Below are 144179 nucleotides of genomic sequence, written 5' to 3' on the forward strand. Positions count from 1 at the left end.
CCAAACCACATCACTAATATTATTCTCACAAAGACTTAAAATGAACTCTTAACTGGATAAGACCTAGCCCTCAGCTTTTTTACCCATAATCTCCTTTTGAAATTTTCTTTGAGTGTTATCAGACTTCTCACCTGTTTCACTTATTCTAAAGTCACCACCGACTTTTTGTGTATTTCTTATTCATTTCATCATGCAGTAAGGTCATTCTTCATCTTGATCAGGTCTCATTTCTAATCTGTCTTCTTAGTCTCATTAGTTGATATCATCTGACACCACAGACTCCATGTGTGTAATATTAGAAGAGAACTGGAAGCAAAGGTTGGGATACAGAGGAAAAGAGTGAAAGTACAGCTCAGGTGAGGATAATCATATTTACTGGCTGTCTCTATATTTCAGCACTGCTCTAAGTGGATTCCCTGTGTTAGTTTAGATCATCCTCTAACGATAGTTATCACCCCTCCTTCCTTTCCCTCAACATTACCAGAGAAATATTATTTGTGGTTTCTCCTACTTGGGTGGTTCCCTCTTCACCGCCTTTGGCTTCTGTTTTCTCCGATTGTCTCACAGAGTAGATGTTATAAGCTACATGCAAATCTCTAGGTTAGCAGTGGAGAGGTGTGGCAAGTCCCTTCAGGATTGCATGGAGAGACTTAGTGAGACCTGGAGTCCCACTGGGCAGGCAGAAAAAGTTGGCTCTGCCTGTAAGAATTTTGTTGCCTCTGGTGTCCTTGTGGAGCAACAACTCAGGAAACCACATCAATACTCTGTTTTTACAACTTGTTGAATGTGATTTGAAACTACATGTTTATGCTTAAAGAAAACTGCTTAGGATGTCAAAAACTTAAGCTTAAAAAGCTTTGGTCTCTAAGCAATCTGAAGCTGGGGCAGCATTAGAAGAGCCAGGTGAGAGGTAGGTAAAAGGAATATCTCACACCAATTATCAGGAGCATTCACCTTGCAGTGATTCTCTGGACATACTAAGAAAAAATATTTTAATTCATTTATAAGATAAGTAAATGGTGAGAACTTTATCAAACCTGAACTAGAGGGCTTCCTTAGTAGCTCAGTGGTAAAGAATCCACCTGCTAATATAGGAGATACAGGTTCAATCGCTGATCTGGGAAGATCTCACATGCCTTGGAGCAACTAAACTTATGTGCCACAACTATTGAACCTGTGCTCATCAGCCCACCTGCCACAGCTAATGAAGCCCATGTGCCCTAGAGTGTGCTCTGCAACAAGAGAAGCCAATGTAGAGAAAGAAACCTTCACACCACAACTACAGAGTAGCCCCCGCTTGGCACAACTAGAGAAAAGACCCAGCATAGCTAAAAATAAAATAAATAAATTTTTAATTAAAAAAAACTAAATGAGAAAGAAAAATTGTTAAATTATCATTTACTTATTTGAAGACTCACTTCACAATTTATACAAACCCAAATTCTAAAGCAATAAAGATGCAAATCATTAACAAAAGTTAGAGAAAAAAAATATAAATATTGATTACAGTTCTCACTGGGGAGACTCTTTAAACAGCAATAGACAAAAATCCCAAGAAAAAGACGGCTGAATGTTAGTACAAAAGTTAAATAATTCTCTATGAGAGAAAAATGATGAAATTTAAAATAAACTTCCAAAAATATTTATGAAAATATGACAGAAAAGGATTCTATATCTTAAATGTATCAATATACATACACATAGGTAAAAGTTGAAAATATCACAGAATAAGATTAGTAAAGGGAAGAAAAATAACAATTTATCAAGAAAAATCTGCACTCTAATATTCACACAGATCCTCTCTCATCCTCTCTCATCACTGCCCTCATTTCTTACCCCACAATAAGTCTTTACAGACTTATTGAGAGTGCTTCTTGATCTTAACTTCCTGTTTCTTCATCAAATGTATTCCTACAAACCTAAGGCAGTTTACAGGGTATTTCTATTTAATATTCATTCAATCTTGTCATGGAGATATTTTATACAATTCACAAATGAAAAAGCTATGCTTCCACAAAGTTAAACAATGTTCTCTGCTCACTTATTAACAAGTCATGATGTTAATTCAAAGGAACCCAACAAAATAGGAACACAGTTGGAGCCAGCTTAGAAAACAAGTCTAATTTTAAAAAATTCTCAGTGTTTCTATACATTCACACTCTTAAGATCTTTTTAGGGATTCCCTGGTGTCTCAGAGAGTAAAGGGTCCACCTACAATGCAGGAGACCCGAGTTTGATCCCTGGATCAGGAAAATCCCCTGGAGAAGAGAATGGCAACTCACTCCAGTATTCTTGCCTGGAAAGACCCGTGGAAGGAAGAGGTTGAAGGGCTACAGTTCATATGGTCATAAAGAGTTGGAAATGACTGAGCGACTTCACTTTCACTTTTCAAGCTCTTTTTATGCTTGTCTCCAGAGATGGTTGTCATAACTTCTCCACGTGACTGCCATCTTCTTTCAGCAGGAATTCCATGTGTCTGTATCCATTTCTATCATTGAATTTAAGTGAACTCTGCATTAAAAATTTGTTCAATTCTTTCTCAAATTCTCAGGTTGCTTTCATTTTGGTTTTTGATATTTGGTACTTTTTCCCAGTAACATTGATATGCAGAATGATCTCTCTTTCTTCACTGACTTCCTAGTTGATGAAGATTCTCTTTCATTATTTCCAATTGAGTTGATATGTGTGCCTCCATGTAATTAAAAGCTGACATTTACCTTAGCAATTATTTATGAAGGCATGAATACTTTACAGCTTTCATAAAAATTTGTATACAGTAATTAGCCTCTTGAGAAACCTGTATGCAGGTTAGGAAGAAACAGTTAGAACTGGACATGGAACAACAAACTAGTTCAAAATAAGAAAAGGAATACATCAAGGCTGTATATTGTCACCCTGCTTATTTAACTTACATGCAGAGTAAATCATGAGAAACGCTGGGCTGGAGGAAGCACAAGCTGGAATCAAGATTGCAGGGAGAAATAGCAATAATCTCAGACATGCAGATGACACCACCCTATGGTGGAAGTAAAGAGGAACTAAAGAGCCTCTTGATGAAGGTGAAAGAGGAGAGAGAAAAAGTTGGCTTAAAACTCAACATTCAGAAAACTAAGATCATGGCATCCAGTCCCATCACTTCATGGCAAATAGACAGGGAAACAATGGAAACAAGAAAAGACTTAATTTTCTTGGGCTCCAAAATCACTGCAGATGGTGACTGCAGCCATGAAATTAAAAGACACTTGCTCCTGGAAAGGAAAGTTATGGCCAACCTAGACAGCATAGTAAAAAGAAGAGACATTATTTTGCCAACAAAGGTCCATCTAGTCAAGGCTATGGTTTTTCCAGTGGTCATGTATAGATGTGAGAGTTGGACTATAAAGAAAATTGAGCACTGAAGAATTGATGCTTTTGAACTGTGGTGTTGGAGAAGACTCTTGAGAGTCCCTTGGACTGCAAGGAGATCCAACCAGTCCATCTTAAAGGAGATCAGTCCTGGGTGCTCATTGGAAGGACTGATGTTGAAGCTGAAACTCCAATACTTTGGCCACCTGATGCGAAGAGCTGACTCATTTGAAAAGACCCTGATACTGGGAAAGATTGAGGGCAGGAGGAGAAGGGGATGACAGAGGATGAGATGGTTGGATTGCATCACTGACTCAGTGGACATGGTTATGGGTGAACTCCAGGAGTTGGTGATGGACAGGGAGGCCTGGTGTGCTGCAGTTCAGTTCAGTTCAGTCGCTCAGTCGTGTTCGACTCTTTGCAACTGCATGGACTGCAGCATGCCAGACCTCCTTGTCCATCACCAACTCCTGGAGTTTACTCAAACTCATGTCCATAGAGTCAGTTCATGGGGCTGCAAAGAGTTGGACATGACTGAGTGATTGAACTGAACTTAACTGAATCAGCATTTAGAGTTTATAAAGCAAAATATTGTATTATATTATGTGTTTAAAAACAACATCATTATAAAGAAAGCAAAAAGGAAGTATATATTGAATTATGGTTTTAAATATTTTTCCTCAAAGTCATATGGTTAGTGAAGGGCAATAGGTGCTTTAAAAACTTATGTCTTTTAATTTCCATTAAAAGAAATTTTGATTTCTCTTTATTTACATCAGAAGTTTCTTATACAATGTTATTCTTTCCCCTATCAATGCTACTTACAGTTTTGATGGTACTTGGCCCTGCTCTTGACTCCATCTTCATAATAAAATTATTCCCATTACCTCAAATCCAGGCCTTAATGCATTTTCCTCTGGAAGAGTAGATGGAAGATTCCCTGGTGGATCTGCTTAGTCTTTACACTGTAAATGATGGGGTTCATCACTGGAGGTGCCAACAGGTAAATATTGGCCATGATAACATGAACTAGAGGAGGGGCATGCTTGGCAAATTGATGGGTTATAGACACCCCAACCATGGGCACATAGAGGACCAGAACAGCCAGCATGTGGGACAGACAGTTATTGAGGGCCCACAGTCGCTCAGCCCGTGAGGCTGTGCCCAAGATACTTTTCAGGATGAGGGTGTAGGAGAGCACAATGAGCAGAGGGTCCATCCCAATAATGAGCAAAACTACAGCAAAAGCACACAGGTTGTTGACTCGGATGTCAGCACAGACCAGGCGAATCATGTCCTGGTGGAGGCAGTAGGAGTGAGAGAGAAGGTGGGAGCGGCAGAAGGGCAGGCGCTTGAGTAGGAAAAGGGAGGGAAGAATGGCCAGAACACAGCGGCAAAGGATGGCTAGCCCCATCCTGCCAATGACACTGTTGGTGAGGATGGTGGCGTAATGGAGGGGGCGGCAGATGGCCACGTAGCGGTCAAAGGACATGGCCAACAGGACTGAAGATTCCATAAAAGAGAACGCATGGAGAAGGAAGAATTGGGCAAAACGGCCCTCAAAACTGGTCTTCTGATTGTTAAACCAGAGGAGCTGCATGACTGTGGGCAGCGTGCTGAGGGTGAGACCCAGGTCAGTGAGGGCCAGCATGGAGAGGAACAGGTACATGGGCTGGACGAGGAATGGCTCTATGCGGATGACAGTGAGAATGGTGGTGTTTCCTATGATGGAGATGGTGTAGAGGCAGCAGCAGGGGATGGAGATCCAGATGTGGTAGGCCTCAAACCCAGGGATGTCTGTGAGGATGAAGTAGAAGGGGTCTTGGGTGGTGTTAGCCATGCTTGATGAAGGCAAAACCAGCATCTGTGTGTTCTGCATAAGAATTCCATCAGTGTGTTACTGCCATAGCGACATCTTCTATTCAGTCCAGGCCCCAAATATGTGTCTAGGATTGTTCTAACCCCATGGAGCAATGCACCAGTCAGAACACTAACAACAGAACTGTGGTTCTTACTGCCTTACATTCTTATTTACAGGGACCTTTTGGGGACTTCCCTGGTGGTTCAGTGGCTACAACTTCATGATCCCAATGTGGGAGACTGGGCTTGATCCCTGGCCAGGGAAGTAGAGCCTGCTTGCTGCAACTAAGTGTTTGCATGTTGCAACTAAAGACCCGCATGCTATAAAGAAGATCGGATATGCTGCAACTAAGACCTAGTGCAGCCAAATAAACAAACATTTTTTAACAAATAAATTTTAAAAATAAAATCACCTATTTTTTTCAACTTTCATGCCTGACCCTATACACTAAAATTTAGCATTATTCTTCCTCTAAATCTTGTTACACACCTCCCACCTGCTCATGTATAAATATATATGTACATACAGAACTTACATGGGATTCCCAAGTAGCGTTAGCAGTAAAGAACCTGCCTGCCAATGCCAGAAACATAAGAAATGCAGGTTGAATCCCTGGATCAGGAAGATTCCCTGGAGGAGGGAACGGCAATCCACTCCAGTATTCTTGCCTAGAGAATCCCATGGACAGAGGAGCCTGGTGGGCTAAAGTCCACAGGGTCACAAAGAGTCAGGCACGACTGTGGTGACTTAGCATGCCCACACATAAACTTGTACATATGCATTTTCTAAGTGAAACTTCTCTCATCCACATTTCAAATAACTTTTCTAGTAACCAAATCCAGAGACTTATTTCAGTTAATCTTGTATTTGACACACAGAAAAATAAGCTTCTGCTAACTACTTCCTTCTTTTCAGTTAAATGGAGCTATTATCAAGAAAATAAATTATGGCCACATCCCAGTATTTTGTTTGAGCAACTGTATGGTTCCAAGAGTCAGATATGACTTAGCGACTAAACTACCACCATATGGATTATAGTCCCAATTACTTTTATTTGGCACATTAGAAGAAGAGACGGGGGAAAGATTACTGGCTTGGTTTGTGCATGCTGAGTTTAATGTTCGTAGGAGCTATCTAAGAGAAACGACAACTAGGCAGGTGAATATAAGGCCTAAGAAACAGAAAAGTTCTGTTGAGCATTTTCAGAGTCTTGGGCATATTTGTAGTAGCCAAGAACCTGGAAGTTGATGTGATCATCTTGGCAAGAGATAGGGAGAAAAATGAAGAAGGTTGAGGCGAGATCTAGATAAAAATGCAAGATTTAGCAGTAGGGTAGATGTAAAAGATAAACTAAAGGAATCTGTGAAAGACTGCCAGTAGAAGTAAGTAAAATACAAGGGAAATGGTAGTCACAGAGGCCAAGCAGGTAAAGAATGTGGTCCATAGTCTAGTGCTTTGTGGATATTCAATAAAATACCTACTAGAAAGCGTCTATATAATTTAGGGGTGTAAATGCTAGTAGTAATCTTTTGGAAAGACATTTCTGTAGAGCAATGGGACAAGAAGCTAAATTAAAGTGGTTTGAGAAGTGAATTAATATGATGGATTGGAGACAGTTTCCATATGTCATGTATTCTAAAGGGGAAGCTATACTGTCCCTAGAAGATTAATAAAGACTTTTACTCTTTAAATACAAGGGTGAATGTAACTTGAGGAAATGAATGACAACTGATGTTTGAAGTGCACTGAGAAAGAAAGCTGTGACCCTTCTTGTGAGGAGATACAAATAGCATTTAATGGGTTCCTAGTATTTGTGGAGTCTACTCAAACTCCCTGTAAAGTGCCCATAAATGCCAAACTAAAAATCCTTCAAAAATCATTACACTCATGAATTTAGAAAATAATTCAAAATTAAATTAGGGGAAAAGGGAAAATAAAGATGAGTAAAATGAAGGAATTTTTCAATTAGAAAACCAAAAAGATAAACGTTCAAAAATTATGTATTTGAAAGGATCTATGTAATCTGAATCCCTCTAACAAATCTGATAAAGAAAAAGAAACACAGGCAAACATTTAGAAATGAAATACAATGAAAGAAGTAAAACTGTTGAAGAATTGTGGAGGTCAATAAGAGGTCACCGATAAAATTTTAAATAATAGAAATTATTTGTAGGACTTAAACTATAAACCAAAAGACAGGCAGTCAGGACAAAGGTTTTTTAAACTTAGCACTGAGTACTAATGGACTTGATTAATATAGCTGAGGTATTAGAAACACTTTCTAAAATATTCTAAGTAAAGAACATGCTAATCAGAGAGATGCCTGGTCTTTATGGAAGCATAAAGGAAAGAACATTGTAGGTACAAATGGTGATGGTACCTATTCAAATACTCAGGTCCAGACTCACTTTTGTGCTTTCTTATTCCTTCAGTGTTTCTACGGCCTTTAGTCTCTACTCTGGCTGAGTGTGGTTTTAAGCCCCTGAAGACCCCGGGCTAGATTGTAAGAGATGGATGAAGAAACCTCTGAAAGAATCTTATAGGAATATGAGGACTGTGCTCTGAGACTTCAGGCCCCAAGGGCCAGAACCAGGAAAAATAACAGTAAATATAATAGCTAACTTTTACTGAGTGCTCAACATGTACCAACCACTGAGCTAGCCAACCCATGGAAATGTGTAAATTTTGTGAGGTGATGTGAAAAAGACATAGCCTATGCTCTGGCAGATTTACTTTTTTTCCTCAGCAATCAGTTCCCTTCTGCTTACTACAGTAAGAGAGGAACTATTAAGTTGGACTAGAGCTGCCCTTCGATGTTGTCATCTTGAATGTGATTAAACTCAGTTTTGATACAGCTAGAAGATTTGGGCAAAGATATCCCAGATCTCTTGATAGATTCAGAAGTCAGAGAGGCAAAATAGATTTTTTTTTTTTCTCTTGGGGTCTTACAGATATTAACCTTAACATACATTATATTTTACTTCTTCCCTAGAAAGAAATATCTAGAGGGAATTGACCTAGGGTTTTATGTGTGAATTTATTTAGAGTATGCTTTTCTCCAGACAGTGGAAATCAGCAACTGTTTAGGTATTCACTGTGAAATCTGTTGTTTCCTACAACCAAAGGCAGTGTTTCCTGCAAATGTGGCTTATCTTTGTGATTCCTCCTGCGTCTGGCTTACTTGACTTTTGAGAACTTTTTGGTTCCAGGAATGACCCCTCCCACAGGAGACACGGATTTGATCACTGGGTCAGGAAGATCCTCTGGGGAAGGGAATGGCTTCCCACTCCAGTATTCTTGCCTTTAGAATTTCATGGACAGAGGAGCCTGGCGGGCTACAGTCAGTGGGGTCACAAAGAGTCAGACATGACTGACTGACAAACACTATTGAGTATTTAATTTTAGTTATTTGTAATTTTAGTATTCCCATTTAATTTTTAATAGCTTGCAATTATATTGCTTAAATTCTACATCTTGAAACTTAAGTCCTAGGCTATATTAATCAAAATTATTTTAATGTCTGTGTATGCTAACCCCAATACCTGTATCATCTGTGGATCTAATTTTTTTTTTAATCTCTTAATTTATGTTCAAATTTTGTACTTTGCATTCCTGTTTAGGTTTTAATAAATGTCATGAAAAAATATGAGAATAATTTGAAGTGTCAATTAATAGTTATTAATAGTTATTTCCTGCTGAGAGTATTTAATTTTCCTTTTGGTTAGAGTGACCAACCACTCCAATTTGTGGCTGAAGGATTTTCTAGGATATGGTACTATCTGAGATACAGTTAGGAAAGTTCTGAAAAACTAAATTGGTTGGTTACCCTAATAGTTACAGACAGAAGAGTAAAATTATGTAGTGAGTTGACTTTATAAAGAAAACTAGGGATTTCCCTGGTGATCCAGTGGTTAAGATTTCACTTTCCAATGCAGGGGGTGTGGATTTGATCCCTGGTTGGGGAACAAAGATCCCACATGCCTTGCAGACAAAAAACCAAAACATAAACTAGTAGGAATATTGTAACAAATTCAAAAAAGACTTTAAAAATAAAATAAAGAGAAAAGAAAATGTTTTTTATTTATTTATATAAAATAAAATATTTGTTAGTCTAGCTTGTTTCTAAATTTCTCTATTTTCTGAGATAAAAATAAATGCCTGGGCATTTATTAGTCCCCTCATTCTTGGAGATAGTTGTATTTTTTTCCTCTTTGCAATACAGCTCTTTGAGAATGCTGTAAGTGCTTCTGGTTTTAAGTTATTACTTCTGAACTGACAGATCCCTTAAGTGGGAGAACTGCACAAAAACAGCCGCACTCTTCCATGTCTCTCTTGTATTTGGAATCTTATCCTTTACATCTTCCTGGCACTGGATGCTCTCTCTGAAGTCATTTACAAAACATTTCTTTAACTTTTCTAATCATTCTTGACAAGAGGATTGGTCTGAAACAAATCAATATTCTCTTGATGAATGTAAAAATGCCTATATTTCATGCAGTTTTCCAAGTGTTCTGATTAGTAATTTAGTTTATGCCTACTTGAATATGATGACACAATTTTGTCCTATTGAGAGAATAAACAATCAAGGTGGTGTCAAAGGTCTAAATTTTAAGTTAAGATAGTAAACATAAAGGAAGAAAAATATAAAGACAATATTTTTTCATAGTCACATTGGATTCTGTTTATTATTCAATTTTATAGACACCCAAAGACTTCCCATATGGATATGGTAAAGAATCTGTCTGTCAATGAAGAAGATGCAGGTTCAGTCTCTGGGTAGGTGAGATCCCTTGGAGAGGAGAATGGCAATCCACTCCAGTATTCTTGCCTGAAAAATCCCCAAATCCCATGGACAGAAGAGCCTGGTGGGCTACACTCCATGGGATCTCAAAGTGTCAGATATGACTGAGCATACACAGCACAGATACAGAAATGTCTAAATTATTTTCACTGTGTGATTTTCTAGAATTTTGTCTGATCTTGAAGTTGTGTTTGAGTCTGGACCTTAGGAAGATAGATTCAGACTGGAAAGATTGGAGCTAGCTAGACAAGGCATGGTGTACAGAGTTCTTTCTGGGATAGAGCTAAATTAACCATGATCTGATAACTAATGATGAACTCTAGCTATAACAGAATATAACTGTCTTTGATGGCTTTGAATATAGAATTAATAATATTCTAGAAGCCTGAAGATTCATTGTGTAATCTGAAGAGAGAAAATGGAAGTGAGCACACAAGATCTTCATTTTACATCAAGCCACCTGACAACCTGGTCCCATCATCTCTTACTGAAACTTTTAGCTATAGAATATCTTTCTCCAGACACTCTAATGTCTTTCCTTTCTCGTCCCGGGGAATCACCATTCTCTCACTTCTCTGGTCATCTATGGGATGCCCCTTCCTGTGGGTTTACCTGCTTGGTTTCATTTGATATTTCTAAGTCATAATTCTCTTCAGAGTTCTACCATCCATCAGCAGGCTGTCAATCTAGGATATAGTTGCAGACAACTGAAGATCCCTAGGTCAGAGTATATGGAAAAAGAGTATCTAGAAACCTGGTAGTAGAGTTACAGAATTAACTTAAAAAAAAAAAAAAAAACTTTGGATTTTTTTGGCATCTCTACAACATACAACACAAACAAAGATTTTAAAAATTAAATTCATATTCAAAAACTTTATTTTATTCAAAAGTATTACAAGGTTTATTTAAAATTGGTTCTAAACACCATTTTGGGAAGCATAAACTTGAACCCTGTAGTGGCAGAAAAAAAATAGTTTCTAAGTTCCATGAGGAGCTTAGTTTCTTTTGTCCTCACATTGTACCTAGGGTCTAGATTTGTGGAATAAGTAAACAAACTTCTTTCTGACCCACTGAGTTTGTTCAATTAATGATATTTGACTGACTACTGGGAGGATTCAAAGAGCTTCAGTTCTTGCTTACTTGACAGTATAGTTTAAGCTTTTATGCTGGAGTTTGATCCAACAGGATTCCACTGCTAATTTTTGGATGTATAGGTTTCAGTAAGATACTTACTATATCTAAGCATCAGTTTTCACCTGAAAAATAATAATTGCATTGACTATAACTCATAGGACTTTTGTGGGAAGTAATTGAAATAATAAATATAAACTTCCTAGTGTACATTTTCATCTCAAAATTCTTAGTTACTTTCCATAAAATATAAATGTTACATGTTTACATTATTCCAAATATCTGCAAAGAAATATCAAATCAGATAGAGCATATTAATGTCCACAAAGAGGATTTTGCTTTTTTGAAAGATGCTGGGTTATGGGTGGGAGACCTTCAGACTTCTGCATAATGAGCAAGATTTGTAATCTTCAGACTCCTAACTTGGGAGTCTTAGTGAGAATGAGTGAATGCTACACTGGAGCCAGTACTGAAAGTCTATGGAGCGAACTACTTAGTATGTCCTTCTGCTATTGAGCTTGGGTACCAACAACTCAAGAAAATGTAAATCCTTGCACTTTCTCTTTTCCTAGAATAGTTGACTCAATAGATTTCCCAGGACATCTTCTGATTTCTGATTACATTTTTTCCTTATGTGGAGTTCTATGTCTTCATAAACAATCCTTCTGGCATTCTTGTTCCATCTATGCAAGGTATTGCACACAACATGTTTTAAAATGACATCAATTCTTTATACTGTTCTGTTATACATAATCCCTTTCCATTTGCATCCCAACTCCTGTCCACTGCCATATTATAAGATAACCTCCTCTTGTGCTCAGTCACTTCAGTTATATCCGGCTCTTTGCTACCCTGTGGACTGTAGTGAGCCAGGCTCCTCTGTCCATGGGATTCTCCAGGCAAGAATACTGGAGTGGGTTGTCATTTCCTCCTCCAGGGGATCTTCCCAACCCAAGGATCAAACCCACGTCTCCTGAGGCTCCTGAATTGCAGGAGGATTCTTTACTTCTGAGCCACCAGGGACGCCTAACCTCCTGTTAGATACCATATTTTAAGATAACATCATTTGTATAATATGCAAGCTGGGACCACCTGTGATTATAGAAAAAGTCTCTTTCTACTTTGTCCTTTGTCTAAACTCTGGCTTTCTTCTCTGATAATATCCAGGAAATGCCACGACGGATTTCCTTGGTCTTAATGCTGTAGACAATGGGATTGACAACAGGTGGTAAAAAGAGGTAAGCATTGGCCATCATAGCATGGAGAAAAGGGGACACATGATATCCAAGGCGGTGCACCATAGACTAGCCAATCATAGGCACATAGTAAGAGAATACTGCACAGACGTGTGAGCTACATGTGCTGAGTGCCTTCCTCCGCCCCTCCCCAGTGGCAATGCTTAGTACAGTGTGGGGTATGAACCCATAGGAGACCACAATAAGGAGTGAATCAAGCCCAAAGGTGGAAGTAACAATGAAAAGCCCATAGATATTGTTGATAGTAGTATCCCCACAAGGTAGATGGATAAGGTTGGGGTGAAGACAATAGGAATGGGAGAGGATATTATGGCCACAGAAGGTCGGGTGCCTTAGGAGAATGGTCAGTGGGGCCATGGGCACAATGCTTTTCAGCCCAATACCAGCTGCCATGCCAAAAATTCGGGGCACAGTTAGGATGGCTGTATAGCGCAGTGGATTGTAGATGGCCACAAATCGGTCAACAGACATGGAGAGCAACACAGCAGACTCCATAATGGAGAACGAATGGATGGAGAACATCTGGAGAAGGCATGCATTGAAACTAATCTCAGTGATACCAAAAAGGAAAACACCTAGCACTGTAGGCAGAGTGGATGCAGAGACAGTGACTTCAGCCAGTGCCAGCATGGCAAGGAAAAGGTACATGGGCTGGTGTAGAGCGGTGTCTGTCCTCATGACATGAAGAATGGTGCCATTCCCAAGGAAGATGATAATGTACATCAAGCAGAAGGGGATGGATATCCAGATATGCTCTGCCTCCAGTCCTGGGATGCCAACCAGAATGAACATTGTAGGTAGGGACTCCAAAGTACTACTGGAGTTCCTCATGTTGAAATCTCATTCAGTAAGATCAGTGCTTCCTTGATAATTAAAAGCAAACTAGTGAGATGACATCATAGTGGAGACTGGCTCCTGGACACTAAGGAAAGGGAAGAACAAGACAAAGTCACAGATTAATGTGGTTAAATGTCTCATGGCTGAAAACTGACAGATGATCATCATCAGGAAATTCCCACTTACAAGGAGGTGATAGCATCCAATGGGAGGAAGTTCAAGGTTAGTAGAAAATTATCCCTATGAATGGTAGTGCCCTTGAATCTGCTAAGGGAGAAATGGCTGTCAAGTCTTGGTACAAAAATGCATGAGCCTGGAAAGCTGCTGTGGAGAAGGCGTGTATAGGCAATCTCAGCATACTGTCTGCTGTGCTTAGTCACTCAGTCCTATCTGATTCTTTCTGTCCATGAGGATTCTCCAGGCAAGAATACTGGAATGGGTTGCTACACCCTCCTCTAGGGAATCTTCCCAACCCAGAGATTGGACCCAGGTTTCCTGCATTGCAGGTGGATTCTTTACCAGCTAAGCTACTAGGGAAGCCCAGCATAAGATATGGGATAATGTCAGTAATAGATGAATAGAGATATTTTTTGATAAGTATCTAGATATAAGGCAAAAGGTCACTATATAAAAACAGTGAAAAATACCTGATAAACATATATGGATATATAAATAATTGAGTTCCAAAGCAAGCCTGAGAAGTGGTGATGACCAGAGCCTGGAGCAAGAGTCCCAAAAAGATAAACTAGAAAAGAATAGAACTTGGACACTCACTGGTGTTAGCTGTTTTGGGCTTTGAAAGGACTAGGAAGCACCTTCACAGATTATGCGTAAAGGACAGAATACAGTAGGAACCAAAGTTGGTGTATTAGTATGGAGACTTTCAGGCTCGTGAAAAGACTGCCATGATGATCTTCACAATCTCTCAACTCACAGTTCTCAAAGACAACTGATCTGACCCACTGGGACTTCTTTCTGGCCAGACAAATCTCTGAATACATTGCGACAAAAATAGAAACCTAAGCAGACTGTCAAGGAAGGTTTTCTTGGGCAGGAGAGGAAGGCAAGATAAAATGGGGAAAATGATAAAATGACTTCTCTAAATTGAGTCCGTTTGAAGCTGAGCACTGTCTAGATCAGGAATAACAATAGAGTTCTAGACTGGCAGGGTAGGAGGGGCTCTACAGGCATTTTTCAACTCATTGATCCGACACACAGACACATACCCACACACATATCTACTCACATGTTTGCACATGTACATAGTTCCATCCTTGCTGAAATCCTGTCTGAACTTGCCTGATGTGAACTATTATCCAACCACTGCTGAATATAGGACCTTGGCAACACAGATCAACTGCAGGTCAAAAAACATACTTTCTCCTATAAGTAGTCAATGCAATCACCAAATGCCCTGGTCTTCTCTCTAAGCTAGTTAAATTACGTTAAGTGCTGCAAAAGGAAAGTTCATAATACAATGAGAAGGAACTAGAAGGAATAAACCTACTTTATTCTAAGAGTCAGGGAAACTTACTTCAGAAAATAACATTTCAGCTATTTCCCAAGGAATTAATGGACTTTTTTCAGGCTAAATGGAGAATTTAACTGTAACAAACTATAGAAAAAATTACTACACTGTGAGTATATAAGGCCCTACATTGTCAAAGACTAAAAGAAATAATGGAGGAAGTGAAAACTGTTGATGTAATATGATATCAAAATTGTTGATTTTTCCCATAATTTTTACTCTCATGAAAATATGAGAAGAAAACATGAAATAAAAGACCATTGTCTGCCTAAATCTAGGATCCTTGTGCACCTGTCTTGGTCTGATGCAGTTTACCTCAGTAAATATTAGCTTAGGGAAAACTCTGTGTCATGGGTTGTACTAAAATTTAAGGCATGGAAATTCAGGGACACATTATTGACCTCAAGAAATTATCATGTATATCAGAACTTCCTTTGGTTGAGAAACTTGAGAGATACTTCTGAACCCTACTCGTAATGGTCTTTTCCCTGTTCGCTCCTCACTTCCAGATGGCTAACATAACTTTCTTAACCCTTTCAAGGACCAAATATAGGTCTGCCTCAGGATAGAATCTGTCTGTCAATGCAGGAGACGCAAGAGACTCATGTTCGATCCCTGGGTAGGAAAGATCCCTTGGAGAAATGCAAGCAATCCACTCTGATGTTCTTGCCTGGGAAATCCCAAGGACTGAAGAGTCAGATGCAGCTGAGCACACACCACTGAGTAAAGCGGCTCTTCTATGTGTAGCCTCACTGTACTCTTAATCCTACTGCACCCTACTTCTTGCCTATCTCACTCCCAATGACCTGATATTGGAAAGGACAGTCTTGAAGGATACTTGAATCTAGGGTTTCCCTTCCCCTGTTAAAAGCTGTCTTCCCTGCTTCTTCATGCTCTCTTTTGTTTTCTTTCTTTTTTCCCTTACCTTTATTTATTATTATTTTGCTTTTTTTCATTCTTCCTATACTCAAGAATCTTCTCAGACAAAACTCAGATCTTTTTAAAGAAGATATTAAAAGGCAATTATTCCCCTGAGTTTAGGATTTGTATGACAAGAGTGTTTCAGTTTTAGAGAGGTTAAAAGGCATAATTTAGTCTATTGCACACATAAGAAACAACAAATCCTTAGAAAGAAAAGTATGCGATCTAGTTCATGCTACATCTCTGAAAGCGAACAGAATTAGAAATGAATGCTACGTGCTTTACTTACTTAAGCACTTGTGAAGCTTCATTTATTTATGTTTAAAGAGAGAGATATGAATACCTACGTCTCAGAGTGACTCTAGGTGTTTAATGTGAGCTTTGAGCAATCACTGAATGTTACTACCCCTTGCTCTTTCTACCTCCACCCTCAGGCATTATCAGAAGGAATCATCCAAAGTCAGTTTGCCCCCACATTTCTATTAATATTGATATACTTTTGTCATTGTCTCACTCATACTCAGACCATATCTGTGAGGGAAGCAAGGACACAAGGACTTCCCACTTAACAGATGAGACTATAAAGAAGATATATGCATTGCATGACCAACTGAAGACAGTACGATGACTAAGCTCTTTCTGAAATCCATGACAGTTGGATGTTTTTATTTTGTTCTTCATCTGCTACCAAGTTTAGAAAAATCTTCTCATCCTGTCACATAGGCTCAGGAAGCTAGAAAGATGGCCAGTGACTATGGAAATATCTAGAGGGCAAATTGTGGGGTAGAGTTGAGGCTCTTGGCAATTGCTTCTGAAAGCTGCTTCAGGAGGCAGGGCAATTGCTTCTGAAAGCTGCTTCAGGAGATTATGGGCTTGAGTACTCACCACAAACAGACCTGACCTCTGAACGTCAAGTAGGACTAGGGACCTCAGTTTACCAAGTCCCAGCCATCTTAGCTTTAATACTTCCCTTATCCTAGGGGGATGCTGTGCCCTTCTTTGTCAGCTGATCAGCTCTGGTGAGTGGAGGAAGAGAGAGGGACTTGGGTTCCCTGAGGAGAAATTACTTAGCTAATTACATCGCTTCTTTTCAATGTCCAGGGATCCTTGAAAGAAACAAGCAAGTGTACTGAGTCAGTACTTCTGTGAAATGAGTATAATAATAGTAATAATAATTGAATGCATCCTGTATGAAAATGAGATAATTCATATATACAAATTGCTTAGAAAATTGTCTAGATTATCAGAAGTACATCATAAGGGCTAGCTATTATTATAACTATTATAAGAAAATTATATCCCAGAGAAATTATATATTCCTCTACTATGATCATTGACTATGGCTTTTGCAAATATATATTTAATATATAAGGAACAGGGTACAAAAATGTTGATATCCATAAATATCAAGGATGTTTAATATCAGGAGATGACAGGATCCAAGGGGTTATATTATTGTGAGAAAAAGTTCCAGATTGAGTTAGAGTCAAGGGAAGGGGAGATTGGTCAGAAAGGTATAATGAATAGGGCTTCCAAGCATAAAATGACTGTGGAAGAGCTAGTAGAAAATGAGCATTTCCAGAATCCAATGTTAAAATGATTTAAAATTGCTGAGCAAAATGAGTTTTGATTATATGTAGATGGCTACTTCATGTGCTAATTTTCTTACTGACAAGAGGGAAAAAAGAGTTGGCTTAAAAATTCTACCATTTATAGAACCTTTTTAAAATTATTGAGGTATAGTTGGTTTACAATGTTGTGTTAGTTTCTGCTGTACAGCAAAGTGGAATATACATATATATATATATATATATATAGAGAGAGAGAGAGAGAGAGAGAGAGAGAGAGAGACTGCAGCCCACCAGGCTTCTCTATCAATGGGATTCTCCAGTCAAGGATACTGAGGACTACTGATCAGGGAAAAAAAAAAAAAGTGTGAGTATGACTGCTCATTGGCAATGTACCTGGTCAATATAGTGCTATAATTGCAATATATAGTGATTCTTCTAATGGTTCTGGGAAAAGGAAATTGAAAAAAAAATTCTGGAAATTATTCACCATTTTAGATGCCATTAAGAACATTTCTAATTCATGGGAAGAGGTCAAAATGTAAACATTAACAAGAATTTGAAAGAAGTATTAACCCTCATGAGTAATTTGGAGGGGTTCAGGACTTCAGTGGAGAAAGTAAGTGCTGATATAGTTGATTTAGCAAGAGAGCTAGAATTAGAAGTGGAACCTGCAGATGTAACTAAACTGCTGCAACCTCAAGATGAAAATTCAATGGACGAGGTGCCACTTTGCATAGATGAGCAAAGGAAGTTATTTCTCAAAATGGAATCTACTCCTGGTGAAGGTGCTTTGAAGGCTGTTGAAATTAAAACAAAGAATTTAGAATATTACATAGACTTAATTGATAAAGCAGTGGCAAGGTTTGAGACTGACTCCAATTTTGAAAGCAGGTATACTTTGGGTAAATTAGTATCAGAAATCAAACATATTATAGAGAATTGCTTCATAAAAGGAAGAGTCGACTGATGCATGTTAACGTACTTTACAAAATTGCCACAGCCTCCCCAAACTTCAGCGACCACCACCCTGATCAATCTGCAGCCATCCACATGGGAGCAAACCCCTCCAGCAGCAACAAAATTAAGACTCACTGAAGGTTTAGCTAATCATTAGCATTTTTTAGCAATAAAATATTTTTATTAAGGTATGTGCATTGTTTTTTAGACCTAATTCTATTGCACACTTAATAGACTATAGTATAGTATAAACATAACTTTTTGTATACTGAGAAACCAAAAAAAATTGTGTGACTTGCTTTATTGTGATATTACTTACTGTTGTCTGGAACCAAACCCACAATATCGCTAAGATATGCCTATATATTATATTATGAAATCATGTATTGACCTTTTTATTTTAGTAGTAAACAAAATATGTTAAGAGAAAAATAACCTTAATTAGAAACAAAATTCAGATATAGCCTAATGAAGTAAAAAATAAAAATTATCCATATCTTTCTTTGGGTGATATAAACATAAGAGATAAGGAAATATGTGTAGACCTTTATTCATTCATTCAATAATTAATTTATTCATCTACCAAATATTTACTGAGTAGCTAGTATATTTCAGGCATGTCTGGAATCACTGGAGGTACATAATGAGAAGAGAAGACAGAGTCCATGCCTTATTTAAATTAAAGTGTAGTGGACCAGAGAGGCATTTAAAAGATAAAGCAATATAAAAATAATTTCTTGATTACAACTGTGATGTGTGGTATGAGACAAACAATAAGAAGTAAAAAATATGACTAGTCCTCATAGCCACGAATGCTACTATGGGAAAGATAGAAACAGGCCCTTAGGAATCCAAGAAAAATAAGGTATCAGAAAAATTTACCTTCCCATATTACCCTGCTAACATTCAGTCTACAATGACTCAGACTCAGTCAGCTTCTAAAAACCTAACATTTCAAAGTCTCAAGTGGACAAAGGATATCCTAGCATTAGCAAACTTATCCCCTCTGCTTTCCATGTCATCATCTTCATGAGAAATTCTTCCAATAAGGTCTTAGCAGGAGAATTAGTCTTATTCCCCAAAGTCAGTATTCCTCAAGAAGTTTGCAGACTCCTGATTCACAAAACTCTTCCATCTAGACTTATTCTCAATACCTATTCTCAGTTATAGGACTTTGGTTTTAGTACCTAGCTTGATTCTAATTGTCCCAAAGTTTGAACAGGTTTCTAGGACAAACACAGATATAGGATCTGTCCACACTATGAAATATTCTCAGGAAAAAAATCCAGATGTATCAGCAACAAAGAAATAACAAATCACACACACACACACACACACACACATTTGTTAATACTTCTTGTACAACAATTTGACCACATAAAAATAGCTATTTGTTGGTATATGTAACAACACATACTAAATTGATAACAGTACTAACTCTTTTGAAGGAGTCAATGATATTGCGAAGAGAGGAGCAAAAGGAATTCTCACTTTATGTGTATTGCTTATAAAATTTGAAGAATGACATTCAACACTCTCTTTTGTTATAAACATAATAAAATCCTCCTGTTTCAGACAAATTCTTTACCATCTGAGCCACCAAGAAAGCCTTGGGTACATATGTAATATATACATTATATGTATATATACAACAAAATAGAAAAAGCATGAAAGTATGAATCTAGGGCCATGCTAAGATTTGGAATTTCTGTGTTAAAGAGTAGGTGCCTTTTAAGCTGACACATAAATAGTTGACAAAACAGTAAACAGTACTATTTTAGATGACAACATGGAGTACAGGAAAATGAACACTCTCTAATACATATTCATCAACATGCAGCTTTATCAAGCTTTCCAACTTTGAAGGTGATGAGTACTTTCTCCCTCCCTGGACCCCTTGGATGATGACACTGAATGCTTTGAGGGTAACTCTCTCATTGCCCCAAGTCCTTTCTTATTTTCTTTGAAGAAAGAGTCGGATTAGCCCCTGGCGAATCTGCTTGGTTTTAACACTGTAGATGATGGGATTGAGCACAGGAGGCACCAGAAGATAGACGTTGGCCAGGAACAGACGGACAGCAGGTGCAGCCTGCTTCACAAAGCGGTGCACCAGGGCCACACTGATCATGGGCACGTAGTACACGAGGACCGCACACATATGTGAGACACACGTGCCAAGGGCCTTCCGTCGTCCCTCCCCTGAGGAAATGCCCAGCACTGTGTACAGGATCAGCATATAAGAGATGACGATGAGCAATGAGTCCAGTCCAAAGGTAGAAGTCACAATGCAGAGCCCCAGAATGCTGTTGGGGCGAGTGTTCCCACAGGGCAGCTGGATTAGATCTGAGTGAAGACAATAGGAGTGGGAGAGGACATTGTGGCCACAGAAGGGCAGACGCTTCAGGAGAAAAGGCAATGGAAACATGAGCGTCACACTCTTTAGTCCAAGAACAGCAGCAGACCCAGCAATACGGGGCAGCGTCAGGATGGCGGTGTACCGAAGTGGGTTGTAGATGGCCACAAAGCGGTCCACAGACATGGCCAGCAGAACTCCTGACTCCATGATGGAAAATGAATGTATGGAGAACATCTGCAAAAGGCAGGCTTCAAAGCAGATCTCATTGGCACCAAAAAGGAAGATGCCCAGCACAGTGGGCAGGGTAGAAGCAGAGACACCAAGCTCTGCAAAGGCTAGCATAGCTAGGAATAGATACATTGGCTGGTGGAGGGAGGTATTTTTCTTGATCACTGTCAGAATCAGACTATTGCCCACAAGAGCCACAAGATACATGGTACAGAATGGAAAGACAAACCAAGGGTACAGGGTCTCCAGGCCAGGGAGACCAGTCAGCAGAAAATATTTTGGGGTAAATTGACTACTGTTGAACATTTTCCTATGTCTGGAGTCTGGGGAGCTTGACCTAGGCAGGTGCCAAGGATGCAGCCTAGGGTGAGACACAGAAAGGTTAAGAAAGGCTGAAAAGGATCTGAAAATTGCCTGCCTAGTACTATCTGCAAACCTATACCACTTCTCCTATCATGACCAGCTCCATTTGGTCTTCAATACTAAATAAAAATGTGGAGTCATCTTTGAAAATAGATATAACTCCAGAATAAGGAAATCTGGTAGAATATTTTATAATTCAAAATTAAAATTAACCCCTTAGTGATGTCACTGTGTATATTTGGTAGGAATTGCCTGTTTCTCATGTCTCTACAAAGAGATGGTATTGTATAGTTTAAAGAAGGTATCAGTGGAAAGAAACTGACATAAAGAAAGCTATAATCCATCAGATATTCTATAGATCCTGGTTAGAGTATGTTGGATTTTAAGTGACTGATGGGGATAGGAGTTAAGAATAAAATTACTTCGGCGTTAATATAGAATCTATACTTCTGCTGCTGCTGCTGCTGCTGCTGCTAAGTCGCTTCAGTCGTGTCCGACTCTGTGTGACCCCATAGACCGCAGCCCACCAGGCTCCGCCATCCCTGGGATTCTCCAGGCAAGAACACTGGAATGAGTTGCCATTTCCTTCTCTAGTGCATGAAAAGTGAAAAGTGAAAGTGAAGTCGCTCAGTCATTCCCGACTATGGACTGCAGCCTACCGGGCTCCTCCATCCATGGGATTTTCCAGGCAAGAGTAGTGGAGTGGGGTGCCATTGCCTTCTCCGAGAATCTATACTAGAAATTCTAAATGTCCATGCCTGCCCTTCCAAGTAGCATCAGAGACTACCCTCCATTGGAGAATTGTCTACCTTTACCCGACTCAACATCCTTAAAAGGGGCTCAAATCTCTATGTTCATTTCACAAACTCTCAGGGGTCCTCAACCTCCAGGACCTAATGTCTGATCATCTGAAGTGAAGCTAATGTAATAATAATAGAAATAAAGTATACAATAAAAGTAATGTTCTTGAATTATCCCAAAATCATCCCCACCCCAGTCTGTGGAAGAATAGTCTTCTACAAAACTGGTCCCTGATGCCAAAAATGTCGGAAACTCCTGTGATTACTTTGCTTCTTATACATCATTGGGAGAGTATAGAAAAAAGACAGTGTTAAAAAAGTTAATAGAAAGACGTTTCCACCCCTTAGAATTCTTATTAGTGGGAAAAATACTCTATTCATTGGAAAATTCTTCTTCTGTTGTCAATCTACACATTACTGCATGGTTAATCAATGTTTGCTACGTATGTAAGTACAGCAAGCAAAAGTCCTAGAATATGTTCCCTTTATACCATGTTTCTTTTCTTTGTTTGATAAAATATTTTGCTTTTATTTGGAAATACAAGAGCTAGATGTCTTCTAATACACCATGTTTCTGAAACAGGAATAATGACAAACATCTTTATCCATAATGGCCCAACTTAATAGTGTGCTGTCTTCTGACCCTGTCCTGGGAAGGCAACTTGCATCTGTTTATGTTATCCAAGAGAAAGATATCTGTTCAGGACAGAGGAAAACAACCTCTGCATAACAAGGAGACATATCTATGAGGAAACAAACATCAACACCTCAGGATAGAAGGTCAATCAAAATCTCTGTGTTAGAAAAAATTATGAGAGGAATAAAATGTCTCTCTTCTCAGGTCAAGAAAACAGATCTGATCCCCCACTGGAAACAAAAAACTACATGATATAGGGGAAAATGCACTGGAAATAAAGAAGCTGCAGGTATTGAAAGGTGAGCTACAGTTGAATCCACAAACATGATTTTAAACCCTTGATTTCTATTAATAGTTTCTAGAGGGCTATTCTTTGAGCTGTAAAATGGAGACAATTATAATATATACATCCATAGGCTTGTTTTGGGGCTTAAATAAGTCAATGTAAGTGGATCATTAGCGTATGATGCACTTTCAATAAATGTTACTATTGTTGGTGAAATAATAATAATGACAATAATAATATCAATAAAAATCAGGCATTTAATTTTTATAAAATTAGTTTTTGTGTAGGCTTTTATCCCCCCTCTTTTATGAGTAATATTCAGTTTTCTTTTGCAATTAAGCCATTTCTTAATTGCTTCAATTTTTCTGGTTGATGACACCAACTTTATATCTTTATCCTAAGATACATTACAAGTATCTGGAATGTCTCTAAGAAATCATTTGACCCTGCTTCCTGATTCATCAAGGGCACTTCATCTCACACATATTAAAAAGTCTTCTGCTTTCCATAGCTCCTCTGTGCATTAATAACAAAGAAGTAGAAAAATGTTTGCATGAAAAAAGAGTCATTACTTAGAATCATCAGTACTAAGTGTCACCTGCCAGGTGAAAGGAAGCAGCTAAGGCTTGAGAGAGAATATGCTTGTCCATAACATATACTGTGGGGAGGGAAAAGTGGTCTGGAATCCAGCCTAAGCTTCAGGTTTGTCATTCTCATCTTCTGTGGCCTAGTGTGTTAATTTTGGAGACATTAAGAAAAAGGTGAAAGGAATTCCCTGGCTGTCCACCGGTTAGGTCTATATGATTTCACTGCCAAGGGCCCAGGTTCAATCCCTAGTCAGGAAACTAAGATCCCACAAGCCATATAGCATAGCCAAAAAAAAAAAAAAAAAAAAAAGTTCAGAGGGTTACAAAGAGTTGGACACAACTTAGCAACAGAACACAAAATACAACACATTTTTCAATAGTAAATACTACAGTACTATGACATGGAACAACAGACTGGTTCCAAATAGGAAAAGGAGTTCGTCAAGGCTGTATATTGTCACCCTGTTTATTTAATTTATATGCAGAGTACATCATGAGAAACGCTGGACTGGAAGAAACACAAACTGGAATCAAGATTGCCGGGAGAAATATCAATAACCTCAGATATGCAGATGACACCACCCTTATGGCAGAAAGTGAAGAGGAACTCAAAAGCCTCTTGATGAAAGTGAAAGTGGAGAGTGAAAAAGTTGGCTTAAAGCTCAACATTCAGAAAACGAAGATCATGGCATCTGGTCCCATCACTTCATGGGAAATAGATGGGGAAACAGTGGAAATAGGGTCAGACTTTATTTTTGGGGGCTCCAAAATCACTGCAGATGGTGACTGCAGCCATGAAATTAAAGGATGCTTACTCCTTGGAAGGAAAGTTATGACCAACCTAGATAGCATATTCAAAAGCAGAGATATTACTTTGCCCACAAAAGTTCGTCTAGTCAAGGCTATGGTTTTTCCTGCGGTCATGTGTGGATGTGAGAGTTGGACTGTGAAGAAGGCTGAGCACCGAAGAATTGATGCTTTTGAACTGTGGTGTTGGAGAAGACTCTTGAGAGTCCCTTGGACTGCAAGGAGATCCATTCTGAAAGAGATCAGCCCTGGGATTTCTTTGGAAGCAATGATGCTAAAGCTGAAACTCCAGTACTTTGGCCACCTCATGCGAAGCGGTGACTTATTGGAAAAGACTCTGATGCTGGGAGGGATTGGGGGCAGGAGGAGAAGGGGACGACAGAGGATGAGATGGCTGGATGGCATCACTGACTCAATGGACGTGAGTCTCAGTGAACTCTGGGAGTTGGTGATGGACAGGGAGGCCTGGCGTACTGCGATTCATGGGGTCGCGAAGAGTCGGACACGACTGAGCGACTGATCTGATCTGATCTGATCTGATATCATGAGTGGTTGGTTGACTCCAACCCTTCATGAAGAATATTGGATGTGGAGGGTCAACTATAAGTTATATGTAGATTAACCCCCATGTTATTCTAGGGTCAATGAATACTATCTTTTTACTTCATTACATGTGAGAATCTATTAATATAGAAAGCCAGAGATCAATGCTAATGGATAAGGTGTGAAGGTTGAGTGGGAATTTTTAAATGAGAGGTTAAAGTCTGCTGTTTAGTGAGGAAGAGGGCAAATAAGAATTATGGGAAAAGAAAAGAAAATGCATCGATTGAGCACTATGTATCAGGCACTCTGGAAGGGTTCCCTGTGTATGTTATCTTCATGTATGTCATCTTTTTTTTATCATCTAAATGCTCAAAACGACCAAATCACACCCAATTTACAACTTGAGGGAGTGAGAAATTGGCATTTAAATTGACTTTGTAAAATCACTGTTGCAAAACTTTAAGTTAGGAGAGGAGAAAGAAAAGAAGAAAAAAAAATACAGAAGAAAAGCCATACAAGGAAAATAGAGTTAACAAATAAGAAGGGGATGAAGAAAAGGCCAATCAGCCAGAGAAAGAAATGAACTGGTGAAGTGTAGGTCATCCATGGAGCTGGGTTTAAGAGTGACCATGCCTTAAAGGTCATGCAGCTGCCTACAAGGGTTGGAGGGGACAAGGCCTATTGGGTGTGGAAGGTGAAAAACAGGAGGATAAATAGGCATAAAAAAAATGAAGATAGATTTAAAAACAGACTTGCATGACTATTTAAAAGAGATGGATTTGGGGACAAAATGGAGGCTTCCTTGTCCCAGGTTTCCTGAATTAACTGAGAGGAAATAAATAGCACAGACTCCAAATGTTTTTCAGTCACACTAAGGCTTTCTGGACAAAAGTCTGTGTCTTATGTTTATCAGAGGGGGAAGGGTGGAAGGGAAGGGATAGTTAGGCAGTTTGAAATGGACATGTACACACTGCTACATTTGAAAAGGATAACCAACAATGTCCTACTATATAGCACAGGGAACTCGCTCAGTGTTATGTGGCAGCCTGAATAGAAGGAGAGTTTAGGGGAGAATGGATACATGTATATGTATGGCTGAGTCCCTTTGCTGTTTGCCTGAAACTATTACAGCATTGCTAGTCAGCTATACTCCAATACAAAATAAAAAGTTAAAAACAAAAATCCAAACACCAAAAAGTCTATGTCCTCCAGGGTAGAGTCTTTCATGACATGAGGAAAGAGGAAATAAAATATATACTAGAAATGAACTGCATCTCAGAACAAAACCCCCAGGTTGAGCTTACTTGGACAAATTTCTCATCCTCCTGCTCCTATTGACTGGACTTCTGGGCACAGTTCACTCCTCTATGAAGGCCCAGTGTGGGTTGGTCTCAGACTTTCAATGGGGTTGGTCTCACTCCTGGTCTCTAGGTCGCTAGCTGGCGGCAGGAGTAGGCTGGCCTTCTTATTTATTGTGACTCCAGAACCAGCCCTCTCCTTCTTCCATTTTTGTTAGTCTGTCCCCTGGGATATTCAGACAAACCAGTCTCAGAAAAATATGCTTCCTCTTACTGGACCTGTAAGAGAGAGGTAGGCCAAGAGAGGAGTCCCAGAGGGAATAAATTAAAAAACAAAGTCAAATTCTGAGAAAATATAGAATGAGATGATGTATGTAGGGGCATGCATATGTGTATATACCTGTTTGTGTAAACATATTTTAATGTCCATAGGCACATATATAAATTTATGTAGATGAACATATGAACAAATCTTTATACATGCATAAGAATACAGGTATATCCATAACCATGTATAGAATTTTAGTTGCAAGGTTTCATGACTATATAAGCTCTAATAGCTTTCCACATAGATATTTATCCACAGATGTGAATGTATGTGTTGCATTTCTCTAGATATATATGTCTTTATGTAATAATATATGATTTCTTGAAGATTCTTCTAAAATACTGCGATTATTGTCCCTAGCCTAAACCTTATTGATCAGATATATCCAACTGGCAAAGTCTGATCTAAGGGGCCTTTGAATTTGTACCTTTCATTCAAACTGGAGGTTTGTTCTTTAGGTTAGCAACTCCAGGGCATACCTCTGTCATATTACCATCTGTAATTTTGATCCCCTCAATCTCAATTTTTCTCACTTTGGTTATAATCTAGGCTTTTATGTTTCTCCTGGCTAAATTTTACCTGTTGTTTGGACTCTGAGAATGCATTCACTGTGATGTCTATTTCAGAGCCCAAGTTATTTTGCACCTGGAGTTGACATTTCCTGAATTAACCACAGAACTTGAAGTCAAAGCACCTGATTTCACGGTCTGTTTTCTCTCTTTAATGTTACTCTTTCATGGGACTTCCCTAGTGGTCCAGTGGCTAAGATTTCACACCCCCATGCAGGGGGCACAGGTTCAGTTCCTGGTCAGGGAACTAGATCCCACATGAGGCAACTAAGAGTTCGCATACCACAGTGAATGATCCCATGTGTTGCAACTAAGACCCTATGCAGCCAAATAAATAAATAAATATTTTTAAAAATTTTACTTTTTCATTGAGAATGTATGAATGGTCTCTGCGCTTATTTCCTCCCCCTTAATAATGTGAATGATTGTGCTTGTTTCAAAGAACAAAATATTAGTATTTTATTTTTTGAAAACTTAATTGAACAAAATTAAGTTCAATTAAGTGTTCAAAAGTAGTACGTACTCAAAATGTTATTTGGTTGTTCTTTTTCATCACCAGCAGAATCCCATTGCTGAAGAAATCATTCCCAGTTCTCTTTAAAATTAACCCTTGGCCTGCACTAATTCTCCTCTTTCTCTGACCTTTGTCCCTAGGGACTGCAAATGAGATTTTTTTTTTTTCTTGGATCAGGCACTGACTTTGCTAGTCTGAGGCATTTTTTGCTAGTCCTGATGGCATTCTTCTTAGATGATCACCTCACTTAGCCTCCCCTGAGGTAGAATGCCCCATGTCCAGATTATGCAAGGATTTATAGCCAGAGTTATTGGGATGATCTTCTCATTTTCAGCTGCTCACTTGCTCCTGTGTTCTGAACTATCACCAAATTATTGAAAATCTAGTTGCATAAGACACTCATCTCATGGCAGTGTCCTAGGCCATGTTGTATACTAAGGCTCATGCCTTGGGTTTCCTTTGGTAGGATTCCCACCCCAGCATAGTTGCAAGGAGATATACCCTTGATTTCCCTTCATAAGCAACTGTGATTCATTTAGATATTGCAACCATCGTACTTCTCAGTGTGCCTTTATATATTTTGTGGCATCTATAATCCCTTGTTCCCCAGGGATAGAGAGAATGACTAAGGAGCTATGCCGGGATGGGGAAGTCTTGGCAAAACCTTGTGCAGCATTCAGGTTTCCCATCAAACTGTTTAGAGGTAAGCTTTCCTGTGCCTCCTCCATAGCTATCTCAACTTACACCCTAAGGAGAGTTCCATTCTTCTTTCCCGGAAATAAAATAGATTAAATGTCTCCGTTTAATAGCAGCTTATGTATGTGGAGCACCTATTATGGTCCAGCTAGAGCTTAGAATCTTATCACGCATCCACCCTCCTACTCTGCATAAACATTACAGTCTGCCAAACAAGAGCTAGAACATAACTTTTAGAAATGAGAATCAAGAAGGATAAATACTTCATAGATGAAAGACAGATGGAGCAAACACATTTCAAAACAGTTATTTTATTGTACTTTTCTCACCTACTCTTACATGCTGTCCACTTTACTCATGAGAGTCCTTGGCATATTATTCATAGCTCATTTAAACTTCCCATCCAATACTTTCAGCATTCTTGTCAAGTCTGATTCTGATTCTGGTTCTGTCTTTTAAAATTGTGGAATTTTTTCCTTTTTGTATGACTTGAACTTTTTTTCTTGATAACTGTTCATGATGTACAGGGTAAAAGGAACTGTCATGAGTGAGCCTCTAGTAATGTGGTGATGAGGTGTGAAGGTAGGAAAAGCATTCTATAGCATTATGATTAGGTCTCAGCCTTTTAGTGGGTCTGTACCTCTGGACTGTGAACCTCACAAGTGCTTCTTATTTTTTTTTCTTTCTCTCCCCTTAGGTGGGACAGGATGGGTTGAGCCAGCTGTGAAGTTTGTTATGTCCCTTCCCCAGTTAGTTAGACATTGATAATATACCTTAGCAGGTTGGTTAACTAGTTTCCCTTGAGGACAGGCTTTATTAAAGAGGAAACAGTGTTCTGACATATCACAACATGGTTCCTTTTCCTCTTCTTCTGATGAAAAAACCGGAGATAATTTTTCTCAGATATTTATTGTGGACTCAAACAGAGCTAGTGGGGGCGAATCTCTCCTAAGACTTAATCCTTTGGGAGTTTTTTATTCTGTTGTCCCCATTGAGCCTTCAGCAATATTCAATTACAGATCAATTTTTCCTGTCCAGACACTGGTGGCTGCACTTGCTTCTGCTCGAGTGTCCCAGCTCTGGTAAGCCATGACTTATTCATCTGTCCGTCTCTTCATTCTTGGGAACAGTATTTTGCTCTGTGTCTTCCCTTCTCTTATGGATCCAAGAAGAGTTATTGATTTTTTCAGTCTGTTTTGCATCTTACTTGTTAGGATGGAGTGATGCAATCAAGCTCCCTACATGTGGAATCAGAAAACAATCCTTTTCTCCATTTTTAAAATATTTTCTTCTTATGAATTTTGTGACCCCATATTCTTATATTGTTCTTCTTGTCTCATTAATCTTCCCTCTGGTCTCCTTTGCTTGATTGTACTCTAACAAAACCATAAATATTATGGTTCTGTTAAATAACATAATAAATACTATGTTCTATTAGTATTCTGTTGAAAACTATTTCAGCTGCCTATACTTACTTTCCCTAAATGTTATTTCCACTTTTATGAATTTCAATACTAGCTATATGCTGATGACTCACAAAGTTATACTTATTTTTTTTTACAAAGTTATAATTCTAAGCTGGAAACTCAACTGTCCAAATATGAATCACCCAAATATGAACAATGAGGGTAAAAAGCAGTGTTGGAAAGTTTCGCTTAAATCTACAACAAGGTTACTTTGATGAAAGGATATAATAGAACTATTATGAGGAATTATGGTATATCCATTAGTTAATCCAAGGAATGTGAAATGATGATTCAACTTTCCACATCATCAGAGTAATTTATCATTAATGCCGTTATTATAGAATTAATATTCTAATAAATCAGTAGAAGATAAAATAAAAAAAATCACTTTAAGGGCTTCTCTGATGGCTCAGTGGTAGAGAATCTACCTAACAATGCAGGAGACACAGGTTCACTCCCTAATCAGGGAAGATCACATGTGCCATGGAGCTATTAAGCTGGTGAACCACGACTACAGAGCTTGTACTCTAGAACTCAGGAGCTGCAACTGTTAGAGCCCATGCTCCACAACAAGAAAAGTCACCACAATGAGAAATCTGTGCCCCACAACTAGAGAGTAGCCCCTGCTCACTGCAACTAGAGAAGCCTGAGCAGCAATGAAGACCCAGCACAGACAAAAATAAATGAATAAAATTATAAAAAATAAAGTGTTACTATCTAATGCAGTTTATAAAAAAGGAGAAAAAGAAGTCACTTTAAACTTGCAGACCTTTATGTAAAAGACAATCATTTTTATGTAAGAAAATGTTTTACTCCATATTTGTAACTATATATACAAGTAGCCAAGGGAACATTTCATGCAAAGATGGGCTCGATAAAGGACAGAAATGGTATGGACCTAACAGAAGCAGAAGATATTAAGAAGAGATGGTAAGAATACACAGAAGAACTGTACAAAAAAGATCTTCACGACCCAGATAATCTCGATGGTGTGATCACTCACCTAGAGCCAGACATCCTGGAATGTGAAGTCAAGTGGGCCTAGAAAGCATCACTACGAACAAAGCTAGTGGAGGTGATGGAATTCCAGTTGAGCTATTTCAAATCCTGAAAGATGATGCTGTGAAAGTGCTGCACTCAATATGCCAGCAAATTTGGAAAAACTCAGCAGTGGCCACAGGACTAGAAAAGGTCAGTTTTCATTCCAATCCCAAAGGAAGGCAATGCCAAAGAATGCTCAAAGTACCGCACAACTGCACTCATCTCACATGCTAGTAAAGTAATGCTCAAAATTGTCCAAGCCAGGCTTCAGCAATACATGAACTGTGAACTTCCTGATGTTCAAGCTGGTTTTAGAAAAGGCAGAGGAACCAGAGAGCAAATTGTCAACATCTGCTGGATCATGGAAAAAGCAAGAGAGTTCCAGAAAAACATCTATTTCTGCTTTATTGACTATGCCAAAGCCTTTGACTGTGTGGATCACAAACTGTGGAAAATTCTGAAAGAGATGGGCATACCAGACCACCTGACCTGCCTCTTGAGAAATCTGTATGCAGGTCAGGAAGCAACAGTCAGAACTGGACATGGAACAATGGACTGGTTCCAAATAGGAAAAGGAGTATGTCAAGGCAGTATATTGTCACCCTGCTTATTTAACTTATATGCAGAGTGCATTATGAGAAATGCTGGACTGGAAGAAACACAAGCTGGAATCAAGATTGCTGGGAGAAATATCAATAACCTCACATATGCAGATGACACCACCCTTATGACAGAAAGTGAAGAGGAACTCAAAAGTCTGTTGATGAAAGTGAAAGTGGAGAGTGAAAAAGTTGGCTTAAAGCTCAACATTCAGAAAATGAAGATCACGGCATCCGGTCCCATTACTTCATGGGAAATAGATGGGGAAACAGTGGAAACAGTGTCAGACTTTATTTTTCTGGGCTCCAAAATCACTGCAGATGGTGACTGCAGCCATGAAATTAAAAGATGCTTACTCCTTGGAAGGAAAATTATGACCAACCTAGATAGCATATTCAAAAGCAGAGACATTACTTTGCCAACAAAGGTCTGTCTAGTCAAGGCTATGGTTTTTCCTGTGGTCATGTATGGATGTGAGAGTTGGACTGTGAAGAAGGCTGAGCACCGAAGAATTGATGCTTTTGAACTGTGGTGTTGGAGAAGACTCTTGAGAGTCCCTTGGACCGCAAGGAGATCCATTGTGAAAGAGATCAGCCCTGGGATTTCTTTGGAAGGAATGATGCTAAAGCTGAAACTCCAGTACTTTGGCCACCTCATGCGAAGTGGTGACTCATTGGAAAAGACTCTGATGCTGGGAGGAATTGGGGGCAGGAGGAGAAGGGGACGACAGAGGATGAGATGGCTGGATGGCATCACTGACTCGATGGATGTTAGTCTAGGTGAACTCCAGGAGTTGGTGATGGACAGGGAGGCCTGGCATGCTGCGATTCATGGGGTCGCATAGAGTCGGACATGACTGAGTGACTGAACTGAACTGAACTGAGTCCATCTCTACTGTCTCACTGTATCTTCTCTAGGTAGAGCACCTTGAAGGTGGCCCTGAGAATCTGCTGGGTCTTGATGCTGTATATAACAGGGTTCATCAAGGGTGGGAAGAGCACAGAGATGGTGCCCATAATGACGTGCAACAGGGGTGAAGTGTGGCTCCCAAACCTGTGTATGATGGACAGACCTAGCATAGGCACGTAGAAGCAGAGCACAGCCAGGAGGTGGGAAAAACAAATGTTGAAGGCCTTGAGCCTCTCCCCAGTAGAGGCAATGGCCAGCACAGTATGAAGAATGATTATATAGGAGAGTAGGATGAAAAGAACATCAGAGCCCACAGCCAGCATGATGATGCACAGTCCATAGAGCCTGTTGAAATGTGTATTTGAGCCAGTCAGGTGGATCATGTCTTGCTGAAGGCAGTAAGCATAGTGCCCCACAGTGATAGTAGTCAAATTTCAAGAGATGCTATGAAGGTACGGCTGTGATGGCAGTGCTCCACAGGCCCAGCACGACCCTGACCAATGCCACACGAGGCCCCGTGAGCATAGATGCGTAGTGCAGTGAGAAATAGATGGCCACCAGGCCGTCCAGAGCCATAGCAAAGAGCATGGCAGATACCATGAAGGAGGAGTGTAGGAAGCACTGCTGCAGAACACAGGGCACCAGGCCCACCATCCAGGTCTCTAACTACAGCTCAACCAGCCTGAGGACAAGCACAGGCTCAAATCTGTCACAGCCAGGATGGTAAGGAAGTAGTACATGGGCTGGTGGAGGAAAGGGTCCATTCATACCCAATGCAAGATGGTGGCATTGCCCAGGAGGGCTACAAGGTAGCACACACAAATGGGCAGGGAGTTCCAGGGGTGAGCTCACTCCAGGCCTGGGATGCCCATCAACAGGAACGTAGAAACTCTGAGCATATCTGAGCCAGTCAGGTGGATCATGTCCTGGTGAAGGCAGTAAGCATAGGACAGTGACCCACAGTGACAGTAGTCAAATTTCAAGAGATGCAATGAAGGTGCAGCTGTGTGGCAGTGCTCTGCAAGCCAAGCACAACCCCAACCAATACCAAGATTGGAGCTTAGTAAGGTGGACACGTCGTCCTTCTCAAGAGTCCTCTTTGTTCTGTGAAAAGTGGCCATGGGTTCAAGTTTACTAGGCCAGCAAGTATGAGCTGTTACACTGTCATAGGGCAATAATGCCCTGCTGTCTGGTCTGGCCTCTCTGCTCTCTCTACGACTCAATGACCTTGCAGTAAACCCCTGCCCTCACAGACAGCCTGTCCTTTTCCTGTTTTTTCATCTTTCTCTTATTCCCATGGAATCTTTTACTTTGATGACATCAAATCTCGGCAAGGGTTTTCTGTATTCTTATTCTGAACCAGCTAGTGAAAGCCAGTTTTTTTGTTTGTTTGTTTTTTTAACCTCCCTTACAAAATTCTACATAGCTCAACCTTAACAGAATGCTCAGATTCTCAGAAATATCGTTATTCCCAAATTGCCTTCATTTGACTTTACCACTTTAAGCTTTTCTTAGGGAAGAAATGATCTCTCAATTTTCCAAGTGAAGTGAAAATGCCCATAGAGTTTCCTCATGCAATCTGCTCTCCCCTCTATCTCTTTATTGTCATGATGTGAATCTCTCTGCATGTCCATGCAATCAGGAGAAGTGGTATCTTGCTTCTCTCTAAACTTAATCTTCTCAAAGAACTCAGAGCTCATGGTTTCTAAAGAAAAGAAAAAGAAGAATTTGTTTCCAAGGAGCTGACACTGTAAAATCTTTATTTTTCCATTTTTAGTTGTTTTATTAAGATAGATTCAAGGAGTGGTATTTCTGAGACAGGGTGTATGAATATTTTTTAAAATCTTTTGATACATTTTTTTTCCTATGGAAAGTGAAAGTCACTGTCATGTCCCACTCTTTGCTACACCGCGGACTGTAGCCTACAGGCTCCTCTGTCCATGGAATTCTCCAGGTCAGAATATTGGAATATAGATCCCCAATATTCTCCAGGGGATCTTCCCAATCCAGGGACTGAACCCAGGTATCCCACAGTGCAGGAAGATTATTTACTGTCTGAGCCACCAGGGAAGCCAAATCATATTATATTTTCACACCACTGTATGAAAATCCTTCTTTTACCATATACTTGTCAGTACAGACCTTCATTATTAACTGTTTTCTTCAATACTTACTTATTAGTATGATTTAAATATGTTAATTTGCATTTTAAATTTCAGCAAAGTAGAAATTTTAAAATGTTATTTTGTATACATATTTCCTAAGTTCAAAACTAAGAAAACTTCAGTGTTAGTGGCCTATTTGCTAGTAACTGACAGAAATTGAACTCCAACTCTAAATCTGAATTCTATTCTTTAGACCTCATTCTACTAATGGGATCCATAGACAGATAGGTTCCACTCAATATGGAGAAGAACTTTCTGAGTCTCAGAGTTGCTCTTCAGTAGTGTGGCCTACAGTGTGGATTTCAACTGAAGTTCAGAGTGGAATCTGTTTGTTCAGAAGGCCTGCCCTGAAAAATGTCCATGAGGAAGCAACTCCAACATGAATTTTGTTTAGTCAACAGTAGGGGAAATCTCTGCCACTTTTAAGTTCACAATATCATAAGCAACAGGAGCATGACTTAGATGTATTTGTGGCAGTTTCCTTTATTAGAGCTTTGTCGCATTTCAGGTCATTGTCCAAGATCTCACGATTAGAATGCCCAGAAGCAAACATTGACTTCAGTTAATGTCAGTAAATCCATACGAAAGATAAAATCAGAAATGATAAGAGACAGGGGTGGGGTCCAGAGTGTCTACTAAATGAATAAGGCTAGAAGAGAGCACATCATCAGAAACATTTGGAGGAGTTTAAATTAGAAAATAGTGCAGGAGTTCTGATTCTTCCAATGAGACTCAAGAGTCCAAAGGATATGGGTTATGCAGGATAAAAAAAAAAAAAAAAGAAAAGAAACTTAAGAGAAGGATTGGCTGGCCGAGAAAGGAGGCAGTCCCAAGGAGCCATGGAAGAAGGTACATTTTGTGAAGTGAATTTAAACAACTGATACTTACCTGTTCTCTCATAAGTCCTGTTCGATGTGTTTCTTTGTTGATTACTCTCCTTCTGTATTTGCTTAGTTTCACTTTAGTTTTTACACTTTGATAGCAGTCTTCCTCTAGGCAGTTTTTGCTGCTACCAATTATCTAAGTCTTATATATAGAGAAAGGCATTATAATTCAAGCAAGAGAAGGACAGCATTACCAACTCATAACTCAAGAAAGAAATTCACCCATATTTTATTTAGGGCAGTGGAAAAAAGCCTCGGGAAACAGAGGGTGTAATAACAGGTACTAAATACTGGCAATCTTTGGCCTGATTTGGGACTTTCTTCTGGGCACTCAGTGGAATTTTTAACCCAGGAGCTTGCTGATGACATGGCGAATCTCCTTGGTCTTAATACTGTATATGATTGGGTTAAGCATGGGAGGCACAAAGAGGTAGACATTGGCCATCAGAAGGTGGACAGCAGGTGGAGCATGCTTCCCAAAGCGGTGAACCAAGGACAGCCCCATCATGGGCACAAAGAATACCAGCACAGCACAGAGGTGTGAGGTGCATGTTTGGAAGGCTCGGAGCCGCTCCTCTTTGGAGGCCAGTCTTGCCACTGTGTGCAGGATGACCCCGTAGGACAGTGCAATGAGCACCAGGTCCAGCATCACAGTAAAGACCACCAATGACAGCCCGTACAGGTTGTTGAAGGTGGTGTCTGTGCAGGCCAAGTGTATCACCTCCTGGTGCAGGCAGAAAGAGTGGGAGAGGACTTGAGTCCCACAATAAGGAAAAGCCTTCAGGAGGAGAACAATGGGAAGGAGGGCCACGGGGCCCCGCAGAATGACAATGAGGCCTACCCTGACCACTCGCTGGCCAGTGATAATGACCATGTACCTCAGGGGATAACAGATGGCCACAAACCGATCAAAGGACATGACAAGGAGCACTGAGGACTCCATGAAGGAAAACGAGTGGATACAGAACATCTGGATTTGGCAGGCTCCAAAGTAGATGCCATGGGATTTGAACCAAAAGATTCCCACAGTAGTGGGCAAGGTGGACACCGACAGGCCCAGGTCAGTGAAGGCCAGAAAGGAGAGTAGATAGTACATGGGTGTGTGCAAGTGAGGGTTGGTCTTAATAATGATCAGGATGAAGCAGTTGCCTGAGATGGCCATGAGGTACATAAGGAAAAAGAAGATGAAGATCCAGTGCTCGATGGTTTCCAATCCGGGAAAGCCAGTGAGGTAGAGCATGGGGCTGAACTGTGTGAGGTTGGACAGGAGCACGATGTGAGGATGGAGGGGATACTGGGCTGGCATTCTCCAGGGGCTGAGCTGAGAATAAATGGAAATCCTGGTTATTAATTCTGCAGCTTCACAAACACATCATCATAAACAGATAACGACCATCATAAGCTTTGATATCCTCTACTTCACTGTTATCACTTATAACACCAAACTATCTGATTAAAACTTTCTTTGAATATAACAGATTTTCTCTACATTTACATTTCTTCTCAGTCTTCTTTCCTGACTTCTCTTCATTTATCAATGCTGAAATATAGCTGCTTTTATCCTTGGAAATTTTCTGGCCTTACTCTATTATTCCTCCTCTTACATCATCATTTCCGTAATTATTTACCATACTTAAGCTGATGAATGTCAAATACAAAACTGTGATTATCTTCTTCTCTATATGTCTAGCAGTAGGCTGAGCATCTGCATGTAGGTGTTTCACTGTTTTTTCAAAAGCATGTTGAAAATTTTAATTATAGTCACCTCCCCCAACAGGGTTTTCATCTATTCATTTTCATTGACTCAGTAGTAGAAATGTGGACTTCAGAAATAAGTTGAAGAAGAGATACATGTTTGAGAGATATTAGTATATAGGCAGGATACAGAAACCTAAAATGTTAGTGTAAGGAGAAGCTTCTGGTATTAACTGTACAAATCTGATATTTAGAGTTGGAGAAGAAAAGACTTCACTGAAAGAGACTGTGGGGAAAATGCCAGTCAGAATAAAATCAGAAGAATGTGATCTTGTATCAGTTTTAAGAGGGATTAATTATATATGATGTTACCAAGGGGTCAGGGTTATAAGGACTGAGAACTGACTAAAGGATTGAGCAATGTGGAAGTTACAGCTGACCTTGAGAAGAACAGTTTCAGAGGAGTGGTGATGGTGGTTTAGTCACTAAGTCGTGTCCGACTCTTGCGACCCCATGGACTGTAGCCTGCCAGGCTCCTCTGTCCATGGGATTTTTCCAGGCAAGAATACTTGTGAATAAAACCATCCCTGCCTACTCCAGAAGGACTATGACCTTGTCAATATTGCTACTTCCCTCTGCTGTGAGCATGTCTGCTTCTGATCCTGAACAATCACAGTTCTCAATCATTTTCCACAGGACCACTTGAGTGGACAGCTGCACAGTTATCAATAAAGCAGTTCTTAGGGAGGAAAATATCTTCAGAAGATAAAGAGGAAAAAAATAGGAATAGAAAGAAAATAGGTGTACAAGAGCAATATAGTAGGATTCCAGGCAGTGACAAAAGAATATTTGAGGTTTGTAAGTTCAACGTCGGGCCAGTAAGTGCTTTTAGATATGTTCTTAATCACTACACATCTGATTCCAAAGTGAGCAGTCCTAACAGGATGTGTTAATAATATTCCATCATTGCTCAGTCCTTTCTTCCATTGGCATCTTTCCAAATTCATCTTTTATCTCCCACAGTTAACAAGCCCATGTTGCTTTTTTTTTTTTTTTTTTACAATTCCCCATATGTGTTTTCTGTTTTGTTTCTAATCTTTATATTGCTTTGTATTTTACTTTCCTAACAGAAAGCACCTTGTTTTTTTGACCAGTGAATATTTGCTGATCCTTTAAGACAGTACAGATATCATTCCTCTGACAAATGTCTCTTCACTTTCATGTGTAGTCTTTAGGCAAATCCCTCTCTGTATGCATGTAGTTCCTTTGCTATAGCACCATTAAAGTTGCAAATGCATAGATATACATCTTACACATTTTATATATATTTATTTGTTTATAAGGGCTTTCCATGTGGCTCAGTGGTGAAGAATCTGCCTGTCAATGCAGACACAGGTTCAGTTCCTGGAATGGGAATATCCCCTGGAGAAGGAAATGGCAACCCACTCCAGTATTCTAACCTGGGAAAACCCATGGACAGAGGAACCTGGTAGGCTACAGTACAAGGGGTTGCAAAGAGTCAGACACAAATGAAGCAATTTTGTGTAGCATAGCATAGAATACAGTCTCTATATATGTGTGTGTTTTTATAACCTGATTTTTATCCACTTAAAAAAAAATTCAAATAGACCACTGGGACCCACTGCAGTGTCTAACACAAGGGGATACCACTCTGTTTTTATGTGAAAAACTAAGCCAGTGCTTACCTCTTGTCCTGATTAGCTGTGTCTAGAGTTTGGGGTTGAGTCTTGTTTTCACAGACTTTAGAATAAGTCTAAAGATCTGGGGGAAATGAAAATTTTATATGCAGACCATGATGGGGCTGGGATTATTCTTCCTGGAAAGGAAGTTCCAATGAGTTTTCCCTAAAATTAAAGATTGTTCTCTGTTATGACACCAACAGAGTCCATTTGTCAGTACATAGTCATGGCTCCCAGTAATCCATTTTAAATATTCACAACAAAAGAGATGTAGGAGAGACCTAAAGAGGAAATTCATGAAAACAGTGATATTCACTATGAAGTGAGCAATTAGATCTCTACCTCATCTGTATGTTCTAAATATTCATGTTTCAACTCAATATATTCTATTTAAAAAAATAAATTAGTGGTGGAGACTGCTGCTCCTTATGTGTAGGAGAAGATGCAGATGCAGCCATGCCTAAGCACAAGGACGTAGATCAGACATCTCACCTTTGAACGAGGAAGAACTTTCCCACAGTTGTCAAACTCTTGTCAACATACCTCTTATGATTGGGGTAGCAGAGGACTATGAAAGAGGGAGGGTGGATCCCAGGTGCTGGGGAAGTCACAGGGGGTTTCTGTACCAATACACAAAGGCTGAGGCAGGACCTTCTCTGCTTTGACTGATCTGGGACATAAAGTGCACTTAATATATGTGTTGTTAAATAAATGGTAATTTGATGGATAAGAGGAAAAGGGAAGGCTATATGTGCCAGCCAGCTCACCAGAGAGGTGTCTGTGGAGACTAAAGGGGTTGTGACATCCTGAAGGCATTTGGAGGCTGATTCCAGACAGGAGCCAGGAAGGAACTGGCCTGGCCATGGAGACCATGGTCAGGAGGAGAGAGGCAGCCTTCTCTCCAATCCAAGTAATATGATAGTGCAGATGGCCACCCCCACTTCTCTAGGGGGAGCAAGTCCTGATCTCCTCTCTGGTTCTGGGTCTGTTCAAACACACTGAATATCAGAAGTGAAAGAGCTTCTGTGAGAGCCTGGATTCCAAGACTTCATTTTGCATTTGAAAAAAATTAAGCAAGGTCCAACATAGAGAATATGCCTGTCTAAAGTCTTTTAAGTGTTAGGAGAGGAGCCGGAACTCAGACTATCTCCTTTCAGGATCACTGCTTTCTTGGAAATCTCTACATTCCCTTCTCCTTGTATTTTCTCCCTTTCTTCTCCTATTACCCACTAATACCCACCCCTCAAACCCTGGCACAGAACAGCAGTGGAGACTCACCAGCAGCTGCTAACTTTTAAAAAGAGAAGCCAGGTCATCAGTACTGAAAAAGGATGAGGGTAGATAGGATGGCACCAGTGTCACTGAGGGGCATCAGGCTGGGTCTGTCATGGAAGAATTTATCCTCCTCAACTTCTGTGCACGTGAAACACCAGGGCTCCACCTGGGAGAAACTGAGGACAAACAAAGAGTCCCCAGGGCTGGAGGCCCATGGGCAGGAGCTGTCATGACTGTCCTCTCCCTTGCCTTCGTTCTTCGCTCCTCCCATGGGCTCACCTGAGGCTGGAGAGCCCTACATTTATAGGATTCAGTCTCTAGGCTTTAGCTCCAGACATCTGCTGCAGAAAACCCTCTTTAGGTTACAAAACTGAATGTGTTCTTTGGAAAATTTGAGTAATGCAAAGATGGAGAAATGCACAACAATAAGTTATATATAATATGTTTTTCTATGGGTATATTTTAAAGCTTTTATCCAGCAGGTGTTTTTAAATATATATTTTTTATTTTTTCACTTAATATAGTGTTGAAAATGGTTTTCTAAGTATTTAAATATTATTTTTAAAAAAGCAACAATAATTTATCAAATGAAAATGCCAAAATCTATGTAATATTCTTCCTAGATATCTGGAATGCTTATAGTTTTTCATTATTATGAATAATAATACAACTAACTTGTAATATTAATATATCTGTTATTTCAGCAATATTTATTGAGCCCTAAGGTAGATATTAGCAGTAGCAAGGTAGATATTGAAGTTAGCTCTGTGACCAAACAGGATAACAAATATTTGTCTATAAGGAGCTTGCATCCTAAAACCTTTATTTTCCATTTACAATTACTTGATTAAAATAGAATTTCAAGTGTGGTATTTCTGAGACACACTGTATGAATATTTTTAAGTCTTTTGATGTATTTTGCTCTCTACAGAAAACAAATCAGGTTATGCTTTCAGATCAGTGTATGAAAATCTCTCTTTCACAACGTACTAGTCAGCACAGATCTTGATTATTAACTATTTTTTTCTATATTTGATTATTAACAAGGTGTTAATATATTAATTTGCATTTTAAATTCCAGTAAGGTAAACCTTTTCAAATATGTTATTATCTATATGAATTTCCTAATTTTGAAAACAAGGAAATTTAGATGTTAGTGGCTTATTTGCTAGTAAGTGGCAGGAATGGTACTCCAACTCTAATCTCAATCTGAATCCTATTTTATTTATGCTTCATTATACCCATAGGATTTATACAGTAAATTTCCACTCAATATGGTAAAGAGCATTCTGAATCTCAGAGTTGTTATTCAAAAGTGTGTTCTACGCTGTGAATTTCAAATAAAGTTGAGTGGAACCTGTCTCTGAGCTCTGAGATTCAAACACTCCTTCCCACCCTCACCACCCACCGACACAAAATATAGCACACAAACACTTTCATTTCCAGTTTTAAAATCTGTTTTTTTTTTTTAATTTCACTTTGAATGTTGTTGTTTTTTTTTTTTCCAGAATAAAATGCTTCAGGTGTAAAATAAAGAGGATGATATAATGATCACTTGACTAAATGTTAATGTTTTAACATTTTGCCTATTTGCCTCAGATTTTTTTCCAGACAGAATTGACACCGTTCATCGTTCATGTAACATTTTTCACTTCAGTTTGTTTTCCTTTTTCCCCAAGAGGAGATTTCCAGAGTTCCTATTTATCATTTTCAACATGGTTTTTAATACCTTAATGCACATATATGCACACACAGACACATCAGAGACATGGCTTTGCATACTTAAAATGCTCTATAAAAGTTATAATGTAAATATGTATTTGCATTATGATTTATTCATGTTTATCATTTTGCTAAAGTTCGTTGGTTTTAATAGTGTATAGTAGTATATATTAATTTATTAGTCTATTTACTTTCACCTGTTTTTTCTTTTATTGATGGATAGCTAGGTTATTTTCATTGTTTAAAAACGGAGCAGCAGTAACATTCTTGTACATATTTCCTTGCACAAGAGGTAAGAACATTTAGATAAAAGTCAGTAGCTGTATCATAAAGCAGGTGCATCTTTCACCCCTAATAGATATTCCCAAATAGATCTGCATAGATTGCACTAATCTACACTGACCATAAACTATGAATCATTACTTCACAACTGCACAAATATTTGGTATTATCAGGCTTTTACCATTTTTGCTATTTTTATTGGTAAAATATGGTATCTCTTTGTTATTTATTTTGTTTTCAAATTTTATAGTGAAAATAAAAGGGTTTTCATATCTCTATTGGCACATTATTTTCCTCATTTCAGCATTGTTCAATCTCATTTAGATTTTCTTTTTTTTTTTTTTTTAATTTTTACTAACTTACAGACTCTTTAGGAGTTCTGGATATTAAATCACAGTTACTCAAAGATATATATTATAAATGTCATCTCTTAGCCTGCGGCTATCATTGTTTCTGTTTTTTGGTATCTTCCGTCTTACAATAGTAAAACTACCTATTTATCTGTCTATCTATCTACCTATTTGTCCATGTGTCTCTTCATTCTTCTGTGTGTCTTTCAACATTCATGTCTTTAATTGAATGTGTTTTTTTGTGTACTCAACAATAATGATAAAATTTTATTTTCCATTAAAAAATAAAAGTGAAAGTCGCTCAGTCGTGTTTGACTCTTTGTGACCCCATGGACTATACAGTCCATGGAATTCTCCAGGCCAGAATACTAGAGTGGGTAGCCTTTCCCTTCTCCAGAGGGTCTTCCCAACCCAGGGATCGAACCCAAGTCTTCCACATTGCATGTGGATTCTTTACCAGCTGAGCCACAAGGGAAGCCCTTTATTTTCCATATGGATAACCAATTAGGTTAGCACTATTTCTTGAATAAGCCAATCTTTTTCAACTATTTCAATGTTACTTCTTTTAAATATTATTATATCTATGAGTCTGTGCCTTTTTATTATTTTCTGTTTATGTATGTAATTCCACAGAAGCACTACACTACAACATGCTATAGCTTTGCAAAAACTCTCTGAGTCTCTTAAGGGTTGCTCTCATTCACAGTTTATTTTTAAATTGCTGTGGTTATCTTTGGCTATTTTCACTGTCGTATGAATTTCAGGATCACCTATCAAGTTCTACAGAATGATCAGTTGGAATTTCTCTTAGAAGTAGATTGATTTGCAGGTTAATTTTGAATAATTGACATATTAAATAAAATAATGAATCTTCTTAATCATTAAGAAAATATTTCTCTCTACTTACTTATGCCTGTATATTTTGTTTCAATGACATAGTCACAGAAAACTTGTTCATTTTTCGTTAAATTTATTCTTAAATATCTTATGCTTTTGTCTATTTTTCAACTTTTTAGTTTTGTTGTTTAGTCACTCAGTCATGTCCAGCTCTTTGTGACACCATGGACTATAGCCCACCAGGCTCCTCTGTCCATGGGATTTCCCAGGCAAGAATACTGGAGTGGGTTGCCATTTCCTTCTCCAGGGGATCTTCCAGAACCAGGGATCAAACCTGGGTGTCCTGCATTGCAGGCAGATTCTTTACTTGAGCTACAAGGGAAGACTTTTAGTTTATTATTAGAAAAACTATTTATCAGATCCCATATCTGGAAGAAGTGTTGTCTTCCATCAAGATTCAAGAAATATGGTAGCCAAAGAATGCCTAGATCCTGGACAACCAGAAACTAAAATAACCAGGACCATAATATGAATTGGGAACACTGGGGAGTCCAGTAGGTTACAGTGGTGTCTGATGTGTCTAACCCTACCAGGGTTATTTGTTTATTTTATGGCACTCAGATCTCTCTTTGTTGTCTGAGCAAGAACATGAGTTGGCACAGGACTATGATGGCTTCAGGACTGTACAAAGACGTCACTTTCACACCTATTCTCTATCTCTTCATACACATATTCTAAATATATAGACTAGTTTCTATTTTAAATCACCAGCAGCACTATCTGCCACTAGCATCTCTCCTCTTATTTTGATCAAACATACAGAAAAACAAACAAACACAAAATTTGAATCAGAAACCATTTTATCAAATACCAACCATTTGTATACCACTTTAAGATATTCTCTCAGATTGTGTATCAGCTAAGGAAAGAGATAGGGGGAGGCTAGAACATAGAGGCAAGGAAAGTTGCCTTGTGTAGAGGCAGGGATATGGCTGTTCAGAGCCTGGGAACATCTAAATTCCTAAGTCCATAAGATGAAAGAGAGAATTGCTGAGTTGATTAAACTGACTCAACAAGTTTTCTGTTGGATGTTAGATCAGGCAAGAGTAGTAAATCACATTTTTACAAGGTGTTTCATGCTCCAAACCTGTGAAGAGCAACTCTTGGGAGGACTTCCTGTTCATTGTAATTTTGATCTGTGGCAGAGGAGGCTTCAAGGACCATGAGCCCAAACAAAGCACAACAAGGAAAAAGATGGGGAACCTCTTGTATGGATGCCATGAAAGAGTTTCCTTGGGATTTCTGGATGTGAAGATGGAAAATTTCCTTGGAAAATAAGAGGCATTCTCTTTCTTTGCTTTGAATCTCTCTTTGAATGTGTTAGTCACTCAGTTGTGTCTGACTCTTTGCGACCCCATGGACTCCCATCAGGCTCCTCTGTTTATGGAATTCTCCAGCCCAGAATACTGGAGTGGGTAGCCTTTACCTTCTCCAGGGGTCTTCCCAACCCAGGGATCGAACCCAAGTCTTCCATATTGCAGGAAGATTCTTTACCACCTGACCCACCAGGGAAGCCCTGAATCTCACTTTATGCATATATTAATATATTGAGGAATGCATTTAAATAATTACTCCTTGAGTATCTATTATGAGACAATTGTTGCATTTATGGAAATTTACTGATAAACAAGGCATGAATAATCCATCTGCTGGTGCTGCTGCTGCTAAGTCACTTCAGTCATGTCCGACTCTGTGTGACCCCACAGATAGCAGCCCACCAGGCTACCCCATCTCTGGGATTCTCCAGGCAAGAACACTGGAGTAGGTTGCCATTTCCTTCTCCAATGCATGAAAGTGAAAAGTGAAAGTGAAGCTGCTCAGTCGTGTCTGACTCTTAGCGACCCCATGGACTGCAGCCTACCAAGCTCCTCCCATAGGATTTTCCAGGCAAGAGTACTGGAGTGGGTTGCCATTGCCTTCTCCCATAATCCTTCTAAAGAGCTTAATTTAGGAATCTAGTGTGAAGGACCTAGAAAGAAACTAAACTAAGACACAGAAGAGTCCATTACTATGAAACAAATGTTACAACTGGAAACGCAGGGTTCTGAAGGAAAAGATAGATGGAGAATCTGCTCTAGCTTTGGAGAGAGAACCTGCCATGAAAATATCCATGAGAAAGCACCCTTTGCGCTGAGACTCCAACATGAATTTTGTTTAGTCACAGTAGGGACAATCTTCTCTGCCAATTTTAGCTTCACAACCTCTTGAGCAGTGGAATTATGACTTAGACTTGTCTGTGATAATTTCTTTCATTGGAGCTTTATTGCATTTCAGGTCATTAAACAAGATCTCACAACTAGAAGGCCCAGAAGCAAACATAGTCAGCAAATCCATAGGAAAGATAAAATCAGAGATGAGAAGAGACATGGGTGGGGTCCAGGGTGTCTATTAGATGAACAAAGCCAGAGGGAGCACATCATGAGAAACATTTAGAGGGGTTCAACCTGAATGAGCCATTAGGAAAGGGTGCAGGAGTTCTGATTCTTCCACTGTTATTCCAGAATGCGAAGGATATGCTTATTCAGAATAGGAACTGAAGGGTAATATGTTGCCCAGGTAGAGAAGAAGGAAACAGTCCCAAGGAACCATGAAAGGAGGTATGTTACTCAAGTGAATTCAAACAACTGACATGTGTCTGTGCTTTGCTAGTTTCTGTTCTGGTTGCTTTTTAGTTTATTGCTCCTTTTAAGTTTTTATTCAGTTTTCTTTAGTTTTAGTTTTTGCACAAGGCTCAAGAGGGTCTTCCTTGGGGCAATTTTTGATGTTGCCAAAACATCTAGGTCTTATATATACATAGAAGACCATTATAATTTAAGCAAGAGAAAAGTCGGCATTGCTAACTCATAATTCAAGAGAGAAATTAATCCATACTTAATTTAGGGAAGTGAGTAAAAATCTTGGGAAACATAATTGGTACTAAATGCTGTAAATCTTTGGTCTGATTTGAGACCTTCTTCAGGGCACCCAGTGGAATTTTTAGGCTCATGACTCAACATTGGCCTTTCTAAGACCCAGGAACTTGCTGATGGCATGGCGGATCTCCTTGGTTTTAATACTGTATATGATTGGATTAAGCATGGGAGGCACAAAGAGGTAGACATTAGCCATAAAAAGGTGGACAGCAAGTGGGGCATGTTTCCCAAAGCGATGTATCAGGGACAGTCCCACCATGGGCACAAAGAATACCAGCACAGCACAGAGGTGTGAGGTGCATGTTTGGAAGGCTCGGAGCCGCTCCTCTTTGGAGGCCAGTCTTGCCACTGTGTGCAGGATGACCCCGTAGGACAGTGCAATGAGCACCAGGTCCAGCATCACAGTTGACATCACCAGTATCAGCCCGTACAGGTTGTTGAAGGTGGTGTCTGTGCAGGCCAAGTGTATCACCTCCTGGTGCAGGCAGAAAGAGTGGGAGAGGACTCTAGACCCACAGTAAGGAAAAGTCTTCAGGAGAAAAACAATGGGTACAGTGGCTATAGGGCCCCGCAGGATGACAACCAGGCCTGCCCTGACCACTCGCTGGCCAGTGATAATGACTGAGTACCTCAGGGGATAACAGATGGCCACAAACCGATCAAAGGACATAACAAGGAGCACTGAGGACTCCATGAAGGAAAACGAGTGGATACAGAACATCTGGATTTGGCAGGCTCCAAAGTAGATGCCATGGGATTTGAACCAAAAGATTCCCACAGTAGTGGGCAAGGTGGATACCGACAGGCCCAGGTCAGTGAAGGCCAGAAAGGAGAGTAGATAGTACATGGCTGTGTGCAAGCGAGGGCTGGTCTTAATAATGATCAGAATGAAGCAGTTGCCTGAGATGGCCACGAGGTACATAAGGAAAAAGAAGATGAAGATCCAGTGCTCGATGGTTTCCAATCCGGGAAAGCCAGTGAGGTAGAGCATGGGGCTGAACTGCGTGAGGTTGGACAGGAGCACCATGTGAGGATGGAGGGGATACTGGGCTGGCATTCTTCAGGGGCTGAGCTGAGAATAAATGGAAGTTCTGGTTATTAATTCTTCAGTTTCATAAACATGCACACCATTATAAGCAGAATCATGACCATCATCAGCTTTAGTATCTTCTACTTCAGTATTCTTTCCACCATCCAACTACCTGATTGAAACTTCCTTTGAAAGTACCACACCTTCATCAGTTTTTCTCTGTATTTTTATTTCTTCTCAATCTTCTTGGCTGGCCTCTTTTAATTGATGAGCCCTTAAATATGATCATCCTCAATCTCAACAATTTTGTGTCCATGCTGTATCTTTTCTTCCTCAAACAACATCATCCTCAGGACTTTACTTAAGATCTTTATGTTGACAAATATCAAATATTTATAATTCTCTTCTTTTAGTTTGCAGACTCATATATCTTACAGTAGGCTAAGATTCTGCATCTAGGAACTTCATAGTTATTTTAAAAACATGTCAAAATTTAACTTATAGTCAATTCCACCAACAAGCTTTTCATGTATTCATTTTCACTAACTCAGTAGTAGAACTAAGTTGAAAAAGAGATATATATTTAGGAGTTATTAGTATACAGAGGAGGAAACCAAAGAAGTGAGGATAGAGAGAAGTTTCTAGTTTTGAGTCCTAGGCAAAACTGAAATTTAGAGTTGGAGAAGAAAAGGCTCCACTAAAAGTGAAGGAGGAACATAAAAGCCAGCTAGAAAGCAAATGAACAGGAGACTGTGGTCTTGTATGAAGTTTCAAGAGGTATTAATCATTCATACATGATGTTACCAAGGGGTCATGTTCACAAGGACTGGGACATTACTAAAGGACTGAGCAATGTGGAGGTTACAGCTGACCTTGAGAAGAGAAGTTTCAGAGGAGGGGTTGGTAATAAAATCACCCTCACCTACTCCATAAAGACTATGACCTTGTTGATATTCCTACTTCCTTCTGCTGTAGTTGAAGCTGATTCTGGGCTTGAATGATCACAGTTCCCAGGTATTTTCCACAGGGTGACTTGAAGTGGACAGCCATGTAGTATCAATAAAACAGTTCTTAGGGGAAAAGTGTGTCTAGGTGTTTCTGAGCTCAAGGGGAAGAGACAGAGAACAGGAAGATGAGAGCAGTGTAGTAGGAAGCAGGCAGTGATGAAGGCACATTTGAGCTTCATGAGTCCAGAGTGGAACCAGCCAGTGCTTCGGTGTGTTTTTCGTCACTGCACCACCTAGATCCAAAGGGGGGCGTCCTAGTACGGTGCACTACTCTGTCTCTACCCAGCCATTTTCTGCTTTGATGTCCTTCTAAATTCATCTTCTTTCTGCTATAGTCAACAAGCCCATATTGGTTTTTTCCTACAGTTCCCCATATGTGCATTTCTTGCTTCTATTCTTTATATTGCTTTATAGCTTGCTTTTCTAACAGAAACCACTCTTGCTTTTTCCACCAGTGAACATTTGCTGATCCTTTATGATAGCACAAATATTTCCTCTAACAAACCTCTCTTGAATTCTCTGTGTAGAGCTAGGCAAATTCTTTTCTGTACTCCCTTAATACCTTTGCTGCAGTACTACTGGAGTGTAAAAGCACACACATATATCTTATATATGTATATATAATATATATATATAAAATGTGTAATATACATACACATACATATATACTTACATATAGTAAGTACTAATATTAAGTATATATAAATAGAAATATGTATAAATATAAATAACATATATAATGTATTTACCTATATACACTATTTCTATAATGTAATATGATATATAATATAATATTTGTTCTCTGTATACATATATGTTCTTTATATAGTATACAGTTGTTCTTTTATATAAGAATCTATAAAAGTATAAGTCAACATAAATGTATGCTTAAACATATATTCTTACATATGTTTATCTTATATACAATGTATATATTACTTGTACATTATATATAGTTTTTTTATATGTGTTTATAACTTATGATTTTAACCCATTTTTTTGCACCAACTAGACCCTTGGAGCCCAATGCATTGTATAATGCATAGTGGGCACCTCTCTGTTTTTGCATGAAAAAATTAAGTAAATGAGTGACCAAGAGCTTATCTCTTCTCCTGATTAGTTGTGCCTGAAGTTTAGAATTAAATCTTGTTTTCACTTCATAATAGGCAAGACAAGGAATGTGATCTGAGGGAATGAAAATTTTATAGAGAAATCATGATGGGGCTAAGATTATTTTCCCTGGAAAGGAAGTTCTAGTGAGTTTCTCCAGGAAATCAAAGATTATTCTCTATGCTAAGGGACCAAGAGATGTATTTCCACTTCTACTAGGAAAACAGAAGTCTACTTGACAGCACATAGTCATGGCTAGTGGCAATCCTTTTACAGTATTCATAGCACAAGAGATACAGGTGAGCCTAAAGAGGAAATTCCTGAAAAGAGAGATTTTCACTATGCAGTGTGTGGCTAGACATCTATCTCTTCTATATGTTCTAAATATTCTTCTGTTTCAATTTGATATACTCTATTTTAAAAAATGAGCTTGTGCTGGAGACTGCTGTTTCTTATGCATAGGAGAAGATGCAGATGGAACCAACCCTGAGCACAAGGATATGGATCAAACACCTTGCCCTTGAACCAAGGAGAACCTTCCCACAGTGGTCAAATTTCCTGTCAGCACACCTCTTGTGGCTGGAGTGGCAGAGGGCTGTGAAGGAGAGAGAGTGTATCCTGGGTGCTGGGGAAGTCACAGGGATGCCTGTATTATTAGTACAGGGCAGGAGCTTCAATGCTTAACTGGTCTGGCACAAGAAATGCACTTAATATGTGTGCTGTTAAGTGAATAGCTGTTTGATGGATAAGAGGAAAAGGGAAGGCTATATGTAACAGACAGCTTTATCAGAGAAGAGTCTATGGAGACCTGAGGGCTTGTGACATCTTGATGGCATTTGGAGGCTGATTCCAGATAGGAGCCAGGAAGGAATTGGCCTGGCCATGGAGACCATGGTCAGGAGAAGAGAAGCAGCTCTCTCTCTGACGCAAGAAACATGATAGTGCAGATGGTCATCCCCACTTCTCCAGAGTGAGCAAGCCTTGACACCTTCTCTGACTCTGGTTCTACACAAACACACTGAATATCAGAAGTGAAAGAGCTTCTGTTACAGCCTGGATCCCCAAATTTCATTTTGCAAATGAAAAAACTAAGCAAGGTCCAACATAGGGAATAAACCTGTCTAAAGTCATTTAAGTGTTAGGAGAGGAGTGAGGATGAGAACTCAGACCACATCCTTCCAGGGTCATTGCTTTCTTGGAAATCTCTACATTCCCTTCTCCCTGTATTTTCTCCCTTTCTTCTCCTATGACCCCCTAATACCCACCCATGAGACCCTGGCACAGGACAGCAGTGGAGACTCACCAGCAGCTGCTAACTTTTAAAAAGAGAAGCCAGGTCATTTGTACTGAAAAAGGATGAGGGTAGGCAGGATGGCATCAGTGTCACTGAGGGGCATCAGGCTGGGTCTGTCATGGAAGAATTTATCCTGCTCCTTCCTCTGTGTGTGTGAAACACCAAGGCTCCACCTGGGAGAAGCTGAGGAGAAACAAACAGTCCCCAGGGCTGGGGGCCCATGGGCAGGAGTCGTCACGACTCTCCTCTCCTTCGCCTTTATTCCTCACTCCTTCCATGGACTCACCTGAGGGTGGAGTCAGTCTTTATAGGAGTCAGTCTCCAGGCTTCGGTTGCTGACAGGTATTGCTGCAGGAAACCTGGTGCTGTTTTACTTTACCCACTGATTCTGCTTTATGAGGAAACCAATCCCAGTCACCTGCCACCTCATTTATTCCGTTCCTTTGTTCATTAGAATAAACCCACATTTTGCTGGAGTGGTTGTATATGATATATGAAGATTACCCATGCAGCTTCCACATCAGTTATAAATTGCTCATCTTTCTTGCAGGGCCACCCCTACCCCTGCCTCAAAGTTCTTGTACTCTTACGCTTATTTTTCTACCAATCTCTGTGTTTCCTTTTACATGATCATTAACTTGCCCTTTACTCTACCATGGACAGTGTCTCTGAGTATAGTAGCCAGTCAGAAAACCTTTTACATTTATTCCTACCCAAATACCTGTCCAGGCCAGTGTCTCAGGCTTTTCCAAGGCTCTCTATTCAGGAATAAAATATATGATAAAATCTTTATGACTCTTTTCAAGACAGAATTTCAAAAGGTGCCATGAAAAAATATTAAATAAACTCAACTTCATCAATATTAATATCTGCTCTGCTCTTCAAAAAACTATTGAAATAAAAAGTCAATTCAGAGATTGGGCAGATATTCTTTACAATATACACACTTGAAAAAGAACTTGCCTCCAGATTATGTAAATGACTCTTACAACTCAAAAAAAAAAGTTTAAAAATCCAATAAAGCAGACAAATCTTTAATTTTCACAAAAGAAGATAGTTTACTGGCTGAGAGGCTTATGAAAACATAATCGAATTATTCATCATTCAGTTCAGTTCAGTCGCTTAGTTGTGTCTGACCCTTTGCAATCCCATGAATTGCAGCATGCCAGGCCTCACTGTCTACCACCAACTCCAGGAGTTCACTCAAACTCACGTCCATCGAGTCAGTGATGCCATCCAGCCATCTCATCCTCTATTGCCCCTTTCTCCTCCTGCCCCCAATCCCTCCCAGCATCAGAGTCTTTTCCAATGAGTCATCTCTTCGCATGAGGTGGCCAAAGTACTGGAGTTTCAGCTTTAGCATCAGTCCTTCCAAAGAACACCCAGATCTGATCTCCTTTAGAATGGACTGGTTGGATCTCCTTGCAGTCCAGGGGACTCTCAAGAGTCTTCTCCAACACCAGAGCTCAAAAGCATCAATTCTTTGGCGCTCAGCCTTCTTCACAGTCCAACTCTCACATCCATACATGACTACTGGAAAAACCATAGCCTTATTCATCATTAAGGAACTACAAATTAAAACCACCATAAAATGCTACTCTTTTCACACCAGAGCACTACAATTGAAACAACAGAAAATGACTCAGTGTGTTGTTATAGACATGGAGCACCTGGAATTCTCATGTGTTGATTGCAGGAGAGTGGAATTCTTTCATAACTGGAGAAATACTCAAGAGTTGAGATATCGAAGCATGGCATATTTGTATAAATCTCTCAAGGTCTCATAGAAAGGCTCAGAATCTGAATAAGAACTCAACTCTTTACAAAAATGCAAGTCAGTGATGTATTAGACAAAGTCTTAATTTTTCAGTCCTTCATAGTATCTATTGGAAATGACTTTTCAGACTACTTTATTATTTTGTGCTTTTCTATACTGCACTTCAAAGGTCATGTTTATTTGCAAATTGAAAGTGCATAGCAACCCTGCATGAAGCAAATCTATCAATACCATTTTTTCCCCACAGCATTTGTTCGTGTCTATGTCACATTTTGGTAATTCTCTCTATTTCACACTTTTATATTATTACTATATTTTCTATGGGGATCTGTGATCAATGATCATTGATGTTACTATTATAATTATTTTGGGCTGCTGCCAACCACTCTGATACAAGATGACAAGCTTTATCAGTAAATGTTCTGATAACAGCATTCTGACTGCTCCACCTACGGGCTGATTCTCCATCTCTCCCCCTCTCATTGAGCCTCCCTATTCTCTAAGTTTCAACAATATTGAAGTTAGATCTCAAATAATAAGCCTACAGTCATCACTAATTGTCTAAGCAAAAAGAAGAGTCACACATCTCTCACTTTAAATAAAAATCTAGAAAAGATTAACCTTCAACAATATTGAAGTTAGATCTCAAATAATAAGCCTACAGTCATCACTAATTGTCTAAGCAAAAAGAAGAGTCACACATCTCTCACTTTAAATAAAAATCTAGAAAAGATTAACCTTAGTGAGAGAGGTGTGTAAAAGCCAAGATAGGCTGAAGACAATCCTTTTGTGCCAAAAATAAAAGAAAAGTTCTAGAAGGAAAGTAAAAGTGCTACTCCAGTGAACACATGAATGATGAGAAAGCAAAACAGCCTTATTGCTGATATGGAAAAAGTTTCCATGGACTAGATAGAAGATCAAATCAACTTTGACATTCCTTTAAGCTAAAACCAAATCCAGAGCAAGGCCTTAATTCACTTCAATTTCATCAAGGCTGAGAGAGGTGCTGCTACTGCTAGCTAAGTCACTTCAATTGTGTCCAACTCTGTGCGACCCCATAGATAGCAGCCCACTAGGCTCCCCCATCCCTGGGATTCTCCAGGCAAGAACACTGGAGTGGGTTGCCATTTCCTTCTCCAATGCATGAAAGTGAGAAGTGAAAGTGAAGTCGCTCAGTCGTGTCCGACTCTTACCGACCCCATGGACTGCAGCCTACCAGGCTCCTCCGTCCATGGGAGTTTCCAGGCAAGAGTACTGGAATGGGGTGCCAGGAGGAAGCTACAAAAGAAAAGCTTGAAGCAAGTGGTGATTGGTTAATGAGGTTTAAATAAAGAAACCATTTCTATAACGTGAAAGTGCAAGATGAAGCAGCAAGTGCTGATGTAGAAGCTGCAGCAAGTTATTCAGAAGGTCTAGCTAAGACAATAAATGAAGGTGGCTAGATAAAGCAACAGAGTTTCAGTGTAGATGAAACGGTCTTATTTTCAGTTCAGTTCAGTTCAGTCACTCAGTTGTGTCCGACTCTTTGTGACCCCATGAATCACAGCATGCCAGGCCTCCCTGTCCATCACCAACTCCTGGAGTTTATTCAGACTCATGTCCATTGAGTTGGTGATGTCATCCAGCCATCTTATCCTCTGTCATCCCCTTCTCCTCCTGCCCCAATCTCTCCCAGCATCAGGGTCTTTTCCAATGAGTCAACTGTTCACATGTGGTGGTCAAAGTATTTGAGTTTCAGCTTCAGCATCAGTCCTTCCAATGAACACCCAGGACTGATCTCCTTTAGGATGGACTGGTTGAATCTCCTTGCAGTCCAATGGACCCTCAAGAGTCTTCTTCAACACCACAGTTTAAAAGCATCAATTCTTTGGTGCTCAGCTTTCTTCACAGTCCAATTCTCACATTCATACATGACCAGTGGAAAAACCATAGCCTTGACTAGACAGACCTTTGTTGGCAAAGTAATGTCTCTCTCTGCTTTTTAATATGCTATCTAGGTTGCTCATAACTATCCTTCCAAGGAGTAAATGAGCATCTTTAATTTCATGGCTGCAATCACCATCTGCAGTGATTTTGGAGCCCAAAAAAATAAAGTCTGTGTTGCAAGAGGGTATCAGAGGGCAAACACACTGAAACCATAATCACAGAAAACTAGCCAATCTGATCAAATAGACCACAGCCTTGTCTAACTCAGTGAAACTAAGCCATGCCATGTGGGGCCACCCAAGGCGGACAGGTCATGGTGGAGAGGTCTGACAGAATGTGGTCCACTGGAGAAGGGAATGGCAAACCACTTCAGAATTCTTGCCTGGAGAACCCCATGAACAGTATGAAAAGGCAAAATGATAGAATACTGAAAGGGGAACTCCCCAGGTCGGTAGGTGCCCAATATGCTACTGGAGATCAGTGGAGAAATAACTCCAGACAGAATGATGGGATGGAGCCAAAGCAAAAACAATACCCAGCTGTGGATGTGACTGGTGATAGAAGCAAGGTCCGATGCTGTAAAGAGCAATATTGCATAGGAACCTGGAATGTTCGGTCCAGGAATCAAGGCAAATTGGAAGTGGTCAAACAGGAGATGTCAAGAGTGAATGTTGACATTCTAGGAATCAGGGAACTAAAATGGACTGGAATGGGTGAATTTAACTCAGATAACCATTATATCTACTACTGTGGGCAAGAATCCCTCAGAAGAAATGGAGTAGCCATCATGGTCAACAAAAGAGTCCTAAATGCAGTACTTGGATGCAATCTCAAAAACGACAGAATGATCTCGGTTCATTTCCAAGGCCTTATTTTGGAATATGCTATTTAAGACATTAAAAATTTTTTTTTAAATTTTTTGTTCTTTTATTACTATTGTTTGAAAGAAAACAAAAGTGATTTATTTAAAACATGACTGTTGATAGAAGAAGAGTTTAGATAAATTACTGTAGTATATTTATTAGAGTTTCAGACTGATTGTTTAAATTCTTTCCTTGTACCACACCATTGTTCCATTGTATAGGTTTTTTTGGTTTTGTTTTGTTTTGTTTTAGTTATTTAGGACTTTTATAGTTAGAGAGGAGAACTCAATGCCTGGCTTCAAAGCTTCAAAGGACAGACAGGCTGCCCCTCTTGTTAGGGGCTAATGCAGCTGGTGACTTAAGAGCTGAAGTCAGTGATTATTTCCTATCCCCAAACCCTAGGGACCTTAAGAATCATGATAAATATAATCCATCCCAACTTTCAGCAACCACTACCCTCATCAGTCATCAACATCAGTTCAAGACCCAACACCAACAAAAAGATTAGGACAAGCAAATAAAATCAAAACCAAAATATGTAATAAAGAAGATTGTTGGAAGTTCCTGGCTCAGTGTTTCATATGATGAATACTTTGAAAGAGAATTTACTCCCAATAATTTTTCTCTTTAGAAAGAATTCCAAAAATCCTGTTGAAAACATCTCTAGAGAAGCCATCTGTACAAAATGTTTTATTTGTTTATTTGGTTGGTTGTTTTCTGATTTTGATTTGATGTTGCTCAGGTTTTCCCTGAAAATCAGCTTGGAATCTCTGTGCATTTTTTTTGTCCCTTGTCCAGATGTGATCCAGAGCGGTCCAAGTCACACAAATCTTCCTTGCTTCTGTTCCATGGGATCCTGTAAACAAAGATGCTATCTCCTTCCTTGAGAACTTGAAGGAACATCTACAAATCCTTCTATTCTGCAGAGTGAGAAGTTCTACAGAAAGCTGAAGGCACTGGCAAGCTGAGACAGGTGAGGTACATGGTCATAGAATACTGGAAAGATGTGATAGGAAGTGAGGCTGAACAAGAACTGAATTGTTCTGTGAACTGAAGAGAGAAATGTGTGCCACTAAAGAGCTGTAGAAAGGAAGCGTGGGGCTGGGGGAGCTTGAAAAAAACATTATCTAAAGCTCTAGATCATGTTATGATAATTCACTGGAATTGCACCGAGACACAAATTACTGAAGGAAATTTTCTATGGGTAACTTTTCTGGGGTAGAGAGGGTACCAAGGAGAAGGTTTCTGAATGATGGGAAAGGTGCTGGGACTCTGAGGCTATCAGTATGGGGGCAGGATAGTGATGGATCAGCAGAAACAGATTGTGTTTTCCATAGTCTTGGATTTCATCCTTTCCTGCTTTCTTCTCCTCCTTTACTGTACCAGTCTTCACAATGATTTAGATAACACCTATGATGACTCTCATTTGCTGAGGGATTCCTGAGTACCAGTTTTTATTTTCTGATGGAGGGCAGAAATACCAAGACATTTTGAGTTCTTCAAATGTAAGTTTGGGGAAAATAACATGGATGTTTTGCCAGATAGCAACATTAAAAACAAACTGATGAAATAGTTTACCCAAACAACTGTACAGAAGGAAAACAAAATTTCCCTTTACCCTCTTCTATATTTCTGGCTGAATTCCCCTGTAATAAAAGACAGATAAAGAGGAGGAAGGGCTTCCCTGGTAGCTCAGCTTGTAAAAAAATCCACCTGTAATGCTGGAGACCCCAGTTTGATTTCTGGGTCAAGAAGATCCCCTGGAGAAGGGATAGACTACCCACTCCAGTATTTTTGGACTTAATTGGTGGCTCAGATGGTACAGAATTCACCTGAAATGAGGGAAACATGGGTTTGATCCCTGGGTTGGAAAGGTCCCCTGGAGGAAGGCATGGCAATATACTCCAGTATTCTAGCCTGAAGAATTCCCATGGACAGAGAAGCATAAGGGGCTACAGTCCATGGGGTCGCAGAGTCAGGCAGGACTGAGCGCCTAAGCATAGCGCAGTACAAAGAAGAGGAAAATAAAAGTTTAATAATATGTATGCCTCCTGTATATGAGGGAAATACTCAAGCAAACTGAGTAACTACTTGAAACAACACAAGACATAACTTTAAATGCCATTTGAAGCTAAATAAAAAGAAAGATGTTGGCTGGTGGGGCTGCTAATGAGAGATTATCAGGAAAAGTACAGTGAACAAGGGTAAAGTTATACAGAGTTAGGGCCTAGTCTTCTCCATTGGTAAACCCTCCATTGCAGGGGTTTACTCATCCTTCTCTTCCTGGTAAGGGGAGCAAGACACATTTACAAATAAATTTCTTCTTTATACATGTAAATATCTCTTTCAGATAATTAACTTCTATTCAGTTATCAGAGATTTTCCTGTCTGCTGTTTCTTAAAATGAAGCAGTTGTTCTTCTGCCTAAGAGGCATATTTGGGGGTGGCAGATTCTTTCCTCCTTCACATCAGTCAGTATGAACTTAAAAACCTTACAGGAAACTGCTGGCTTGTCAAAAAGAAAAACACTCTTTTATGCACCAAAAGGATCTTTCAACTTAATCCAGCCCTGAGACTGTTCCTACAGAGATTCTCCAAGCTGTGACAGTCTTTTTCAGAAAGTGCTTCCTGGGCTAGTTTTTTTTTTTTTTTTTTTAAATATAGGATCTTCTGACAGAATCTGGCATCCAAGATATACCCACCTGATCTAGGTCCTTTTCTAGTCCGTCTACCAACAGAGTCCCTATACCATGTAGCATCTAAAGGTTCTTCTTTCTCAAGATCCCTAGGCTCTAAAGACAGGCATTATCTTTCCCCATTCCTCACCTCAGTTCTTTTCTCTCTTTGTGACTTTGTTGGCTCAAAAAGTTAACCAGTTCAGTTCAGTTCAGTTCAGTCGCTCAGTCGTGTCCGACTCTTTGCGACCCCATGAATTGCAGCACGCCAGGCCTCCCTGTCTATCACCAACTCCAGGAGTTCACCCAAACTCATGTCCATCGAGTCAGTGATGCCATCCAGCCATCTCATCCTCTATCACCCCTTTCTCCTCCTGCCCCCAATCCCTCCCAGCATCAGGGTCTTTTCCAATGAGTCAACTCTTTGCATGAGGTGGCCAAAGTATTGGAGTTTCAGCTTTAGCATCAGTCCTTCCAGTGAACACCCAGGACTGATCTCCTTTAGGATGGACTGGTTGGATCTCCTTGCAGTCCAAAGGACTCTCAAGAGTCTTCTTCAACACCACAGTTCAAAAGCATCAATTCTTTGGCACTCAGCTTTCTCGACAGTCCAATTCTCACATCCATACATGACCACTGGAAAAACCATAGCCTTGACTAGATGGACCTTTGTTGGCAAAGTATGTCTCTCTCTGCTTTTTAATGTGCTATCTAGGGTGGTCATAACTTTCCTTCCAAAGAGTAAGTGTCTTTTAATTTCATGGCTGCGATCACCACCTGCAGTGATTTTGGAGTCCCCCAAAATAAAGTCTGACACTGTTTCCCCATTTACTTCCCATGAAGTGATATGACCAGATGCCATGATCTTCATTTTATGAATGTTAAGCTTTAAGCCAACTTTTTCACTCTCCATTTTCACTTTCATCAAGAGGCTTTTTAGTTCTTCTTCACTTTGTGCCATAAGGGTGGTGTCATCTGCATATCTGAGGTTATTGATATTTCTCCTGGCAATCTTGATTACAGCTGGTGCTTCTTCCAGCCCAGCGTTTCTCATGATGTACTCTGCATAGAAGTTAACTAAGCAGGGTGACAATATACAGCCTTGATGTACCCCTTTTCCTATTTGGAACCAGTCCATTGTTCCATGTCCAGTTCTAACTGTTGCTTCCTGACCTCTACACAGGTTTCTGAAGAGGCAGGTCAGGTGGTCTGGTATTCCCATCTCTTTCAGAATTTTCCACAGTTTATTGTGATCACCACAGTCAAAGGTTTTGGCATAGTCAATAAAGGAGAAGTAGGTGTTTTTCTGGAACTCTCCTCTTTTTTTCCATGATCCAGCAGATGTTGACAATTTGATCTCTGGTTCCTCTGCCTTTTCGAACACCAGCTTGAACATCTGGAAGTCCATGGTTCACATATTGCTGAAGCCTGGCTTGGAGAATTTTGAGCATTACTTTACTAGCGTGTGAGATGAGTGCAATTGTGTGGTAGTTTGAGCATTCTTTAGCATTGCCTTTCTTTGGGATTGGAATGAAAACTGACCTTTTCCAGTCCTGTGGCCACTGCTGAGTTTTCCAAATTTGCTGGCATATTGAGTGCAGCACTTTCAAGCATCATCTTCCAGGATTTGAAATAGTGAAACTGGAATTCTATCACTTCCACTAGCTTTGTTCGTAGTGCTTCTTTCTAAGGCCCATTGACTTCACATTCCAGGATGTCTGGCTCTAGGTGAGTGATCACACCATCGTGATTATCTGGGTTGTGAAGCTTTTTTTGTACAGTTCTTCTGTGTATTCTTGCCACCTCTTCTTAATATCTTCTGCTTCTGTTAGGTCCATACCATTTCTGTCCTTTATTGAGCCCATCTTTGCATGAAATTTTCCCTTGGTATCTCTAATTTTCTTGAAGAGATCTCTAGTCTTTCCCATTCTGTTGTTTTCTTCTATTTCTTTGCATTGATCACTGAGGAGGGCTTTCTTATCTCTCCTTGCTATTCTTTGGAACTCTGCATTCAGATGCTTAATTCTTTCATTTTCTCCTTTGCTTTTCACTTCTCTTCTTTTCACAGCTATTTGTAAAGCCTCCCCAAATAGCCATTTTGGTTTTTTGCATTTATTTTCCTTGGGGATGGTCTTGATCCCTGCCTCCTGTACGATGCCACAAACCTCCATCCATAGTTCATCAAGCACTCTATCAGATCTAGTCCCTTAAATCTATTTCTCACTTCCACTGTAGAATCATAAGGATTTTGATTTAGGTCATACCCAAATGGTCTAGTGGTTTTCCCTACTTTCTTCAGTTTAAGTCTGAGTTTGGCAATAAGGAGTTCATGATCTGAGCCACAGTCAGCTCCTGGTCTTGTTTGTGCTGACTGTATAGAGCTTCTCCATCTTTGGCTGCAAAGAATATAATCAATCTGATTTTGGTGTTGACCATCTGGTGATGTCCATGTGTAGATTCTTCTCTTGTGTTGTTGGAAAAGGGTGTTTGCTATGACCAGTGCATTCTGTTGGTAAAACTGTTAGCCTGTGCCCTGCTTCATTCCATATTCCAAGGCCACATTTGCCTGTTACTCTGGTGTTTCTTGACTTCCTACTTTTGCATTCCAGTCGCCTATAATGAAAAGGACATCTTTTTTGGATGTTAGTTCTAAAAGGTCTTGTAGGTCTTCATAGAACCATTCAACTTCAGCTTCTTCAGGGTTACTGGTTGGGGCATAGACTTGGATTACTGTGATATTGAATGGTTTGCCTTGGAAATGAACAGAGATCATTCTGTCATTTTTGAGATTGCATCCAAGTACAGCATTTAGGACTCTTTTGTTGACCATGATGGCTACTCCATTTCTTCTAAGGGATTCCTGCCCACAGCAGTAGATATAATGGTCATCTGAATTAAATTCACCCATTCCAGTCCATGTTAGTTTGCTGATTCCTAGAATGTCGACGTTCACTCTTGCCATCCTCCTGTTTGACTAATTCCAATTTGTCTTGATTCATGGACCTAACATTCCAGGTTCCTATGCAATATTGCTTTTTACAGCATCGGACCTTGCTTCTATCATCAGTCACATCCACAGCTGGCTATTGTTTTCACTTTGGCTCTATCCCTTCATTCTGTCTGGAGTTATTTCTCCACTGATCTCCAGTAGCATATTGGGCACCTACCGACCTGGGGAGTTCCTCATTCAGTATCCTATCATTTTGCCTTTTCATACTGTTCATGGGGTTCTCAAGGCAAGAATACTGAAGTGGTTTGCCTTACCCTTCTCCAGTGGACCACATTCTGTCAGACCTCTCCACCGTGACCCGGCCTGACTTGGGTGGCCCCACACGGCATGGCTTAGTTTCACTAAGTTAGACAAGCCTGTGGTCCTAGTGTGATTAGATTGACTAGTTTTCTGTGATTATGGTTTGTGTGTCTGCCCTCTGATGCCTCTCACAACACCTACCATCTTACTTGAGTTTCTCTTACCTTGGACGTGGGGTGTCTCTTCATGGCTGCTCTAGCAAAGCGCAGCCGCTGCTCCCTAACTTGGACGAGCAGTATCTCCTCACAGCTGCCCCTCTTGACCTTGAATGTGGAGTAGCTCCTCTTGGCCCTCCTGCACCCCCACACCTAAAAAGTGAATAGGTGTATTGAATTGATTTTTACATTTCCTGGTCTTTGCTTTTTCCTTCTAACTTTTTGAAAATATATATATGTTTCAACCTTTTGTTTTTATTTTATTTATTTATTTATGGCTGCACTGGGTCTTCATTGGTTTGTATAGGCTTCTTCCAGTTGCAGCAAGTGGATGCTGCTGTTTGAGCAGAGGATAGTCTTCCTTGTAGTGCGCAGGCTTCTCAGTGAGGTGGTTTTTCTTGTTGCACAGTGTAGGCTCTAGATGTGCCAGCTTCAATAGTTGCAGCATATGGGCTTAGTTACTCCACAGCATGTGGGCTTTTCCTGGACCAGGGATCAAATCCATGTCCCCTGTATTGACAGGTGCATTCCTATCCACTGTGCCATCAAGGACGTTTATCTCCTAACTTTTTGATATCAAAGGATATCCTATAGTAAAATCTTCTCCACATCTATTTTCTCCAAGAGCCATAAAACACTCCTATACCTTCCTTCTGTAAAAGCATAACTGCTTTCTGGACATATAAACATTCCCTTGGGTAAAAATCAAAATCGCTTTTATGATCTTAACTAAGAAAATAACAAAAGAAGAGATGACAAGCAAACACAATAAAACATCCATTAACTTATGTCCCTGCTGTTTCCCTTCCCCAAGTCTTCCTTGATGATTTATTACATAGTGATTTCAAGTGGTCATAGAATGTTTGCTCAGTTTCTATATTTTCCACTTTTCATAGATTAGACAAAGAACTCTGGTCTTGTGGCTGCCTCAAGTCATGTTTTTGGTTACTAGCTCCACTCAAGTCCCCTTCTACTTCATCCTCATGGGCATCCCTGGTGTTGAGGTCTTCCATACCAGGATTTCCATCCCATTCTGCTGTCTCTACACTATCTCTATCATAGGCAACAGCATCATACTGGCTGTCATCAGGGCAGAGCCCTCTCTGCGTGAGCCCATGTACTTTTTTCTCTCCATGTTGGCCCTAAGAGACCTGGGACTTACAATCACCACTTGGCCTACAGTCATGGGGATCCTCTGGTTCAATGCCTCAGGGATCAGCTTTGAGGCTTGTTTTGCTCAGTTCTTCTTCCTCATAGATTCTCCTATATGGAATCTTCATGGTGCTGTTGACCATGTCCCTTGACCACTACATGGCCATTTGCCACCCCCTCTATTAGTTTTCCATCCTCACCAGGAAGGCAATCTGTGGAATAGGTCTAGCTATCGTTTGCTGCTGTCTTCTGGCTGTTCTTCCTGCATTGTTCTTGTTGAAAGGGCTCCCTTTTTGAGGCTCCCATCATCTCTCCCACTCCTACTGCCTCCATCAAGACATGATTCACCTGGTGTGTGCTGACACCTCTACAAATAATGGGTATGGATTTGTTCTAGCTCTGCTTATTATCATACTGGACCCCTTGCTCATTGTGCTGTCCTGTGTACTCATCTTGATAAGTGTCCTCAGAATTGCTTCCCAGGTTGAAAGCCCCTGGGCCCTCAGTAACTGTCTGTCCCACATTTTAACTGTTTTCATCCTCTATGTGCACTTGGTAGGTGTGTCCATGACTCACTGCTTTGCCAAGCATGCCACTCCAATTGTACATGTCAGTATGGCCAATTATGTACTAGCACCTCCTGTGATGAACCCCTTTATCTACAGTATAAAAGCCAAACATATCCATCAAGGGATTTTTCACCTCTTTACTTCTAAACAGTTCTAAACAACTTTTTCTTTTTGCTTACATTTACTCATCATATTTCTGTCCTTAATTCCACCTGGCTAATACTATTCTTGTTGTTCAGTTGCCCAGTTGTGTCCGACTATTTGTGACCCCATAAACTGCAGCACACTAGGCTTCCTTGTACTTCACCAGTGCCTGCAGCTTGCTCAAACCCATGTTCATTAAGTCAGTGATGCCATCCAACTATCGCATCCTCTGTCATCCCCTTCTCCTCCTGCCTTCAATCTTTCCCAACATCAGGGTGTTTTCCATTGAGTTGCTCCTCTCATCAGGTAGCCAAAATATTGGAGCTTCAGCATCAGCAACAACCTCTCTAATGAATATTCAGAATTGATTTCCATTAGGATTGACAAGCTTGATCTCCTTGCAGGCCAAGGGACACTCAAGAATCTTCTCCAACACCACAGTTCAAAAACATCAATTCTTCAGTGCTCAGCCTTCTTTATAGTCCAACTCTCACATTCACACATGACTACTGGAAAAACTGTAGCTTTGACTAGACAGACCTTTGTTGGCAAAGTAACATCTCTGCTTTTGAATATGCTGTCTATATTGGTCATACCTTTTCTTCCAAGGAGCAAGCATCTTTTCATTTGATGGATGCAGTCACCAACTGCAGTGATTTGGAGCCCAAGAAACTAAAGTCTCTCACTGTTTCCATTGTTTCCCCATCTACATGTCATGAAGTGATGGGACCAGATGCCATGATCTTAGTTTTCTGAATGTTGAGCTTTAAGCCAATTTTTTCACTCTCCTCTTTTACTTTCATCAAGAGGCTCTTTAGTTCCTCTTCACTTTCTGCCAAAGGGTGGTATCAGTATATCTGAGGTTATTGCTGTTTCTCCCAGCAATCTTGACTGCATTTTGTGCTTCATCCAGCCCTGCATTTCTCATGATGTACTCTGCATATAAGTTAAATAAGCAGAGTGACAATATACAGCCTTAACACACTCCTTTCTCAATTTTAAACCTGTCTGTTGTTCTTGTTTGGTTCTAACTGTTGCTTCTTGACCTGCATACAGATTTCTCAGGAGACAGTCAGGTAGTCTATATTCCCATCTCTTAAAGAATTTTCCACAGGTCTTAAACTATTTAAAACTGTGGAATACTGTTGATACTATTCTTATCTGTTAATTATTGTTAATTCTTGGCATCCATGATTATAAGCATAGCATCTTCTTCAGGCTTCATCATATAGATTTTGACTTCATCATCTTCTGCTCTCTCTGGATAAAAAGACTTATTTTAATTACCAAGGAGGAAGAAATTCTCCTCTTCCCTTCAGGTTTTTATGGTTGGTGTAAAAATTAAATTGATATGAGACAGATTATCAGGTAAAAATCATGTGAAAGTTTAATTACATGTATGGGAGAGATCAGGAAAACTGAGCAACTCTTTGAAGTGGCCAAAGCCCTCAACTTAAATGCCATCCTCAGCTAAAGATGAAAGAGGATTTTGAGGGTTGGAAAAGTCAAATACAGAATATTACCAGAAAAAGCACAGTTAGTAAGGTTGTGGTTGTGATTGTTATGGGGATTTAAGTCATTGCCTTCTGCACTGACAAGAGTTTCTGGTTATTTGGTCATCCTCAGCTAGGGAGATACTTTTACAAATGAAGCTTTCCCTTATAAATGTAAATGTTTCTTACAAAATGTGAACGTCTACTTGGTTTTCAGAATTTCTCTCATGCCTGTTGTTTCTTAGAAAATCGTATGCCAAAGAGAAATATTATGGCATGGTAAATTCTGCTCATTTACCATACATGCAGTTGACCCTTGAACAACACAAGTTTCAGTTGCATGGATCTACTTATTCATGAAATTGTTTCAATAAATATATATAATAGTAGTTCATGATCCAGGATTAGTTGAATCTATGGATAGGGAACTGAGGATATGTAGAGATGACTTAAAGTTATACATGGATTTTAACTGCATGGTGGATGATGCCCTTAAATCCCATGTTGTTAAAGGCTTAATCATATATTGTACAGATCTAACATGAAAAAGAACTAGCTAAGAAGTGATCAAACAGTATAAAATAGTGCTCAGTTCTGTGATTGGCCTAAATGATTTTGCATTATATTGGATTATTTAATAATAATCAAATCCCTCATTACCAAGCAAGTAGTTTTATTTTCATGCAAAGCTGTTGCTAGCCTAGTAATACAAATAACACTTTGTGTTTGCCTTCTCTTTTCCCATACTTTTATCTTTTCCCTCTTTCATTTTCACTGTATTCAGATTGTTTCCCCCAATAAAGCATTAGCCCATAGATTTTTCTCAAGTTTTGTTTTCTAAAACTTTCTCTTATTTTAGTTTCTGTCATCCAATTGCGGATACGGCAATGGCACCCCACTCCAGTACTCTTGCCTGGAAAATCCCATGGGCGGAGGAGCCTGGTAGGCTGCAATCCATGGGGTTGCTAAGAGTCAGACACGACCTACCTTCTGAGAAATGTGTATGTAGGTCAAGAAGCAACAGTTAGAACTGGACATGGAACAACAGACTGGTTCCAAATCAGGAAAGGAGTACGTCAAGGCTTTATATTGTCACCCTGCTTATTTAACTTATATGCAGAGCACATTATGAGAAATGCTGGGCTGGATGAAGCACAAGCTGGAATCAAGATTGCCGGGAGAAATATCAATAACTTCAGATATGCAGATGACACCACCCTTATGGCAGAAAGTAGGGAAGAACTAAAGAACCTCTTCATGAAAGTGAAAGAGGAGAGTGAAAAAGTTGGCTTAAAGCTCAACATTCAGAAAACTGAAATCATAGCATCCGGTCCCATCACTTCATGACATGTAGATGGAGAAACAATGGAAACAGTGAGAGACTTTATTTTTGGGGGCTCCAAAATCACTGCAGATGGTGATCGCAGCCATGAAATTAAAAGATGTTTGCTCTTTGGAAGAAAAGCTATGACCAACCTAGACAGCATATTCAAAAGCAGAGACATTACTTTGCCAACAAAGGTCCATCTAGTCAAGGCTATGGTTTTTTCAGTAGTCATGTATGGATGTGAGAGTTGGACTATAAAGAAAGCTGAGCACTGAAGAATTGATGCTTTTAAACTGTAGTGTTGGAGAAGACTCTTGAGAGTCCCTTGGACTGCAAGGAGATCTAACCAGTCCATCCTAAAGGAAATCAGTCCTGAATATTCATTAGAAGGACTGATGCTGAAGCTGAGACTCCAATACTTTGGACACCTGATACGAGTAACGGACTCATTTGAAAAGACCCGTATGCTGGGTAAGATTGAAGGCAGGAGAAGGGGATTATAGTGGTTGAAATTGTTGGATGGCATCACCTACTCAACAGACATGAGTTTGAGTAAGCTCTTGGAGTTGGTGATGGACAGGGAAGTCTGGTGTGCAGCAGTATACGGTTTAGCAAAGAGTCAGACATGACTGAGCTTCTGAACTGAACTGAATAATTATTGTCATGGTTGCTTTTAAGTCACGATTTGGTAGCCTGTAGCATTTTCTTCCGGAGAAGGCAATGGCACCCCACTCTGGTACTCTTGCCTGGATGGAGGAGCCTGGTGAACTGCGGTCTATGGGGTCGCACAGAGTCAGACACGACTGAAGTGACTTAGCATCAGCAGCAGCAGCATTTTCTTCTTAAACATTTTCTGTTTTTCTCAAAAAATCACCTGTAAATGCTCTACAAGCCACAAGGTGGCAGGAGTGTTTTATGGAACTGCTGACTCACCTGGGGCCATCCAGGAGCCACTCTGAAGGAAGGACTTGCAGACCTGATATAAGGAGGGTGGGAGATAGATGAGAAAGTAAGGTGTTTTTCCCCACTTCTTTTTCCCAATGGTAATGCTAAAAAAAAAAAAAAAAAAGTCTCTTTTCTTTCCATTGTTGACAGCAAAGACAACAAGTGCATCATTAAAACCATGGACTTCTTTTGGGGTCTTAGTCTATATTCACTTTAATCCAAGAATGTACACAAGCCAGCACTGCTCTTAGTGTAGCAAGATGGAAACAGCCCCACACAACTCCTGCCTCCAGCCAACAAGACTGTATGTTTGAGTTTCTCATATACGTTTATCTAAGTGTGAAGAAAAAGGGCAGAGGGTTAAAAGAAGGAATTCTCTTTAAGGAAGATATGAAGGTAGAAGTCAGGGGTCTTTCAATTTATTTTTAATGTGTATGAATTATATCTATTATGTTATATTTGTATCATAGAACTATTTAAAGTATTCTTGGAAATTTTAAAAGATTCAATTATTTACTGGTTACATGATCTTAAAGATTTTCTCAAATACCAGATTTTTAAAGTAAAAATAAGATGTAAAAAATCTTTTCTTAATAGTGAATCTAATAGTGCTACGTGCAGCTCATAGCGGCTGCTAAAATACCATGGCTCATGGACTTCTAACATTAATCATCATTCTGTGCCTACCATCTCACACATAAGCACTCACATCTCTCATGCTGGCCTCATGCCGCTGCTACTGCTGCTAAGTCACTTCAGTCGTGTCCAACTCTGTGCAACCCCATAGATAGCAGCCCACCAGGCTCCCCTGTCCCTGGGATTCTCCAGGCAAGAACACTGGAGTGGGTTGCCATTTCTTTCTCCAATGCATGAAAATGAAAAGTGAAAGTGAAGTTGCTCAGTCGTGTCCGACCCTCAGCGACCCCATGGACTGCAGCCTACCAGGCTCCTCCATCCATGGGATTTTCCAGGCAGGAGTACTGGAGTGGGGTGCCATTGCCTTCTCTGGCCTCATAGTGTTAGATAATAAGCAGGTACTTAAGTTACATTTGTGAATGAATGAGTGTGCATATGTGTGCTAAGTCACTTCAGTTGTGTCCGATTCATTGTGACCCCATGGACTATAGCCCTCCAGGCTCTTCTGTCTGCGGGATTCTCCAGGCAAAAATACTTGAGTGGGTTGCTATGTCCTAAATACCTACCTTTAAAAACTTCATCCTCCCTATATGTCTAATTCTAGATCCTGATCATATAGCTGTATATAGATATAGATATAGATATCCAAATATTCTAGCACAGTTTCTACTTCAAAGTCACTTAACAAATGTTGATAAATGAGTGTCTGTATAATCCGGTCAACATAACTGCCATATGACCTAGGTTTCTTGGAAGTCTATATGTTACATATGTGAGGGCCACAAGAAAGACAGATGTTTTTGAGAAGACAAAGAAAAAAAAAAAGTTTTTCTTCCAACATCCTCAGAAGAGAGTTCCTCTGATTCCTCATGAAAATGTGCAAATTCAACATTCTACTCTCAGGAACACTTGGGCCTACAGAAGAAAGCCACCACTAGATCTGCAATCTTGGTTCTTCCTGTTTCTAAGATTAACAGCTTAAATCACTCAGTGTCTGGGAACCTCAGAAACCTTCTCATAGGGGCTTCCCTAGTAGTCCAATGGATGAGACCCTGTGCTCTCAATGCAAAGGAACCAGGTTCAATCCCAGATGAGGGTACTAGATCCCACATGCTGCAAATGAGACTTAATATGCTGCAACTAAAGATCCCACATGTCCCAAGAAAGATTGAAGATCCCATGTGGTGCAACTTAGACCTAGGGCAGCCAAATAAATAAATAAACATTTTTTTAAATACAAAAAATCTTCTGATAAATTGAGCTAAAACATCCACCAGGTCCTATTTTCTCACAGCGTCATTGTAAGAATAGAATGCAAGTCTTTCCTTTAAAATATCTCACTTACTATCAAGAATTGTGCTTATAATCAAGTTTTGAAAAAGTCTTGGCTTTCTTTGACAGATCAGACCAGGTGTCTCTTCATCCTGAATATCAAATAATCCCATTTTCACAAAATTTCTAGTAATAGTAATAACTAAAACATCTATAACATTTACTATGAGCCAGGAACGATTAGGTGCATTACATGTACTAGTGCATTTAATCCAACACATCAAAGAGACCAAACAGATTAAGTGATTTGCTGGAGTACACAACCAGAAAGTGAAAAGTGACATTCTAAACCATACATCTGATTTCAAAACTATTGCACTAGCTTAGTCAATCCTCAAGGAAATCAGTCCTGAATATTCATTGGAAGAACTGAAACTGAAGCTGAAGCTCCAGTACTTTGGCCACCTGATGTGACGAGCCAACTCATTAGAAAAGACCCTGATGATGGGAAAGATTGAAGGCAGGAGAAGAAGGGGATGATAGATGACAAGATGGTTGAATGGCATCATCAATTCATTGAACATGAGTCTGAGCAAACTTCGGGAGATGGTGAAGAACAAGGAAGCCTGGCGTGTTGCAGTCCATGGAGTCGCAAAGAGTCGGACAAGACTGAGTGACTGAACAACAACAAATGTATATGCTCAGTTGCTCAGTCATGTCCGAATCTTCATGCCCCATGGACTGTAGCCCACCAGGTGCCTCTCTCCATGAAATTTTCCAGGCCAGAATATTAGAGTGGGGTGCCATTTCCTACTCCAGGGGATCTTCTCAACCCAGGGATCAAACCCAAGTCTCTTGTGTCTCCTACATTGGCAGGCAGATTCTTTACCATTAGCATCACTTGGGAAGCATATGTATGAAGAACCATGAAAGGATAAATTTTCAATAACCAGAGAGGTCGTAACTGGACTGGGGCTTCCCAGATGGCACTAGTGTTAAAGAAGTCACCTGCCAACGCAGGAGACATAACAGACTTGGATTTGATTCCTAGGTCGGGAAGATCCCCTGGAGGAGGGTATGGTAACCCACTCCAGTATTCTTGCTTGGAGAATCCCGTGGACAGAGGATCCTGGTGGGCTACAGTCCATAGGGTCACAAAGAGTGGGATATGACTGAGGCAACTTAGCACTCACACACATATAACTGGATTATCCATTCTGAGCTATATTAATGCTTGAAGATGCACCAAATCTGAGCAAGCTGGGGACTCCACAGAAGCAAAGAGCCAAGTGAAGCTTGGGTTACTTATAAGGTATAATTGGAAATGGGAGTAGTTTTGCTTTGGTAGAAGTAAAACTTTGAAGAATGTCTGACTCTTTACTAACTGCTGAGTCAGGACTGGCAAATGCTTTATCTTGATCGGATATGAGACATGAGACAATGAGAAGAGATACAGGAATAATGCTTAAGGAAAAGAATACATTAGAAAAGTCCATTCACAATTTCTGCACTGCAAATAGATTCATCTGTGCCATTTTTTAGATTCTACATTATATGCATTAATGTGTGATATTTGTTTTCCTTTTTCTGACTTACTTAGCTATGTATGGCAGACTCTAGGTGCATCCACATCTCTACAAATGACCCAATTTCATTTCTTCTTATGGTTGAATAATATTCCATTGTATATATGTACTACATCTTCTTTCTCGAGGAGTGGGGAAGGGGAAGTAAGATGAATTGGGAGGGTAGCACTGACATATATATGCTATCATGTGTAAAAGAAAAGAGCTAGTGGGACCTGCTGTATAGCACAGGGAGCTCAGCTTCCTAGATGGATGAAGTGGGGAGGGGGGTGTATGAGAGGGAGATCCAAGCAGGAGGGATGTATATACCCTCCTGCTTGGATCTCCCTCTCATAGTACAGCAGAAACTAACACAACACTGCAAACTATACTCCAATAAAAAATTATGGTAACACTGAAAACTGTATCGATACAATGTAAAAGGACAGACAGTATTAAAAAAAAGAATACATCTGAACGTGTATATTTTGCTAGTGTCTCTGTTGTGATGAACCAGGGAATCAGAAACATGGTTTTTCATTTTAACTTCAAAAACCTCTGTTTAAAGTGGCTTTATTCCAGTTAAAAGTGAAATGACTAAAACCCAGTGGTTAAAGGACTTTGGAAGTTCACATGGCAGTGTTCATCATAGCTTCTCTTCCATCTGAACCACACTGAGACCTCAGAGACTATTCTTTCCCCCTTTCCTAGAGTCTTTCCTTCTGGGTCATTAACTGTAGGGGGAGGGGGAGTATTTGCAAAGCATGGGAGGGGAGTGGTTAGAGACCATAAGGTCTGTGCCTAAGAGATTAGACCCCCAAGTGCTGGAAGGAGCTAGAAGTTTGGGCCTGTGTCGCTTGGCTCAGATAACAGCTCCACCTCAACCCTCCTAAACTTGCATGCACAGGAACTCCTTTTGGGACTGGATAGGGGTTAGTCACCGGTGAAGAGTTGTTTTCTTGAATTTAAAATTTTATTCCAGAGATTTCAAGTCCCAGAGGAACACCCTGCTTCCTTTCTCCCTTTAGCATCCTACTGACAGAGAGACCTTCCCCTAGACTCCTTTCTGAGCCTCACTTCAGTTTTCTAGCTGTTTCTCCTTTGTCTTCTATACTCCTTTTGCTCATTTTCTTTTCCCTTTTTTCCACTGACCATTTAACTGACCACCTAAGGCCTGTTCGGAGAAGGCACTGGCACCCCACTCCAGTACTCTTGCCTGGAAAATCCCATGGATGGTGGAGCCTGGTAGGCTGCAGTCCATGGGGCCGCTAAGAGCGACTTCACTATCACTTTTCACTTTCATGCATTGGAGAAGGAAATGGCAACCCACTCCAGTGTTCTTGCCTGGAGAATCCCAGGGACAGGGGAGACTGGTGGGCTGCTGTCTATGTGGTCGCATAGAGTTGGACATGACTGAAGTGATTTAGCAGCAAGGCCTGTTCTGGTTTCTTTACTCACTGCTTATCTTTCCCACTGGGGCTCATCTCTAAGGCATCTCAACTTTAGCATCAGCACAAAGCTGGACAAGCAATGTATGTCCCTAAGGAGTTCTTGAGTTATCAACTGCTCCATGGTCATGCTTCCCCACAAGGTGGTAGATTGATTCTAAGCGTCCCTCTAACTAGCTCCTTGAAGTGCTTCAGTTTGTATGTTAACCAGAGCAGAGGATGGTGCTGGTACTCCGCTCTCCATTCTGCATTCATGCCTCCTATGGCCACCTTCAGACTGCTCAGATTCCCCCAGAGAGGCAGGCAGAGGTCCTCTATGAATGGTTAGGGACATAAACTTCATCCTGTCAACAAGTCAACAGACATCGAGCACCTATGTGGTGAAACAAGTAGATCTCTGCACCCATCTATAGAGGGCTTAACTGGATTAAATTATATATTCTGTCTAGGTGGTCTCAAGCCACATTATCATTCTGAAGCTGTGTCCTTGAGGCAGCTTCTAGTAGAGTGCACAGTCCAAGTACAGGGAAAAGGAGCCTCTGATTGCCCAGGTCTGGCTCACCAGTCAACTGGTGGTCACTTCCACTCTTCCAAAACCCTTGTATTTCACTGTCTATCTTTTGTTCACAAGAACATATTTTTGGTTCACTTTAAAACTTGTCATTTTAGTCATAGGTCCTGGCTCTTCAACTGGTCATAGAATCATGAACCTACTCTCCTTAAGCCTAGACTGAGAAAAAAATCAACTTTGATCGATATTTGGAGCTAGAAAAGGTCATTTTTTTCTTCTACTTATCAGCATTGCCTCCATCCTCTCTATTTCTCCCCACTTTGTACATATAACCAGCTCTATCTCCAGTCAAGTAATGTTGTTGGTAAAAATAATAATAGAATTATATATCTGTTATATAAGTTATATAATCTGTTATATTATTTATATATATGTACATACAGGGGTAAGTCAGTAGGTAAAGAATCCACCTGTAATGCCGGATATTGTCTGCAAAGTGAGAGACCTGGGTTCGATCCCTGAGTCAGGAAAGTCCCCTGGAGAAGGAAATGGCTACTCAATCCAGTATTTTTCCCTAACCCTCCATCTAGTCAAGGCTATGGTTTTTCCAGTGGTCATGTATGGATGTGAGAGTTGGACTGTGAAGAAAGCTGAGCACCAAAGAATTGATGCTTTTGAACTGTGGTGTTGGAGAAGACTCTTGAGAGTCCCTTGGACTGCAAGGAGATCCAACCAGTCCATTCTGAAGGAGATCAGCCCTGGGATTTCTTTGGAAGGAATGATGCCAAAGCTGAAACTCTAGTACTTTGGCCACCTCATGTGAAGAGTTGACTCATGGGAAAAGACTCTGATGCTAGGAGGGATTGGGGGCAGGAGGAGAAGGGGACGACAGAGGATGAGATGGCTGGATGGCATCACTGACTTGATGGACATGAGTCTGAGTGAACTCTGGGAGTTGATGATGGACAGGGAGGCCTGGCATGCTGCGATTCATGGGGTCGCAAAGAGTCGGACATGACTGAGCGACTGAACTGAACTGAACTGAACTAACCCTAACCCTTGAAGAAAGCAATGGCACCCCACTCCAGTACTTTTGCCTGGAGAATCCCATAAATGGAAGAGCCTGGTGGGCTGCAGTCCATGGGGTCCCTAGAGTTGGACACGACTAAGTGACTTCACTTTCACTTTTCACTTTCATACATTGGAGAAGGAAATGGCAACCCACTCCAGTGTTCTTGCCTGGAGAATCCCAGGGACGGGGGAACCTGGTGGGCTGCTGTCTATGGGGTTGCACAGAGTGGGACATGACTGAAGCGACTTAGCAGCAGCAGCAGCAGCAGCAGCAGCAACCCTAACCCTAATTTTTCTGTGGAATCCCATGGGGAGAGAGCCTGATGGACTACAGTCCATAGGGTGGCAGGAGTCTGGCACAACTTAATGAATAAACCACCACTACCACATATATTAACAGTGATAATAATATTTAATAAATGTTTATTAAAATTTTAACTGAACAGACTTAGATATAATTAGATACACTTTCCCTAGAGTTGTCATTTTAAACTGAGGAGAGTAAGTCTCATTGCTTCACTTAGTGCAATTTTCTAGAAACTAGTTCCATAAAAAAAAATTTTCAGCAACTAGTTCCACATAAGAAAAAATACTGGATACATGTCTGGAGTTGAGTGAGTTTTCTAAATATATCAAAGCCTATACATGCAAAACATATTGAAAAACAATGAGCTTTGATTTAAATGCTGGTGGCCCATACTGTAAATCCAAGAATCATATATTGGGTGCCATAGGTTCACTCAACAGAATGAGTTATCTGGGAAAACAGCAAAGAGCAGTTGGACAATTGAGATATATGTTTAGTATGTATGTATTATATAATATGCAACTCAGCTACAAATGGGCAGTGTGATTATGATCCTCTAAATAGCAGAGAGGTTGGTTTATATTAACTTGGTTTTGTTTAGTTGCTCCCATTAACAAAGCTGTCAGCTTGCCGAGGTTCCCTGAATTATTCTTCAGAGAACAATGAGTCAAAGTTATGCTCTAGAATGAAACAGAGAGTAAAAGTGAATTATACCAGTCTGGATCTGCTTGGTTTTAATGCTGTAGGTGACAGGATTCATAAAAGGTGGGAAAAGGAAGTATATATGGCTCATCATGATGTGGACCATATGAGGAGCATGTCTTCCAAACCTATGAATAAATGTCAGACCAACGACAGTGACATAGAATACCAGGATGCAGCAGATGCGTTGAGGTCCTTGGCCCTTCCTTCTCCAGAAGCAATGCCCACGACAGTCTTGAGGATCAAAATGGAGGAGAAAAAGATGACAAGGAAGTCCAACAAGACCATCGCAAATACAACCACAACAGGATAGAGACAATTGAAGATGACATTGGCACATGGTAAATTGATGACATCTTGGTGTAGACAGAAAGCATGAGAGAGTATGTGGGATCAACAATAGGGGAACCAGGGAAGGAGAAGAATTATTGGTGTAATTGATGGACCGGCCCTTGTCAATACCTCCATCCCAATCTTTATTACCCCACTGTTGGTCAGGATGGAAGTATATCTCAAGGGGTTGCAGATGGCAGTGAAGCCATCGTAGGCCACGGCAAGCAAAACACCAGACTCTATGATAGAAAGAGTATGAATAAAGTAGGCCTGGGAGAAGCAGGCCCTGTGGCTAATCTCTCTATGGTTCAACCACAGGATGCCCCAAACTGTGAGCATCATGGTCAGTGTCACTCCAAGGTTGGTGGCTGCCAACATAGCTAAGAAACAGTACATGGGCTCATGGAGGTTATGGTAATCCCTAGTGAGAAAGAGAAGGGTTCCACTACCAAGAAGTATGGAGACATAAACCATCAACAAAGGAATGGAGATCCAGTGATGTGCCTTCTCCATACCTGGGAAGCCAGTTAGCAGAAACCGAGAAGCAGTGGTGTTGAGCACCATCCTCCCCATGAAGTCCACTTCCTACCTGCTCAGAGCCTCGCCTCCAGCCTCTTCCACATTCACTTTGCCCTATAGGCTAGTGATAGCAGCCTTCTTCTCGGCAGTAAAATGCACCATGATGTCAAGTTTTGGAACTTACAGGTGATTACAGAAGCATCAGAAGCAAGTCTGTGCTGCTGCTGGATGCTGTGGCCTTTTATTCTTTACTGCTGAAATTCTGCTTCCTTGCTCCCCCTTGTCTTAGAAGTCATTGGCCAAGATTAGGCTGTGTCCCTCAGGGGTGGAGTCAGGTCAGCTGATGGTCAGCAAAGAAGATGTATATTGAGTGTGTGATAACATGTTGGTTCCTGAGACATCCTTCCTTTGTAAGGTCCTCCTCCATCCTCAACACTATTTTCCACTCATTCCCCATTTTTACCCTCTGCTCTTCCCATGTTTTCCTCCACAATGGCACCCATCTCTCCCATTGTCCTTCACCCAGAATGATCCATGGAGTGCAGCTAAGCACCAGACAAGGAAGGAGTTATATTCAAACCATTTTAGTATTGGTTAAAGATAGTGAGATGGTGACAAAGACAAAAACATGCTCAAGATAGAAAATCCTACTGTAGACAAGAAACTCAATCAGTTCTAGCTCTCTTGAGGAGTGGATTATAGACAAGATCTGGATTTTAGTTTTACAAGGATGAAAAAAACAAAACAACACACACATATATGGTTACTTCAGGAAGCTGAATGGAAATGCAAGGGATCTACAGTAGAGCTAAGAGCTCTATCACAAATTATAATATCCAAAGGTTATTTCATAGAGAGAACAGGCAGAATAAGCTTGCATCTTGTGCTTCCAGGGAACTCTGTCCATTTTTCTGTGACAACAAGGGAAACTGTCTACTCTGGAGACGTTGCCCTGAGTGTTCTTCTTGATTTTCTCTACTTATTTATATAAGCGAGGCAGATAAGAAGTCTGAAATTATTTAAAACCATGACTTGTGATCACACTGAGGAAAACATGAATTGATAAGAGAGGCTAGGAGTTGAAGTATGTTTAATGTTTGTTGAAGCCATCAGTGATGGAGACTTCAGAATTCTCTAGTGCCTTGTTTTGTTTTGAATTCTGATGTCCCTGTTGTCTGTAGGCTTCCCTAAGAACACATCATCATGAAATAAAGTATGCAACTTTTTCAACTGCAATCCAGTGTTATTATACTGAAGTCCTGTTGATATGGTAAGGAATGGTGGAGGAGAAGCAGCCTATAATTGTATAATCAAAAAATCAGCCTTTAGTGGATCAGTTTTCCTGAGCTGTGACCTTCACACATATTTCTTAGCTCCCTGCTCCCCCCACTTAAGAAAAATAAGACTCCCTGGGCTAGACTACATAATCTAGGATGACACAATTTGAGCTCAAGAGAGCAGATATTTTATCACTGAAGTAGAAGACCAATGAAAGAACAAGAAACGTCTGGCTACACTGTGAAGAAATAGCCCTTGTGTGAATAAGAACATCTGTTTTTCTATATTTGGTTTGTAGGTGTTCAGCAAATTCTACATTTCTATATTTAGTTTCTATAGTTCTATATTTAGTTTCTATAGTTCTATATTTAGTTTCAGGTGTTCAGCAAATTGATTCAGTTATACAGTAAGCCCCCTATATATGAATGTTCAAGTTGCAAACTTTCAAAGATGTGAATTTGTGTTCCATTGACTTCAGGTGTGAGTGAAATTGCAGCTTGCTCTCCATCTCCTATTGCTGATGATCCTCAGCTCTACCATCTCCCACCTCTTCTCCGTCCTCCAGGCAGTAACTCTTCTTGCCTGTTCACGTGATGCCAGCCCCTGTATGCCAGCTGCTGTGCTGTACTACTATAGTTTTCAAGATAGTATACTTTAAGATAAAAAATGTTTTCTTAATTTTTTGTATATGTTTTTTATGTTATTTGTGTAAACACGTAATGTACTGTAGTATATGTCTTCTTATATTAGCTGATTATGTCAGTTGACTGAGTGCATGCTCAGTCATGTCCAACTCTTTGTGACCCTATGGACTGTAAGCTGCCAGGTTCCTCTGTCCATGAGATTTTCCAGGCAAGAATACTGGAGTGGGTTGCCATTTCCTTCTCCAGGAATCTTCTGAACCCAGGGACTAAACCCATGTCTCCTGCATCTCCTGCATTGCAGGTGAATTCTTTACTGCTTGAGCCAGCAGGGAAGCTTCGTTAGTTGGGTAACTAGGCTTACTTTGTTGGACCTAGGAACAAATTGGACTTACACATGCTCTCAGAATTGAACTCATTCATATATATGAAACTTAATGTTTATATATATATTTTTTTTTTCAAATTGTTTTCCCTTGTAGTCTATTACAAAATACTGAGTATAGTTCCCTGAGCTATACAGTAAGTTTATCTATTTAATATATAGTAGTGTGTTTATGCTCAGAGAAGGCAATGGCAACCCACTCCAGTACTCTTGCTTGGAAAATTCCATGGATGGAGGAGCCTGGTAGGCTGCAGTCCATGGGATCACTAACAGTTGGACACAACTGAGCAACTTCACTTTCACTTCACTTTCCTGCATTGGAGAAGGAAATGGCAACCCACTCCAGTGTTCTTGCCTGGAGAATCACAGGGGTGAGGGTGCCTGGTGGGCTGCCGTCTGTGGGGTCGCACAGAGTGGGACATGACTGAAGTGACTTAGCAGCAGCAGCAGCAGCAGTGTGTTTATGCTAATCCCAACCTTCTAATTTATCCCTCCCCCACCTTTCTCCTTTGATAACCATAAGTTTATTATATCTATGTGTCTATTACTGTTTTGCATATAAGCTCATATGTATCATCTTTTGGGGGGCTTTCCTGGTGGCTCAGTAGTAAAGAATCCACCTGCCAGTGCAGGAGACATGAGTGCATCGGGAAGATCCCCTGAAGAAGGAGATGACTACCCACGCTAGTGTTCTTGCCTGGGAAATCCCATGGACAGAGGAGCCTGGCGAGCTACAGTCCGGGACTGCAAAAGAATCGGACAATTTAGTGAATAAACAACAATACACACACACACACACACACACACACACACACACGCGCGCACACACATCTTCTTTATCCATTCATCTGTTGATAGACATTTAGATTGCTTACATGTCTTGTCTATTGTAAATAGTGCTACTTCAAGCATAAGGGCGCATGTATCTTTTTGAATTATGTTTGATATATTAATCAGTAGACTTAGGGGTCTTGGTTTCCAAGGCAAATTTCTATAGATACACATTATGAGGACAGTGACTCTTTCCTTAGACCTTGAGTATGAGGATCAGACATTGTCAAAGTCTAGGGAATAAGAACCAGGCCCCATTAGACTAAAAGTTTGGGAAACAAATCCCACCTGCAGCGGACAGTATGAGTACTTCCCATTCTCCTTCCAGAGTATGGACACCAGTCTTCTCTTAATTTCAGAATGTAGAGTTGGGCCTTCTTCTCCCTCATACCCACTTCAGGTACATCCTTCTCTAGAAATGTCTTGGGGAACAGACCTGGCTTCCCTCCAGGGATCGGGCCCATCTCTTGCCTTCTTATTACTAAACATTGTTGAAAAAGGTTCTAGGAAAGGTTATAGGGTTGAAAGACAGCATGTCTGTAGCTTAGTACAAGGTTGATGAATTCTGATTCTGAAGTCAGGTAGCCTGAATAGAGTTTCATTTTTACTTAGGTGCTTGTTCATACAAGCTCAATTATCTCAGCTGCCCATTTTTAAATATTTCACTTATTTCTCCTGTGAAATACCATCATAATTGTCTCCTTCTCCCAGAAGAAAAACCCAAAGTTTAGAGAGATAAGTGATGTGATTATCCATGATACATCAGAAAGATTAAATAGTCAGAAAAAACTAAGATTATTCATTTATTGGCTATAAATTAAAATTAATAAAATAAAAATGTTATTTCTAAAGGTATTTAAATAAAAAGAACATTTTAAAAGAAATTCCAAAATTTGATAAAGACTAGCTCTTGCCTCTTAAGGAATTTTATAGCACTTGTACTTTGGTAAACTCTTTGCAGGATGCTAAGAAATATAAGATGCTGGTTTTTAGCAAGGAAAAGTAAAATATTTTATTAAAACTTTCTAGCTAACTATGACATATATACTAATCCTGTAGGTCAAATTATGTATTATCTTTAGGTGCTATTAGTACGGAGAATTATATAAATTATAAATTTTAATAGATAAAAATAGATATTTGATTCCATTATATTTGTTCATAGTATTAGCTAAGAAAAAAAATACTGCAGAAGTTACTCTTCATCACAGATGTGTTTTTTTTAATTTTCAATTTTAAAATTAGAAAATTATAAACACAGTTTATAAGCCACTGAAGATACAAAAAAACTGCTTAGTATTCTTGATTAGAGAGGCTATAACTTGGTCTGCTTTCATTATAATCTGAATTTATCTTGTTATAGTAGAAATACATAGGATCAAAATTCCTATTAAGTGATGCATTAGCCTAGAATAAATTGGGTACCAATAGGAGAAGGAAATGGCAACCCACTCCATTGTTCTTGCCTGGAGAATCCCAGGGAACAGGAAGCCTGGTGGACTGCCGTCTATGGGGTTGCATAGAGTCGGACATGACTGAAGCGACTTAGCAGCAGTAGCAGCAGCAGTAGCTGGAAATTCTAATGGCTACCAGGCAGCAGGCCAATGTATATCTTCTGTTATAGTAATAATTGTGATGAAGGAGAGAATAGGCCCAACTACTAGCCAGGCAACACTCCTGCTTTTTAAACACAAGACCTCTGCATCAGCTCCCACAAAGATTGAGGGTGACTCTGAACCCCAGCTGGGTCCATTCCTAGAGGGATTCCTCTTTGTTGGTGGCTGACAGCACAGGCATCGATGGTTTGATGGACCTCTGGGAGCACTGTGACTAAGGCATAGCCAGAGATGCCTGTGTATGTTACTTAAGCAAGAGGAAACTTCACTAGGAAGAGGGAATGGAAAGCCAGAACCAGCAAGTTATTGCACACTTGTCTACACAATGAACTTTGAAGGTAAAGGCTGGAATCTGACAACTTAGAAAAACCACAAACTTCTCATTTTCCCATTTTATAATGTTACTTTCTTGGCTCCACTGATTTTTTTTTGACCTTATAAAAAATTGCCTTCATTTACATTTATGATTAAATTTTTGAGAAATTCCAGGGTTTTTATGTCCAATTTAAATATTATTACCTAATGTATTTGATGAACTAAGCAACTCTGAATAGTTAGAAGGAATGAGACTATCACTGGAGCCAATGAATTGTAGCTTTCTAGGCTCCTCTGTCCATGTAATTCTCCAGGCAAGAATAATGGAGTGGGTAGCCATTCCCACTCTTCAGGAGATCTTCCCAACACAGAAATCATACCCTGGTCTCCTGCATTGCAAGCAGATTCTTTACCATCTGACCCACAAGGGAAGCCCTCATTGGAGCCAGTACTTGCTAATCTTCCTCCTCACTACTGCACTAACATAACTCATTGGTCCATATCTCATGGATATTACTCAAGGTTTTAGCCAAGTAGTAATTTTCCAGCTTTGTTCAAATGTATTGATAGTAGCTCAGAAGCATACATAAAATCAATATTTAAATTTCTACCTAGAGTTGATTCATATGGGATTCTTCTAGGTATAAAGTTTAGAATTCTGTGTCCTAAGATTGGGAAGTCCTTGACTTGGTGACTTTGAATTCTAAAAGATTAATGACTAAAGTTTATTCCTAGTCATATTATCTTCAATATTTCAGATACTTGGTACTGAATCTATAACACAGCATGTCTCTTGAATAAGAAATCTACACATATCTGAAACAGGATAGATTTGAGGTTTTGAAACAGCAGGGCTTAAATGGGAGCAGTGATGATTATGGTTATATCCCACCCATTAACAAGATCATCTACTATGAGGAATTGTGAGAAATTAGGATTCTGTGTATTATATGGTCTAGTGAGGGCCAGTAGTGATTGCTCTTCTCCCAAGTCCCTTTCCATACTGTGCTGTGCCTTGCTAAGTCACTTTAGTCTTGTCTGAGTCTATGAGACTCTATGGAATGTAGCCTGCTAGGCTCCTCTGTCCATGGGATTCTCCAGGCAACAATACTTGAATGAGTTGCCATGCTCTCCTCTGGGGGAATCTTCCCAACCCAGGGACAGAACGCATATCTTTTAAGTCTCCTGCATTGAAGGTGGGTTCTTTTACCTCTAGTGCCATATGGGAAGCCCCAAGCCCCTTTCAACCTTTGCTATTTCTAGCCCCAGAAGGGCTCTTTCTGAAACCAAATTATCACAACTCCTGTCTTACTGAGTCTGAGGTTTTTGTGAGGGAAAGGAAAACTTGTAGGTCCCTAGACCAACAAGCTGCTGTAGCCCCTCACTCTACTCTAGCCCCATTCATGCATTAGTGTCACCAATTATTTCCTGCACCTGTTTTGTTTTTCTTTCCCTTCCTTTTCTTCTCCTGCTTCTTTTTCTTCCTCTACCCCTCTCCTTCTCCTCCTTCTTCTCCTTCTCTTTTATTTCATTCTCCTCCTCCATCTCCTTCTCCTTCTATGTGTTCACAAGTTTTCTGGGACTTGTGGCGGGTGGCATTTATTTTATTTTGTTTTGTTTTCAATTAACAGAGGTAGGGAGATCCAGTGTTTTTCTCCTTCTGGGGTCTTGGGCTGGTGATAGCTGGGTGGGTCAGAAACTGTGAAATATATAAGGGCTCAGGAGTACACAAAGAGGGGAGTGGCAAAGAGAGGACCAGCTAAAGACAACGAAAGCCAGGGTGCTTCTCTTACTGCTTTCAAAGACTCTGTCTTTCGTTTCCATACAAGTAGATAAGTGAAAGAGATTATGGGTTTGTGCTTGGGGGTCTTGCATGGTTAACTGTTCAGAAACGCCTGGTAAGTATGCCCTGTGTAAAATATATGTGTGTGTGCATGATTATAAATATGTGAGTACTTCAAAATACCAAGGCTACAGTGACTAGATAGCATGCAAGACCTTGAAAGCCAGGGGGAAAATTCACTCTAATTTTAATCGCAATTAAAATAAATTTAATTTAAAAAGTTATGAAAACTAATTTGAATACCAAAGACAAATGCAAAATCACCTGAAAGAAAAAGAATGCTTCCCAGGCCAGAAACTCTTAACTATAATCTATGGGATGTTCTGATGTGTAAAAGTGTGTTAATTATTAGAGAACTGACCAAAAAGGGAAGTATAGGAAAAAAAAGATTGCTCTGTCGGCTTAGAATCTAGAAATGTTGAACCTCACCTAATATTTATGTTTAGTCCATATCTATCTTTCCCATGAAATGGATGAATAAGTCTGAACTTCCTGTCAAGATGCTTTTCCTTGGCATGACTGAATCCAGCTACTTGCCTTGTAACAGTTTGCTTCCTCTACTTTTACTTGATTGATATAAGGAAAGCATGTATTACTCACAAAGACATGAAAATTCAAGTTATAAATCCCAATGTAAATTAATACATAAGTACATTGATTTTTATTTTTAGGTTTGTGTGCCTTTTATTCTGACCAGAATAAGTGTTCAAGAGTCAACCTCAACCTACAAACAAATGGGCCACATTCTGAAACTAATTCGATCAAAGGTCCTGTTTGCTGAGGTCTAAATAGTGCTGGTTGGCATTAACTATTTTGGCATTACTCCACTGACGTCTTGGTATGCATGTAGTGGTGGTTGCATATGTATGCATTCATGCATGCTAAGTTGCTTCAGCTGTGTCTGACTCTTTGCAACCTGAACTGTAGCTTGCCAAGCTCCTCTGCCCATGAGATTCTCCAGACAAGAATACTGGAGTGGGTGGCCATGCCCTCCTCCAGGGGATCTTCCCAAGCCAGAGACCAAACATGTGTCTCCTGCATTGGCAGGTGTGTTCTTTGCCACTAAAGCCATCAGGGAAGCCCATTTATATGTATGCTGCTGCTGCTGCTGCTAAGTCGCTTCAGTCGTGTCTGACTCTGTGCGAAGACGGCAGCCCACCAGGCTCCCCCGTCCCTGGTATTCTCCAGGCAAGAACACTGGAGTGGGTTGCCATTTCCTTCTCCAATGCATGAAAGTAAAAAGTGAAACTGAAGTCGCTCAGTCGTATCCGACTCTTAGCGACCCCATGGACTGCAGCCTACCAGGCTCCTCCGTCCGTGGATTTTCCAGGCAAGAGTACTGGAGTAGGGGTGCCATTGCCTTCTCTGATTTATATGTATTGGTGCCAACATGCATGCATGTGTGCTAAGTCACTTCAGTCTCATCCTACTCTGCGACCCTATGGACCGTAGCTCGGCAGGCTCCTCTGTCCACGGGATTCTCTAGGCAAGAATACTGGAGTGGGTTGCCATGCCCTCCTCCAGGGATCTTCCCGACCCAGGGATCGTACCTGAGTCTCCTGTGACTCATGCACTGAAGGTAGATTCTTTACCACTGAGCCACCAAGGATGTCTGTAGGTGACAATATAAATATTAGCAATTGTTACTTTAGGAAATTAGGCTTTATTATGAATGATGCAGGAAACTATCAGGGAACTTTAGACAAAGAGATTACCATACACGATTTGCATTTTTACCATTGTGCTTTGGCTGCCATATTGGGAAGCCACTGTCAGGAACAATGGTAGAAGAAAGATCAGTTAGGAGTGTGCAGTAAGCATCCAGGTGGAGATTATACTGCCTTACACCAGGGAGGTGGTAGCAAGGGGCCAACCTGTGAATAAATATTTAAAGTGACACCAAGTGGATTTTCAAACAGGATGTGGAATTTGTGAGTGTTTGTATGCGTATGCACGTGCATGCCTGCACATGCTCTTGTACTTGCTAATTTCTGAATGTGAGTATCTGTGTGGGAGCATGTGAAAGCTGGACGAGAAGAGTCTTTACATTGAGTTTTGTCAATTCCTTTGTTCATCACACTAACTGCCTCAGAATTCTTGCTTTAAAATGAGGATAGTGGTGCTTCCCTGGTGGTCCTGTGGTTAAGAAAGCACCTGCCAATGTAAGGGATACAGGTTCAATCCCTGATAAATCCAGGAAGATTCCATGCCACTGAGCAATTAAGCCTGTGAGCCACAACTGCTGAGCCTAAGCACCGCAGCTGCTGAAGTCTATGTACCCTAGAGTCTGTGCTCCACAGCAAGAGAAATCACAGTGAGAAGCCTAAGCACCACGACTGGAAAGTAGCCCTCGCTTGCCACTACTAGAGAAAGCCTACATGCATCAGTGAAGGACTAGAGCAGCCAAAATTAAAATAAAATGAAGATGGTGGCTGGGTAGGTAGGAAACTCAGAAAGTATCTCTGGAGCATGTTCACACATTCAACTTTTAGCCAAAGTGACATGGAGAATGACAGCACTTCTTGGGTACTGATCAGGGGCCTAGAAGGTAAGACATTTTCCTGTGAGGCAGTAGCGCCAAGATGGGCCTGAGATGGTTCCTTAAGTCGAGCGTTGCCTGGTGTCATCCCCAGTCAGATCTGCCCAGCATGTCATGTTAGCAGATTAGGGGGTGCCCTAAAATAGTGAACAATGTTTTCCTGTTCCTGTTTCATGCCCCCTTCTTTCATCCTCATATCTCAGTCCATAACCACAGAACCCAGCAAAGTGGATGTGCAGTATGTGGAATCTTAAAAACGTGAGACCTAGGACTCCCCTGGTGATACAGTGGATAAGAATTCATCTTCCAATGCAGAGGACATGGGTTTGATCCCTGGTCTGGGAAGATTCCACATGCTACAAAGTAACTAAGCCTGTGCTCCGCAGCTACTGAGCCTACACGCTACTGAGCCTACACCGCAACTAACAAAGCCCACACACTGCTACTACTGAGCCTGCACGCTGCTGCTACTGAAACCCGTGTACCTAGAGTATGCGCTCCACCAAGAGAGGACACTGCAGTGAGAAGCCCACACACTGCAATGAAGAGTAGCCCCACTCACTGCAACAGAGAAAACCCCCAGGCAGCAAAGAAGATCCTAGTGCAACCATAAGAAAAATTTATGAAAATTTAAAAAGGTGAGATCTGGAAAAATTATTTAGTCATCCAGCCCTGCCACATCTTTATATACTGGAGGCAACAGTTTATAAGGGCTCTGTCCTGGGTTATACAGTACATGAGAAAGAATCAGGACTTCTCTAGCAAAGGTTTCATGCTTTAAATTCCTCTGATCACATTTGATTTATTTTGTAAATGAAAAATTCATATGCATGTACTTCTAAGGTTTTCTTTCTTTTTTTTTTTTTTTTCTCTTTTTCTTCTTCTGGCTGCGGGAGACTACCTGCAAGACGAATATGTGATGAACAATGACTGATCATTCAATGGCATCTATGGGACAACCAGAAATGCACTTTAAATCCAAAGGGAACATATTCCAGGATGTGTCACATTCTGCCTCAGTATCCCTCTTTCCTCCTGATGCTGTCTCGAGTGGAGTTACAGTCAGGCAGTGTACTTCTCCTTTTTTGTCATCTGTCCTGTAAGCCTCCTCCTGGGAACACAGATAGCAGTCAACATGCGGGGCTGAGAACATCTGGCCACACACCCTAAGCCTCAGTATGACTCAGCATGACTCAGATGGCTGTTTTGGAGGCGGGAGCAGACTCTTGCCCTTAAGGCTAAGCAGACTGAGAAGATAGGGAGCAGGGCATTGACTCAGATCTAGGGGTGGCCCCGAGCATGAATGCCTATGGGAAGACAGCAGTGGAGGTTTAGACAAAAATGAATTATGAATTAAAGGGAAATTGGAGCTTATTTATTTGGAGATGATATGGTTGTAGGGGATAGAGGGGCCTGGGCTTGTAGGCAGGAGAGTCATTTAGTAAATGTTTTCAGCGAAGCTGTTATGTGGTAGAAACTAATGTCAGTGTTCGAATCATAAATAAGACATGTATCTTGCTGTCCAGGAGTCCTAGTCAGAAATACTAGTTAATTACAATGTATATAATATTACAATATTTTACATACTTAATAGAGATAGATGTGGGAGATGAAAATTATGACTCTCTAATTTTCTTCTCTGCAAGCAGAATAATAGTTAATTAACTCAGCTGTTGTAATCATTTTGCAATGCATATGTATGGGCTTCCCTGGTGGCTTAGTGGTAATGCCTGCCAATGCAAGAAATGTGAGTTTGATCCCTGGGTGGGGAAGATCCCCTGAAGAAGGAAATGGCAACCCATTCCAGTATTCTTATTTGGAAAATTCCATGGACAGAGGAGCATGGCAGGCTATAGTCCATGGGGTCGCAAGGAGTGGGACATTACTTAGTGATTAAACAATAACACCGCATGGTAGCTAGTTCTTGCATGAAGCATGATGGAGAATGGGTATTCTTCATTACGAGAAACCCATTCATCTCTCAAGTCTAATCTTACATTTCTTTAATCCTATAAAATCTTTTGGTACATTATTTATTCCCCCAAAATAAAGACAGCATGAGGCCCAAACTGACCTTGGAGAAGTTACATATAAAATAGGGTCTTGCCCTGGTAACATTTGTGAGGACTCATTGTCAAAGCTCTGCAAAGGGAGTTTCAGGGAACTTGCAGACCTTCTCATTTTTTGTGCTCTTAACTCATCATCACAGCACTGCCCCTGGTGTGGTTTAGTGTCCTGAGTGCTTGGCACAAATTAAGATGTCACAAAGACCTAAATAAATAGATATGCCTATCTTTTAGGTTCATTGACTTTAATATACTCTCATCCTTAACCAAACTTGCTGCTTGGCCAAGGGGTCAAGAGGTCATTTGGGCCAGTATGGACTTAACCTACAATCCAACAATCTCTGTAGTCCAAGCTAGAGCCTCTTTTTAACCTGAACTTGTTTCCAATTCTTTTTTATTTCTTTCTCTTTCAAACTTTCCTACAGAGAGATACACCCATGTAGAGAAGGTATGGTCTGCAACCATGGCTTGAACCCTAATCTTCAATCTCCATGGTAAAAAAGGTAAGGAATAGGGGCAGCTTAACCTGCTTCTATTTCTTGGGTCCACAGTGGATGTCCGCGTTGATGTTTTGTTGTAGAAAGAGCAGAGTCTTTAGCAGCAAGAGAACTGGGCCTGCATCTTAACCTCAGTACTTACCAGCTCTGTGAACTTGGACAGTTTATGTCATCTCTTTGATCTTCAAGTCACCCACACTTTAAAAAAGACAATGTCATATAGACAATCGATGAGCTCAGAACACCTGGGTTCAGAAACTGGAGCCTATTATACAGAGTGAAGTAAGCCAGAAAGAAAAACACCAATACAGTATACTAATGCATATATATGGAATTTAGAAAGATGGTAACAATAACCCTGTGTACGAGACAGCAAAAGAGACACTGATGTATAGATCAGTCTTATGGACTCTGTGGGAGACGGAGAGGGTGGGGAGATTTGGGAGAATGGCATTGAAACATGTATAATATCATGTATGAAACGAGTCGCCAGTCCAGGTTCGATGCACGATACTGGATGCTTGGGGCTGGTGCAATGGGACGACCCAGAGGAAGGGTATGGGGAGGGAGGAGGGAGGAGGGTTCAGGATGGGGAACACAGGTATACCTGTGGCGGATTCATTTCGATATTTGGCAAAACTAATACAATATTGTAAAGTTTAAAAATAAAATAAAATTTAATAAAATAAAATAAATAAAAAAAAACAAAAAAAAATAAAATAAAAATTGACTACTTATTCAAGACATTTCTTACATTTTCTGTGCCTTGGTTTCCTCATCACCTGAGAAACATTAATGGACTTCTGAATATTGGTAGAGGATAAACTAAGTTAATTCACATAATGAACTTAAATTATATCTTAGCATATATGAAAAACTCAAGAAATATCACTTATCATTAGCATGAATTATGGGGTCGTGAAGAGTCAGACACGACTTAGCAACTGAACAACGACAACATATTTCAGGATATATACTTCACAAAACTACCATATTAAAGGAGACTATTTAAATACCTAGAATGGTACCTGACATGTAGAAAGATTTCAGTAAGTGTTAACTCCCACCCTCTTTTAATTTTCCCCTAGTCTAAATCTCTTCTGTTTCTTCAAGTGTCTTTCCTGGGGTCTCTAGTTCCTTAATCATCCTGTTTCCTGTTCAACTTCTGGTCAGATTCTTAGTGGACCTCTTATGCTTCAGAATCTAGGGTTGTACATGCTCCATGTGAAGTGAGATTTTCTTAAAGAGCAAAGTTGCTGTCAGCTGCCTTCATCTGCACCTATGCCTTTAGGAGTTTTAGCCTGAAAGCTAATCTCTGGACTTTGACCACAGTACCTGGGAAGATGGCCCAACTTGGGGAGGGGAAGGCTCTGCTTATATAGCATCTCAGGCCATTGTTCAATGATGTACTGGGCTTTGAGACAGTCTGCACATCTTTAAGTGTGGTTGGTGTTATTTTCAAGAACTTACCTGTTGTTTTGAGACGTGTGGTCCCTAGTGAGCCCATGGCTCTAGCCTGAACTGCTGTTATTGGTCCTGACAGTGTGTCTTCAATAACCCCATAAAATAGTTATAGTTGTTATCCTTATTTTACAGATGTCAAGACTGTGTTCAGAGGAGCCAAGGCCCCCTTGTTTGGCTGGAGTGTCTCACGTGGTGGTAAAAAGTAAAATGGTGCTGTGCTGGGCCTCACTCCCCTTTCCCCTGCTCACTTCTGTTCTCACAGTCTATCTGCCCTGAGACTCGAGACTCCACCCGAAGCCACCAACCTGACCTGACCACCTATCTGACTCAACAGACCTGTAGCCCTTCTGGGCCCTGATAGCCAGCAAGTAGTCTTGGCCCCGCCCTCTCTGTGACCTCTGATAGACACATCTTGCGCCCGAGCTCCCAGAGTCCCTGTGGAGACCTCGGGTTTGCTGAGTAAAGTTTGCTGAAGTTCAAACCCAAAGAAACTCCTGCTCCCAGAGTTATAGTCCGAGACTTCTCCAGGCCTGCCTCCTGCATCCAGAGCCCCATTCCTCTGCTCTCCTAGACCTATCCATCTCATGCTCCTCAGCAGTGCAGCAAAGGGCTTGTGAGCTGTGGATTCAAAGTCTGATTAGGGTCCTAGAACTAGTGATATATCTTATATGTCTGACTTAGGTAACATGCCTTGACTCCTCTCAGGTTAGTCTTAGTCTTCTCATCTCAAAATAGAGATGATGATCTTATCCATTTTATAGTTTATGTGGGATTAGAAGAAAATATGACACACTGAAGCAGCAGCTTATTTAATTAGACTTTAGAATATAGAAGTTCTCAAGAAATAATAGACTTATCATCTATTAATCCTGTCCACCTTCTCACACAACTCTCCTACTCACTCCCCATCTCCTTAGTTCTCCATATTCCTCTTCATTCTCTCTTACTTATAGTGATTTCAGATGTTTAAAATGGGATTTGGGGGATAAGCCATTAACAAGTGAAGTGTTTCTTGAAGGAGCCATATTCATCAAATGGATCTTCTCAGCAGCATTCAAGGGGAGGAAAGGGGATGAAAGTCAACAGTGGGAGCCCAGGAGGGAACCCCAGGCAGCTGTACTCAAGGAACTGAGAGTAGGAAGCTGAGGACCAGTCTCTGGATGCTGGGCTCATAGGGAACTGCTTCAGCGAAATGGGACACAGACTGGGAAAAGTAGTTTCAGACTGGAGGTAAGGACATTTTGATAGGACCAACTGAAGAGAGGATCTCTGGAGGTTTGGAGCAAAGGGATCCCTGTCACACTAAGAAAACCTGCTCCTTGTGGGCACTGGTCTCTTTCCTGTGCATATCCTATGGACTCCTGATTTTAGGACAGGCTTCACAAAGCCCTGACTGTCCCACCAGCTGGACCCCTGAATGGGAAGAAAATATTGTGGTTTTCACTTGGAACTCTCTTTTCACTCTGGTTCCCTCTTTTCCTCAGCTCAGCATATCCACTTGATAATTTGATTCATCCAATGAAGAAGTGAGGGGGAGAGCCTTTTCTCGTGTGTGTCCATCACTGTGTGTATGATAGGGAAGAAGAGACTGAAATGTAACAGCACAGACCTTCATAGAGCTACGTGACTCTAAGAATTCATCAAGGACAATCTTCAGCTTACCCTCTTTCATACAGTCACGGAGAAGCACTTCCTCTTACAGGGAGGCACTCGTGGCTTTTCCACTGAGCCTGCACTTTTGTTAAACAGCATAATATTTACAAAGTTCTTATGCAAATGAAAATTCTTTAGTCCTGTGTCGCATAATAATACTCAAATCCCTGTTTCAGAAGATAACCTTCCCATATTGACATAGTCATTTTTTACTATTGTCAAAAATATTGACTATAGTCAATATTTTTAAACCAAAATTGCATGCATTGCAATATGGTGACATACCAGTGACCCAGAGAGTCACAGTCCTTGACTTTACAAAGCCAACTACTTAAATGAAGACAATAATCATAACCACCACCCTTTTTCTACTTAGTATACTCTTCTTTCTAGTATACTCTTAGTATACTCTTCCTTCTCTCCTAGTATACTCAGAGAAATAAGTTAAATGATGTAAGTTACACAAAATCCTTGCTGAAATGTCTGGCACATTAGTAAGCTTTCAATAAATGCCAGTTGTCTTATTATCACTTTTACAAATACACTGGTGTAAAGTGCAGAATAAAATAGTGGTTGGCTCAATAAAAATGGCGGAAGACTCTAGAGCACTTAGCATATATAAGCCTCAATCCTTGCGCATATTTACTCTCTCAATGTCACAACAATCTTCTGAGGATGTTAAAACCCCATTTTACAGGTGAGAGAATTGGGTCATACAGCTAGTAACTGGTCCTGAGTTCAGCTACTCAGACCATCTGACTTGATAATCGGTGCTCTTAACCACAGCTCTCTACCCCTAAGACTTCCTTGAAGGAAATGGTTCAATCTCTGAAGTGAGTTAGTGGAGGCAGCTAAGTGGGGAGGGTGTCAAGTTCTTTCCTAGATGTGTGAACAGAGAAGGGAAGAAGAGCGTGCTCTCTTCTCCACTCAGCAACCAGCACACACACACTAGTACCAGTGGGTTTGCTTAGGAGAATTTCCTAGCTGAATGAGAGACCTTGGGAAGTCTTGCTAGCTGAGTAGTATAGGGTTCAATAACACTTCTGGTTATTGAGGGAATTTACACATTTAACCAGCAGAAATTTTCTGTTGGTAGAATGACAATTTTATCTGCACAGTGCTCTAAGTCACTTTGTCCATGTCCAAAAGAGAAATCTGAAGCTCAGGGAAAGATGAGGACTTTATCAGTGTGATGTAATTTGTCATGGAAATGCCCAGGCTAGGACTCAAAGCTCCTGACTTGCTCCCCAGGGCACTTTCCCTAAGGCCCTTGCCCTTGAACTGTGCTCTTTCTGAGAGAAGGAATAAAAGGAACCTAAAATATCTTAGGGTACTTTCCATGCTATAGCCAGGCTGGGATCAGTGATTCAGTTCAGTTCAGTTGCCCAGTTGTGTCCAACTCTTTGAGACCCCACGGACTGCAGCATGCCAGACTTCCCTGTCCATCACCAACTCCCGGAGCCTACACAAACTCATGTCTGTTGTGTTGGTGATACCCTCCAACCATCTCATCCTCCATTGTCCTCTTCTTCTCCTGCTTTCAATCTTTTCCAGCATCAGAGTCTTTTCCAATGAGTTGACTCTGCATCAGGTGGCCAAAGTATTGGAGTTTCAGCTTCAGCATCAGTCCTTCCAATGAATATTCAGGACTGGTTTCCTTCAGGATTGACTAGTTGGATCTCCTTGCAGGCCAAGGGACTCTCAAGTGTCTTCTCAAACAGCACAGTTCAAAAGGATCAGTTCTTCGATGCTCAGATTTCTTTATAGTCCAACTCTCACATCCATACATGACTACAGGACGAGCCATAGCTTTGACTAGATGGACCATTGTTGGTAAAGTAATGTCTCTACTTTTTAATATGCTGTGTAGGTTGGTCATAGCTTTTCTTCCAAGGAGAAAGGGTCTTTTAATTTCATCGCTGCAGTCACCATCTGCAGTAATTTTGGAGCCCAAAAAAATAAAGTCTCTCACTGTTTCCATTGTCTCCCCATCTATTTCCCATGAAGTGATGGGACCTGATGCCATGATCTTACTTTTCTGAATGTTGAGTTTTAAGCAAACCTTCTCACTCTCCTCTTTCACTTTCATCAAGAGGCTCTTTAGTTCCTCTTTGCTTTCTGCCATAAGGGTGGTATCATCTATGTATCTGAGGTTATTGTTATTTCTCCCAGCAATCTTGATTCCAGCCTGTGCTTCATCTAGCCCAGCATTTCTCATGATGTACTCTGCATATAAGTTAAATAAGCAGGGTGACAATATACAGCCTTGACATACTCCTTTCCTGATCTGGAACCACTCTTGTTCCATGTCCAGTTCTAACTGTTGCTTCTTGACCTGCATACAGATTTCTCAAGAGGCAGGTCAGGTGGTCTGGCATTTCCATGTCCTTCAGAATTTTCCACAGTTTGTTGTGATCCACACAGTCAAAGGCTTTGGCATAAAAATAAAACAAAAGTAGATGTTTTTCTGGAACTCTTGCTTTTTCGATGATCCAGCGGATGTTGGCAATTTGATCTCTGGTTCCTCTGCCTTTTGTAAACCCGGTTTGAACATCTGGAAGTTCACGGTTCATGTACTGTTTAAGCCTAGCTTGGAGGATTTCGAGCATTACTTTTTTAGCATGTGAGATGAGTACAATTGTGCGGTAGTTTATAGGCTATTTCAATGACAACATGCTGACCCTGACTGTAGGAAAGTAAATATAGACAATACGTAGTTAATTTTCCCTGGTGACTCAGATGGTAAAGAATCTGCCTTCAGTGCAGGAGACCCAGCTTTGACCCCTGAGTGGAGAAGATCCCCTGGAGAAGGGAATGGTTACCACTCCAGTGTTCTTGCCTGGGACAGTCCATGGACAGAGGAGCCTGGCAGGCTACAGACCATGAAGTCCCAAAGAGTCAGATACCACTAACACTTTCCAATCCAACAAAAGTGATGGATGCAGCATTAGGATGAAGGTCAGAATTTAATTTTCAATAATAAAAAAAGATAGGTGTTTCTTTCTTGGGCTCCAAAATCACTGCCGATGATGACTGCAGCCATGACATCTGAAGCTGCTTGCTTCTTGGAGAAAAGCTATGACAAACCTAGACAGCATATTAAAAAGCAGAGACACTACTTTGCTGACAAAGGTCCATATAATCAAAGTTATGATTTTTCCAGTAGTCACGTATGGATGTGAGATTGGAGGCTGAGAGTTGGAGCCATAAAGAAGGCTGAGCACCAAAGAATTGATCCTTTTGAATTGTGGTTTTGGAGCAGACTCCTGAGAGTCCCCTGGATAGCAAGGAGATCAAACCAGTCAATCCTAAAGGAAACCAACCCTGAATATTCATTGGAAGGACTGATGCTGGAACTGAAGCTCCAGCAGTTTGGACAACTGATGCAAAGAGCAGACCCATTGGAAAAGACCTTGATATTAGGAAAGATTGAAGGAAGGAGGAGAAGGGGATGACAGAGGATTGGATGGTTGGATGGCATCACCAATTCATTGAGTTTGAGCAAGCTCTGGGGGATTATGAGGGAGAGGGAAGGCTGCTGTGCTTCAGTCTATGGGGTCACAAAGAGTCAAACATGGCTGAGTGGCTGAATAATAACAACAAATCAGAAGGAACTTAAAGAATAAGACTTTGAGTTTTCTGACAGTTGGCACTGGACTAGAATGCGTGATCTGAGGCCCTGTAGTTCCTGTTTAGCTACCCTCAGGTAGAAGTCTCTGCAAAGAACTAGTGGTCCTCCAAACTAGTGCCCTGAGATAATATTTTTTCTCATGAAAAAAGTCCAAGCAAGTCCTTTTCCTATTCCCTGAAATCAGCAGAGAATGACTCTGGCCCACCTTCAGGGAGAGGGAAGATTTGAGGAGTTTGAGACAGTGACTTTAGGTGTTCACAATCTTCTTTGTCCACCAAGTTTAACACTCCTGTCTACTTCCACAGCTAACACAGTAGGTGAGAGACTGGAAATGCTGAGAACCTGGGATCTCAGATGCAGGGAAAGAGGAGATTTTAGTGTTAATTCCCTATTTCTTCTTCTTCTTTTTTTAATTGAACTCTAATTTATTTACAGTATTAGATTACTTTCAGGTGTACAGCATTGTGATTCAGTATTGTTACAGGTTATATTCTATTCAAAATTATTGCAAGAGAATGGCTATATGTCCCTGTGCTATACTATATGTCCTTGTTGCTTGTCTATTTTATACACAATAGTTTGTATTGGGTTGACTAAAAGTTTGTTCAGGTTTTTCTATAACAGCTAATGGAAAAACCCAAAGGAAGTTTTTGCTAACATGGTTCTCTCATAATCCTACTTCCTTAATTGGTCCCTCCCTTCCCTCTTCCCTTTGGTAACCATGGGTTTTCTTTCTGTATCTGTGAGTCTGTTTCTTTCTTCCATATGCACTCATTTGTATTACTTTTTATATTTCACATATAAGTGATCTCATACCAGTCATTCATTCCCTATTAACATTATTAACATGCTCCTGAAACTTTTTAGTCCAATCATCTTGGAAGTATGAGTTGTAGGTCAGAAATTGTTTTTAATTTTTTAATTGAAGGCTAATTGCTTTACAGAATTTTGTGTTTTTTCTGTCATGCATCAACAAGAATCAGCCATAGGTACACCCATGTCCCTCCCTCCCAAACCTTCCTCCCATCTCCCTCCCCATCCCACCCTTCAGTCTGTCACAGAGCCCCTGTTTGAGTTCCCTGAGTAATATAGCAAATCAAAATTTTTAAAAAATATTTTGGCTTCCTTTGACATCAGAATTTAACCTAGGCACTAATGAATTAAACAAGGCCAGATATCTCACATCTGAGACTTAGTCTTTAAGTCCCCTCCCTTCATCCCTGTCCCCATTACCACAAACTATGCAGTCTAGTTTCCCACACTGAATCCAGAGTGCAATGGATAAGCCTTGCCCTTGGAAAACCACCCTAGTGATCATGGTATGTCTCCTGCCAGGTAAATATAAGACTGGGACTTTTCAAACAGGGTAAGGAGACAATCATGAAGGGAAGATTTAATTCATCTATCTATTCATCTATTCACCACCTATCTATAATATTCATTCATTCATAAATGTAAGCAAAAAGCTTAGCAGACAGTATGAAAGTGCTCAGGTCCTTGTGTGTGTGTGTGTGTGTGTGTGTGTGTGTGTGTGTTTGTGTGTGTCTGGGTTGAAGTTAAGTGGAAGTACAACTCTGCTGCCCCTCCGTGGTCTTCAGACTACCCTGCAAGTCTCTGTCAACTCCTTAGCTTGATTTTGAGATGCTATGTAAACCCTGCCCTCTCTATGTTTTAATTTCCTCAGGATAATAATTTTCAAAATAGAATAATCGTGTCATATGTAGGAGGGCATTTTCAAAAATTAGACAAACTTAGATTTGAGTTCAGTCTTTGAAACATATTTATGGCACAGAGAAATTTAATTAACTTGTATGAATCCAGAAGTCTTCAGGATGAAATTTGTATAATAGGGTTATACTATTTGTATATATAGTATATATACTATTTGTATATATAGTATATATTTCTGATGCTCTACATACTTCCTATAGTTCCTAGCATAAAGTAAGACCCTTATAAATATTATCTTTTAATATATGTATTATAAGCACCTTCAGCATATTATTCCCTGGTGGCTCAAATGTTACAGAATCTGCCTGCAATGTGGAAGATCCGGGTTTGTTCCCTGGGTCAAGAGGATCCCCTTGAGAAGGGCATGGCTACACACTCTAGTATTCTTGCCTGGAGAATTCCGAGGACAGAGGTGCCTGGAGGGCTACAGTCCATGGGAATGCAAACAGTCAGACACAACTGCCTATGTTCTTTGAATGATTTGAGCTTTACATGCAATATCTCACTTAGTCATTAATACACTATGCAGAAATCACTTATTCCCCTTTTCCAAGTGAGTAACGTATAAATTAGAATATGTAAGAAAATATTTAAGCATTATATAGCTAGAAAATAATTTTATTTATAGAATACTCCAACAATACAAACACTCATAAACTGAAAATTGATAGTTCTTATCCTACAGTCCTACTCTCATTCCTCTTCCTACAGGAAACCAGCCTTAGCAGTCTGGTGTGAATCCTTCCAGAATGTATTTCTGATTCATGGGGATGGGTGTGGCAGAGAGGAAGAGAGAGAGAGAAAGAGGAACAGAGGGGTGAGGAAAGAGATTCAATATTTGTTTATCTCTTGAAAAAGCTTTTCCTATTATGTTAAATTGAAGGTAATATTTCCTTTTTGAAATCTGGGATAAATAAAGACAGATTAGTATCTAAAATCATTTGAAGGTCTGTGACATTTTGAAAATGTAACTTTATGTTTTACTATTAGAAATGAGAAAGAGAGTGTAGCCATTTCCTCAGGGGACATTACTGGGGAGAGGCACTCAAATACCTTGTCTCTGCAAGGTGGGAGCACCTACCTTCAGTCAAGAGACCTCTTCAGCACTCCCTTCATAGGAGGCTCCACCCATCTTAACCTGGTAACTACATGAGTATGTCCACCCCTCTGATGGCCATAGCAACAGCAGCAGCCTACTTTTCTAAACAAATCTTCCAGATATATATTAGAGAGTGTTAACACCCTGATAAGATAAAAATATATAGTTTGTCCTTTTTTATCATTATGATTACCACTGACATTCTCAGTCTTTCATGTGGTCACTCTGGTTACACTGAAGGTCAGTTGGCTATGAAACATTAAATCAGAGAAAAGGTAACCTCATCCTTACAGGTTTAAGCTGAAACAGTTAAGCAGAGTGAATTAGAAAGCTTACAAATATTTTCCAGAAAGTGTGAAATGAGTCTTCTCCAAATTAGTGCATAGAGAAGAATAGTGGACAATGGACCCCATATTAGGATGAGCAACTCTAGCATAAATCTTCACCAATTTTTAGTCCAGACACAAAGACAGGCTATGTGGATCATGCCACGGAGGCAAGAGGTGAGAACTGATGGGAGCAAGAAACAAAAAGCCGTTAGATCTGGGAGAGTAGAAAAGAACATAACAACAGTCGATTGTGATGCTAACAGTGCAAAAGAGATCCTGGTAAAGAGATGGAGGCATAAGGCAGGGAGTAGCAGACAACCACGTGGTAGTCAAAGGATTTGGCCATCAGGAAAAGAATACCATAAAGAGTAATCTAAGGATGGAGCAATATTAGGCTTAAAAGATAAGCTCTGAGGCATTAAAGCACAGGATTCCATGACTGTGAGGAGGATGGTGAAGGTTAAGTTGTTTTTCAGTCGCTAAGGCATGCCCTACTCTTTGCAACCCCATGGACTAAAGCACACCAGGGTTACCTGTCCTTTACTATCTCCCAGAGTTTGCTCAAATTCATGTCCATTGAGTTGGTGATACTATCCAACCATCTCATCTTCTGCAACCCTCTTCTCCTTTGCCTTCAATTTTTACCAGAACCAGGGTCTTCTCCAATGAGTTGACTCTTCGCATCAAGTGGCCAAAGTATTGCAGCTTCAGCTTCAGCATCAGTCCTTCCAAGGAATATCCAGGGCTGATTTCCTTTAGGACTGACTAGTTTGATCTCCTTGCAGTCCCAGGGACTCTTAAGAGCCTTCTCCAGCATCACAATTCAAAAGCATCAATTCTTCAATGCTCAGCTTTCTTTAGGATCCAACTCTCACATCCCTAAATGACTACTGGAAAAACCATAGCTTTGACTATATGGACCTTTGTTGGCAGTGATGTCTCGGCTTTTTAATACACTGTCTAGATGTGTCTTAGCTTTCCTTCCAAGGCGATAGCACCTGTTAATTTCATGGCTGCAGTCAGCATCAGCAATGATTTTGGAGAAAATAAAATTTCTCACTGCTTCTACTCCCCACCCCCCGCCCCCTTCTATTTGCCATGAAGTGATGGGACTGGATGCCATGATTTTAGTTTTTTGAATGTTGAGTTTTAAGCTAGATTTTTCACTCTCCTCTTTCACCCTCATCAAGAGCTTAAGTTCCTCATCATTTTCTCCCATTAGAGTGGTATCATCTGCATATCTGAAGTTGCTGATATTTCTCCTGGCAATCTCAATTCCAGCTTGTGATTCATCCAGCCTGGCATTTCACATGATGTACTCTGCATATATGTTAAATAGGCAGGGTGCCAATATACAGCCTTGTCATACTCCTTTCCCAATCGTGAATCATTAAGTTGTTCCATGTAAGGTTCTAACTGTTACTTCTTCTTTTTTTTTTTTTTTCTAATTTTATTTTATTTTTAAACTTTACATAATTGTATTAGTTTTGCCAAATATCAAAATGAATCCGCCACAGGTATACATGTGTTCCCCATCCCGAACCCTCCTCCCTCCTCCCTCCCCATACCATTCTTGACTCTCATACAATTTTCTCAGGTGAAGATAATGACCAGATGCATCTATCTCACATGGAGAGGAACATAGGCTCACTAAAAAAGGGTTCTTTCCTGATGTTGGCCAGAACCACAGCACTGCCCACTGGGTCATGTAGAGCTAACAGAATGAGATAGAGATTCTGGAAGAGAGGGCTAGGTATGCCTGTGAGACTGAAGTAGGAGCTTCTTGGTGTTAGTCACTGTGGGTGTGACTGGTAAAGGAACCACAGAGGCCTTTGTCTTAAAGTCACTCAGAAATCTGGGCCACAGTTCAAATCTCAGGTGCATAAGAATGCAACAATGGATTTAGATAAAGCTCAGTGGTTCCTTACATTCCATGAATGTTGATCAATTTAGGTGAACTTGGGAAAATGGGCAAATGTGGGGAAAACTAAGAAACTAAGAGAATCTTTTTCATTTTTGGAGGTCTGGAAGTGATGGTCACTTTATCCTAAGTGCGAACTTTAAATGACATTGTAGTAAAAAGCAGGATTGGAGTAAAAGCAAACAAAAAGGCAGAAACAAATACAAATGTACAGTATCTTACACATGATCTGCCTCAATAGTTTTGGGAACTTTCTCATAAATTAGTGTTTATTTATTGCTTATGTCATGCACAGATACTGATTATTAGGTAGTTCTCCTATGTGCTCACCTCCAAGCAGAGGCACAGCATTTGAATTCTCTACCTCAGAATTCTTTTATTCCTCTCAATGGGAGGAGAGAGGTATGGGGACAAATGATGTGATGACACCCCTGATTTTTCCAGGAACACACTATTACCTTCATATTCCTTTATCCAAACCAGTCACATGGCCAGCTTAATCACAAGGGCTGATGGATCTGATAGAAAGAATATAGATTTCAGGACCCTGCACTGTCTCTGCCATACTGGCCACTAGCATTTAGCATTATCTCAAAATCTTCTTGGTTCCAGAAAGAACAAAGTCACTAAAGGGAAGTTCCTAGTAATGTACAGAGATTTCTGACTGGAGTACAACATATGCTAATATATAAAAATTTTGCAAGTTAAGTAATGAATGATTTGAGAATTTCAAAGTTCATAGAACATTTAGAGGCTTTGTACAGTCATCTACATTTTACCTGGATATTTAAAATGCTAGTAAATAAGTGTGTTTCTTTTTTTCAGATATTTATAGCACTGGGCAAACTTTGAGATAGTCTGTTCCATTTGTGTACAGCTCTGATTGTTGAAAAGTCTTTCCTATATTGATCTAAAAATGTGCCTCCTTGTAACTTCCCACAATAGATTTTAGTTATTTTATATAAAGAAACTCATATTAGTTTTGCTTAAAATGCCACTCTATGTTACTACCTATCTTATTTTCTTTACATAAAGTTCAGTTCTAATCTCTTCTCAGTTTCTATCTATGATCAGATCTTTGTCACTCTTATTTTGTTTTCCCTTCCAATTCTTTCGTATGTATAAAATGCTAACCTCAATTCATATTTAATAACAGGTTAATGGGTGCATTTTCAGCACTCAAAGACAGATTTAGGCTTAAATGTCTAGCCAGTATAAATATTACCTTTTAAAATGTATTTGTTGTATTCATCTGTTCCATCATGACAACATAATGAGGACAGCCACTATGGAGAACAGTGTGGAGATTCCTTAAAAAACTGGAAATAGAACTGCCTTATGATCCAGCAATCCCACTGCTGGGCATACACACTGAGGAAACCAGAAGGGAAAGAGACACGTGTACCCCAATGTTCATCGCAGCACTGTTTATAATAGCCAGGACATGGAAGCAACCTAGATGTCCATCAGCATATGAATGGATAAGAAAGCAGTGGTACATATACACAATGGAGTATTACTCAGCCATTAAAAAGAATACATTTGAATCAGTTCTAATGAGGTGGATGAAACTGGAGCCTATTATATAGAGTGAAGTAAGCCAGAAAGAAAAACACCAATACAGTATACTAACACATATATATGGAATTTAGAAAGATGGTAACAATAACCCTGTGTACAAGACAGCAAAAGAGACACTGATGTATAGAACAGTCTTAAGGACTCTGTGGGAGAGGGAGAGGGTGGGATGATTTGGGAGAATGGCATTGAAACATGTATAATATCATGTATGAAACGAGTCGCCAGTTTAGGTTCAATGCACGATACTGGACGCTTGGGGCTGGTGCACTGGGATGACCCAGAGGAATGGTATGGGGAGGGAGGAGGAAGGAGGGTTCAGGATGGGGAACACATGTATACCTGTGGCAGATTCATTTCGATATTTGGCAAAACTAACACAATATTTTAAAGTTTAAAAATAAAATAAAATTAAAAAAAAAAAAGACTGCAGGTAACGAATAGAGTACAATTCTAATTTAGTCTATCAAAAATAATACATTTTAATGTCTATTCCCAAAGCAATCTCCATACAATTTGTGTACCTGAATCACTTCAAATTCCAAAATCCAAAACCTTCAGTTCAGATTTTACAAGTCCATGTCATTTAAGCAAGTTTGGATTTTTCTCCTGCTTCCTTCCTCTTGTCCACTTACTGGGTGACAGTTGGTCCTAATAGGTCATCTGTACATATCCCAAACAGCAAACTTTTGCATTTATCCATTCTCTTTCTTTTCATTTCACGAGTTTTATTATTTTAGAAATACAATGTTGAAAGGTTAAGGGGTTGGTTAGGTAGGAATGGTGATTTATGATGATTTATACATCAGGTAAATAGGCATTGACAAGGGAGCCCCACAGGGGTCATAGTTCAGTGGATCAACTTAGTGGCAATCTCATCAGTACCCACATCAACAAAGTACCTGCCACTTCAATGTCCAGACTGATCTTTTTGTCATTGACAGTATTCCCTGAAGTGGTGGTCATTTCCACAGGACATTCATATTTCCTTTGTCCATCTCCACTCACCACCCACTGCTCTTTATTAGATACGTTACTATATGCAAAATCCTCAAAAATCTATTCTTATTTTTATATTTTTATGAAATGGAAGTGGTACAAAGATTGTTGTCATTTCATTCTTTCTAAATTCCTCTTCAGAGATATCAGTAATGATGATAAGAGAAAACAAATATTTAACAAGACTCTGGGTAGGTTACTAGGAGGAAGTGATACTTAGGGACTTCGGGAAAGTCATGTACACACTGAGATATTTAAAATGGATAACCAAAAAAGACCTATTGTACAGTACATGGAACTCTGCTCAATGTTATGTGCCAGCCTGGATTGGAGGAGGACTTGGGGGAGAATGAATACATGTATATTTACAGCTGAGTCCCTTCTCTGTTCACCTGAAACGGCCACAACATTGTGCTAATCAGCTAGACTCCAATATAAAGTGCTTTTGGTGTTAAATAAAAATTAAAAAAACAAAAGACCCTGGGTACATATAGGTTCAGTTGAATTTGGAAGAAACTAATGTTTCTCTTCGGAGAAGGCAATGGCATCCCACCCCAGTACTCTTGCCTGGAAAATCCCATGGACAGAGGAGCCTGGTAGGCTGCAGTCCATGGAGTCGCAGAGAGTCAGACATGACTGAGCGACTTCACTTTCCCTTTTCACTTTCATGCATTGGAGAAGGAAATGGCAACCCACTCCAGTGTTCATGCCTGGAGAATCCCAGGGACGGGGGAGCCTGGTGGGCTGCCGTCCATGGGGTCACACAGAGTCGGATACGACTGAAATGACTTAGCAGCAGTAGCAGCAATGTTTCTCTTATGTTAAATGTTACTTGCTCAGTCATACCTGACTCTGCAACCCCATGGACTATAGCCCGCCAGGCTCCTTTGTCCATGGAGCTTTCCAGGCAAGAATACTGGAGTGGGTTTCCATTCCATTTGCTAGGCTATCTTCCCAACTCAGGGATCAACAGGGGTCTTCCCAACCCAGGTCTCCTGCATTGCAGACAGATTCTTTACCCATTTGAGTCACTAAGTTACTGCGATCAGCTTGCTGTGAAATTTCTTGGTTATAGGCAATCAAAGCTAACTTTATTTGATAAGAGTATACTTAATAAATATTTCATATTTCAAAATTTTCTATAGAAGCCTATTCTTAATTTTTTCTGGTTATAAGCTTTCTAAATTCATAAATACAAGAAGTTTTATATGATGCCTCCATTAGCAATATAGCAGCCATCTTTTTCACTCTGGGAGCCTCATCTTTTCCATAGAGATGGCTGTGTAAAATTTATGCATTCAGTTATGAATTTCTGATATTGCTTTTGTCATTCAGATACTCACGATTTTTTAAAATCTATGACTCAAGGCTTCTGAGACATTTGTTCCAGGAGTTGTCTTCCTCAAAATGTTTCCTGTGAGAGCTCTCAACTACCATCTCTTTTCCTGTTTTACAGTTTGTGTCCTGGTGTTTCAGGCCTCAGGTCTTCTGCAGTACAGAAAAATGTCCTGAGCCCCCGAGTCTACGGAGTGGGGCTCCATATACCTTGCCAAAACGAGTTTACCAACTCTTCCCACTGGGGGGCGCTAGTGGTAAAGAACCCGCCTGCCAATGTAGGAGAGGAGATGTGGGTTCAGTTCTCAGCTGGCGAAGATCCCCTGGAGAAGGGAATGGCAACCAGCTCCAGTATTCTTGCCTGAGAGTCCCATGGACAGAGGAGTCTGGGAGGCTACAGTCCATAGGGTTCCAAACAGCTGGACATGACTGAAGTGACTTAACATGCATGCATGCATACATGCCCACTTATTCTGATTTCTCTAGACTTTCACAAGTCATCTCCTTATTCAAATTCCTCTTTAGATATCACTATTGATATTTCTCAAATATTTCTTGGTGATGGACTCAATTCTATGGATTAATCATTTTCTTCAGTGATTAACCATTGACACAAATATCTGATTGATTTCAAGAGAGAAAATGTTAATTGGTTCATATTGGAAAAATGACTAAATGTGAAAGATTATATGAAGAGGAATAAAGGAGTGAAGAGTATGAAATAGAGCCACAGAATCATTTGGGTAACTAACCATAAAGGCTAGAAACATAGATGTGTGATTGATAGAATAAAAGTTGGATGCTGAAGAGTAAATTGTTGAGATTATTAACTTGGTTAGTATTATGTTTATTATTCCAGGAAAAGGCTTTGCAGATAGAGATTTATAATTAATTAAGACTGAGACAATACATACATTCTTGTACATTTAAGGAAAAAAATGGCTTGATAATATGCTGTAAGAGGATGGAGAGAAAGAACAAATACCGTATAATAAGAGTGCCTTGTACAAGGCACTTCACCCGCAAAACCTACCCTGTGGTCCAGCAACAGAGCAGCTCCCTTCTTGCTGACTGGTTTCCTGGGCTTAAAAGCAGTTCACCGCTGGATCCCTCTTCCTTTCTTTATCATATACCTCTCCATCCTTTCTGGCAATGGCACGCTGCTCGTCCTTATTTGGATGAACACAGTCTTCATGAGCCCATGTACTACTTCCAGGCTATGCTGGTAGGTACAGATCTTGGGATGATGCTAACTACAATGCCCATAGTCCTGGGTGTCCTATTGCTGGATCGGAGGGAAATTGCCCAGAGTGCTTGTTTCACTCAATCCTACTTCATTCACACACTGGCTATCGTAGAATCAGGTATCTTGCCTGCCAGGGCCTATGACCGTTTCATTGACATCCGTAGCCCTCTGAGGTACAGCTCCATTATCACCATTTCCTGGGTGATGAAAATAGGACTGTGGGCATTAGTCAGTGACTTTGTGTTCGTTGTACCCCCAATTCTGCCACTCTATTTGTTCCCATACCGCCATCCCCATGTTCTTTCTCATGCCTTTTGCCTCCACCAGGATGGCATGAAACTCACCTGTGCTGATATTACATTTAATCATGTGTACCCAGTTATTCTGGTTGCTTCAACTTTCTTCCTAGATGCTCTGATGATGCACTGATGATTCTCGTCTCTTCTCGTCTCATCTAATCTTTAAGACAGTGATGGGCATTGCCTCTGGAGAGGAGCAAGCTAAGGCTCTCAACACATGTGTCTCTCATATCAGCTGTGTCCTGGTCTCTTACCTCACTGTGATTGGCCTGACTTTCATCCACAGGTTTGGGACGCATGTGCCACATTACCATGAGCTATGTCTAATTTCTCTTTCCTCCATTCATGAATCCCCTTATATACAGCATCAAGACCAAGCAGATTCAGAGAAGCATTGTTTATCTGTTTTCTGTGAGCAATAGGCTTGCTTTAGCCTTGTTTCAGGACCTTGAGATCTCTAGGATACTTTGGCCTTTCTCATTATTGGAAGAGAAACTTGGTTTTATGCTCACTCATTCTTTTCCAAGATAGATGAGATTTAAATTATTACATACAGCTGTAAGTTGACTTGAGCAGGTTATATATACTACTTATTTACTATTTGACTATAGAGTATATATTAGAATAAATACATAAAATATTCTAATAATGAATATAATGTCAGTGATCTTAGGGAAAGGGATATAGGAAATAGTGAGAAGGGACATTCTAGATCATGTATGTAAAGAAACAATAAGTATCAAGATAAATAGATGAAGAGAGAGAGGATGAGATGGTTGGATGGCATCAATAATTCAATGATCATGAACTTGGGCAAACTCCGGGAGATGGTGAGGGACAGGGAAGCCTGGTCTTCTGCAGTCCATGGTATAATGAGAACTGGACACAGCCTGGTGACTGAACAACTGCACAGCCTGGTTCAAACTTGGTTGGTCTGAAAAATATATGTGCAATTGGAGATACATTTTGTGTGCTCTATAAAATAGAATTGTAATGATATCATCTTCCTTTATCTATGTTTTGAATCTTTCTTAGAAATGATGTTGTTTCATAAGTAAGGAAAACTAGCAAATGTATACAGCTCTAGAAACTTACTCCTGAAACTTCAGTTTCCATTAGCAAATCCATATGTTTTATATTATTAAAGGGAAATTGATACAATTAAAAATTAAATAGCAACCAACCAATTTCCTATCAGCTAGTTTTGAAGTCAGATCCCCTAGCACACCTTTCCTTTTTCCCAGTAAACATCAATATACTAATTTTCTTCTTTCCAATTTTCTAATTGGCTTCCTGATGTTTCACTTCCTGTTTCCGTCTCTGCTCACTTCCTTCTGACAGTGAAGAACTCAGAGCATTTTTACTTTATGAAATTTTTCTGCTGATGAAGACAGAAAACCTGTCAGTAGTAATGCTGTGTGCTGATTGAATAGGTTTTTCCTTCATCTTGCTTCAAAATCTTTGTGTTTATGCTGTTCATTTTGGTTGAAATAGTCAACAAAAATACAAAAGCTTTCATCAATCTGGAAAGAAACATGTAAAGTGGGGCACGGATAAATTAGGAGTTGGGATTAAAATATACACAGTACTATATATAAAATAGGTAACCAATAAGGACATACTATATAGCACAGGGAACTATACTCAGTATCTTGTAATAAACTATTATAGAAAAGAATCTAAAAAAGAATATACTTATATATCTGGATTACCTTGCTATACACCTGAAATGAACACAACATTGCAAATCAACTATACTTCAATAAAAATTAAACAAAGAAATATAGCTTACAGTCTGTTGCTACTGTTATGTTATGCTAATTAACATTCATCTGCTGTTGTTTCTGTGCTACTATATGGAGCTAGGCTAGTCCTGAGCATGTGATCTAAACAGTTAGTGCTCATTGCTCTCTGAGGATTGTCCTTATTTGTATTTCTAAGTTGGTTTTTCTACTTGGACCTCCTCCCCACATCCTATTTTCTGATTAGATCTTATATACAAAGCCCAGGATATAGCAAGTCCAGTCTAGGTTCTCTCTGCCTCACCTCAGAGACTCTCCATACTGATGCTTATCCAGACAGTGAGCTCTATAAAAATATTCTAGCAACTTCAACATGGAAAAACCTCATCTGTCATTTTCTGTCAGCCAGAAATCTCCTAGATCCAAATCTTAAGGGCTAGATCCTCTTATCTTGGTACCTCTCTTACACACCTTATAGAAATCACAGGTACCTTGGTGTCTCTATATTACATATATAATTTCCTTTATTTTCTGTCCATCTTTTGTATACTCCTCCATGACAATCTTCCCCAACCACTTCCTTTATCTGACTTCTTACTGATTTCCCTTGTAGCCTTCAGTAGCCTTGACTGCTCTGATAGCCCACTCAAGCCTCTTAGCATGATTATCAAGTGTTATCACTGTTGAACAGCTGTATTCAAAAATATTGTTGACAGATAGGGAAGGGAACAAAACTAGCGAAATGTAGTTTTGTAATAGGGATAAGCATAGGTACTGCATTTAAGATTAAGACTCAACTCTGTAACTTATAAGTGGAAAATACAGGTATTTTTAAGGTTGTTTGAAAAGCTTAGGTATAAACCTAGATTCTAACATGATTTCAGGAGGTACTAATATTAATGGGATAAAGTCAATTCTGTGGTCAGATCTTCCTGTTGCTAATGTCCTGAGAGCTTCAAACTTTTATCTAATTAAGCAGCATGAAAACTGAATTACTTTTCATTGTAATTCCCAATATACCGATGAAGGAACTGAGACTTAGGTGGGCTACTTAAGGTTTTGTTGTTCAGTTGCTAAGTTATGTCCAATTTTTTGCAACCCCATGGACTGCAGCACACCAGGCTTCCCTGTCCTTCACTATCTTCCAGAGTTTGCTCAGATTCACATTCACTGAATCAGTGATGCTATCCAGCCATCTCATCCTCTATCATCCCCTTCTCCCACCTTCAATCTTTCCCAGCATCGTGGTCTTTTCCGAGTCAGTTCTCAGCATCATGTGGCCAAGTATTGGAACTTCAGCTTCACCAGCATTCCTCCAATGAATATTCTGGGTTGATTTCTTTAGGTTAAGTATTTTATCCCAAATCATATATTGTGAAACTTAAGAAGATATAATGATACAAAGAGAGTTTGTGGTGCAAGTGAAGGGAGTGTTTCTATCTGGGGTTCTGGGCAGATAAAAATAAGTAGAATATTGAATCCATTCATCACACTTTAAAAAGGACCTTACATATCTGCTGAAGTCTTGGGTGAGGGTTGCATGACTCAAGATATCATATCCTAAATATATATGAGAGGGTGAGCCTATAAAGGAGAAGAAGATTGGTAAGGCAAAGTTTGTGAGGGTATTCGTAAGATTCACACGATGCTTGTCTGTGTGAAGAGGCTATATTTATGAATAGTGTGTTTGTGAAGGTGTGCCTGTTTGCTCCTAAATCTCCTGGTGTGCCTAGAGGTATCAACTACTTTCAGCATATAGATGTCTATTCCTCTGCAATATCTCTATGCCTGGGTATAGAGTCTCTCCTTCCCTGAGTCTCAGTGGAAAGTTTGTATCATAGTGTATATCTAATAGATACCTGAGGTATCATTTAAAATTTATCCATTCACCAAAACTCATTAAGTGTCTAAACTGCCTCAGATCCTACAATAGGTACTGGATTAACAAAGGTGAATAAAATACAATCCTTAATTTAAAGGGCAGTTTAGCCTAACTAGGGAGATATACAAGAAATACAGATTTGAAATATGTTGAAATGAGAATATAAGAAATCCAGCTTATTTATCAAAAGCTTCTGGGATCATAGAACAGAGGGTCAGCTCACACTGCCAGGGGTAGATAAGAAAGAGTTAACTAATATGAAGTGACTTTAAAAGAGAAAATGTATCAAAAATTCCCTTTCCTTATCTCCTTATCATGTTGTTGTAATGAAACAGATGAATACAACAGATACGTTTTAAAAGGTAATATTTATACTGGTTAGACGTTTTAGCCTAAATCTGTCTTTGAGCACTGAAAACGCACCCAGTAACCTATTATTAAGTATGAATTGAGGTTAACATTCTATACATATGAAAGAATTGGAGAGGGAAAAGCAAAATAAGAGTGATGAAGATCCAATCGTAGATAGAAACTGAGAAGAGATTAAAACTGAACATTATGTAAAGAAATAAGATGGGTAGTAACATATCTGTAGAGTGGCATTTTGAGCAAAACTAATATTCCATATTCTGAGTTTCTTTATATAAAATAATTAAAATCTGCTGTGGGAAGATGCAAGAAGGCACATCTTTAGATCTATATGGGGAAGATGTTTCAATAATCAGAGCTGTACACAAATGGAATAGACTATCTTAAAGATTGCCCACTACTATAAATATCTGAATAAAAGCAACACATTTATTTACTAGCATTTTAAATATCCAGGTAAAATGTAGATGACTGTACAAAGCCTCTAAATGTTCTATGAACTTTAAGATTCCCTGGTGGCTCAGATGGTAAAGCATCTGCCTGTAATTCGGGAGACCCAGGTTTGATCCTCGGGTTGGGAAGATCCCCCGGAGAAGGAAATGGCAACCCATTCCAGTACTCTTGCCTAGAAAATTCCATGGGTGGAGGAGCCTGGTGGGCTACAGTCCATGGGGTGGCAAAGAGTCGGACACGACTGAGCAACTTCACTCACTCGCTCAACGGTTCATTACTTAACTTACAATGTTTTTATATATTAGCATATGGTGTACCCCAATCAGAAATCTGTGTACATTACTGGGAACTTCTCTTTAGTGACTTTGTTCTTTCTGGAACAAAGAAGATTTTGAGATAATGCTAAACGCTAGTGACCAGTATTACAGAGACAGTGCAGGGTCCTGAAATCTATGTGCTCTCTATCAGATCCATCAGCCCTTGTGATTAATAGGGCCATGTGACTGGTTTGGATAAAGGAATATGAAGGTAATAGTGTGTTCCTGGAAATATCTCATTCTGTTAGCTCTACATGTCCCAGTGGGCAGTGCTGTGGTTCTGGCCAACATCAGAAAAGAATCCTTTTTTGGTGAGCCTATGTTCTTCTCCATGTGAGATAGATGCATCTGGTCATTATCTTCACCTGAGAAAATTGTATGTGGCTCAAGAATCAACCATTAGAACCTTATATGGAACAACTGAATGGCGCAGGACTGGGAAAGGAGTACGACAAGGCTATATATTGTCACCCTGCCTGTTAAACAAACGTATATGCAGAGTACATCATGTAAAATGCCAGGCCAGATGAATCACAAGCCAGAATCAAGATTGCTGGGAGAAATATCTGCAACTTCAGATATGCAGATGATACCAATCTAATGACAGAAAATGATGAGGAACTAAAGAGGGTGAAAGAAGAGAGTGAAAAAGCTAGCTTAAAACTCAACATTCAAAAAACTAATATCATGGCATCCAGTCCCATCAGTTCATGGCAAATAGAAGTGGGAAAAGTAGAAGCAGTGATAGATTTTATTTTCTCCAGAATTATTGTGGATGGTGACTGCAGCCATGAGGTTAAAAGATGCTTACCTCTTGGAAGGAAAGCTATGACACACCTAGATAGTGTATTAAAAAGCAGAGACATCACTTAGCCAACAAAGGTGCATATAGTCAAAGCTATGATTTTTCCACTGGTCATGTAGGGATGTGAGAGTTGGACCATAAAGAATGTTGAGCGTTGAAGACTTGATGCTTTTGAATTGTGATGCTGGAGAAGGCTCTTATGAATCCCTGGGACTGCAAGGAGATCAAACTACTAAGTCTTAAAGGAAATCATCCCTGAATATTCATTGGAAGGACTGATACTGAAGCTGAAGCTCCAATACTTTGGCCACATGATGTAAAGAGTCAACCCATTGGAAAAGATCCTGATTCTGGGAAAGATTGAAGGCAAAAGGAGAAGAGGGTTGCAGAAGATGAGAGGGTTGGATAGCACCACCAATTCAATGGACATGAATTTGAGCAAACTCTGGGAGATAGTGAAGGACAGGTAAGCTTGGTGTGCTTTAGTCTATGGGGTTGCAAAGAGTAGGACATGACTTAGTGACTGAAAAATAATTTAACCTTCACCATCCTCCCCACAATCTTGGAAGCCTGTGTTTTAATGCCTCAGAGCTTATCTTTTACACCTAAGTCTAATATTGCTCCATCCTTAGATTACTCTTTATGGTATTCTTTTCCTGATGGCCAAATCCTTTGACTACCACGTGGTTGTCTGCTACTCCCTGCCTTACCCCTCCATCTCTTTACCAGCATCTCTTTTGCACTGTTAGCATCACAATCGGCTGTTGTTATGTTCTTTTCTACTCTCCCAGATCTAACGGCTTTTTGTTTCTTGCCATCGATTCTCCCCTCTTGCCTCCGTGACATGATCCACATAGCCTGTCTTTGCGTCTGAACTAAAAATTGGTGAAGATTTAAGCTAGAGTTGCTCATTCTAATATGGGGTCTATTGTCCACTATTCTTCTCTATGCACTAATTTGGAGAAGACTCATTTCACACTTTCTGGAAAATATTTGTAAGCTTTCTAATTCACTCTGCTTAACTGTTTAAGTTTAAACCTGTAAGCATGAGGTTACCTTTTCTCTGATTTAATGTTTCACAGCCGATGACCATCAGTGTAATCAGAGTGATCACGTGAAAGGCTGAGATAGTCAGTGGTAATCATAATGATAAAAAATGACAAACTATATATTTTTATCTTATCAGGGTGTTAATACTCTCCGATATATACCTGGAAGATTTGTTTAGAAAAGTAGGCTGCTGCTGTTGCTATGGCCATCAGAGGGAAGGAGATAACTGATGTAGTCAACAGGTTAAGATGGGTGGAGCCTCCTATGAAGGGAGTGCTGAAGAGGTCTCTTGACTGAAGGTAGGTGCCCCCACCTTGCAGAGACAAGGTATTTGGGTACCTCTTTCAGCTTCCTTTTCCCCAGCAATGTCTCCTGAGAAAATGGCTACACCCTCTTTCCCATTTCTAATAGTAAAGCAAAGGATAGTAAAATATCAACTTATATTTTCACAATGTCACAGACCTTCACATGATTTTAAATATTAATCTGTCTTTATTTATCCCAGATTTCAAAAAGGAAATATTACCTTCAATTTAACATAATAGGAAGAGCTTTTTCAAGGGATAAAGAAATATTGAATCTCTTTCCTCACCCCTCTGTTCCTCTTTCTCTCTCTCTCTTTCTCTCTCCCACACCCATCCCCATGAATCAGAAATACATTCTGGAAGGATTCGCACCAGACTGCTAAGTCTGGTTTCCTATAGGAAGAGGAATGAGAGTAGGACTGTAGGATAAGAACTATCAATTTTCAGTTTATGAGTGTTTATATTGTTGGAGTATTCTATAAATAAAATTATTTCCTAGCTATATAATGCTTAAATATTTTCTTACATATTTTGATTTATACGTGACTCACTTGGAAAGGGGAATAAGTGATTTATGCATAGTGTATTAATGACTAAGAGAAATATTACATGCAAAACTCAAATCATTCAAAGAACATACGCAGTTGTGTCTGACTGTTTGCAATCCCATGGACTGTAGCCTGCCAAGCTCCTCTGTCCATGGAATTCTCCAGGCAAGAATACTAGAGTGTGTAGCCATGTCCTTCTCAAGGGGATCCTCTTGACCTAGGGGACAAACCTGGATCTTCTGCATTGCAGGCAGGTTCTTTACCATTTGAGCCATGAGTGAAGCCCAAATAGTATGCTGAAGGTACTTAAAATATATATATTAAAAGATAATATTCATAAGGGTTTTACTTTATGCTAGGAACTATAGTAAGTATGTAGATACATTAGAAATTAAGATCTAATTTGTATAGTTTGGGGTCTATAAATAGGAGACCATTTATAGACCTATAATATGTCTCCCAAATAGGAGACCTTATGATACAAATTTCGTGCTGAAGACTTCTGGACTTATACAAGTTAATTAAATTTCTCAATGCCATATATATGTTTCAAGGGCTGAACTCAAACTTCAGTTTGTCTAATTTTCAAAAATGATGTCCTACATATGACACAATTATTCTATTTTGAAAATTATTATCCAGAGGAAATTCAAACACAAGAGAGGGCAGTGTTTACACAGCATCTCAAAATCAAAACTAAGCAATTGACAGAGACTTGCAGGGTAGTCTGGAGACCACGTGGAGGCAGCAGAGTCGTACTTCCACTTAAATTCAACGCAGACAGAAACACACACACACACACACAGGGACCTGAGCACTTTCATACTATCTGTGAGCTTTTTGCTTACATCTATGAATGAATGAATATTATAGATAGATAGGTGGTGAACAGATGAAGAGATAGATGAATTAAATCTTCCCTTCATGATTGTCTCCTCACCCTGTTTGAAAAATCCAGGTCTCGTATTTACCTGGCAGGAGAGACACATGATCCCTAAGGTGGTTTTTCCAAGGGCAAGGCTTATCCATTGCACTCTGGATGCAATGTGGGAAACTCAACTGCATACTTTGTGGTATTGAGGATAGGGATGAGGGGAGGGGGCAGAAACAGTAGGTCTCAGATACGAGATATCTGGCCTTGTTTAATTCATTAGTGCCTAGGTTTAATTCTGATGTCAAAGGAAGCCAAAATATTTTTTTCTTAAAAATTGATTTGCTGTATGACTCAGGGAACTCAAACAGGGGCTCTGTGACAAACTGAAGGGTGGGATGGGAAGGGAGATGGGAGGAAGGTCTGGGTTGATTCTGGTTGATGTATGACAGAAAAACCACAAAATTCTGCAAAGCAATTACCCTTCAATTAAAAAACAATTCCGACTGGCAAATCATATTTCCTAGATGATTGGACTAAAAAGTTTCAGGAACATGTTAATAATGTTAATAGGGAATGAATGAGATCACTTATATGTGAAATATAAAAAATAATACAAATGAGTGCATATGCAAGAACGAAACAGACTCACAGATATAGAAAGCAAACCAGTGGTTACCAAAGGGAAGAGGGAAGGGAGGGACGAATTAAGGAAATAGGATTATCAGATAACCCGTGTTAGCAGAAACTTCCTTTGGGTTTTTCCGTTAAATGTTATAGAAAAACCTGAACAAACTTTTTGGTCAACCGAATACAAACTATTGTGTATAAAATAGATAAGCAACAAGGACATATAGTACAGCACAAGGAAATATAGCCACTCTCTTGTAATGATTCTGAATAGAATATAACCTGTAAAAATACTGAATCACTATGCTGTACACCTGAAAGTGTACAGCATAGTACAGATATAATACTGTAAATACTGTATTTCAGATATAATACTGTAAATCAATTAGAGTTCAATAAAAAAAGAAAAAATAGGAAATGAATACTAATATCTCCTCTTTCCCTGCATCTGAGATCCCAGGTTCTCAGCACTTTCAGTCTCTATCCTACTGTGTGAGCTGTGGAAGTAGACAGGAGTGTTAAACTTGATGGACAAAGAAGACTGTGAACCCTCAAAGTCACTGTCCCAAACTCCCCAAGTCTTCCCTCACCCTGAAGGTGGGCCAGAGTCATTCTCTGCTGACTTCAGGGAATAAGACAAGGACTTGCTTGGACTTTTTGCATAAGAAAAAAATATTTTCTCAGGGCACTGGTTTGGGGGACCACTAATTCTTTGCAGAGATTTCTACCTGAAGGCAGTTAAATAGAAACTACAGGTCCTCAGATTATTCATTCTAGTCCAGTACCAACTCAAAACTTATTGAAAACTCAAAGTTTTATTCTTTAAGTTCTTTTTGATTTGTTGTTATTATTCAACCACTCAGTCATGTTTGACTCTTTGTGACCCCATGGACTGCAGCACACCAGGCTTCCCTGTTCCTCACAATCTCCTAGAGCTTGCTCAAACTCATGTCCATTGAGTTGGTGATGCCATCCAACCACCTGATCCTCTGTCATCCCGTTCTCCTCCTGCCTTCAATCTTTCCTACTATCAGGGTCTTTTCTAATGGGTCAGCTCTTTGCATCAGGTGGCCAGAGTATTGGAGTTTCAGCTTCAGCATCAGTCCTTCCAATGAATATTCAGGATTGATCTCCTTTAGGATTGACTGGTTTGATCTTCTTGCTGTCCGGGGGATTCTCAAGAGTCTGATCCAACATCACAGTTCAAAAGGATCAATTCTTCATTGCTCATCCTTATTTATGGTCCAACTTTCATATCCAGACATGACTACTGGAAAAATCAAATCAGAGCTTTGACTATGTGGACCTTTCTTGGCAAAGTAATGTCTCTGCTTTTTAATATGCTGTCTAGGTTTGTCATAGTTGTTCTTCCAAGAAGCAAGCCTCTTTAAATTTCATGACTGCAGTCACCATTGGCAGTGATTTTGGAGACTGAGAAAATAAAATCTGTCTTTTTTATTATTAAAAATTAAATTCTAACCTTCATCCTAATGCTGCCCTAGTCACGTTTTTTTGGGTTGGAACTGTTAGTCATATCTGACTCTTTGTGAACTCATGGTCTGTAGCCTGCCAGGCTCCTCTGTCCATGGACTGTCCCAGGCAAGAATACTGGAGTGGTAGCCATTCCCTTCTCCAGGGGATCTTCTCCACTCAGGGGTCAAATCTGGGTCTCCTGCACTGATGGCAGATTCTTTACCATCTGAGTCACCAGGGAAAATGAACTATGTATTGTCTATATTTACTATCCTAAGTCAGGGTCAGCATGTTGTCATTGAAATACCTTGTAACGCCTTTCCTGGATTTTCTATGACATGTCAGGCATACAACTAGATGCTATATATTAATTATCGCATAATTGTGTTAGTTTCATAATATTTATATTGTTGATAAAAAACTGAGGCCTAGTTTTTATTTTCTGACTTTGTATGGCTTTCTTTTTGGTTTACCACAATGTATTGTAACTTTTTCCAACAGTAACAAATGAAAGCTATTGTGAATATATATAAGCACAAGAAAGTTGTTGTGAAATTAAATCTATTGCCAATTTATAGAGGGAAAATGTATGCACTTTCCCATTAAGTCACTGAAGAAAGAGAAACAAGAAAAAAAGTTGAAAAAAGTAAATTTTTCAATGATGCCTTAACTATTATGCAAAGACAAGCATGTGGGCCTGGGAAGAGAGATATGATCCATGTCAGGTGTGGGCTGAGACAAGGGTTTGTATGAGATGGCATATAGTGCAAAGACCTCACCATCATTTTGAGAGCAGTGAGCTCTTTACCTCTTTACGGCTGAAGCACACAAAAAGGGAAGCAGGCTCTACATAGACCTCTGCGCGTCCTTCCTTTTCTTAGGGAGAGAAGAGTCATAACTGAGTTTGTGGACTGTAAGCCCTTTCTCCTCTCTCCCCACCATACTCCAGGTCTGAATGATAGGTTTGTTCCTGTCCCAGACTAGGCTGACTCATGTCAAGGCCCAGTCATGGGAGGGGCCCTGCCAAGGCCCTGATAGCATTATCTGTAGGACCAGGACCTGGAAACAGCAGCTTTTCCCTCCCAGCCCCTGAGCAGGGTTTGCCTATTTCTGTATTCAAATGACATATTTATTTTTAAAGAACTAACCAGGATCCCACCCAGCCTGGCTGTAGCAGGGAAACTACCCTAAGATATTTTAGGTTCCATCTATTCCTTCTCTCAGAAAGAGCACAGTTCAAGGCCAAAGGGCCTTAGGGAAAGTGCCCTGGAGAGCAAGTCAGGAGCTTTGAGTCCTATCTTGGGTATTTTCATGACAAATTACATCACATTGAGAAAGTCCTCATCTTTCCCTGAGCTTCAGATTTCTCTTTTGGATGTGACTAGAGTGACTTAGCGCACCGTGCAGATAAAATGGTCTTTCTACTGACAGAGAATTTCTGTTGATTAAATTCGTAAGTTCCCTCAACACTTAAACCAGGAGTGTTACTGAACCCTATTCTTCTTAACCAGCAAGACATCCTGAGGTCTTCTCATTCACCTAGGACATTCTCCTAAGCAGACCCACTGGTAGTAATGTGCGTGTGCTGGCTCCTGAGTGGAGAAGAGAGCATACTCTTCTCCCCTCTCTTCTCACACCTCTAGGAAAGAGCTTGACACTCTCCCCACTTAGCTGCCTTCACTAACTCACTTCAGAGATTGAACCATTTACTTCAAAGAAGTCTTAGTGGAGTAGAGAGCCATGGTTAAGAGCACGGACTATGGAGTCAGATGGTCTGAGTGGCTGAACTCAGCACGTTACTAGCTGTATGACCCAATCCTCTCACCTATAAAATGGGGTTTTAACATCCTCATAAGACTGTTCTGACACTGAAAAAGTAAATATATGCAAAATTTGTGTCTTATATATGCTAAGTGCTCCAGAGTCTTTTGCCATTTTTGTTGACTGTTTTATTCTGCACTTTCCACCAGTGCATTTGTAACAGTAATAATAAGATAACTGGCATTTATTGAAAGCTTACTAATGTGCCAGACTTTTCAGCAAGGATTTTGCATAACATATCATTTAACTTATTTCCCTGAGTATACTAGGAAAGAAAGAAGAGTATACTAGAAAGAAGAATATACTAAGTAGAAAAAGGGTGGTGGTTATGATTATTGCCCTCATGTAAGTAGTTGGCTTTGTGAAGTCAAGGACTGTGATTCTCTGGGTCACTGGTATGCCACCATGTTACAATGTATGCAATTTGGGTTTAACAAATATGTATGTGACTATTCCAATATGGGAAGGTTATCTTCTGAAACAGGGATTATTATGTGACACAGGATTAAAAAATTTTCATTTGCGTAAGAACTTTGCAAATATTATGTTGTTTAACAAAAGCAAGGGCTCAGTGGAAAAGCCACGAGTGCCTCCCTGTGAGAGGAAGAGCGTCATCATGGCTGTATGAAACAGGGTAAGCTGAAGATTGTCCTTGATGAATTGTTAGAGTCACGTAGCTCTATGAAGGTCTGTGCTGTTACATTTCAGTCTCTTCTTCCCTATCATACACACAGTGATGGACACACACGAGAAAAGGCTCTCCCCCTCATTTCTTCATTGGATGAATCAAATTATCAAGTGGATGTGCTGAGCTGAGGAAAAGAGGGAAGCAGAGCAAAAAGAGAGTTCCAAGTGAAAACCACAATGTTTTCTCTCCATTCAGGGGTTCACCTGGTGGGCAGTTAGGGCTTTGTGAAGCCTGTCCTAAAATCAGGAGCCCCATAGGATATGCACAGGAAAGAGACCAGTGCCCACAAGGGGCAGGTTTTCTTAGTGTGACAGGGGTCCCTTTGCTCCAAACCTCCAGAGCCCCTCTCTTCAATCTGTCCTATTAAAATGTCTTTACCTAAAGTCTGAAACTGTTTTTCCCAGTCTGTGTCCCATTTCGTTGAAGCTGTTCCCTAGGAGCCCAGCATCCAGAGACTGGCCCCCAGCTTCCTACTCTCACTTCCTTGAGTACAGCTGCCTCGGGTTCCTTCCTGGGCTCCCGCTGTTGGCTTTCATCCCCCATCCTCCCCTTGAATGCTGCTGAGATGATCCATCTGATGAGTATGGCTCCTTCAAGAGATAATTCACTTGTTAATGGCATCACTTCATGGAAAATAGATGGGGAAACAGTGGAAACAGTGTCAGACTGTGTCAGACTTTATTTTGGGGGGCTCCAAAATCACTGCAGATGGTGACTGCAGCCATGAAGTTAAAAGACGCTTACTCCTTGGAAGGAAAGTTATGACCAACCTAGATAGCATATTAAAAAGCAGAGACATTACTTTGCCAACAAAGGTCCGTCTAGTCAAGGCTATGGTTTTTCCAGTGGTCATGTATGGATGTGAGAGTTGGACTGTGAAGAAAGCTGAGTGCCAAAGAATTGATGCTTTTGAAGTGCGGTGTTGGAGAAGACTCTTGAGAGTCCCTTGGACTGCAGGGAAATCCAACCAGTCCATTCTGAAGGAGATCAGCCCTGGGATTTCTTTGGAAGGAATGATGCTGAAGCTGAAACTCCAGTACTTTGGCCACCTCATGTGAAGAGTTGACTCATTGGAAAAGACTCTGATGCTGGGAGGGATTGGGGGCAGGAGGCGAAGGGGATGACAGAGGATGAGATGGCTGGATGGCATCACTGACTTGATGGACGTGAGTTTGAGTGAACTCCAGGAGTTGGTGATGGACAGGGAGGCCTAGTGTGCTGCGATTCATGGGGTCACAAAGAGTCAGACATGACTGAGCCACTGAACTGAACTGAATGGCTTATCCCCCAAATTCCATTCTAAACATCTGAAATCACTATAAGAAAAACAGAATGAAGAGGAATGTGGGGGAATAAGGAGATGTGAAGTGAGTAGGAGAGTTGTGGAGAAGATGTACAGGATTAATGGATGATAAAATCTACTATTTATTGAGAACTTTTATATTCTAAGGGCTTCCCTGGTAGCTCATATGGTAAAGAGTCTGCATGAAGTGTGGGAGACCCAGGTTCGATTCCTGGATCAGGAAGATCTCCTCAAGAAGGAAATGGCAACCCACCCCAGTATTCTTGCCTGGAAAATCCCATGGAAAGAGGAGACTGGTAGGCTACAGTACATGAGGTCACAAAGAGTTGGACACGACTGAGCGAGTTCACTTTCCTTTCCTTTTTTCTATATTCTAAACTCTAATTAAATAAGCTGCTACTTCAGAGTGTGTCATATTTTCTTCTAACCCCACATAAACTCTAAAAAATTGGATAAGATCATCATCCTTATTTTGAGATGAGGGGATGAAGATTAAGCTTAGAGGAGTCAAGGCATGTTGCCTAAGGTCAGACATGTAAGAGACATCGCTAGTTCTTGGACCCAAATCAGACTCTGAATCCACAGCTCACAAGCCCTTTGCTGCACTGCTGAGGAGCATGAGATGGATAGGCCTAGGAGAGCAGAGGAATGGGGCTCTGCATGTAGGAGGCAGGCCTGGAGAGGTCTGGGACTGTAACTCTGCAAGCAGGCATTTCTTTGGGCTTGAACTTCAGCGAACTTTGACTCAGCAAACCTGAGGTCTCCACAGGGACTCTGGGAGCTGGGGTGCAAGATGTGTCTATCAGAGGTCACAGAGAGGGCAGGGCCAAGACTAGTTGCTGGCTATCAGAGCCCAGAAGGGCTACAGGTCTGTTGGGTCAGATAGGTGGTCAGGTCAGGTTGGCGGCTCCGGGTGGAGTCACGAGTCTCAGGGCAGATAGACTGTGAGAACAGAAGTGAGCAGGGGAAAGGGGAGAGAGGCCCAGGACAGCACCATTTTACTTTTTACTATCACGTAAGACTCCCCAATCCAATTAGGGGGGCTTGATCCTCTGAACACAGTCTTGAAATCTGTAAAATAAGGATAATAATTACATCTATCTTTGGGGTTATTGAATACAAAAAGATATAGACACCGTCAGGACCAGTAACAGCAATTCAGGCTAGAGCTATGGGCTCACTAGGGACCAGATGTCTCAAAACAACAGGTAAGTTCTAGAAAATAACACCAACCACTCTTGAAGATCTACAGACTGTCTCAAAGCCCAATACATCATTGAACAATGGCCTGAGATGCTGTATAAGCAGAGCCTTCCCCTCCCCTAGTTGGGCCATCTTCCCAGTTACTGTGGTGAAAGTCAAGAGCTTAGCTTTTGGACTGAAACTCCTGAAGGCATAGCTGCAGATGAAGGCAGCTGACAGCAACTTTGCTCTTTTAGAAACTCTCACTTCACATGGAGCATGTACAACCCTAGATCTTGAAGCATAAGAGGTCCACTAAGAATCTGACCAGAAGTTGAACAGGAAACAGGATGATTAAGGAACTAGAGACCACAGGAAAGACACTTGAAGAAACAGAAGAGATTTAGACTAGGGGAAAATTAAAAGAGGGTGGGAGTTAACACTTACTGAAATCTTTCTACATGTCAGGTACCATTCTAGGTATTTAAATAGTCTCCTTTAATATGGTAGTTTTGTGAAGTATATATCCTGAAATATGTTATTGCTGTTTAGTTGCTAAGCCATGTCTGACTCTTCACAACCCCATAATTCATGCTAATGATAAGTGATATTTCTTGAGTTTTTCATATATGCTAAGATATAATTTAAGTTCATTATATGAATTAACTTAGTTTATCCTCTACCAGTATTCAGAAGTCCATTAATGTTTCTCAGGTGATGAGGAAACCAAGGCACAGAAAATGTAAGAAAATGTCTTGAATAAGTAGTCAATTTTTAATCTGAATCCAGGTGTTCTGAACTCACCTATTGTCCATATGACACTGTCTTTTTTATAGTGTGGGTGACTTGAAGATCAAAGAGATGAAATAATCTGTCCAAGTTCACAAAGCTGGTAAGTAGTGAGGTTAAGATGCAGGCCCGGTTCTCTTGCTGCTAAAGACTCTGCTCTTTCTACAACAAAACATCAATGTGGACATCCACTGTGGACCCAAGAAATAGAAGCAGGTTAAACTGCTCCTATTCCCTACTTTTTTTTTACCATAGAGATTAAAGATTAGGGTTCAAGCCATGGTTGCAGACCATACCTTCTCTACATGGGTGTATCTCTCTGTAGGAAAGTTTGAAAGAGAAAGAAATAAAAAAGAATTGGAAACAAATTCAGGTTAAAAAGAGGCTCTAGCTTGGACTACAGAGTTTGTTAGATTGTAGGTTAAGTCCATACTGGCACAAATGACCTCTTGACCCCTTGGCCAAGCAGCAAGTTTGGTTAAGGATGAGAGTGTATTAAAGTCAATGAACCTAAAAGATAGGCATATCTATTTATTTAGATCTTTGTGACATCTTAATTTGTGCCAAGCATTCAGGACACTAAACCACACCAGGGGCAGTGCTGTGATGATGAGTTAAGAGCACAAAAAATGAGAAGGTCTGCAAGTTCTCTGAAACTCCCTTTGCAGAGCTTTGACAGTGAGTCCTCACAAATGTTACCAGTGTAGGACCCTGCTTTATATGTTAACTTCTCCAAGGTCAGTTTGGGCCTCATGCTGTCTTTATTTTGGGGGAGTAAATAACGTAAGGTGAGTCTTGAGAGATGAAAAGGTTTCTCGTAATAGAGAATACCCATCGTGCATCATCCTTCATGCAAGATACATAGAACTAGCTGCCATGCAAGGTTGTTTAGTCACTAAGTCATGTCCCACTCTGTGCGACCCCAATGACTGTAGACTGCCAGGCTCCTCTGTCCATGGAATTTTCCAAGCAAGAATACTGGAGTGGGTTGTCATTTCCTTCTCCAGGGGATCTTCCTGACCCAGGGATCAAACTCACATTTCTTGCATTGGCAGGCATTACTGCTGAGCCACCAAGGAAGCCACAATACTGTGAGGCAGAATAATTGAGCCTTAGTAAGGAACCCCTTAGTCACAGACTGAGACTTTTTCACTCACCACAGTAAACTCTCCCTTCTTCTTTCCTACATCAGAGGTTTCATAAGTCTATTGGGGCCAGGAAAATTACGTAAAGGTAGATAGTGTATCAAGGTCTTCAGTGACTACAAGACCATTCCTAATCAAATAAGGATGACAATGCTTTAGTCAAATGTTACCTTGAGGAACTGGAAGCGGTTCAGTGATCCCTTATATAACCTTGGGCAAGATTCTTAATGTCTCCATGTGTCTGAAATATAGGATGATAATATGACTTATAGGGTAAATCATGAGAATTAATTTATTGTGTAAAGAGATAGGGACACAATATATGTTCACTAAGTATTATCCATTACAGTCACAACTTACATCCAAAGGATGATTGGAGATATAGATATTTTAAGTCTTTTTTTTTTGCTTTCCTTTTTAAATAAAAATAATACCTGTGTTAAGTATACAACATGATGATTTGATATATATCATATATATATATATATATATATATAGTATATATACATGGTGATGGTGATGGTTTAGTTGACTCTTGAGACCCCATAGACTGTAGACAGCCCAGCTCCTCTGTCCATGGGATTTCCCAGGCAAGAATACTGGAGTGGGTTGTCATTTCTTACTTCAGCAGATCTTTCCAACCCTGTGATCAAACCCATTCCTCCAGCACTGCAGGCAGATTCTTTTACCACTGAGCCACCAGGGAAGCCCATACATATGCATAGCAAAATGATTACAACAGCCAAGTTAGTTAACTAATACCCTGCTTTGCAGAGAAGAAAATTAGAGAGTCATAATTTTCCCCTAACACATATACCTCTATTAAGTATGTAAAATATTATAATATTGTATATATTATACATTATTAACTATTGTTTCTGACTCCTGGACAGCAAGATACATGTCTTATTTATGATTCAAGCACTGACATTAGTTTCTACCACATAGCAGCTGCTCTGAAAACATTTACTGGATGACTCTCTTGCCTAAAAGCCCAGGCCCTTCTATTCCTTCTAAACATCTCATCTCCAAATAAATAAGCTCCAATTTCCCTTTAATTCATAATTAATTTTTGTCTAAACCTCCACTGCTGCCTTCCCATAGGCATTCATGTTCGGGGCCACCCCCAGATCTGAGTCAGTGCCCTGCTCCCTATCTTCTAGGTCTGCTTAGCCTTAGGGACAAGGGTCTGCCCCCACCTCCAACACAACCATGCTGAATCATGCTGAGTCATGCTGAGGCTTAGGGTGTGTGGCCAGATGTTCTCAGCCCTGCCTGTTGACTGCTATCTGTGTTCCCAGCAAGAGGCTTACAGGACAGATGACAAAAAAGGAGAAGTACACTGCCTGACTGTAACTCCATCCGAGACAGCATCGGGAGGAAAGAGGGATACTGAGGCAGAATGTGACATATCCTGGAATATGTTCCCTTTAGATTTAAAGTGTATTTCTGGTTGTCCCATAGATGCCATTGAATGATCAGTCATTGTTCATCACATATTCATCTTGCAGGTTGTCTCCCACAGCCAGAAGAAGAAAAAGAAAAAAAAAAAGAAAGAAAGAAAACCTTATAAGTACATGCATATGAACTTTTAATTTACAAAATAAATCAAATGTGATCAGAGTAATTTAAAGCATGAAACCTTTGCTAGAGAAGTCCTGATTCTTTCTCATGTACTGTATAACCCAGGACAGAGCCCTTATAAACCGTTGCCTCCAGTATATAAAGATGTGTCAGGGCTGGATGACTAAATAATTTTTCCAGATCTCACCTTTTAAAAATTTTCTTAATTTTTTTCTTGTGGTTGTGCTAGGATCTTCTTTGCTGCCTGGGGGTTTTCTCTGTTGCAGTGAGTGCATGGGGCTACTCTTCATTGCAGTGTGCGGGCTTCTCACTGCAGTGTCCTCTCTTGGTGGTGGAGCGCATACTCTAGGTACATGGGTTTCAGTAGCAGCAGCGAGCAGGCTCAGTAGTAGCAGTGTGTGGGCTTCGTTAGTTGCGGTGCAGGCTCAGTAGCTGCGGAGCACAGGCTTAGTTACTTTGCAGCATGTGGAATCTTCCCAGACCAGGGATCAAATCCATGTCCTCTGCATTGGAAGATGAATTTTTGTCCACTGTATCACCAGGGGAGTCCTAGGTCTCACGTTTTTAAGATTCCACATACTGCACATCCACTTTGCAGGGTTCTGTGGTTATGACTGAGATATGAGGATGAAAGAGGGGGGCATGAAACAGGAAAACAATGCTAACCCCGACATCAGCTGACAAAGGGCCCGTGACATGCTGGGCAGATCTGATTGGGGATAACACCAGGCAACGCTCAACTTAAGGAACCATCTCAGGTCCATCTTGGCGCTACTGCCTCACAGGAAAATGTCTTACCTTCTAGGCCCCTGATCAGTACTCAAGAAGTGCTGTACTCTCCATGTCACTTTGGCTAAAATTTGAATGTGTGAACATGCTCCAGAGATATTTTCTGAGTTTCCTACCTACCCATCCACCATCTTCATTTTATTTTATTTATTTAATTTTGGCTGCCCTAGTCCTTCACTGATGCATGTAGGCTTTCTCTAGTAGTGGCAAGCGAGGGCTACTTTCCAGTTGTGGTGCTTAGGCTTCTCACTGTGATTTCTCTTGCTGTGGAGCACAGACTCGAGGGTACATAGACTTCAGCAGCTGCGGTGCTTAGGCTCAGCAGTTGTGGCCCACGGGCTTAATTGCTCAGTGGCATGGAATCTTTTTGGACTTATCAGGGATTAAACCTGTATCCCTTACATTGGCAGGTGCTTACTTAACCACAGGACCACCAAGGAAGTACCACTATCCTCATTTAAAAGCAAGAAATCTGGGGCAGTTAATGTGATCAACAAAGAAATTGATGAAACTCAATGTAAAGACTCTCTTTCTCTGACTTTCACATGCTCCCACACAGATACTCGCATTCAGAAATCAGCATGTACAAGAGCATGTGCATGCATGCACACTCATACACACACCAACAGATCACAAATTCCACATCCTATTAGAAAATCTACTTAGTGTTAAATATTTATTTACAGTTTGACCCCTTGCTACCGCCTCCCTGGTGTAAGGCAATATAATCTCCACCTGGATGCTTACTGCAGACTTCTAATTGATCTTTCTACCACTGCTCCTGACAGTGTTTTCCCAATATGGCAGTCAAAGCACACTGGTAAAAATGTAAATTGTGTATGGCAATCTCTTTGTCCAAAGTTCTCTGGTATTTTCCTGCATCACTCATAATAAAGCCTAATTTCCTACAATAACAATTGCTAATATTTATATTGGGACCTACGGACTTCCTCTGTGGCTCATTGGTAAAGAATCAACCTGCAATGCAGGAGTCACAGGAGACTCAGTTTCAATCCCTGGGTCGGGAAGATCCCCTGGAAAAAGAAATGGCAACCCAGTCCAGTATTCTTGCCTGGAGAATCCCATGGACAGAGGAGCCTGGTGGGCTACAGCCCATAGGGTCACAGAGTAGGATGAGACTGAAGTGACTTAGTATACATGCATGCATGTTGGCACCTGTACATATAAATGGGCTTCCCTGATTTTGCTAGTGGTAAAGAACACACCTGCCAATGCAGGAGACACAGGTTCAGTCCTGGGTTGGGAAGATTCCCTGGAGGAGGGCATGGCAACCCACTCCAGTATTCTTTTCTGGAGAATCTCATGGACAGAGAAGCTTGGCAGGGCTACAGTCCAGGTTGCAAAGAGTTGGACATGACTGAGGCAACTTAGCATGCATGAATGCATATATGTGCACCCAACCCACCACAACCTGCATACCACAACATCAGTGGAGTAATGCCAAGAGAGGTAATGCCAACCAGTGCAATTTAGATTTCAGCAAACAGGGCCTTGATCATATTAGTTAATTTCAGAATGTGGCCCATTTGTTTTTAGGTTGAGATTTATTCTTGAAGACTTATTTTTGTCAAAATAAAAGGCACACAACCCTAAAAATAGAAATCAATGTAATTTTTTATTAATTTACATTGGGATTTATAACTTGAATTTTCATGTCTTTGTGAGTAATACATGCTTTCCTTATATTAATCAAGTAAATAGAGGAGGCAAACTGTTACAAGGCAAGTAGCTGGATTCAGTCATGCCAAGGAAGCATCTTGATAGTAAATTCAGACATGGCTTATTCATCCTTTTCATGTGAAAGATAGATATGGCTTGAACATAAATGTTATGTGAGGTTCAACATCTCTAGATTCTAAGCCAACAGAGCAACCTTCTATTTCCTAGACTTCCCTTGTTGGTCAATTCTCTAATGATTAATACTCTAATGATTAACACATCAGAACATTCCATAGATTATAGTTAAGAGTCTCTGGCCTGGGAAATATGCTTTTTTCTTTCAGGTGATTTTGCGTCTGTCTTTTGTATTTAAATTAGTTTTCAAAGCTTTTTAAACTAAATTTATTTTTAATTGCAATTAAAATTAGACCCCTGGCTTTCAAGGTATTTTCATGCTATCCAGTCACTGTAGCCTTCATATTTTGAAGTACTCACATATTTATAAACATACACACACACATATATATTTTACACAGGGCATATTTACCGGGCATTTCTGAACAGTTAACCATGCAAGACCCCAAGCACAAACCCATAATCTCTTCCACTTATCTACTTGTATGGAAACGAAAGACAGAGTCTTTGAAAGCAGTAAGAGAAGCACCCTGGCTTTCGTTGTCTTTAGCTGGTCCTCTCTTTGCCACTCCCCTCTTTGTGTACTCCTGAGCCCTTATCTATGTTCACAGTTTCTGACCCATCCAGCTATCACCAGCCCAAGACCCAAGAAAGAGAAAAACACTGGATCTGCTTCCCTTTGTTAATTGAAAACAAAATAAAATAAAATAAATGCCACCCCTCCAAAGTCCCAGAAAACTTGTGAGCACATAGAATAAGAAGGAGATGGAGGAGGAGAATGAGATAGAAGAGAAGGAGAAGAAGGAGGAGAAGGAGAGGGGTAGAGGAGGAAAAAGAAGAAGAATGGGAAGGGAAAGAAAAACAAAAAAACAAAACAGGTGCAGGGAAATAATTGGTGACATTAATGCATGAATGGGGCTAGAGTAGAGTGAGGGGCTACAGCAGCTCATTGGTCTAGGGACCTAAGAAGTTTTCCTTTCCCTCAGAGACACCTCAGACTCAGTAAGACAGGGGTTGTGATAATTTGGTTTCAGACAGAGCCCTTCTGGGGCTAGAATTAGCAAAGGTTGAAAGGGGCTTGGGGCTTCCCATGTGGCACTAGAGGTAAAAGAACCCACTTTCAATGCAGGAGACTTAAGAGATACTCGTTCTGTCCCTGGGTTGGGAAGATTCCCCTGGAGGCGGGCATGGCAACTCACTCAAGCATTCTTGTCTGGAGAATCCCATGGACAGAGGAGCCTGGCAGGCTACAGTCCATAGAGTCTCATAGACTCAGACATGACTAAAGTGACTTAGCAAGGCACAGCACAGTATGGAAAGGGACTTTGGAGAGGAGCAATCACTACTGGCCCTCACTAGACCATATAATACACAGGATCCTACTTTCTCACAATTCCTCATAGTAGATGATCTTGTTAATGGGTGGGATATAACCATAATCATCACTGCTCCCATTTAAGCCCTGCTAAGTTTCAAAACCTCAAATCTATCCTGTTTCAGATATGTATAGATTTCTTATTCAAGAGACATGCCATGCTATAGATTCAGTACCAAGTATCTGAAATATTGAATATAATATGACTAGGAAAAAACTTTAGTCATTAATCTTTTAGAATTCAAAGTCACCAAGTCAAGGACTTCCCAATCTTAGGACACAGAAATCTAAACCCTATACCTAGAAGAATCCCATATGAATCAACTCTAGGTAGAAATTTAAATATTGATTTTATGTATGCTTCAGAGCTACTATCAATACATTTGAACAAAGCTGGAAAATTACTACTTGACTGAAGCCTGAGTAATATCCATGAGATATGGGCCAGTGAGCCATAGTAGTGCAGTAGTGAGGAGGAAGATTAGCAAGTACTGGCTCCAATGAGGGCTTCCCTTGTGGTTCAGATGGTAAAGAATCTGCCTGCAATGCAGGAGAACAGGGTTCAATTTCTGGGTTGGGAAGATACCCTGAAGAAAGGAACGCCTACCCACTCCATTATTCTTGCCTGGAGAATTACATGGACAGAGGAGCCTAGAAAGCTACAGCTCATTGGCTCCAGTCATGGTCTCATTCCTTCTAACTATTCAGAGTTGCTTTAATTCATCAAATACATTAGGTAATAATATTTAAATTGGACATAAAACCCCTGGAATTTCTCAAAAATTTAATCATAAATGTAAAAGAAAGCAATTTTTTTTTAAGAAAGCAATTTTTTATAAGGTCAAAAATCATCAATGGAGACAAGAAAGTAATGCTATAAAATGGGAAAATGAGAAGTTTGTGATTTTTCTAAGTTGTCAGATTCCAGCTCTTTACCTTCAAAGTTCATTGCATAGACAAATGTGCAATAACTTGCTGGTTCTGGCTTTCCTTTCCCTCTTCCTAGTGAAGTTTCCTCTTGCTTAAGTAACATACACAGGAATCTCTGGCTATGCCTTAGTCACAGTGCTCCCAGAGGTCCATCAAACCATCGATGCCTGTGCTGTCCGCCACCAACATAAAGGAATCCCTCTGGGAATGGACCCAGCTGGGGTTCAGAGTCACCCTCAGTCTTTGTGGGAGCTGATGCAGAGGTCTTGTGTTTACAAAGCAGGAGTGTTGCCTGGCTAGTCGTTGTGCCAATTCTCTCCTTCATCGCAATTATTACTATAACAGAAGATATGCATTGGCCTGCTGCCTGGTAGCCATTAGAATTTCCAGCTACTAGTGGTACCCAATTTATTCTAGGCTAATTCAACACTTAATAGGAACTTTGATCCTATCTATTTCTACTATAACAAGATAATTTAAGATTATAATGAAAGCAGACTAATGTATAGCCTCTCTGTAATCAAGAATACTAAGCAGCTCTTTTTGTATCTTCAGTGGTTTATAACCTGTATTCATAATTTTCCAGTTTTAAAATTGAAAATAAAAAAAACACTTTTGTGATGAAGAGTAACTTGTGCAGTATTTTTTTTTTCTCAGCTAATACTATGAAAAAATATAGTGGAATCAAATATCTATTTTTATCTATTAATAATTTATATAAGTTCCATACTAATAGCACCTAAAGATAATACATTATTTGTCTTACAGGATTAGTACAGATGTCATATTTAGCTAGAAAGTTTTAATAAAATATTTTACTTTTCCTTGCTAAAAAGCAGTGTCTTATATTTCTTAGCATCCTGCAGAGTTTACCAAAGTACAAATGTTACAAAATTCCCTAAGAGGCAAGAGCTAGTCTTTATCAAATTTTGACATTTCTTTTAAAAAGTCCTTTTTATGTAAATACCTTTAGAAGTAACATTTTTATTTTATTAATTTTAATTAATAACCAATAAATGAATAATCTTAGATTTTTTCTGACCATTTAATCTTTCTGATGTATCCTGGACAATCATATCACTTATCTCTTTAAACTTTGGGTTCTTCATCAGGGAATAAGAGACAATTATCATGGTATTTCATAGGAGAAAAAAGTAAATTATTTTAAAATGGGCAGCTAAGATAATTGAGTTTAAATGAACAAGCATTTAAGTAAAAATGAAACTCTATTAGACTACCTGACTTCAGAATCAGAATTCATAAACCTTGTGCTAAGCTACAGACATGCTGTCTTTCAACCCTTAACCTTTCCTAGAACCTTTTTCAACAACGTTTAGTAATAAGAAGGCAAGAGATGGGCCCGATCCCTGGAGGGAAGCCAGGTCTGTTCCCCAAGACATTTCTAGAGAAGGATGTACCTGAAGTGTGTATGAGGGAGAAGAAGAGGGCCCACCTCTACATTCTGAAATTAAGAGAAGACTGGTGTCCATACTCTGGAAGGAGAATGGGAAGTTCTCATACTGTCTGCTGCAGGTGGGATTTGTTTCCCAAACTTTTAGTCTAATGGGACCTGGTTCTTACTCTCTAGACTTTGACAATGTCTGATCCTCATACCCAAGGTCTAAGGAAAGAGTCACTGTTCTCATAATGTGTATCTATAGAAATTTGCCTTGGAAACCAAGAGCCCTAAGTCTACTGATTAATATATCAAACATAATTCAAAAAGATACATGCACCCTTATGTTTGAAGTAGCACTACTTACAATGGACAAGACATGTAAGCAATCTAAATGTCCATCAACAGATGAATGGATAAAGAAGATGTGTGCATGTGTGTGTGTTTATGTGTGTGTGTGTGTGTATTGTTGTTGTTTAGTCACTAAGTTTTCTGACTCTTTTGCAACACTATGGACTGTAGCCCATCAGGCTCCTCTGTCCATGGGATTTCCCAGGCAAGAACACTGGAGTGGGTAGCCATCTCCTTGTCTAGGGGATCTTTCCAACCCACCCGTTTCTCCTGCACTGGCAGTTGGATTCTTTATTACTGAGGCACCAGGGAAGCCCCCCAAAAGATGATACAAATTAATTTATACAAAAAACAGTAATAGACCCACAGATATAATAAACTTATGGTTATCAAAGGGGAAAAGTGGGGGAAGAATAATTAGAAGGTTGGGATTAGCATAAACACACTGCTGCTGCTGCTGCTTCTGCTGCTAAGTCGCTTCAGTCATGTCCGACTCTGTGCGACCCCAGAGATGGCAGCCCACCAGGCTCCTCTGTCCCTGGGATTCTCCAGGCAAGAACACTGGAGTGGGTTGCCATTTCCTTCTCCAATGCATGAAAATGAAAAGTGAAAGTGAAGTCACTCAGTCGTGTCCGACTCTCAGTAATCCCATGGACTGCAGCCTACCAGGCTCCTCCATCCATGGAATTTTCCAAGCAAGAGTACTGGAGTGGGGTGCCATCACCTTCTCTGATAAACACACTACTATATATTAAATAGATATACTTACTGTATAGCACAGGGAACTATTCTCAATATTATGTAATAGACTACAAGGGAAGACAATTTGAAAATATATATTATATATAAACATTAAGTTCCATGTATATGAATGAGTTCAATTCTGAGAGTGTGTTCATAAGTCCAATTTGTTCCTAGATCCAACAAAGTTAGCTAGGTACCCAACTAATGAGGCTTCCCTGATGGCTCAAGCAGTAAAGAATTCAATTGCAATGCAAGAGATACAAGAGGCATGGGCTCAGTCTGTGGGTTAGGAAGATCCCCTGGAGAAGGAAATGGCAACCCACTCCAGTATTCTTGCTTGGAAAAATCTCATGGACATATTAACCTGGCAGGTTACAGTCCTTAGGGTTACAGAGTTGGACATGACTGAGCATGCACTCAGTCAACTAAAAATCAACTAACATGCTGCTGCTGCTAAGTTGCTTCAGTCGTGTCTGACTCTGTGCGACCCCACAGACGGCAGCCCACCAGGCTGCCCGGTCCCTGGGATTCACCAGGCAAGAACACTGGAGTGGGTTGCCATTTCCTTCTCCAATGCATGAAAGTGAAAAGTGAAGTGAAGTCGCTCAGTCGTGTCCGACTCTTAGCGACCCCATGGCCTGCAGCCCGCCAGGCTCCTCTGTCCATGGGGTTTTCCAGGCAAGTGTACTGGAGTGGGTGCCATCGCCTTCTCTGTCAACTAACATGAGCAGCTATAAAGTACTGTACTCTAATGTGTTTACAATACTTGTTACACAAATAACACACAAAAAACAAATACAAAAAATAAAGACAACATTTTTGATCTTAAAGTATACTATCTTGAAAACTACTGTAGTACAGCACAGCAGCTGGCATACAGGGGCTGGCATCAAGTGAACAGGCAAGAAGAGTTACTGGCTGGAGGAGGGAGAAGAGATGGGAGATGGTAGAGCTGAGGATCATCAGCAATAGGAGATGGAGAGCAAGCTGCAATTTCACTCACACCTGAAGTTGATGGAACACAAATTCACATCTTTGAAAGTTTGCAACTTGCAAGTTCATATATAGGGGGATTACTATATAACTGAATCAACTTGCTGAACACCTGAAACTATATATAGAACTATAGAAACTAAACATAGAAATGTAGAATTTGCTGAGCACCTACAAACCAAATACAGGGAAAAAAAATTGCTCTTATTCACACAGGGGCTATTCTTCACAGTTTAACCCAATGTCTCTTGTCCTTTCATTGGTCTTCTATATTAGTGATAAAATATCTGCTCTCTTAACCTAGAAGTGTGTCATCCTAGGTTATGTAGTCTAGCCCAGAGTGTCTTTCTTATTTTCTTAAGAGAGTGGGGGAAGAAAGGAATATTTGTGAAGTTTGCAGCCCAGGAAAATTGATCCACTAAAGGTTAATTTTTTAATTATAGAATTGTATGCTGGTTTGCCTCCACCATTCCTTACCATCATATCAACTCCTGTATAATAACGATGGATCACAGCTGAAAAAGTTGCATACTCTATTTCATGATGACGTGTTCTTAGGGAAGCCTACAGACAACAGGGACATCAAAATTCAAAACAAAACAAGGCACTAGAGATTTTTGAAGTCTCCATCACTGATGGCTTCAACAAACATTGAACATACTCCAATACCTAGACTCTCATATCAATTCATGTTTCCTCAGTGTGATCACAATTCCTGGTTTTAAATAATTTAAGATTTCTTAGCTGCCTAGCTGGTATAAATAAGAAGATAGAATTAAGAAGAACACTCAGGGCAATGTCTCCAGAATAGATAGTTTCCCTCGTTGTCACAGAAAAATGAACAGAGTTCCCTGGAAGCACAGGATGTAAGCTTATTCTGCCTGTTCTCTCTATGAAATAACCTTTGGATATTTTAATTTGGGATTGAGCTCTTAGTTCTATTGTAGATCTCTTGCATTTCCATTCAGCTTCATGAAGTAACCATGAGTGTCTGTTTTGTTTGGTTTTCTTCTCCCTTGGAAAACTAAAATCCAGAGCTTGTCTATAATCCACTCCTCAAGAGAGCTAGAACTGATTGAGTTTCTTGTCTACAGTAGCATTTTTTATCTTGAGCATGTTTTTGTCCTTGTTACCATCTCACCATCTTTAACCAATACTAAAATCGTTTGAATAGAACTCCTTCCTTGTCTGGTGCTTAGCTACACTCAATGGATCATTCTGGAAGAAGGAGAATAGGAGAGATGGATGCAATTGTGGAGGATGACAGGGGAAGAACAGAGGGTGAAAATGGGGAATGAGTGGAAAATAGTGTTGAGGATAGAGGAGGACCTAACAAACGAAAGATGTCTCAGGAACCAACAGGTTATCATACACTCAATATACATCTTCCTTGCTGACCATCAGCTGACCTGACTCCACCCCTGAGGGACACAGCCTAACCTTGACCAATGACTTCAAAGGACAAGGGGCAGCAAGGGGGCAGAAGTTCAGCAGTTAAGAATAAAAGGCCACAGCATCCAGCAGCAGCACAGACTTGCTTCTGATGCTTCTGTGATCACCTGTAAGCTCCACGACTTGACATCATGGTGCATTTTACTGCCGAGGAGAAGGCTGCTATCACTGGCCTGTGGGGCAAAGTCAATGTGGAAGAGGCTGGAGGCGAGGCTCTGGGCAGGTAGGAAGTGGACTTCATGGGGGAGGATGGTGACTATGAGCCTGGCAAATTGACCAAAAAATTCTTCAAAAATTTCTCAGTCGCTGATTTTCCATCTGCTATGTTTCCATGTCATAGGCTCCTGGTCGTCTACCCCTGGACCCAGAGGTTCTTTGATAGCTTTGGCAACCTGTCCTCTGCCTCTGCCATAATGGGAAACCCCAAGGTCAAGGCCCATGGCAAGAAGGTGCTGACCTCCTTCGGAGAAGCTATTAAGAATTTGGACAACCTCAAAGGTGCCTTCGCTAAGCTGAGTGAGCTGCACTGTGACAAGTTGCATGTGGATCCTGAGAACTTCAGGGTGAGTTCAGGAAGTGTTCATGTGTTCCCTGTGGCTTTTTACTTTGCAATAATAATGGAAGTTGAGTGTTTTATTGGAAAGACTAGAAAAAATCTCAGAAATCGTAGATCAAACTAGGTGTTAAGAGGGCAGACTTCCAGTGGGCATACCGAGACCACGTTGATTCAGGACTAGTGACATAGTGGGGTTCAGGATGGGGAACACGTGTATACCTGCAGAGGATTCATGTTGATGTATGGGAAAACCAATACAATATTGTAAAGTAATTAACCTCTAATTAAAATAAATAAATTTAAAAAATAAAAGGATGTTAAGAGCATTAAAAAAGAGCTCCAGGCAAGAATACAGGAATGTGTTGCCATTTCTTTTTCCAGGGGATCTACCCAGCCCAGGGATCATATCTGTATCCCTTACATCTCCTTCAATAGCAGGCAGGTTCTTTATCACTAGCACCATGATGAGCATCCTTAAGTTTGCTTAAAAATTTTCTGGAACTTCTGTCAGAACTGGATGTATTTACCCCAGAGAATATCAAAGAATAGCATATTTGTTCAAGGAGAAATGAAATCTGGCTTTTGATAGAAGAAGTCCAATCTCAAGAAAGGAGAATTATCCTATGTGATTCTTGATGACTGAAGTTTAGGAAGATATTTGGGAGAATAATTTTTAGCCAGATCATCTCAAAGAAAAATTGATCAATTCTCAATTAAATTACCCATCAGTATTGTGACTAAGTGGAGGCTTATTGCTGCATTGAATCGAGGCTTTACTAAGCTTATTCTAACAACCCATGCAGTCCTGAAATCCTATGAATGTAAAAACTAGAGGGAGGGAAGGAGGCAAATAAAAATAGTGAAATAGGAGAGAGCCAAGGGATATAGGTAGACAAAATATTGTATGGAGGGCTCATAGAATTTAAACTAAATTGAAGGACAAGCTCATCTGAGTTTACTGTACAGGTACAACCCATGGAGAAGTTTAAGATGTGGACTTGGGAGTGGGTTTAGGTACTAAGCCATTATTTTCTACAACTCTTTTAGCAAACTTCAGCTTGGCATACTTAATTCTCGTTCTGTCTCTCACCCAACAGCTCCTGGGCAATGTGATTGTGATTATTCTGGCTACTCACTTTGGCAGAGAATTCACCCCTGACGTGCAGGCTGCCTGGCAGAAGCTGGTGTCTGGTGTTGCCACTGCTCTGGCCCACAAATACCACTGAATCCTCTTTTCAATTCACCATTTTGTGTCCCCAGTGCCTTCCTTCTGCCCTTGGGGACTGGGGTTTGGCCTTGAGAGCCCAGCTTCTGTTTAATAAAGTACATTCTATTCAGTGATCAAAAATTAACATTGTATCTTCTCCATCATTTCATCTTGTCCTAAAGGAGAAACAGTTCATTATCTAAAGAATGGGGAGAGACATAGGAAGAAGTAAGAGTCCTTAGAGAAGCATTTGGGCAGCTCATTAATGGAATATAGACATTATGGAAGGATTATTGAGAGAAAGCTAAGGTGGGGAAAGAAGTTTTCTGGGGTGGGAAATATTTACTTTAGTTGTTGGGGACTGAATGCCACAGTTCAGGGTGGTACAACTTACTGTATCAGGAAGGCAGAAGTAGTAAGTGGTGTCTGAGAAAAAGCAAGATATATTTATGGTACACGTCAGAGAGTTTGCAGAAAAAAGTAAAAGTTTTGTAGGGATTCATCATGTAGACTCGGGTTACTTTTTCAATTTGTTCTAATGTACATTTTAGCTCAACTAAGTTGTCCTATATCTTATGAGATTGAATTGAAGACAGAAGATCAGTTGAAGGATGGCTGAGAATTTTCAAAAAAATCTCCATGAACCAACAATAGCCTACCCTTTCTAAAGGATTCCACTGTCTCCTTACAAAGCCAAGGCTAATACACTTGAAATCATTCTGCATCATATTCTGGTTGAATGTAGTGTGCACTAAGATAAAATTAGAGTTATGATAGTATATAAATTGGGGATACAAGAAGATGACCAAGATTTCATACAGGAGATAAGATACTAACAAAGTCTCATAGTCTAAATTTAGCCAGCCAGTGCTCAGTAATGTGCATGAATATGGCTCTCTGGAAGTGGAAGAGATATTAAGACATAGGTAGACAATTAGGAAAGACTAGATAATATAAGTCTTTGAACATAAAAATAAAAGTTATTACTATGATAGTAGCATGAGTAAGCAATAGGTATTCTTAGAACTTTAAATGACTCAAGGAGTAGGATTTAGAGGGGGCAAGTAATCTGCTTAATTCACACAAAATGAATTGAAAATTGCAGAGACCAGACATGGATTCTAATTGAGGAGAACAGATATAATGGCCTCAATCCAAGAAAAGCCGTGTGTTCAGCCATGTTTGACTTTTTGTGACCTTACGGACTGTAGCCCACCAGGCTCCTTATCCATGAAATTTTCCTGGCAAAAATGCTGGAGCTGATTGCCATTTCCTCCTCCATGGGAATTTCCTTCCCAGTGATGGAACTTGCATATTCTGCTTGGCAGGTAGATTCTTTACTGCTAAGCCTCCGGGGAAGCCCTGAAAGAAGATCAAGGAGGTCTGCAAAAAGTGAAGGATGAAGAAGAGGAGAGTGAAGAGGACATATTTTCTGATTGGCTAGGGTGAATGGGGAGGAAGGGGGTGGCAGCAGATGAGAAAACTCACAGCGTGGTTCTAAAAAGAAACACGTGTACACCCGTGGTGGATACATGTTGATGTATGGCAAAACCAATACAATATTGTAAAGTAAAAAATAATAATAATAATAATAATAAACTAATAATAAAAGAAAGAAAAAAAAAAAAAGAAGAGGCCTACAGTGACCTGGGGAGTTCATGTAAGAGAAACATTAACTGAATTATTCTTGAGGGCATAATTGCCAGATTGCTCAGGGAATCATGAGCTCCAGGCTTTGATTCAAATTGTCCTCCTGAGGACTGGCAAATTTAACTCTATGAGGCATTCACTTCATTGCTCCCACACATTAATTATAGTACATCGTGTAAATTACCTTCTACTTTGGCCTTGTGTCTTCACAATGGGAATAAAAGACCAGTGATTACATTGTTGTAGGCTGTCAACACATTGGTCTCTCTGTGTTCCATTGCCTATGTATTGATTTGAACACATTGGACCTTAGTAATGGATGGGAGATCTTTGTCGCATCATGTGAGCTCAGTAGCTACATCTGGTGGGTAGAGTTGCCCTGCAACATGTGAGATCCTAGTTTCCCAACTAAAGAGTGAATCCATGTCCCCTGGGTTGTGAGGAGGATTCCTGTACATGGGACCACGAAGGAAGTCCACCATTAGCCTTTATTATGCCCCTAAACAGAGTAAAGAGAGGCTCTGTGTGGCACCAAGACCGTTCCACCCAGTCAGTCAACAAATGAGAGCAAAGTACTTTTTTTAATCTATCGATCTCTTTTTCATCCTTCTTGCCTCTCAACTATTACTCCAATTCTGAATATCAAAGGTTCCTGGATGGCGATGATGAAGGAGCAAGCAGAAGATACATTCTTCCTCCCTTAATGATCTAGGTTTAGTTCTAAAATTTGCCAGTTCAGGACAATTTACCTGAAAACAAAAACATATAATTTACAATCATATGCATATATTCAGGTCTAGAGGACTCAAATCTTTAATAGATGAAAAGATGTCTAATTATTGTTGATAGACCACAAAAGCCAGCTGAGAAAAATAATGTGATAACACAATTATCTTGGAATATTAATTTAAGAGTCAGAGGGTTTAGAAATTGTCATTACCAGGTTTAAAATACTAGAATGGCTTTGTATTCCCTATCCTAGAAGAGAAGTTCTGAGTTATTAGGTTTTTGCTTTTTCTGAAACAATATTTTCTGCCATTCTAACTTTTATTATTTACATATCAACCACACCAACCCATCACTCATATTTCTAGCATAGCAGACATTTGTTTTACCTTCCTTAGAGATTTGGATCCAATGTCCCAACTTTCAGGACCTCTATCCCAATACTCTCCACTACAGATTCTTTCTTTTCATTCTGGGCCTCCTCAGCTATGACCTTCTTAGATTTATTCCTGATCTAATTGTGTCCCTCTCTCATTATGTCCAGATATTAATTTCCTTCACAGCAAATGATAATAGCTGAAATTATTTGTTGATGGGTTTACTTATTCATTTTCTGTATCTTCCACCACAAAATTAGATAAAGAGGAAAGCTTTCTTTTTTGTCTATCTTAAATCTCCAGTGCATAGAAAAATCATAACACAGAGTCATCTAACAAATAGTTATTGAATGAACATTTGAGAACCCATGGGAATGAAAGTTTGAAAAAAACATTATAGTTAATTTTACTTAATGTAAGAAACATAGTTTTGATCAGCTCTCTTGAGATGGAATGTGTTTCTCAGAGTACCACCAAGGGACCCTTGCCTAGTCTCTCCCTAGTGTTGTCATTTGTACTAATGGGGAGCCAGCTCTAAACCTAAGAACTTGCTGCTTTGGTTTGAATTTGAGCATACTGCTAGCTCTACAATTTGAGAAGCATCACTTAATACTTTAAGTTTTCATTCACTGATCATGCTTATCAAAGTCTATTTTGTCAGAATTAAATACACTAATATATCTCACATTTTTAGTTCACAACTTGGAACATAAGATTTCTTTAGCTCTTTCTCTAAAAATAATTAGCTTTATCTGTAACTTCTATCTTTTAGAGGCAGTATTTATGTTATCTATAAGCACCATCTAGTATATATGTATTCATAAATATATGTGATTTTTATTCCAAATAATAATGCTTTTTTAAAAATTTGGCTATAAGAATAGTTATCATTATTGAACCTGATTGAGCTTTGGAGAAAAAAAAGATCATTTTGTGAGGAAATAGAAAATAAATTCAAAGCCTGAATTTGAGGAATCAGCAAGACAGGTCTAAAGGAAAGAGAAGAGATGAGTCCAAAAACCGAGAGGTTATAAGGAAACAAGGATGGATATAGGAGGTGAAACATTTGGAAATATTGAGTTTGAAAGGAAAGAAGCTCCAGGGACCTGAACTAAGACCAAGATGTAATGTGTTAGGGCCTAAAAACTGCTTTCTGAAGTCTAGAGGGGTTTGTTTGGACTCTATTGACTTTTAAAAGAAACCTATATACACACGTACACCCCTGGTGGATTCATGTCAATGTATGGCAAAACCAATACAATATTGTAAAGTAACTAGCGTCCAATTAAAATAAATAAATTAAAAAAAGAAGCCTATATAGAGATGAGGATATTGTCTACTGTATGAAAGGAACTTTGCCTTTACTTGTTATTTTTCTCTTTTCCTCTCCAGGAGGCAGAAAAAAAAAAAAAAATTACCAAGGAGAATGTCTATGCAGCATATGCAGACTCTGTATAACAAAAGAAGCTAGAGTTCACAAATATATTGCTAAGGCTATTCTTACATTAGGGCTTCTCTGGTGTCTCAGACAGTAAAGAATCTGTCTGCAAAGCAGGAGACCTGGGTTCAATCCCTGGATTGGGAAAATACCCTGGAGAAGGACATGGCAACCACTCCAGTATTCTTGCCTGGAGAATCCCTATGGACAGAGGAGACTGGCAGGCTGCAGACCATGGGGTCACAAAGATTCGTACATGACTGAACACCTAACCACACAGCACATTCATACACTGGTTGAGCATTTGTACAGAATTGTTTCTAGACAGCCATTTCAAGTTTGCATCCTATAAATCCAGAAGTGGGATAAGTGTCTCTGAGGGAGGGAAACAGCTAGAACACGTGGGTTGGAGTGAGTATGATAAAAAGCTATGAGCGTTTATTTTTAAGCCCACAAAATATGAAGGAAGATAGGAAGAGGGAAATCATGGGCAAGTTCCTAGTCTAGCAAGGGGAACAAACTAACTGTGCTTAGAGACAAGGCAATGCCCCAGGCTTTGTGGGAAGTTGATATCACTTCTTTCTAAGTGGGAGTGGAAAGGCCAGCCTGCAACTCTCTGCTCACTGTACACATCTGTTATCTCTCTCCACCTCCACAGCTCCTGGAAATTGTGTTAGTGATTGTCTTGACAAACCATTTTGACACAGAATTAAGCCCCAGTGCAGGCTGCCTGAAGGAAGCTGGTGACTGGACTGGTGAACACCCTGGCCCACAAGATTCACTGAGGGTCCTGTGCAGTAGTAGTGACACCAAGTGTCACCAATATAAAGTATTCTCTACTTTATAGTAGCAGTAGCAGTAATGCTCTACTAAGAGTTCTCTGTATTGTCCTCAGGTCTGCTTTCTCACGTGCTTTTAAATATGTTAAATCCTTAGGGATTCTATGCTGAACTGTGTTTGAGGGGGTGAGGGGGGCTCACCATTCACTTATTTCATGAAGTAGAGATTTCTGGAGGAAAATTAAAAACAGAGCACCAAAGGGATATGGTTGGGACATACACTTGGGAGAATCATATACTTGTGAGTTATTCCAGTTAAAGATATGGGAGTATTCTGGCAGGAGGGAAAGGGTGTCAGGGGACAAGAAAACTCCATAGGACCAGGTCAACAAGTGGGTCTTAAGTGGGTCTGGAAAAAAAGACTTCAGTCAAGACAAAAGTTCTGGATGGAGGAGGAGTACCAAAATGGAGATTCTTTACAGGAAAATTAGCCCAGGTCTTAAGATGGTACTATCCAGGCAAGGATGTCATTCCATTCTAAGAACATATTTTCTAAAAGTAACTGGTTTGTCATAACCCTTGTGAAGAGAGATTGGGATGGGAAGGGTTCAAGGTCAGAGCAGGAGATACCTTTTTTCAAAGTCAACTCAAAGAACTGCCCATGGGCTTTACTAAGGAACTGTCTAGGTAAAGTGAAGAGAGCTGGCTAGGAAAGATTTTTTTTTTTTTTCAGAACTTATTTTCTTTTTTCTTTTAAATATTTATTTGTATTTATTTATTTGGATGTGTCAGGTCTTAGTTGCAGGAGGCAAGATCTTCGATCTTTGCAGCACACAGGATATTTAAATATGGCATGTAAGATCTAGTTCCCTGACCAGGGATGGAACTTGGGGACCCTGCATTGGGAGACTGGAATCTTAGTCGCTGGACCACCAGGAAGGGAATGTTAAATTGATTGTTGCATTAGGAGATATATGTCAGCAGGCTGGCTACAGCATTTCAAGGAAGAGAGACCTTTGTAAAATGCCCAGAAAGAGGGAATGTCTGAAAAGTGTGAGAGAAAATCCAGAGTTAGAGGTAACTTCCAGAATCATTGCCTGCTTTGCTGAAAAGATGGGCAGTTATTCCCCAACATTCAGAGCTGCAGAAGCCCCTGAGTCTGAGGCCTTGCAGGGGCACATACTACAGTGAAGATGGGCATCAGGGCTAGAGATAGAAAGTACCCAGAGCCAACCCTGCAAGCCAGACCCCAGCTGAGTGTGAGTGAGGTTCCTGGTTGTGGTCATAGTTTCCGCTTTTTTCTTTCATTTCTCTGACCTCTTTTCTTGAAGCAAATCCTTTTGAGATTAATCCAAACTATTTTCTTTATATCTCTGTACCAAAGTGCTCACATAAATCAGTACCCACAGATTATCCACTCTGTCATGGTAAACCAGCTTCCAGAAACAGAAATTTTTATCCACATTTTACGTTTAAGTCTTTTCCAGGCTGAATAGATAAAAATGTCTCACTATATCAAATAGACAGAAAAGATTTATTTTCTAATAGTAGAAATCTGGCTATTAATATAAACACATTGGGTTGAACTCTAAATTTTAGAGTCCCTCTGTAAATACACATGAAAATTATTTTTATTATATGTATATATATTTGTAAGAGTGATCTCAGGGAGAAGCAAACCAGCTTTCTGGAGGTCAAAATGTGGGAGCAACAAATTCTGAGATAAAATGAATCATTCCCTCTCCCACTAGAAATGTGTCTTTTCCAGTCTTGTAAGTGCTTATTTGGATGCATGAGAACAAAGCACTTTAGATCACAGTGGCAGTGGTGTGTGGAGTACTGTCAGTGAAGGTTGCCTCTGACTGATTAGATGTGAAGAAAAGTCACACTCGGCCAGGAGTGTGGACCCAGCACATGAGACAACTCAGTTCATCCAGAGCCATTGCCAAGATGAATTCTTATACTTTCTTCATTAAACACAGAAACACCTATTATTTAACATTCAATAGTGTATTCTCTGATATGAATGCATAGATACATGTCCTGGCCAGAGAGAGTTTCCATGTAACCAGAGTGAAAACAATTATTCAGACAAGCACACATATTACTGATAGAACTCAGTAACAAAGGGCTGATGTTCATTTCTTCTCTAAATTACTGAGTTCTTGCCTATCCTGTTTATAAATTGATGCTGGATTGGGATCATTTATACTTGGCTACGAGAACTATAAAAGTATGAGCCCCATATAAGCTTTAGAAGCATTGGTAATCCAAGAAGAGCTGTGGCTTCTATTAATATACGCTGGCTGAACAGCAGAATAGTGTCTTGTAAATACCTGACACAGTGCTCAACAGAGTTCTAAATGTTGCTCTTCCTAACTCTAGCTATGCTTCATGGTCAGCCTGCTGGTCACTTCAGGAGGGGTGGTGGGGAGCTTGAGATATGAATTACACAGTAGAGGGTAGGGGGGAAAACAGCGGAGTATCCCTGATAGAGCCGGTAACACTATCAGAGACACAAATGTCCATCTTGCTGACCCACCCTTGCCCAAGTCCCACCCCTGGTGGTGGCCCCCTACCTTTGACCAATAGTCTCATTTTATTGGGGGAAGGAAGGACCTTGGGACAGGAGATGAGGAATAAAAGGCCACACAGTGAAGAGGCAGCACAGACTTGCTTCTGGCCCATTAGGATCACCAGTAAGCTCCCAGACACCATGGTGCATTTTACTACCGAGGAGAAGGCTGCTGTTGCTAGTCTGTGGGCCAAAGTGAATGTGGAGGTGGTCGGCGGTGAGAGCCTGGCAAGGTAAGCACTGGACACAGGTAGGAGAGGATGTAGAAAGGCTGAAAGTGTTCCATAAAAGAGGGACTGGTTAGGTTTCTTACATACTCTGACTTCTCATCTGTTCTGTGTCTATAATCATCCCATAGGCTCCTGATCGTCTACCCATGGACCCAGAGGTTCTTTGACAGTTTTGGTAACTTATACTCTGAGTCTGCAATAATGGGCAACCCCAAGGTCAAAGCCCATGGCAGGAAGGTGCTGAACTCCTTTGGAAATGCCATTGAGCACATGGATGACCTCAAGGGCACCTTTGCAGATCTAAGTGAGCTGCACTGTGACAAGTTGCACGTGGATCCCGAGAACTTCAGGGTGAGTCTGGGCATGCCTGTGCTTTGTTCTTTCATCCAGGTTTCTGTGCTGTGGTTAAAATGAGAACACTGACTTAAGTCTTATGCTATAGAAGTATTTTTTGGAGGTAATATTTCAGAGAAAGGCTTGATTTTGATAGGTTGTTCCAGAGGTCAAAGATAAGACCAAGTAATTATTCTATGGCTAGTGGAGGTCACTGGTCATCTGATAATCCTGAAAAAAGAAAAAAGTGTTATGAAGAACACTAACCAAACTTGAGCTATATGTTTTGGCCTGGAGAATACAAACTGAGCCATGCAGAAGAAATCTTGCCTTGATAACTGAAATTTTCTATGAAAATTGATGAATACATTTCTTTATGATTTTTGAGTTTTGAACCAGAACTAAACAGGGCAAAATAAGAGCAACTTTTCACGATTTGTGCCTCCTTCTCTAGTCTCTAGCAAAGATGAAATGTTTTTGTATACAAGGTGCTGGATTCCTCATCAAATGGATGTCCAAACAATCTGATGTGTGTAATATCTTGAGACAAAATATGCATATCGAGTCCCCTTTCAGCACTATAAGTTTACTTTTAAAATAAAGGAGAGAAGCAATCCATAGCAATGCTCTGGGGTTGGAAGTTGACAGAGAAAATGGGAGAATGATATAACACAGTGGGGGTTCAGACTGGGAGTCACTGAAGCCAATGTCCGGTCTATAATGATGCACTTTTGTGGGAACATGGTCATGAAAGTCGCTCAACCTCTTATAAAGAAGGAAACAGATGTTGTATCTATTTGCTGGAAGGGCAGCCTGAGACCTTCTCTTCATTACGTACTATCTTCTTTTTATTCCCAGCTCCTAGGCAACATGATATTGATTGTCTTGGCAACCCACTTCAGCAAGGAATTTACCCCGCAGATGCAGGCTTCCTGGCAGAAGCTGACAAAT

At 40.2% G+C, this 144179-nt stretch overlaps 8 protein-coding genes and 3 pseudogenes across 8 annotated transcripts in view; 4 read left to right on the forward strand and 7 right to left on the reverse strand.

The window, feature by feature from the left end:
• Positions 1 to 4246: 4246 nt before the first annotated feature.
• On the reverse strand, positions 4247 to 5209 carry LOC109568902 (olfactory receptor 51Q1-like). The gene has a single exon (XM_019974267.2). It carries the CDS (start codon positions 5207 to 5209, stop codon positions 4247 to 4249), a length of 963 nt encoding a protein of 320 aa, XP_019829826.2.
• A 7062-nt stretch (positions 5210 to 12271) lies between these two features.
• LOC109569502 (olfactory receptor 51J1-like) lies at positions 12272 to 13225 on the reverse strand. The gene is given in 1 exon segment (XM_019974866.2): positions 12272 to 13225. A coding segment is annotated over 1 exon segment (954 nt).
• A 6937-nt stretch (positions 13226 to 20162) lies between these two features.
• LOC109569501 (olfactory receptor 51I1-like) lies at positions 20163 to 21098 on the reverse strand. Its single transcript, XM_019974865.2, has one exon. The coding sequence runs from the start codon at positions 21096 to 21098 to the stop codon at positions 20163 to 20165; it is 936 nt and encodes a 311-aa protein (XP_019830424.2).
• Positions 21099 to 32226: 11128 nt separating this feature from the next.
• LOC109568903 (olfactory receptor 51L1-like) lies at positions 32227 to 33357 on the reverse strand (annotated as a pseudogene).
• Positions 33358 to 35628: 2271 nt separating this feature from the next.
• On the reverse strand, positions 35629 to 36591 carry LOC109568904 (olfactory receptor 51M1-like). The gene has a single exon (XM_019974268.2). It carries the CDS (start codon positions 36589 to 36591, stop codon positions 35629 to 35631), a length of 963 nt encoding a protein of 320 aa, XP_019829827.2.
• A 9597-nt stretch (positions 36592 to 46188) lies between these two features.
• LOC109569446 (olfactory receptor 51M1-like) lies at positions 46189 to 47175 on the reverse strand. Its single transcript, XM_019974800.2, has one exon. It carries the CDS (start codon positions 47173 to 47175, stop codon positions 46189 to 46191), a length of 987 nt encoding a protein of 328 aa, XP_019830359.2.
• A 15025-nt stretch (positions 47176 to 62200) lies between these two features.
• On the forward strand, positions 62201 to 63143 carry LOC109568905 (olfactory receptor 51Q1-like; annotated as a pseudogene).
• An 11235-nt stretch (positions 63144 to 74378) lies between these two features.
• Positions 74379 to 75313, reverse strand: LOC109569393 (olfactory receptor 51B6-like). Its single transcript, XM_019974740.2, is given in 2 exon segments — positions 74379 to 74593; positions 74596 to 75313. Coding segments are annotated over 2 exon segments (933 nt in total).
• Positions 75314 to 89926: 14613 nt separating this feature from the next.
• LOC109568906 (olfactory receptor 51B4-like) lies at positions 89927 to 105086 on the forward strand (annotated as a pseudogene).
• A 28359-nt stretch (positions 105087 to 133445) lies between these two features.
• LOC109569204 (hemoglobin subunit epsilon-1) lies at positions 133446 to 135237 on the forward strand. The gene is made up of 3 exons (XM_019974516.2): positions 133446 to 133580; positions 133698 to 133920; positions 135011 to 135237. The coding sequence occupies exons 1-3, from the start codon at positions 133489 to 133491 to the stop codon at positions 135137 to 135139; spliced, it is 444 nt and encodes a 147-aa protein (XP_019830075.1). The 5' UTR covers positions 133446 to 133488; the 3' UTR covers positions 135140 to 135237.
• A 7510-nt stretch (positions 135238 to 142747) lies between these two features.
• The window catches only part of LOC109570044 (hemoglobin subunit epsilon-4), a 1564-nt gene continuing 132 nt past the window's right edge, over positions 142748 to 144179 (forward strand). Inside the window, exons 1-3 of the mRNA XM_019975871.2 lie at positions 142748 to 142898; positions 143024 to 143246; positions 144087 to 144179. The exon at positions 144087 to 144179 is cut by the window's right edge and continues 132 nt beyond it. Of these exons, the coding sequence (XP_019831430.1) occupies positions 142807 to 142898; positions 143024 to 143246; positions 144087 to 144179 (408 nt within the window). The 5' untranslated portion in view covers positions 142748 to 142806. The remainder of the gene's footprint in view (positions 142899 to 143023; positions 143247 to 144086) is intronic.

Source organism: Bos indicus, chromosome 15 (genome assembly GCF_029378745.1).
Source record: "Bos indicus isolate NIAB-ARS_2022 breed Sahiwal x Tharparkar chromosome 15, NIAB-ARS_B.indTharparkar_mat_pri_1.0, whole genome shotgun sequence".
Lineage (NCBI taxonomy): Eukaryota > Metazoa > Chordata > Mammalia > Artiodactyla > Bovidae > Bos > Bos indicus.

Bases quoted from the DNA above. Each gene is read 5' to 3' on its own strand.
- LOC109568902 (XM_019974267.2), bottom strand. From the start codon at position 5,209: ATGCTGGTTTTGCCTTCATCAAGCATGGCTAACACCACCCAAGACCCC.
- LOC109569446 (XM_019974800.2), bottom strand. From the start codon at position 47,175: ATGCCAGCCCAGTATCCCCTCCATCCTCACATGGTGCTCCTGTCCAAC.
- LOC109569501 (XM_019974865.2), bottom strand. From the start codon at position 21,098: ATGTTCAACAGTAGTCAATTTACCCCAAAATATTTTCTGCTGACTGGT.
- LOC109568904 (XM_019974268.2), bottom strand. From the start codon at position 36,591: ATGCCAGCCCAGTATCCCCTCCATCCTCACATCGTGCTCCTGTCCAAC.
- LOC109569204 (XM_019974516.2), top strand. From the start codon at position 133,489: ATGGTGCATTTTACTGCCGAGGAGAAGGCTGCTATCACTGGCCTGTGG. The intron at 133,581-133,697 runs GTAGGAAGTGGA...TCCATGTCATAG, and splicing joins GGAGGCGAGGCTCTGGGCAG to GCTCCTGGTCGTCTACCCCT. The intron at 133,921-135,010 runs GTGAGTTCAGGA...CTCACCCAACAG, and splicing joins TGGATCCTGAGAACTTCAGG to CTCCTGGGCAATGTGATTGT.